This window comes from Myxine glutinosa, chromosome 6, assembly GCF_964187855.1.
Source record: "Myxine glutinosa chromosome 6, kmMyxGlut1.1, whole genome shotgun sequence".
Taxonomy (NCBI): domain Eukaryota; kingdom Metazoa; phylum Chordata; class Myxini; order Myxiniformes; family Myxinidae; genus Myxine; species Myxine glutinosa.
Genome location: NC_136266.1, coordinates 130,779,412 through 130,923,590, shown reverse-complemented (window position 1 = coordinate 130,923,590; position 144,179 = coordinate 130,779,412). Strand labels below are relative to the sequence as shown.

The 144,179-nt window shown below is 47.7% G+C and overlaps 1 protein-coding gene across 5 annotated transcripts; it reads left to right on the top strand.

Annotated features, from left to right (window-relative positions):
• Nucleotides 1-23,334: 23,334 nt before the first annotated feature.
• LOC137430303 (protein LMBR1L) lies at nucleotides 23,335-142,545 on the top strand. 5 transcript variants are annotated; one of them, XM_078780542.1, is made up of 18 exons: nucleotides 23,335-23,484; nucleotides 24,521-24,605; nucleotides 24,717-24,750; nucleotides 27,224-27,363; nucleotides 28,081-28,184; nucleotides 34,460-34,574; nucleotides 51,001-51,069; nucleotides 60,944-61,008; nucleotides 62,171-62,243; nucleotides 75,593-75,778; nucleotides 99,092-99,175; nucleotides 124,393-124,469; nucleotides 125,508-125,585; nucleotides 125,987-126,060; nucleotides 128,920-129,010; nucleotides 137,363-137,429; nucleotides 141,681-141,842; nucleotides 141,936-142,545. In XM_078780542.1, the coding sequence occupies exons 1-18, from the start codon at nucleotides 23,425-23,427 to the stop codon at nucleotides 142,082-142,084; spliced, it is 1,713 nt and encodes a 570-aa protein (XP_078636668.1). In that variant the 5' UTR covers nucleotides 23,335-23,424; the 3' UTR covers nucleotides 142,085-142,545. The 5 variants fall into 5 exon arrangements, with proteins under 5 accessions (XP_078636668.1, XP_078636667.1, XP_067977181.2 ...); XM_078780541.1 differs by having other exon boundaries at nucleotides 99,092-99,208; XM_068121080.2 differs by lacking the exon at nucleotides 75,593-75,778.
• The last annotated feature ends 1,634 nt before the right edge of the window (nucleotides 142,546-144,179 follow it).

Genomic DNA, 144,179 nt, shown 5'->3' with positions numbered 1-144,179 from the left:
GGCTGGACATTTGGTGCGGGTGAGGGAAGAGAGAATGGCAAAGAGAGCGGCTAGGTTGAGGGAGGAAGGTAGGAGGAAAAGAGGTAAACCACGGTTGAGATGGGAGGATTATGTGAAGAGGGATATCAGTAAAATGGAGGTGGTGGGAGAGTGGCGAGAGTTGGCCGAGGACAGAGGGGAGCGGAGGAGTATTGTGGTCAAGGCCGGGCAAGAGCGTTGTGCCATCGGACCTCATCCCTTATAAAGAGAAGAGGAGGAGAACAACAACAAACGACAAATTTTCCCCACCTAAGAGGAAGTGGGACCCCACGCCCCCACAATTGTCAATCAACATGATCCAGTCTTAGCACGTTTTCACCACTTTAATTCGCTGAAGTATTGTGAGAGGATGCTGACATCGTTGTAAAGATAATCGTGCAAATTTGAATGTAATTTTTTCACAACAAAGGCATTCAAAAAACTCTCAAATTATTAACTAAATATTAATCCGATTGAGAAATGCTTATATATATATAGATATATATATATATACAGACTTGGCATTTAATATGGAATATTTTTTTTGTGGGGGTGAACTTACTTTTCAAGATGTCTTAGAACCAAAAGTTCTTTGGAATTATGTTGAAATTATTCTAGATTTTGTTAATTTGACCTTTAAAAGAAACAAAAACCACATTTGACATTTCGAAACAAATAAATTGATCCTTGAAAGTGATGTAAACTGATATCGAACTCAATTCACGGACAGTACTGTGTTAAACTTCTGAACGTTTTCCAGAAGTATCTCTTTATTTTGCACATTAGCCAAATTTTTTTTTTAACAAAAACAAAAGTTAAATTACGACTGGGATTACGAACAGTAAAATTACAGTTCAGTACTTCGTGTAACCCCCACGGGCATTCAGGAGAGCACGTACACGTTGAGGCATGCTGTTCTCGAGATTTGCCAAGGCTTGGACATGAATCGCTTGCCATGCAGTGACAATAGCCTGCTGCAATTCAAGCACACAGGTCGGTTGCTGGTCCAAGTGGTCGATTTGACGCGTTAATTCTGCCCACAAGTTCTCTATCGGATTCATATCCGGGGACATGGCAGGCCACTCCATATGCTCTACACCACGGTCAGCAAGAAAGTGTTGGATCATGCGAGCACGATGAGGCCATGCATTGTCATCTTGGAAGACAAAGTTTCCTCGAAAGGCTGCACGAGCAAATGGAAGCAATGTTTCTTCCAGAATGGCCCTGTAATTGAACTGGTTGAGGTTTCCATTCAGAACAACCAGGTCAGTTTTGCCCCCTGCATGAAAAGCAGCCCAAACGGTCACCTCACCACCTCCAGCTTGGACTCTTGGCACTATACAATCTTTGTTGTAGGCTTCAAGCACTTGTCTGCGCACTCGGACGCGGCCATCTTGACGATAGACCAGAAATCTAGACTCGTCACTGAAGATCACGTGATTCCAGTGTCTTGGCTGCCATTGACGGTGCTCTCTGGCCCACTGCAATCGGCGCTGGCGGTGTTGTCTGGTCAGGCGTGGCTTTCTCAGGGGACGCCTGGCACGATAGCCTTGTTGAACCAGTCGTTGGTTGACTAGCCTTCTGGATACAGGCACATTTGTCAGTTGCTGCCACTCAGCCCTAAGCCGATTAGCTGACTTGGTACGGCCATTGCCGACTAACCGGTTCAGGTGGCGATCATCCCTCCTTGTGGTTCTGCGGGGACGTCCTGGCCTCGGTATTGGAGTAGGGACACCCCTCTGAGCATTTCGTTTCAGGATCTTTGACACCTGACCTTGAGTGATGCCATACTGCCGAGCAATGGCACGCTCTTTCATGCCGTAATTTCGTAAAGCCACCACTCCATGACAAACAGCATTGTCGAGTTGACGGACCATCTCCAGAGGAAGCGGCAATAACTTTTGGAGACGTGCAGCAGTTGTTTTCCACTAATACAGAACGCAACAACCCTTGTATACCCGACTGCGAAGCCAATCGTCAAATGCACCTGTCCGTACATTTTGCCACGCCACCTGTGATATAATCCTGTTGTTGACTTCTTGCTGCGACAGACAATCAGTGACATGGTTCTTTGAACAAATAAATCACCAAAGTGTAAAAGAAACTCACCAGATTCATATACTGAGTTAAGAAAGTAAACCCAAGTCAAGAAAAAAAAAGAATTCCATATTAAATGCCAAGTCTGTATAATATATATACACAATATACAGTATATATATATATATATTTTTTTTTTTTATATGCGTAGTCGATGCTCGTTGGAAAGATAGTTCACTGAATGGATCAGGATGTAACAGACAAAAACAGGACGCAAAACACGCATGCATGGAGAAGGAAACTCCAAGGAGCAAAAACTGGAAAATGAGGAGGGATTTGTGTGGGGTTAATGGGAGTAGAAAATATCATGGTTTTGGAATGGGGACGATCTGAGATGGTGGTAAACAGCTGTATTGACGACCTGGAGGGAAAAATGAGATTGAAGAGGATGTGGAAGTTGAACTGTATCTTTACTTGAACTTCTTCAAGAGGTTATCACTAGTGGGGAAAAAGAGGGACAAATGATTGGAGGTGAGCAGTGATCCTGGATTTTGGTAGTTTTACCAGAAGAGGAATGATGGTGGACTGTGTGTGACTTGCAGAAACCTGGATGGGGACAAAGCACGAAAAGAGCAGAGGGTGCAAGACCAGAAAGGAGCGGCTCTGAAAGGAGGGGAAAGGGGCTGCTGCCAACCTTGCTGAAGGATGAGGGGTGTTACAGCAGAGGTGGATTCATCAGTAAAGAGTTAAATATAATTCTCCAGAGAGTCAGAAGCATCATTGATTAAGATGAGGAACAGGACAAGGCCCAACGCAATGCCTTTGTGGAACTCCAGCCTTGCCAGGGAGAGGAGATGAGAGATCCTGTTGAGAGCCATGTTCTGTCTACGAGAGTAGAAGACGTCAGGAAGCCTTGTGTAGATGTGGCCTTGGATGCCAAAGGCAGAGAGTTTGCAGAGCAATGTGGAGTGCCAGACTTTATCGAATGCTCAAGATATGTCCAGAAAGATGGCCGCCTGACTTCATGTCTGCGGTTGAGGGCCTCCATCCATTGTTGGGAGAGCAGAAGCAGCATTTCCAAGGTAGCATGACCCGGTCTGAATATGATATTTGTTGTTGTGAGGGCAGGAGAGGAGGCCCTTTTGGATGTACAATGACACTCCAGAAGAAGGCCTGTATCATTTAAGATGTAGAAATTTTTTCAGTAAAGTGATGCCCGACTACATTTGTCCAGGTTCCTAGCCAACATGTATGTGTATGTGCAGGTTCAGCAGTGAATTGTTCAGAGTGAGAATTTAATCCCTCAGGAATGGGGTTGGGACACTGCCAAGGGTAAGCCTGAACCTGTCCAGACACACATGCCTCCAGCACCAAAGAGACTGACTACGGAAAGTTATCGGGATGCACCTGTAAGACAGACTGTGATAACTTTCTTCGGTTTTTAGTGCTCAACAGGAAGTGGAGAATGTCGCAGTGTAAACTATATAAACACACCATGTTTGTCTTCGTGTGACCTACTCGAAGAACACTTACATTTTGAGAATGCATTTGCTGTGACATAATGTCCGAATTTGTGAGGCATCGTCTGCAATAACTGATTTAACTAGAATGGTATCGATATAGAGCATACTTCCACCAGGCTGAAAAAGTTTTGTATCCACTGATTGGCCGGATATGGATCGGACCTGAAACAAATTCAAATCGGCTTGTTCTCGTCACTGAACGAACTCATCTAACAAGTTTTGTCAAAACTCGTCCACAACCTTTTGAAATATCGTGTTATATATCGGTTTTAGCCCTATCACTCAATGGTGAAGTTAAATGGAACTCAAACATCACTTTTAAAAAATGAAACAATTCTTGAATCCAGATCCGTATTTGGATCTTTACCAAAATTGAATCAATTTTTCCTTGTCACATCTTATCACATTCTTCCTTGTCACATGCACATTATCTTACTGTGGGAGTTGTTGTATGCAGATGATCTGGTGTTGATTGCAGAAAGTATGGATGGACTGAAGGAGAAGATGAACAAGTGGAAGGAATGTATGGAGACAAAAGGTCTGAAGGTGAATATCAGAAAAACGAAGGTGATGGCAAGTGGAAAAACATGTGGTGAGGTGGAAAGAACTGGGAAGTGGCCGTGTGCTGTGTGCAGGAAGGGTGTCGGAGTGAACTCCATTCAATGTACAATGTGCGCTGAGTGGGTTCATCAAAAATGTAGTGGTTTGAGAGGGTCATTAACCAGTGTGGCAGCTACATTCAAGTGTAAGGTGTGCACAGAGGGAGCTGCAGATGGAGGAAATGTTGTTGGATCTTGGAAACGGCGTGAAGCTGGAAGGTGTGAAAACATTTTGCTACCTCGGAGACATGCTGAATGGAGAAGGTGGATCAGACTCGGCAACAGTTGCTGGAGTGAGATGTGCATGGAAGAAGTTTCGGGAACTGAGTGGCGTGCTGACGAGGAGGGGAGTGTCGTTGAAGCTGAAGGGAAAGGTGTATGCTGCATGTGTGAGAAGTGTTATGATTTATGGGAGCGAGACATGGGTAATGAACGTAGAGCAGCAACGAAGGCTGAAAAGGGTGGAAATGCGAATGGTTCGGTGGATGTGCGGAGTATCGTTGAGAGAGAGGAAGACAAATGATGAATTGCGAAAGATGATGGGAATAGAGCCTGTGATGGATGCTGTGAAGAGCAACAGGTTGAGATGGTTTGGTCATGTGTTGAGGAAGGATGAAAGTGACTGGTTGAGAAGAGTGATGGAAATGAATGTAGAAGGAAGTAGAGGACGGGAAAGACCGAGAAAGACTCAGCTAAAGATGGTGGAAGAAGAAATGCGGGCAAGGGGGTTAACAAGAGGAGATGCAGAAAATAGGGCAAAATGGAGAAGATTGTCATGGGACTGCGAGGCTAACCCCCACCCCGCTCTAGCAGGGAAAATGGCCTAAACATGCCTGTTGTTGTTTGTTGTCTTCCTTGTCACACCCCCGGAAAGTTATAGGCTAGGTGGCGAGGCCGGTCGAGGCCCACCTCGGCCGGGCTGGGCCCATTTCGCAATTAAAAGCTGCGCTGAATTATAGTAGTCAATCGTCTACGGCCGCGAGTAAAAGCTGAATTATAGTAGTAAATTCATTCAAAAAGAACTTAAAATGTTGGGATGGGCCCCGGGAAGGTTATATGCTCGGTGGCAAGGCCGGACTAGGCCGCTTTGGCCGAGCTGGGCCCATTTCACAAAAGCTGAGCTGAATTATGGGAGTCAATCTTCTACGGCCGCAAGTAAAAGCTGAATTATAGTAGCAAATTCATTCAAAAAGAACTTAAAATGTCAGGACGGGCCCCGGGAAGGTTATAGGCTAGGTGGTGAGGCCGGTCGAGGCCACTTCGGCTGGGCTGGGCCCATTTCGCAATTAAAAGCTGAGCTGAATTATAGTAGTCAATCTTCTACGGCCACGAGTAAAAGCTGAATTATTGTAGTAAATTCATTCAAAAAGAACCCGGGCAACGCCGGGTGCTTTCGGATAGTGTATATATATATATATTATATATATATATATATATATATATATATATATATATATATATATATATATATATATATATATATATATATATATATGTATATATATATATATATATATATATATATATGTATACATATATATATATATATATATATATATATATATATATATATATATATATTGTTACGGACGCGGCTAGGATGTTAATTGGCCGAGCGGATGGCCGCCGCACCCGAACAGTAACCCCGACTAACCCGATTCCTGAACGTTGGCCAAATTGTGCCACAGATATTCAATGAGGAAAAGACAAAGACGACACGGATGTGAAGAAGAAGAAGAAGACGAAGACAAAAAAAAGGTTTGCAATACGAATATAATTTATTACCATGTACAGGACCAAAGAAACCAAGGAAGAAGGAAAGATAATAAAATAATTTACAGAAGAAATCAAGAAGACACAGTGAAAATTGCTAGCTTATCTATTACAGTCTTAATTAATACCCTGGACAGAACAAACAAAGACAGACTCACACGGGGAATTTCAGAGTGGATTGGCTGGAAGGAGGAATGGGAAGGCCCAGGCCACTGCAGGCGTCGAGGTCCCGCTCCAGGAGTCGACTCGCGTTCTTGGCGGGAAAGCCTTCGTGTGCAGCGGCGCGTATTGTTCACCGCGAGCGGATGGGCGCTTCGTGCTGGACTCCGGGCTCTTCAGCTCCACTTTAATGCCACTTAATGCCACACTCAACTCGTCCTCCTCCAACGCCACTCTCTTTCTTCATCAACCCTTCCTCCTTCAACAACAACTGTACTTTTCAGCCACCAACCACCAACCAACTCCTCACCACCGACAACCACCGTTCTGACGCATGCGCACGCACTTTATATCGCCCCCCGGTGATCCAGCCGCCGGCCGCTAGGACACGCCCATCGGTGAGCTCGCCTCGGCCCTGATTGGTCGCGAGGGCTCACCGACCCCGCCCTTAGAGGGGGCGTTGGCTGGACCACGCCTTGTCCCCGGCGCTGGGCCGACTCCTCCCACCTTTGGCTCCGAGACGACCTCGTGGCTCATGGAGTCTTGGAGCGAAAACAACAACCCACAGCTGCAGCAAATGCGGTTTGCAGGCAGGAAAGGCTTTGGGAATGGGAATAAAAGGGGATCTATTTATTTGAATTCGGTGCAATGGAGTGTCAATTAATGGAAGACAAATCCTTAGCCTAATACACAGAATAAGGAAATAACTGTCAACAAGGGGGAAATCTATGATTGGCTAACGTGATTGTTTATGAAATAACTACGGAACGACCTTTGACCTTTATACACAACTGGAGGTAGGAGGGTCCAGAATAAAGCAATAAAAAAAAACACAATAAAAAAACACAATCCTCATATCCACAATATATATATATATATGTATAATGTATATATATATATATATATATATATATATATATATATATATATATATATATATATTGTTACAGACGCGGTTGTGGATGTTAGTTTACCGAGCGGTTTGGTATGGCCGCGTCTGCACAGTTTACCCGATTATACTCGAACGTTGGCCGAGTCGCGCTACGCTAAATCAATTGAGGAAAAGGACACAATGGCTGGGTTAAAATGACACGACACCAAGGGTACAGTTCTCAAGACCTCCGGAGGAGGTTATAATATATCGGAACGTTAGATTACACCGACCAGAGGTACAGCATAGTAAGGTGGGCACTTAAACACGGTCTTATATTAGCCCCGACAGACCACAGATAAACAGGACAAAACTGACTCACACAGGGATTGATGGCAAGGAAGGGGGCAGGTAGTTGATAGCTCAAGGTGCACCTTGGCTCAGGGGCAGGATCCACACGGTCCGGTCCAGAGATGCGGGAGGTCTCTCTCAGCGTCAGCGTTGGAAGGTGACGTTCTTTCTCCAAGCTGGGGGCGCATCTCACGTCACGTCCGGTAAGTGGCTGCGTATATCCGGCGGGGAGTGACACGCCCTCGGCTCGTTAGCTCCGCCCCAGATGGAATCGGCCCGTTGCTTCTTATTGGGTGCGGGGGTTACCAGGCTCCGCCCTTGACGAGGAGCTGACAGCCAGCCCCTTCGTGGTAACCCCGTGGGCGCACATGGCAATGGCGGCTAACCAAGCCGGTGTGAGGACGCACACTCCCCGCACCGCGGCCGCGCCGCCCCCGCTGTGGTTGTAGTTGTTGTTGTTGTTATTGTTTCATGGGGAAGATGGGAGGAGGTATGGGGAGGTCCTAAACTCACTACTGGTGCCATACAATCACATTCTGGTGCAACGAAGAGTCAGAATTAATGGAAACGAGTCCTTAACTGACATAGACTAAGAATAACTAGCAAGATGTCCGAAAGTTGTCTACGTGAGATGCGGTGGACCTGGGCACGACATTTAATGGGGGAAGAAGGGGAAGGTCGGTTCTACAGAGTGTTGTTTACAGACAATGGGACTAGGGAATGGGGGATTGGGGATAGTTGGGGAGTATTGGGGAAATAGGGGAATATTTACAAGCGGATATGGAGGCCAAATCCCATATCCGCAACATTGCACCCTTCTCTACCCTCGGGGCGTCCCGACCCGATAAATTTTTACCTATTTTAGTGTGGCACTCAGATGTAGTTCCCTCTACTATTAACTCTACCCTGAGTGCGACAGTTTTACAGATATTCACAAATGAGTAAATATGTCCCCCTGCGACGTTGCACCCTTCTCCTCACAGAAACATACCCACAGGATAACCGAATCGCGGAAAGAATTCGCAAACTAAACATACAGCCGGTAGGGAGCATTATTTACATAAGACTACGCTGATATTTACACTACGATCCAGGACCTGTTTTTGGAGGAACACATGCAGATGTTATGCATAGAGAGAGCACGCATGCCAGCATCGATACACCAACCCACGAGTGCTCTGTGGCCTTACGGCCTTTAATAACGTGCAGAGCACCCCTTCCAAGCACCAAAAGCACCACCCCAAGCACCAATCGGTGCAGTCACCATTGTTCATTAAAATAAAAACAACAACCCCTAACCCTGCAGGTGTCTCTTGCTCTTCGTGTGGTGCACTTGGCCTTCTTGCTTCCCTAGAACTAAAGAAAGGCGCCAACCGCGTCCATTTCTTTATTGTGGCCGTCAAGGGGGCCAACTATTAGTGGTTCACCTGTTTGGCATAGGTGCCACGTTGACCCAGAGGTCCATCAATGGGTGGTGCTTGGCCGCAAAAGAACTGCGGTCCATTGTGGGTGGCCACCAAAATTGCGGTCCATATGGTGTATCGATCCAGGCAGCAAGCAGCGAAAGTGCAGGCCCACAACTGCGGAGCCAGCACCTCTCTCTCCTCTCTCTCTGCCCCAAAGCCAGATCCTCAGAGGTGGGAGACAAAAGAAGAAGACAAGTGAGTAAGGTGGTAAGGCGCAAAAGTGCACGCAATACAAGATGATGCACACTGGGGGCACATGGGAACCAGGTGAGACAGGTACGTTCCTACCGTACGCCCCCCCCCCCACCACCAGGTAACCTACATGGCCCCTCCCTTACCCCTTACTGCATCCACAAAACACAACACTACCCATAAACATCTACTTTACCAATCAACAAACGTCCCTACTGTCTTCCCCGTTCCTCCCATAAACCAAATTCGTCTTCTCTCCCTCCTAACCAATCAAATTTGCCATTTTCAACTCTCATCAAAATTTGCCATCTCCAACTCAACATCATAATTTGCTATCACCAATTCATCATCAGTCCCTCCTAGGGAGGGAGAGATGGAATCACCCCAATGTCTCATCCACGTCATGATGCGTCTCACAAATCCAACAGCAATTCTCCTTTCCTGCACACAGAACAAAGAAAACCCAGGTGTGGAGTCATCATCACCACAGGTAAGTGGCTGCGTATGGTGCGACAGGTTCATCAATCCTAACTATTTCCTAAATGACTTTAACAACTTTACACTACCCGGGGTCTTTCTCCGGCCAAACCATTGGCCCTCTTACACTATGGGTTCTAAAAACCAATTCCCATTGACCAAACTGTGGTGCTTTTCAATTTGGGGTCGCACTCCCCCGATTCATCTCCCGGTGCCCTCGCACAATTTCTGGGCCGCGACGTGTACCTCTCCCAGCGGGTCTACCCACCTGCACACCCCCACCACTGCAGTTGCCTCCGAGCTTACCTGCTCCTTACCCTAACCTAACTACCTGGGGAAGGCCCTCTGGCGCTCTCCCCACTCGGTGCCCTCTCTGGCACTGGGCTGCCCGATCCACACCCGGGATCCTCAGGCACCCACTCACAACTACCGGCTCCCAGAGCCCACCTGCGGCCTCACCTGGCCGACATCCTCACAGTGGTGGAGTGCCCAACCAACTACACACACTAACAGGCTACACGCCCAGCCATTTCCACAACACTAATGCACCCATCCACAACACCATTCTGCAACCGCACCACAAATGCCAATATCCAACCACAATTTACCTATACCCTCTACCTAACACTTACACTACCCGCCCCGGGTATCCGTGAAAGGGGTCCACTCTTCCCCCATCCACACCTTCGCACCATGCACACCACTCCGTACCACTTACTCCAACTCTCTCCACACACCTGTACTTGCACACCTGTGCTCTCATTCTTGGTGCCGCCTGCACCCTTCTCTCCCCAAGCGCATTCGCGCTGATCCACACACTCACTACTCACACACTGCTCCACACACCTGTCCAGTTGCACACCTGTGCAATCACACCTGTTCAATTCTCACACAGCATCATCTCAGCTAACTACTCCCCTCTGAAACTTGCGCTTCCCAGTCGTCCCTTTAAACTATTGCGCTCCCTCGTCATTATCATCCACACTAAATTACCTGCGTCCCCACTACAGGTATCAGTCACTAACTAATCTTAACGTTACCTAATGTCATCTTCTAGGGCCCTATCAATATCCTAACCCACCCGGGCTAGTTTTCACTGCCATACACCCCATAATCTATTGCGCATTTGCCCCCACATGGGAAGGGTGGCAGGGATGCCACCCTTACCCACCGGGCCCATCGCTCACTACCAATTTTGCACATCAAATTTCAACAAATCAAAAATTTTGCCAATCACTACTCATCATCTGCCAATCATTACTGCCAATCCTTTGCCAATCATCAAATTTTGTTTTTCTCTAATTTCGGGGCCAAAACACTATCCTCATCACACAGTCTACTCACTAATGCCTCTCGGTGCGCCAATTCCTGTCCAAAGCCCGGCTTCGTAAAGCCGAGCAATGAATGCGGGTTGTTTGGTGCCAGCGGCTGGATACGTCCCGCATTCGGTGCAGGGACGGGGGCTTACCCGGGCCGAGATCCCACGCACCATCTTGGCGTGGAGCCATCCAATGTCCCGATCTCGACCTGCCGGCACGTCTCAACAAAACGTGGTCGCCATGACGACCCTTCCTATCCAGCTGCCCGCTCCACCTAGTGGAGCCTGGACGCGGCCGTCCCACGCGAGGCCCGGCACGCACCGAGGGCCCGATTCGGCTAAAAGTCGACCTAACCGCTAAACCGGTTATCGTCGATGCTTCACCTGCATGCTTACACCCCGCAGCCCGTTCCTTGCTCACACATCCAGCCGTTCCCATGCTCCTCGTACCTTTCCTTACACACCCAGGTACCCTCATTCCACTCACAGCCTTGGTCACACACCTGACCACCGAACACTTTGGCACACATTCGTTGGTCGCACACCTCACCAACACACCTCTTCGTGCCCCCTCCTTGGTCACCTCCTCTGTGACAATCACAGGTGTGCTCTCATTCGCACACCCAACCACGTGCCTCACCACCAACTCCAGCGTGCATTCCCACTCACGCTCTACCATTCCAGGTGTGCATCCTTCCATCCCAGGTGTACATCCTCGCTCACCTGTCACAACCAACTCACGCTCCTTGTCACTCTCACTACTCTCACCTCCATTCTTGACAGCGCACTCACCCTTACTCTTGACAGCGCACTCTTTCCTCATGCACCTGTCCGTTACACACCTCTCTCGCGCACACTCTCCCGTCACACCCTCTGTAACACTCACCACAGGTGTGCATTCTTCCTTGCCTTTGACAGCGCACTCTTTCCCCATGCACCTGTCCGTCACACACCTTTCTCGCGCACACTCTCCCGTCACACCCTCTGTAACACTCACCACACCGCGCTTCCATGTGCTCCCTCGCACACGCGCTACGACCGACTCACTCTCGGCAGCACCCTCACTCCTTGGCACGCACTTTTTCCTCACACACCCCAGAGTCGGACTTTCTCGCACACCTCCTTTTTCGCACACCAGACCTGTCGCACACTTCACCAACGGCCTCTCACGAACACCCGGGTCCATCTCGACCCCCAAGCTTCTTAAATCCCCTGGCGCATCATACGCACGACCATATTGGTCACCACTTACACCGGGTCCTCTTCCTCTTCGCTTCTCCTCCATCACCTGCGAATCCCTCATCCGGTTAATGAGCACATCATCACGATCCAAACACAGACTTTGGACCAATTATTTTACTTCCTCCTTTATCTCTTTCTTATCCTCTCTCCGTCGCTTCTTAATTTCGCTCACCCCTTCTTCCACTTCTTCTAATTTCTGCTTCACCTCTTTTATTCCCCGGTACGTCTCCTCAAGCTCGTCCTCTAAGGCTACCTTGACCGTTTCCATGTGCGTCCTCACCTGCCGGTCCTTCGTCTCCATTACCTCTATCACCTCGTCCAACCTCGTTGTCAGTCCCTCACGTACCATCTGACATTGCCTCTTTGTCGCTATCAAGTCGTTTTTTATGTCGTTTTGTGTCGCTTTTAACCCTCCTAATACCGCAGTGTTCCTTTGAACCTGCTCCGTTAGTCCTTTTTGTCCCTCCGTCAGCTGTTCCACCTCCTGCGTCAGGTCCTCTATGCCCCCTTGTAACTTTACAGTCCCCTTTCTCACCTCCTTCTCCATGTGCTCCTTACAGTGCCTCACCTCCTCGCGCACTCCTCCGACCTCCTCACTCACCCCTCTTCTGATCTCCTCTCCCATCACTTGCATCTCCTGCCCAGATGCCACCCTCATCTGCTCCATTTCCTCCCTGTGAGCATCCAGTTTGGTTTCTACCCCCATTCTGACCCCCTCTATCTGCTGCCCCATTTGTTTAACTTCCCTTTCCGCTTGGTCCCTCATGTCCCTCAATTTGCCTTCCATCCTGTTTTCTAACCCCTCTAACCCCTTTTGCATCCCTTCCATTTGATTCTCTTGAGCGGCCATTCTGTTTTCTACTCCCATTAACCCATGTTTTAATCCCTCACCGGTACCCCTCGCTTCGTCCCTCATTACCCCCATTTGGCCCTCCAATCGCTCACTATCAGCCCTCGCTTCGTCCCTTATTCGCTCACTATCAGCCCTCGCTTCGTCCCTCATTGCTCCAATTTGGTCTCCCAGCCCCCTGTTCTCTTCCATAAGGGCCCGCATTTGCAGCATGAATAGGCCCCAATCCATCGGCGGCGCTACCACGGTCGCGGGCGCGGTCGCCATGGCCATGTGCGAGGCGCCATTTCGCGCGCCCGCCCCCTCGTGCGTGACGACGCTATTTTGCGAATCTGCTACCCTCACTGCTTCGCTCTCCTCTTGTCCCTCATTTTGGTCCTGGATCGACCCTGCCTCACTCTCCCCCACCGGAACCCAGCCGTCTTGGTCTGCCATAGCGCGACTTTCAAAATTCGGGTTTTTATTTTTTTTGTAAAACACAATCAAATTTCGCCGTTATAATTTCGAGCGCGGGAAACGCGCTCCGGATCGAATTCCACTTCCCGACACCAAAATGTTACCCTAATGGTACAATTGGTGTTCCAAAATTTGGGCCTAACTGAATTTAGTCCCAGGTCCGAATCCAACTCCTCGACACCAAATGTTACAGACGCGGTTGTGGATGTTAGTTTACCGAGCGGTTTGGTATGGCCGCGTCTGCACAGTTTACCCGATTATACTCGAACGTTGGCCGAGTCGCGCTACGCTAAATCAATTGAGGAAAAGGACACAACGGCTGGGTTAAAATGACACGACACCAAGGGTACAGTTCTCAAGACCTCCGGAGGAGGTTATAATATATCGGAACGTTAGATTACACCGACCAGAGGTACAGCATAGTAAGGTGGGCACTTAAACACGGTCTTATATTAGCCCCGACAGACCACAGATAAACAGGACAAAACTGACTCACACAGGGATTGATGGCAAGGAAGGGGGCAGGTAGTTGATAGCTCAAGGTGCACCTTGGCTCAGGGGCAGGATCCACACGGTCCGGTCCAGAGATACGGGAGGTCTCTCTCAGCGTCAGCGTTGGAAGGTGACGTTCTTTCTCCAAGCTGGGGGCGCATCTCACGTCACGTCCGGTAAGTGGCTGCGTATATCCGGCGGGGAGTGACACGCCCTCGGCTCGTTAGCTCCGCCCCAGATGGAATCGGCCCGTTGCTTCTTATTGGGTGCGGGGGTTACCAGGCTCCGCCCTTTTCGAGGAGCTGACAGCCAGCCCCTTCGTGGTAACCCCGTGGGCGCACATGGCAATGGCGGCTAACCAAGCCGGTGTGAGGACGCACACTCCCCGCACCGCGGCCGCGCCGCCCCCGCTGTGGTTGTAGTTGTTGTTGTTGTTATTGTTTCATGGGGAAGATGGGAGGAGGTATGGGGAGGTCCTAAACTCACTACTGGTGCCATACAATCACATTCTGGTGCAACGAAGAGTCAGAATTAATGGAAACGAGTCCTTAACTGACATAGACTAAGAATAACTAGCAAGATGTCCGAAAGTTGTCTACGTGAGATGCGGTGGACCTGGGCACGACATTTAATGGGGGAAGAAGGGGAAGGTCGGTTCTACAGAGTGTTGTTTACAGACAATGGGACTAGGGAATGGGGGATTGGGGATAGTTGGGGAGTATTGGGGAAATAGGGGAATATTTACAAGTGGATATGGAGGCCAAATCCCATATCCGCAACAATATATATATCAGTCACTATGCGACCTTCATATCATCAGTGGAGAACCGCCAGCAAGGTGTCCCATACAGCTGCTGCTGCACCTTGCTGGGAGCGATAAGCACCGCCTGCCACACGGTAACGTTATCTCTGGTATCCACTCATCATATGGAGTCGACCTGGTTGCGGTTGGGAGTTACTAATAATGGTATCTGTAATCTGGTAAGTAAGTCAGTAAGTATTCAGACCCTTTCACTTTTTTCACATTTTGTTATGTTGCATCCTTATGCTGAAATCGTTTAAATTCATTTTTTCCCTCATCAATCTACACTCAATACCCCCAAAATGACAAAGAGAAAACAGGATTTTCGAAAGTTTTGCAAATTTATTAAAAAGAAAAAACTGAAATGTCACATTGACATAAGTATTCAGACCCTTAACTCAGTACTTAGTTGAAGCACCTTTGGCAGCGATTACAGCCTCGAGTCTTCTTAGGTATGACGCGACAAGCTTTGCACACCTGGATTTGGGGATTTTCTGCCATTCTTCTCTGCAGATCCTCTCAAGCTCTGTCAGGTTGAATGGGGACCATCGATGGACAGCCATTTTCAGGTCTCTTCAGAGATGTTCGATTGGGTTCAAGTCAGGGCTCTGGCTGGGCCACTCAAAGACCTTCACAAAGTTGTCCCTAAGCCACTCCTGCGTTGTTTTGGCTGTGTGCTTAGGGTCATTGTCCTGTTGGAAGGTGATCCTTCGGCCCAGTCTGAGGTCCTGAGCGCTCTGTTTCAGGTTTTCATTAAGGATATCTCTTTACTTTACTCCGTTCATTGTTCCCTCAACCATGACCAGTCCCCCAGTCCCTGCTTCTGAAAAACACCCCCACAGCATGATGCTGCCACCACCATGCTTCACCGTTGGGATGGTATTGGGCAGGTGATGAGCGGTGCCTGGTTTCCTCCAGACATGACGCTTAGAATTGAGGCCAAACAGTTCAATCTTGGTTTCATCAGACCACAGAATCTTGTTTCTCACAGTCTGAGAGTCCTTCAGGTGCTTTTTTGCAAACTCCAAGCGGGCTTTCATGTGTCTTTCACAGAGGAGAGGCTTCCCTCTGGCCACTCTGCCATAAAGCCCAGATTGGTGGAGTGTTGCAGTGATGATTGTCCTTCTGGAAGTTTCTCCCATCTCCACACGGGATCTCTGGCGCTCAGCCAGAGTGACCATCGGGTTCTTGGTCACCTCTCTTACCAAGGCCCTTCTCCCCCGATTGCTCAGTTTGGCCGGGCGGCCAGCTCTTGGAAGAGTCCTTGTTGTTCCAAACTTCTTCCATTTCAGAATTATGGATATTCTTAAAGCGGCCACACATTACGCCGGCATGGCGATGAAACATCGAGTAAGCCAGGCAATAGACACCACTAATAGGCAGGATGAAGCTTGTGATTGGTGGAAGGAGGGGAGCAAGAAGCGAGAGACTGATGGGCCACCGACTGATGGGCCATCAATCAGTGACGTCAGTTCTCCTTCTCTCCCAATCAGTGCCTCGCTTCTCAACCTCTCGAATGGTCTTATCACGTCCGTCCCTCCCCATTGGCCGAGCGCTTTGTGCTCTTTTTCTCATGCCATTGGTCGGTGGCCCATCAGTCTCTCGCTTCTTGCTCCCCTCCTTCCACCAATCACAAGCTTCATCCTGCCTCGTCTCCCTATTAGTGGTGTCTATTGCCTGGCTTACTCGATGTTTCATCTCCATGCCGGCGTAATGTGCAGCCCCTTCCTGACTGTTCTTCCGGTAAGTATTATTGTTATTGTCACGGAGGGGGATTTAAGTAGTGTTTGTGTGGTGTAACTAATGGGCCTAACTAATGTCTATGGTGCGCTGCCATACGGGACAATGGAATGATCACATTTTTGGCACACAGGGGAATTAGCATAATCCCTATTCTACTTATCACAAAGCAATCCTTGTATGACCACAAATATACACTTAATCCGACATCCGGGCTAGACAGAACTTAATACATGTGGGATTCCCTATGACCACAACCGGAGCATGATACCTTCACAGATCTACCTGAATCGATATATCCCCCTACCCCAAAATTCATAACAATATATACAAATATGTATCTACCATATAAAACACGTCAGTTTGTGGGTTTGTACAGATGTCTGTCCCCCTTCATAAGGGTAGGTTTTAAAGGCCAATCTTTAACACGAATGTGTGTTCACTGCGGTCTATTTTTGAGGATAACATAAAATCTCGAAAAACATATTCCATAAAAGAGTAATTATGTCTCTTCTCTGTCTTCCTGTGGAAGAACTACTAAAATCTATCTAACCGGGTTCTTCCCAACATCTTTGTTCTTTTCACATTTCTTTCTACTTTTTCATATTTCTCTCTGTTCATTGTAATTCTTGCTTGTTTTTTATTTCTCTCTTTTTATATATCTGTCTGACGAGAAGTGAATTGTTGCAGAAAATTTTCTGTAAGTCTCACTTGGCTGCGCTAGGATGGGTTTGAGGGTTGTGGAGTTGTGGCTGAAACTCGTATCCTATCATGGTTCCCCCTGATGACTCCATCTTTGCTCTTTATTTCTTCTGGATCCTTCTGATGACTCCAATGCAGTATTTGGTTTTCCATTTCATTGGAATTGTAGACGGTGGCTTGCAAACCAAGCCTCAAGGGCGGTGTACAGAAGCGTTTTTTATCACAATAAATACAAGGTGCAGGGAGGCTAAATTTGCTGCACATGATGTGCAACATGCAGGGCCGATGAGAGAGGAGGTTGGGGGGGGGGGGGTCGCTGTCTCGGGGCCAGGGGTCCTTTGAAGGGCCTGAGCTTCTTCCACAATTTTTTTTAAACAGCACAGTGAAACACCTCGTCCTCATCTCGTTATCGTTACATGATCGAAGAGTAATGGCCGGTGAAAGATCACATTATGGTTTATTTGAAGTGACACATTCTTGTGGGGTTGGCCAGGGGAAGTTTGGCTCAAGTCTAAGGTTAGGGCAGGAATTTGTTATTTGACCAGGATTCCGGCGATAACTTGTCGACGTTTTTTGAAGCACACTACGGGATCTTTGGTGTCCACAAACTAATGCCGATGATGGGATGCCTTGTTTACCGTACATCGGAGGGACGGCACGCACATTGAATCACTCAATCTGTAAAACACTGGTATGAAAGTTTATAGCAGCGTCGGGATTCGAACCCACCCTAGAAAAGCAAAAGCAGCAGCGAAAGTGGCCGACGAACTATGGACAAACACAAACTTCATCTTCCATAATGGATTTTTAAAATCCATCCGTCTGTCCGCCCATCCGTTCATAATCATATATCAGAGATATATGGACCGATTTTGTTCATGCTTGGTATGCATATGCACATTATTTTGTTTCGCAATGCGATCAAAGATGGCCGACTGGTAGACTGGTGGCCATTTTAGTTGTAAAAAAAACTCGATATTGACCACGTCTCCAACAATTTCCCGAACATGCATTTACCGATCTTGTTCAAACTTTGCACACAGATTAATGAATGACGGGTTATATATGCACGTCATGTATTGTCAAGGTCAGATCCAAGATGGCAAACTGGTAGCCATTTTGTTACTTCAACGTTTCGCCAACCATTTGTCGGACATGCATGGACCGATTTTGCTCAAACTTGGCACAAAGACAATACATGAGAGTATGCATATACAGAAGATTTTGTTTTGTAATCTGACCAAAGATGGTCGACTCACAGCCTTTAACCCGTACAGCGGGATTACTAAATCCACGAGGGCTATGACATTTTTTGGCTTTTTCTTCTTGTTTACTCTTCAATACTTATACTGTGAGCTGAAAAGGCTGCCACTGTAATTTTGCTTGGTTTATGAGCTTGCTGCTGTTCCAATGTGGATCTACATTAAAGACAGTTATTTTAAAAAGTTACAAAAGAGAGAGAATTGTTGGGGGGCTGGCAGGTGAGGGGAGGGGGAAGGCCTGCTCTCGACGCCCCTGCCAACGTGTGCAGAGTAAAACGAGTGTTCATTCACATCTGCAGGATGTCTAATAAATAAAGGGGATATATGCACACCTGACACTAGGCCGAGGCTTCAGACTTTGGCATGCTCACGAGGTTGCACCGTCGAATAAACTGTTCCAAGCCGTCATTTTTGACAGGCTTTTTACTACTATTTATAAAAATACATGTATATGCATACACACAAATACACACACACGCAACACACTCACACACAAAAGTGAGTACTTTTGAGATCCAGGAGAGCTCCGTTACACCTTCTGAAACCTGCATATGGAGATAACAACCAGCGTGGACGCAGAAGAAGGTCATTCAGTCCTTTCAGCCTGTGTTACATCCAAATCAAATCAACTAAATATAACAGTTTATCAAGGTAAATTCACTGGGGGAAGGGTGTGGGGGTGGAGGAATGGGGATGAGAAGGTGTGGGAAAGACTAAGCCTAATTATAATGAATGATCTTCCACCACCAGAGATCTCTGGACTTTTGATAAAACAAATTTCACCACACCTTTATGTGTATTGAGGAATTGGAATCAGATTTTGTTCGCAATTTGTTGGAGGTTGGCCTATTATTGACTGGATGAGAAAGGGAGCCTGTGATTTGGACCACAACCTCGTCACCGGCACGAGCATTGAGTCTGTCAAATCTCCGTCTGTTCAATCATTCCCCTTGTCTTGCAAACACAACCGCCACCCCAATCTAGTATTTGTTGCTCTTCCCTCCAGAAATTGTTTGCTGTCCACTACCCCTCATGGTCTCTGTGAGTTTTACTCCACCCGCTAAGATGCTCTCCCACTTACACCCTGAAACTGCTCTTTAAATATTGCAGCACGTGTGTCAATTCTTATCCCGTTTCACCTTTGCCCCACTTTATTTATTGCCCCCATTGTTATTTGCCACACTGTTATTGGCAATTTGCGTGAGCCACAATTAATATCCTGTATTTTAAGAGCAGGAGTGGATAATAAAACCGGATGGATGATAAAAAAGGAGGTTATAGCATAGAAGAGAAGGAAGTTTGAGAGAAGATAAGTAAAGTTGTGAAAGAAAATGGAAGCTATCAACGTGCAGGGGGTATAACTCCATCCTGCTTGCACATGTAGTATATAGATGGCCCCAAAAAGCAGATTATATACAATATACATACTAGCAGAAGTACCCGGCGTTGCTGGGTGGGGGAGGGGGAGGGGAGGGGAGGCGGGAAGGGGACGGGAGGGGAGGGGAGGAGTGGGGGAAAGGAGGGGGAGGGGAGGGGGTGGAGGGGGAGGGGAGGGGGTGGAAGGGGAGGAGGAGGGAAGTGGAAGAGGGGGGAAGGGAAGGGGAGGGGGGGGAGGAGAGGGGAGAAAGGGGAGGTGGAGGAGGAGGGGAGGGAGGAGGGGGAGGCGAGGGGGGAGGGGGGGGGGATTCTTTTTGAATGAATTTACGACTAGCTTTTACTCGTGGCCGTAGAAGATTGACTACTATAATTCAGCTCAGCTTTTAATTGTGAAATTGGCCCAGGTCGGCTGAAGCGGCCTCGATTTGAGGTGTACAGAGTGAGTGAGTGGAAGAACACACAGGTAGTGACAGAATGCAGAAATTTGAAAAAAAGTGAAAGAGAGAAATGGAGGCACACCATCCATGCTGGATACGCACACCTTCAACAGAGTAGAGAATTAGAAAAGCTAACAAATTGTAAATGAAACTAGAGCAATGCGACTGTGTCGCCAATATGACTCCACATAATCCCACAACGGGTAGATGCCCTTGTTCACTGTCCTAAAAATAAACAATTTTGATTTAAATCCCTTCAGCTGTTTTCAAGTATCACATTTTCACCTGCCATGACAGGTTTCAGATCGATCGGTGAAGCAGTTTCAGAGAAGGGATTTTTAAAAATATCGGCTTTCAAGCTAATATGGCTGCGACACCACGTGACATATGACCTTTTAAAATGTGTATTCTACATATTGATATGTCGGGTGGGGTAGCAATATCTAGAGCCAGATAGATCTGAATAGGCAACGTGCTTCGTCTCTCACGGTAAGGAATATACCTTGTAATAAGTTCTGTTAGTCTGATTTGTCGGTTAAGATGCATACTTGTGAACATAGCAGGATGTTCGTGTGTTAAGTAGTTAGGGATTAAGAATAACGCCCCTGTGTGTCTCACCTGGTCATCTCACCTTTGTTCCTTTTGGCAATGCACACATTTAGACACTTAGTTAGGCTCTTTATTGCAACACTAAATAATTCCCTTCCCTGACATGACTTTGGAAGATGAACAGGCAAGGGGGCCGGCTTGGGGTGCCGCCGCGTGGACCGCGGCCAGCTTCATCTCCGCTGGGCCTCGCGTAGCACGCTACACGCATGAGTTATGACCACGCTACATGCCACGTGCTATAACCACGCCCAGGAGGACTGTGATTGGTCAACGCGGAAGGCGCGAATCAACGCGGAAGGCGCGAGGAGGTTCGGCAAAAGGGTGGGAAGTTACGAGGCTGTGGTTGGGTGGCGCGCCGAGGCTGACGTCACCGCCGGAGGTTATAAGGAGGGCGCGCCAAACTCTGCAAGCGAAGTCCTGTCCCTGGTGGAGTGAGGAGCTTTATTCAGAGTCCTGTCCCTGGTTGAGTGGAGAGTCACAGTTTCAGGAGTTCGACAGTTCAGAGTTGGCTTGTGAGTTGGCTTGTGAGTTGGTTTGTGAGTTGGCTAGAGAGCTGGCTTGTGAGTAGCAGCGCAGTTCCAAGTCCTGGCCCTGTTCGAGTGGAGAGTTACAGCTTCAGCAGCTTTAGTTCCGGCCGGCAGCCCAGGTTGAGCCCGATCCCGAATTGAGTTGAGTCCGAGCCCGAGTGGAGTTCGCTTGCTTCGTGCAGCCCTGCGTTGGACCTTCGGTGCACGGACGTCGTGGGGGTCGACAAGGAGCCTGGAGTGGGCGCTGGCCCGGGCCTTCACGGTGCTGTGGTGCTGTGAACGGGCGGGACCTGGTGGTGCTTGGAGGCGGACGGAGAGGGCCGCGTGGGACGTCGACGGACGCAAGACGACAAGACAGATAAGACCATTCCACATTTCCCCGAACATAACGGACGTTTCTATTTTCGTAATTCATTCCTTCGTCTGTATCTGAAGTCTGGTGTGTGGGATCCCAAATTATGAATTGGATTTATCGGCGCGTTTACCTGTCCCTACCTTTTATTTGAATAAACCCTTGCATTATTTTTCATTCCTTGTTAAACCCGTGTCCGTTTGAGTTCGTTCGCTATCCACAGGTACACCCTTCCGCCGCTTCTTCCTCTTCACTTCTTCTTCCTCCCGCGTTTGATAGTAAAATCCGTGTTTGGTCGTCGCCTCCAATTAAATCCGTTTGGTCCATCCGCGAGCCCTGGTATTAACCAAAGGGTCTGCGTGACAATATGTAAGGGGGTAGGGGATCACGTTTGTGAAGTTTCGTGTTGATCGGATAAGGTTCGTTTTTCTATCCAAGATGGCTGCCAACCCACATGACCTACGATGTCATCATTTTCAAATTATATGCAACAATGGTGTTAGATGATGTTTTTTTAAAATTTCACATCAACAGGGTAAGCGATATAATCAGAGATATAATTATTTAATATTTTCCTTCAATCCAAAACATTCTGCATGGGTGTCACTCCTACCCTGAAAGTTTCGTCTCAATTAGACATGTGGTTGCTGAGAAAAACGAGGTTTAGCCCATCCAGACGGAAGGACAGACGGACGTACAACCCGGAAACATAATGCCTCCGGCCACCTTCGGGGGGCAGAAAAAAAGGAAGAGCTTGGGAAGATTGATTTGTGCTCTGTCTGAAGGCAGGTCCTTGGCTGCTTGGTAAAGGTGATACTAGGTGGTTTGCCATTGCCTTCCCAGAAATGAGTCAGGGCAGGAATTTCTAATTTGTTCAGGATGCCAGTAATAACTCGCCTCCTTTTGGTGAAGGACACCATGGGATCTTCAACATCCACCCATGAATGCTGGCAGACGGGACACCCGGATTAAGGTCCATCCGAGGGACGGCACACACAATGATGAATCAACCTGCCTGCCATTATTATGTCAAATCCATCATTGCCCAATATTCTTTGGTTCCGGGTTAAAATCTCAAGGTAGTCAAAAACCTTTTCGATCAAGTTCGAACACAAACAAAGCACCACACATAAATACATAAACCTACAACTACAAGGGACTATGACGTACTTGGCACAGAAATTACCACAACGTCGGTTTCCATCCCAGTTGCCTCCACTCTGCTCTCCCACAATTTCATACTTTCGGCATTTGTGCATTTTGTAAGGATGGAATCAGCCGATTCGCGGTTAATGGAAACAAAATGGCGTACACGGCCCACGTGACCAGAAGTTTTCAGACGCGCAGCTCTCTTACAATCCACATCATCAAGTGCATAAACTATAAACGCAAATATTTATTTTGTCTGCACATAGTTGTTTCCAGTGTGCAAGTCCGCCAGACTGTCTGCTTCTATGAACTCAAAACGATGCGGAGCATCCGCGCTTTTATTCTGTTCGGTGTAAATGCGACCTAAGCGGTATAGTTCGTAACAGTATTGTGCCGAATGTTTTTCACCAACCGTGTCCGTACCAGGTTATACTATCATATATATCGGGATGATTAAAGCATAGCTTGTACTTAATTATTTATATTTGCCCGAAGTTGCCGATAACCGTAAATAAACAACCGACCGACCAACCAATGAACTTTCTCCCACTTTGGGGGAGGGGGCGTGGCCTACTGAAAGTTCCCAGTGCTTGAGGGCTAGGCTAGTGTTTCGCAGAGTTTGCCTTGTTGGTCATGCCGTGGTATGGAAGAAGACGAGAATATGAGAGAAGAGCTCTTTTACAGTTACGTCCGAGACTGCGTGGTGAGTTTGGAGCGGCCCTTACATCATATAGCGTGTTGGGAGTTGCTGTTCACTTTGTCACTGATTAAAAAATAATAATATATATATATATATATAACTGCAACTTTTACATTTATTATTCAGTTTAATATCACATTGTGTAATGTTACGGTTGTGGGCTCATAACAGTGATTAAACAGTTTAATATTTTAGTTAAACTATTTTTTAGTTAAACTTTAATATTTAATATTTAGTTAAACTTTAATATTTAATATTTTAGATTAAACAGTTAAACAATCTTTTAAACAAATATCACAGTTTAATATCAAATTGTGTAATGTTACGGTTGTGGGCTCATAACAGTGATTAAACTGCTTCAGATATCCATTTATCACGTGGTTTCATTATAATACCTGTCATCTATCCATTTGATACATGACACTTGTGGTATACCACTTGTTAGATATCCATCTGATGTGTGGTTATGTAAATGCAGCCACTGATTGTTGGTTTATTTACCATCATACTGTATATTTTATTACTATATCATCCAAACAGATTTGGAGTATTGGAGCCACGTTTTGAACAGCTCGAGTTATCAAAACTCACAATATGTCATGATTGTATTCTTGAATTATTTCTCGATTAAAAAAAACAATTTTTTTTGCAATGTCAAAATTTCAAACAATGTAGCTTAAGCAATTAGTAAAAGTAAGCCAAAGCCAAAAATAAAGTTTTCCCTGGGTCATCTTGGTTGTATTTGCTCGTGAGTACACTGACGATGAATGTGAATGAAAGGCTGTAAAAGATGTTGGCACATGGAACAAACAGTCTGCTGAAGCTCCACGTAGCCAGAGGACACCGGCAGCAGTTTGCGCAACCTATGGCATCTGACTCTGTACCCGAGAACATCCTGAAATTTCCACCGTCGGCGTGGGAGATCCTCTTTGCACTTTTACAAATCAAAGCATTTGCGGTGATTCCAATAAATGAAAGCAACTTTGTTTTGTATCCATTTTTATTTGTATTTGAGCTGACATTGATCTTCTTCTTCCAGATAAGCTTCTTGCTTTTCACGTATCTTTACATCATCTCGGACTTTGTCATAAGGCAGTTTAGAAGAAAGCCTGACATCGTATTCGGTAATTTTCACACCTGCCAATTCTTTTGCACACCTTGGCATTGATCACTGGCACAGATTATCTTGGTACCTTGAACAGCCCATAAATCTAACTACTTGCCCTTTGTTTCAGGCGATGACGAAGACGAAACTGTTGACAGAATTGCGTGAGAGATTTTGATTACCACCTTTGAAACTTGCCTTGAGATATCTTTTAACCAAAATTATTTGTATAAATGTTTATTTCGAAATGTTTTTTTTTTTTTTTTACTCCATCTCAAATATTTTTTAGATTTTTTTTTCCCCCTTTTATTTATTTATTTCATATCTTTAGTCCATCAATTTTGAATTATAATGTTGCGAATCTCTTGTTTCAACTTGTTCGATCAACTTTTGATATTAATTATAAACATTTTCTCTAAATGCACCAAATGAGCTTTGAAATTGGTAAATTTGGTTTTATAACTCTGCCACTGAAGGTGGGCGGAGGTTATGTTTTCACCCCTGTCTGTCTCTGTCAGTTTGTCTGTGAATAAGATATCTAAAAAAGTTGTGGACGGATTCGGACGAAACCTGATGGACATGTTGGGGGTGTGGCAAGGACAAATTGATTCGATTTTGGTGAAGCTCCAGATCCAGATAAGAGAATTTCTTATGTTTTTGTGACAAGAACCAGTCATTTAGACTTTGGATGTCCAGATCGAGATCCGGCCTATCAGTGGGATACAAAACGTGAACTGTTGAGCCTGATGGAGGTATGCTCTCTCCCGAGTGCTGTTGATAATAGTATTATATACTACTAGGGCATGCCCGTACTATATATAAGCTAGGACGTGCCCGTACGTGGGTGCCCGTTCCTTGCCAAAAAAAAAAAAAATTTGTGTAGGGGTGTGTGTGTGTAAACATCCTAGGGCGTGCCCGTACGTGGGTGCAAAAAAACATGCGTGCAAACAACAACAACAAAAAAAAACTTTGAAACCACGTGGCAGTAACGACCACAGAACCCCCCTCCCTCTATTTACATGAATGGTTTGGTCCATTCGCAACGACCACAGAACCCCCCCCCCCTCTATTTACATGAATGGTTTGGTCCATTCGCAAAGCCAAAGCGAACGACCACAGAACCCCCCCCCCTCTATTTACATGAATGGTTTGGTCCATTCGCAAAGCCAAAGCGAACGACCACAGAACACCCCCCCCCCCCCTCTATTTACATGAATGGTTTGGTCCATTCGCAAAGCCAAAGCGAACGGCGAACGGCTAAATCGCCATAGCTCGGTAAGTACTTGTCCGATTAATTTCAAACCTTGAAAAGGCACATCCTCGGGTCCCCAGCAATATACCTGGCAAGTTTCAAGTATATCGGACCGGTAGTTGTCGAGAAACAGCGGTCACAGACAAACAAACAAACGTACAAACGTACAAACGTACAAACAAACACACAGAGATTACTGGAATTATAGATAGATTATCCTCAGTTTTTTATTTATTAAATTTTTTTGGATGTACTTCCAACAGACCTGTTCCAGCATACTGCAGCAGACCTCTAATCTTGTGTATCATTTATAAGGCAGTTATATGGTACATGCTTGAGGGTGGGGACTCAGGATACAAATGAACTTCCCTCGCGAGATCACAAAAATGTACTTTATTCCATTAAACGCATCTCTTCCACATGAACGACTTCACTCCAACCTGGTCTACTTGGAGACCTTTTGTGATTGAGTGTTCTTGAAAATCTACATTAGGATACACAAAGAACTCTGATGAAGGAGACCATTTGACCCATCCAGCCTGTGTTTCAAGAACACATTAATTCAATTTAACAGTATATGGACTTGAATTCACTGGAGGGAGGAGGGGGTAGTGGGGACGAGAGCACTGGGACAGGCACAGACATCACCAAGGTGCTATTTCTATTACTTTAAATTATAAAATAAATAAAAATTGGGGGGATCGAGGGAGGAGGTGCGGTAGAGCACTGTTGTGGTGAGGATGGAACAAACACAGACAGCAGATTCACCTTTTTACGAGACATCGCAATCACGACACAGGTATCACACCTGTCAAATCACACCATCACATCACAATGACACCTGTCAATAACCATATATCCCTCAATCTTCGATGTGTCTAGCTACCTGTCTACTGTGTCTGACTGCTACTACCTTTCCAGAGGACCTATGCCATCCATTAACTACTCTGAGTGAAAAAATTACGTGGAATCATTGTCGTCGAAAGATTGCGTGAAATGTCCATTTTGTTGGTGACTAAGACTACTTAATATTTGTATAATAGACAGTGACATGAGAACTGTGGGGATATAGAAGTGTAGAAATTGTTTGTTTGTTTTTGTTTGTTTTTAACAACGAAGGTGTGTGGGGAGAGGGTTTAAATCGAGGAATTTCAGACTCTAACCCATGTACAGCTCCAGAACTTCCTTCTCTATGCTCTTTTCCCTTTGCTTTGCTGGCAATTGTTAAGGGAAATGTTAAATAAAACTTGCAAGTAAATGCAAGTTTGAGCCTGTTGTACTGGTATGTGCCAATATAAAGTGTACTGGAAAGAATGACCTCCCCCCCCCCCCCCTATACCCCCATTTACACTCCCCACCACCACCTCATCCCACATCACCAACAGACTCTGGCTCTGCACTTTTACACTGGCTGTCTCTTTGGCTGCTGTTCTGTTGCTGCCTTTCTCTATTGCAAGCAATGAAGTTCTCCTCTGCTTTCCCTGTAGTTACTACATGCAGTGGCTCAACGGCTCACTTGTTCACGGTATGTCCCCTATATAATTAAACCTGTGTTTCATCCATTTACTCAACCTATCCCTGTGGTTTCACAGAGGTCTCTGGAGTGTTGAAATAGGCTCATCTATACATTACACATCCAGAGCAGTGACGAGGGTACACTGATGGATGTAAATTATTTTTGGAAAATGGTTAACGCAAGGATGATATTGGAGAAAAGGGAAAGAAGGTTGAGGGGATGGAAAAATAAATGATGGCAGGAACAGTCGGGTGAAATATTTTGAGTATTTGACATGATGATTGTCCAAAACGTCTTTCAATCCTTACCAAGTTTTGTAGTTCAGGATTCTCGGCCTTCCCTTCTTGTGTTTTAGTCTATGTTCCTGAAGCAAGATTCGCTGTCGTGGAATGCTGAGTTAGGCTGTAAATCTTTCCCTGGCCTGCAGCACTTTGACTATCCACCAACAGTTGTCTCTCGTGTCATATTATGTAGCTGTAAATAACTTTTTGCCAAAGCACATCTGAAAGGCTTTTTCGTACTGGAGGCTTTGGGGAAACGTTGTTGGTTTGATAATGACTGGCATTCTTGTATTGTTTAGCCATTTCCTGCCAGAACAGGTTGGAAAACCTTCACTCGTTGGATTTGATTTTGAGTTGTTGGCAGAAACCTAACTTGTTATTTGGGTTCTCAACAGCACAAACTTGCCTTGAGCTATTTTTTAAAATTATTTATTGCCTCCCACAGGTCTCTGGAATGTGGTCTTTCTTTCTTCCAACATTTCTCTTGTTCTGCTCATGCCCTTCGCTTATTTGTTCATCGAGTCGGAGGGATTTTCTGGATCGCGGAAGGTGAGTCGTTCACTTGTACCATGGTGCCACCTTCCCGTACCGATTCAGGTTTGATACTGAAGGTGAGGGCTGTGGTGTGGAAAACTCGAGCTCACTTGCAGCACAGAAGATGATTGATACGCAAAGTTTTTCTCAACTGATTTTAGTAGAGCAAAGTAGTGCTTCATTCTTTTTCGTAATTTGTTTTTGGGCAAGTGGTTCCGTGGATGGCACAGGTTGAATTTAAGGTCACAGAAAAGGTAATCTATTAATTTGTTGTCATACTGCCATAAAGGTCGAATTTTTGGATTGCCCAAAACAGACAGTTCCAGAGGGTCAGTCGGTGACTCAAAATGACCATGATCCCATATACCCCATGGTCTAATTTGTGTTTGGGGGTAGGGAGAGGCCCAATAAATGATTCCCTGCCAAATTGCAGCACAATCAGTCCCACCTGTTCCCACAATTCACGAAGATGTCCCACGGAACTCCTCAGGCGGTAGCCCACCTGTTCCCGAGGCTCCCTGCGGGTGGAGGGTTGACCACTGGTCCATAGTACTGTGCGAGATTTCCCCCACAATACTCTTTTAATTTTTATTGTTTTGTGTAAGTGTTTTACATTTGCTTCATAGATAAAGAATGCTTCACCAAGTTCAGGACGTCTCCTCTTCCCCCCCCCCCCCCTTTTTTTTCTCTCAAATACGAAAGGCCCCAAATTGATCCCATTTCCTTGTCGGGGAAGTTGGCCCAATTATTCAGGCATTCCTTCATATTTACCTTCACCATGAAAGGTGGATGGGCGTTATGTTTTCACCCCTGTCTGTCTGTTTATCTGTCTGTTTGTCTGTCGGTTTGTGAACAATATATCTCAAAAAGTTATGAATGGATTTGGACGAAACTTGGACAGGTTGTGTGTGTGACGAGGAAGAATTGATTACATTTTGGTGAAGATCCGGATCCAGCTGGTAGAATTGAAGTGATTCTTCACTATTAAATGATATGGCCAAAAATGATAAATAGCAGGATATCTCAAAGTTGTGGACGGATTTGGACGAACCTTGGTGGACAGGTTGTGTGTGTGACAAGGAAGAATCGATTCGATTTTGGTGAAGATCTGAATATGGATTCGGATACGAAAATTATTTAATTTTTAATGATTCTTCACCATTGAGAGATCGGGTGAAAAGCGATATGGAACATGATATTTAAAAAAGTTATGGACGAGGTATGAATAAACTTTGTGGATGAGTTGGTTAGGTGACAAGAACAAGCCGATTAAATTTTGGTTCAGGTTCGAATCCAGATCCGGCCTATCAGTGGGATTCAAAACGTAAACTGTTCACCAGGCGGAGGTATGCTCTCTACTGAGTGCCGTTCTAGTTTATTCCTGTATCGGCTGGATTGCTACACATTTCATTGGCATTGCTCATATATTTTTTCGATGAGAACATTGCACACACTAAATTTTGCCTTTTTGTGTGAAAGAAGCAAAAAATATAAATTTTAGCAATGTGAAGACAATGCAGACACCTATATTTTTCATCCTTCTGACTATTTGCTTTAGCTGGTTGTACATCGTTGAAGGCTTAAAAAGAGCTTGTTGTAGCGGCTACCGCTGGGTTTTCACAATCGCCTTGCACCTATCAAGGACGCGGAGCGATCACCATGCCGGGCTCGTGCAGGAAGCCCGGGCAGGCCCGCGCTCAACTTGCCAGGCCTCGGTCGGGACGCCCGGGCATGCCTCAACTTGCCAGGCCGCAGCCAGGACGCTGGGCCACGCCCCCTCTCGCCTTTCCTGGGCAAACGCTCCGGGATAATAGATATATATTGCTGCCCGATAAACGGGCTTAGCAGAGTGCCTGAGTGTTTGGTTTGATTAAAGCAACTCGGATGAATTCCAGCTTTTTGTCGCGTCCATTCTTCCGATCGACATGGGAGCCCCAGCTCCTTCATTGGTGACCTACCGACATGGACACGGCAGTCGCCCTTAAACTGCCTACCTTCTGGGAGGCTCACGCGGCGGTTTGGTTCGCACAGGCGGATTCCCCGTTCGCCCTGCGAGGCATCACGGCCGACGACACCCGCTTCCACCATGTGGTAGCAGCGCTCGGTTCGGCCACCGCGGCCCGCGCCCTGAGCCTCCTCGAGAGCCCGCCAGCCGCTGACAAATACGGCGCGATTAAGAAGCTTCTCCTCGACGCTTTCGCCCTCCCATCGGCGGAGCGCGCACGGCGCCTGCTCGACCTGCCCGAGCTCGGCGACACGCGCCCTTCCGAGCGAATGGACTACATGCTTTCACTGCTCGGCGAGCACTCTCCGGCATTCCTGTTCCGGGAGCTGTTCCTCCGTCAGCTGCCTAACCCGGTACGCCTCGCCCTGGCAAGCACGACGATCACAGATCCCCGGGCCCTTGCCAGAGAAGCCGACAAGATCTCCGCCGCAGGACAGCGCATCGCAGCGGCGACATGGGACCCACCGCCGTCCGACGCAACACCCATGGCGCCCGAGCACCCGGCACGGTCGACGACCGAACTGCCGACGCAATTGGCGGCCGCTACACCGAGCCGACCACCTCCAGCACGACGACCGGGGCCTCCACCTGACCAAGCGTGGTGTTACTATCATGCCAGGTTCGGACAGAAGGCCCGGACATGCCGACCCCCATGCACCTTCGGCAGGCCGGGAAACGGCCGGGCCGGCGTTCATTACCAGCCATGAGCGCCGGCCACACGGGCAACTTACTGTTCATCACGGATAAAGCGTCCGGACGGCGCTTCCTGTGCGACACCGGCGCCCAACTGAGCGTCATACCCGCCTCTGACCAGGACAGGCAATCCGCGGTTTGCGGCCCCTCCTTGGTTGCGGCCAACGGATCGACCATCCGCACCTTCGGCCCGCGCAACGTCACCCTCTGCTTCGGCGGCCAACGCTTTGCTTGGACGTTTGTAACCGCAAACGTGCCCATGGCTCTGCTAGGCGCCGACTTCCTTTGCGCACACGGCCTGCTGGTGGACGTCCAACGGCGTCGTTTAATCAACGCCGAAACCTTCAGCTCCCTGGTATGCACATTGAGCAGCGCCGCGCCGACCGAGCTGGCATGCGCCGTCCCGGCGGCGAACGAGTTTGCTCGCCTGCTCACGGAGTTCCCGGCCCTCACGCGGCCGACGTTTTCGGCCGTCGCAGTACGGCATGGGATCGAGCACCACATACCAACCACGGGCCCGCCGGTCTACGCCAGGGCCCGCCGCCTCGACCCAGCCAAGCTCGCCGTGGCGAAGGCCGAATTCGACGCGTTGGAGCACCTCGGCATCGTGCGGCGCTCCGATAGCGCGTGGGCCTCGCCACTGCACATCGTGCCAAAGCCGGGGGGTGGATGGCGCCCGTGTGGCGACTACCGCCGTCTCAATGACGCTACCACCCCCGACAGGTACCCGATCCCGCATATCCAAGACTTCTCCGCCCGTCTGGCGGGACGGGTCATTTTTTCAAAAATTGATCTCATACGGGGATATCACCATGTACCTGTCAGGGCGGCCAACGTCCCTAAAACGGCAGTCATCACGCCGTTCGGCTTATTCGAATTCTTGCGGATGCCGTTTGGTCTCAAGAACGCGGCTCAGGCGTTCCAGCGCTTGATGGACGGCGTGCTGCGTGACCTGCCGTTCCTTTTCGTTTACCTGGACGACATCCTCGTCACCAGCACGTCCCGGGCCGAGCACCTCCTCCACCTCCGAACATTGTTCGGGCGCCTCAGCGAGCACGGCCTCATCGTCAACCCGGCCAAATGCCACTTCGGCACGATGGCCGTTGATTTTTTGGGCCACCACATCACCAAGAACGGGGCAGTGCCGCTGCCAACCAAGGTCGAGGCCATCACCACGTTCCCGCGTCCCCGCACCATAAAGGCCCTGCAGGAATTCCTGGGAATGGTGAATTTTTATCACCGCTTCGTGCCCCGCGCTGCTCAACTCATGCGGCCCCTCTACGAAGCCCTCCGGGGCAAGCCGGCCAAGCACGACATCGCCTGGTCCGCAGCAATGGATGCGGCCTTCCAAAGCTCAAAGCGGGCCCTCGCCGACGCAACACTGCTCGCTCACCCGGTGCTCAACGCTCCCATCGCCCTCACCACGGATGCCTCCGACTACGCGGTGGGCGCCGTACATGAGCAATGGGTGAACGGGGTTTGGCAGCCACTCGCTTTTTTCAGCCGGCAGCTCCGGCCGAACGAGCTCAAATACAGCACGTTTGACCGGGAGCTCCTCGGTCTACACCTGGCCGTCCGCCATTTCCGCCACCTCCTGGAGGGCCGATCTTTCACGGCGTTCGTCGACCACAAGCCGTTGGTTTACGCCATGGCCAAGGTCACGGAGCCGTGGTCGGCCCGCCAACAGCGCCACCTCTCCGCCGTGTCGGAGTTTACCACGGACATCCGGCGCGTCGCCGGCAAAAACAACGCCGTGGCCGACTGTCTTTCCCGGGCCAGCGCGAACGCGGTCCACCTGGGCGTGGACTTTGCGCTTATGGCGGCGGACCAAACCACCGACACCACGGTGCAAGCCCTCCGGGCGGCGGACACGGGCCTCCGCCTGGCCGACATCCCCTTCGCGGACACTGTCCTGCTCTGCGACGTCTCCCAAGGCCAGCCTCGCCCCATCGTTCCCGTCACCTGGCAACGCCGCATCTTCGCCTCCCTCCACGGCCTTTCCCACCCGGGCCGGAAAGCTTCCCAGAAGCTGGTGTCGGCGCGATTCGTCTGGCACGGCCTTCGTCGGGACGTCCGCGATTGGACCAGCACCTGCACGGCCTGCCAACGGGCCAAGGTCCACCGACACACCCAGGCCCCGCTGGCACCTTTCACCGTGCCCGAACGACGTTTCGACCACGTCAACGTGGATCTGGTGGGCCCCCTCCCCCCGTCACGGGGGTTCACACACCTGCTCACCATGGTGGACAGGACCACCAGGTGGCCGGAGGCCGTTCCCCTCGTCTCCACCACCACCGCCGACGTGGCGCAGGCTTTCATCGCCACCTGGGTCGCCCGCTTCGGCGCACCGGCGGACATCTCGTCAGACCGCGGACCACAGTTCACCTCCGAGCTGTGGGGCGCGGTCGCCCGCAACCTGGGGGTCAAGCTCCACCGTACTACGGCCTACCACCCCCAAGCAAACGGGTTGTGCGAGCGATTCCACCGCTCCATGAAGGCCGCGCTCATGGCCGGCCTTCAAGACGGCGGTTGGGCCGACCGGCTGCCGTGGGTCCTTTTGGGCCTCCGCACGGCCCCCAAGGAGGACCTCCAGGCATCCACCGCCGAGCTTGTCTATGGCCAGGCGCTACGCGTCCCGGGCGAATTCGTGCCCGACGCTACCAGTCCCTGGTCCGCAGCTCACCAGCGCTCGGACCTCCAGGAGGCCGCCCGACGGTTTGCCCCCGTGCCAACATCCCACCACGGTGACCCCCAGTTCTACGTCCCCCCAGCACTTCGCACAGCGGAGTATGTTTTTGTGCGTCACGACGCACATCGGGGGCCACTCCGGCCGCCGTACGACGGGCCCTTCCGGGTGCTGCGACGGGACGACAAGTCGTTCGTCATCGACATCGGCGGCAGGTCGGACCGGATTGCGGTGGACCGCCTCAAGCCGGCGCACGTGGACGTCGACCACCCACCACGGGTGGCCCTTCCGCCGCGGCGAGGCCGCCCCCCGTCCACGGTGCCCCCCACTCGACCGCCCACCACCACACCGGACCCCCTCCCACGACCCGCCAGGGGTCGCTTCGGCCGGGTCATCAGGACCCCCCTCAAATTGACCCTGCCGGTGCAAGTCGATTCTGGGGGGACGTGTGTAGCGGCTACCGCTGGGTTTTCACAATCGCCTTGCACCTATCAAGGACGCAGAGCGATCACCATGCTGGGCTCGTCCAGGACGCCCGGGCAGGCTCGCCCTCAACTTACCAGGCCGCAGCCAGGACGCTGGGCCACGCCCCCTCTCGCCTTTCCTGGGCAAACGCTCCGGGATAATAGATATATATTGCTGCCCGATAAACGGGCTTAGCAGAGTGCCTGAGTGTTTGGTTTGATTAAAGCAACTCGGATGAATTCCAGCTTTTTGTCGTGTCCATTCTTCCGATCGACGTGGGAGCCCCAGCTCCTTCATTGTAATGTTATCTCAATAAGGATCCCATTGTGTTTGGTTGCGGTCTCCAAGCCCGCCATTCTTGGGTAGAGCACATTGTGGAGTGGCATAAGGGTGCTCAGTTAAAATCCACCTCCACCTGCAACATGTTCCCTCGGAATGCAGGGAATTGTGGGAAGGCTGCAAGAGACTGCGGTGGTGCTGGGCTTGCTTGGTCTCCTGCTTCTTGGTATATTCTTTGTAGCCTTTGCGCTGGTCAACATCGCTACACCTTTTCATGGCAAGTCGCATTTTATTTTCATTAAACATACAAAGCAATATCTGACATGTTTAACCAATGAATAATGAACTGCCTTGTAAATATATCGACCCCCTCACTGCTCCATTATATGGATACTCATGTCTACAGTGTATATCCATGTAATGTAGCTGTAGTCAGCATAATGCATACTTTTCAATGACTGTACAGCTTGAAATACAAATGATATATATACCTTTATTTCATAAATTCAGCTTGATATGTACCTTGGAATAAGCATATGGTACTTGCTCATACAGTTATACAGCAGTGAAGGAGTAAATTATTTTGCAAAGTAATGGATGTTTACTCGAGTTAAATTTATCGTTTGCTGTTTGCAATCAATTTTTACCCCACGTGCGTAAAGTGAAAAGCGGGGTTAAGCAATTGGCTCATGTCCGTCCGTCTGTCTGTCTGATCAGTTTATGATCGGGGGACAACTTATTTAAATTGAATGTAATATTTTGAACACCAATCGGTACATAAATAGTGTTATGAATTTGGGTAGAGGAATATCTAGAACCAGGTAGATCTGAATAGGTATCATGCTTTGTCTTTTGGGATAGCGAAGCTACCTGTAATAAGTTCTGTGTGTTAGGCGGTTTGTCAGGGTAAGTGTATACCTGTGAACATACAAGGATGTTCGTGTGTTGAATAGTTGTAGGGATTATGATAAGACCCCTGTGTGTTAGACATGGTGATCATACCTGTGTCTCTTATGGCAACGCATTCTCATATAGACACTTAGATCGGTCCTTAGTGCACACATTAAATAATTCCCCTCCCTTACCACAACGACTTTGGAAGACAAGCAGGCAGCGGCTGCGCAATACGCCACCATGGGCGATGAACATTGAGTAAGACAAGCTATAACCACGCCCAGGGAACGTGTGATTGGTTGGTGCGGAAGGCGTGAACCTTCAGCCAATCAGTGTGGAAGGCGCCAAACCACGACCTAGAAGGAGGTTGTTCATTGGAGGGAAGAGCGCCGGTGACGTGGGAAGGCACGAGAAGGTTCGAGAGACCAAGAAGATACGAGGCCCTGGTTGGGGCTGAGAAAGGATTGACGTCACATGCCAGGTGACAAGAGGACTCGCTCGAGGACATTCTCTCTCTCTCCTCTCTCCTCTCTCCTCTCTCCTCTCTCCTCTCTCCTCTCTCCTCTCTCCTCTCTCCTCTGTCCTCTCTCCTCTCTCCTCTCTCTCTCCTTCGTGCTTGGCTCTGCACTGCGCTGGACTCTTGGAGATCTCTTGGCTTCTCTTCCTTGGAGCGGTGCTCAGTCCTTCGTGGTGCTTTTGGTGCTGGGAGCGAGGCTTGGTGCAGTGAGCGAACGGACCTCGTGTGCGACCGATGAGGAGCTTGGAGCGAGGCGTGCCGCTGAGCAGACGAGGCCGCCGAGCGGGTCACTCAGGGCCTAGCAGGGCATGGGCGAGGTGGACGGAGCCGCGTTGGATGACGGACACACCCCTGCAGACAGATAAGCTCGCACCACAGAACACCACACGACAATTTATTTATTTCATTCATTCCTTTGTCTCGTTTCTGAAGTGAGGTGTGGGGACGTCCCGATTAGGACATTTATTTGTCACCGCGTTTTCCTGTCCCGCTATTTATTGTAAATAAACCCTTGTATTATTTTATTGTCTATTCCAAATCCTGTGTTCGTTTGAGTTCATTTCCTCCAGGATCGGAGCTGCAGTCGGATCGTTACACGTACGCGCTTGCCGCTTCGCCCTCTTCATTCTTCCTCCCGTGCTTTTATAGCCGAATCCGATTTGATCGTCGCCTCGGAGTTAAAGCCGTTTGGTCATCTGCGAGCCCTGGTATTAACTGAGGGGTTCACACGACAATAGGAAGACTAAGTTTGCCGTTTTACCGTACATTGGCTTTGAATTAGTCCCGATCTCACATGCGCAGAGAGGAGTGAGTTAATATTTTTACTCTAATACAAACTAATATCACTACTCTAATTAGTGAGCTAATATTACAAACAAAATTGAAAATCATTCCAAACGGGAAACTTGCTGTTCTTAAGGATGTTATGAAGGACACAAACAACAGGCACGAATAACTAATATAACATGTTTAAACAAGGTGATGTAAAAGACTCTGCATCAACGGCTGTAAACTTCTGGAATTAATTTATTTATATGTCTTTAAACCTCTTGAACCTTCATTTAGATTGAATCAAATGCTTGGACACTGTAGAACACAAATCACCTTCTTAATACTTCCAAGAACCATGCTATATATCGCTATATAGCGAGAGGGCGTGGCGTGTGACTCCCCTCTCCCTCCCCTCACTTCCTGCTACATCTCCCTTCTCCCACCCCTCACATCCCGCTCCATCTCCCCTCACATCCCTCTTCCTCCCCACCTCCCTCCCCTCACTTCCCGCTCCATCTCCCATCTGCCTTCCCCTTACATCCCTCTCCCTCCACCACTCCTCTCTCCTGCCCCTCATATCCCGCTCCCCCTTTCCCCTACTCCTCACCCCCCTACTTCCCTCACAATCCCGCTCCTCCTCTCCCCTACGGCCCTCTCTCTCTACATATCCGTGCTCAATCCTTTTTAAACGGCTTTAATTCCCTTTTCAATTTTCTTTTTGCCTTTGCAAAAATTTTCAGTTGTTACTTGCACTGTATTTGATATCTGATGTATCATACTCATTACTGAGTATTGGTGCCGCCAAAGCAGCTTCCTGAGCAAAGGTTATAGTGGGTGGTTTGCCATTGCCTTCCCAGCAGTAGTTTGGGCAGGAATTTGTAATTTGTTCAGGGTGCCGGCAATCTCGTCATTCTTTATGAAGGACACCGTGGGAACTTTTAACGTCCACCAACTAATGTCAGAAGACGGGACGCCCAGTTTAACGTCCATTGGAGGAATGGCACACATTGATTTTATGCAGTCTGTGAAACATTTGGATGACAGTTTATAGCTGGGTCGGGATTCAAACACAGGCTCGTCAGCCTAGAGGAGAGTGTGCGTACCTCGAGGTCATCCTGTCAGCCGAGGTCGTCTCTTAACGTGCTGTTAATGATCAAAACTGTGATTGACATGTTGTACCGGCATGTATTACTTTTCGTTAAAAATGTATAATAAAAGTACAATCCAAATCCAAAAAGATCGTGACCGATGTCCCTGGACTGTGTAAAATAAAATCGCACATACAATAATTACCTTTAAAAGAGTGAAAAAATGAATTTTGGACCCATTGTACCTTATGTATCATGGAGCCTATAATGTAATTAATTAATTTTTTTTAATCGCTTTTTCCTAATTTTGTTGCGATTTCACTCGAGATTTCGACATAATTATTTAGGCCATGAGTTCTGGTCTTGAAATATGTTATCAGATTTCAAATATCAGCTTTTAATACCGGTAAGCCTATACGATAATCTTGCCAGGAGCCAATCATAGTGCACCCAGCCTCACACCAGCCAATCTGCGTAACAGGGAATGGAAGAACGGACAGCCGTCCTTGTCTTATATAGACAAGGTTGGTGTATAATCAAACAGAAACCCAAATACTGCATTGGAGTCATCAGAAGGAACCTGGATTGGATTCGGGTTTGAGTAGCGCTAAACTTCTGGATTTTTAACTCAACTGGACTATGTCCAGCTGAGTTTTTGTCGACACCCAGTGTCCGTCGTCCGTCTGTCTGTCTGTCGTCTGTAAACAATTCGACGTCTATGCTCTAAAAGTCACAAATATTGATTAAATTTGATTAAACTTGTTATGCAGTATCTTTAAAACATAAACTAGTTTGGGATTGCATTTGGGCGTTGCACGCCCAAAAATGGGTGCGGCAGGGCGGCCATATTGAAAAAATGTATAATGAGATCCCGCGAGATCTTGGAGACGACGGCAGGGATTTTCAAAGCTCCACACGGTCTCAACGTTTTCAAAGTTAAGTCTGTTCACAATTGTATTTTGTCGTAACTGTATTTATCTTTCGGTGTGTGAACCTATAGTGTGCCCCTTGGAAGTTTCTCGGTGTTTATCTTTCATAAATTAATCGTTTGTTTGCCGCGTCGCGAGTGAGGCCTTGCAGCCTCAGGCTTCCCCCGTCGAAGTTTGTCCTTCCTTCGCTGTTTTGCTAGGTTTTGTGATTTTCCCTTCTCCCCCAAACTTCACCAAACATCTACTCTTTGTCTAACGTTGTAACCCCCCCACCCCCACCCCAAAAAAAAAAAAAAAAAAAAACATTTCCCTTTCTCCTCGTGTGCTTTTGTCTCATTGTGCGCCTCTGTCCATGTGCACTGTCCCGGCCCGCCCCCATTATCGCCCTGCCTTCCACCTTTTGCCCTGTTCAAGTGACTCGTGGTTTCCCTCTCGGCTCCCTCTCCCCGTTGGTATTTTTGTGAATATAAGATTGTTCTTCATGGTCTGTTTAAATATGTTTAAACTTTCCCCTTCAGTGTTTTATTCAGTGGTTTATTACAACATGCTGTTTTTCTTCCTATTTAAAAGGCTCCTTTCAATTTCCTCTTCAACTCATTCCATTTCAAAAAAATATTCAATCTCTTATAATTCATTCTCACTACATGCTCTAAATTCTCATTCATTCCACCCCTCCTCCATCGTTCTTAAACGGATCGCTAACATGAAAATCGCAACAAACCCAATTTGTTATAAATGTTCATCTTTCATTAATCATCCAGTTTCTAAACGTCCCCTTGCCCCTCCCCTCCAAATCTCCCCCCTTGCCCCTCCCCTCCAAATCTCCCCCTTGCCCCTCCCCTCCAAATCTCCCCCCTTGCCCCTCCCCTCCTAAACTCCCCCCCTTGCCCCTCCCCTCCAAATCTCCCCCCTTGCCCCTCCCCTCCAAATCTCCCCCCTTGCCCCTCCCCTCCAAATCTCCCCCCTTGCCCCTCCCCTCCAAATCTCCCCCCTTGCCCCTCCCCTCCAAATCTCCCCCCTTGCCCCTCCCCTCCAAATCTCCCCCCTTGCCCCTCCCCTCCAAATCTCCCCCCTTGCCCCTCCCCTCCAAATCTCCCCCCTTGCCCCTCCCCTCCAAATCTCCCCCCTTGCCCCTCCCCTCCAAATCTCCCCCCTTGCCCCTCCCCTCCTAAACTCCCCCCTTGCCCATCCCCTCCTAAAGTTCCCCCTTGCCCCTCCCATTCTAAACTCCCCCCCAACCCCTCCCCTTCAAATCTACCCCCCAACCATCCCTCCCAAATTCTCCCTCCTCCCACCTCCTTCTCAAAGCCGCCTCCTCCCCACTTTGTCTCCCTTCTATCTCATACCTCCACCTCCCCCAATCTTATACTTTCCTCTGCCCCCTCAAACAACCCCTCACTGTGCCTCATCCCATCACCATCAGACCTTTCGTCGTCCTCATCCTTCCTTTTCTTGTAACTCTTCTGTAATCTCTGCCACACTATCAACTGCTCTTCCTACCTCCCCCTCTCATCCTTCATCTGACCCTACCCCTCCCCTCCCCTGTCCTGCACCCGATGCTCCCCCTCTCTCCTCATTAACGGTATGGACCTCAAACATCCGGGGCCTTCGCTCAAACCTGATTGATCTCTCCATTCAGGTTGCTTCTGACAATCCAGACTTGATCTGCTTAACAGAAACTTTCCTGCTTCAAGATGTCTCTGATTCCTTAATATCTCTTCCTGGTTACTCCCTCCTCCGGTATGATAGACCTGAGCCTCGTCCTGGTGGTGGGGTGGTTATCTTTATCAAAAACTCTCTTCCTCACTCTCCTTGCACTGCCCTCTCTCCAGCCCACTCCCAGGAGTACCTCTGGCTACGGCTTCCTCTCCGCTCCCACCTTTTATTCATATGTGTTCTGTACCGTCCTCCAAACAGTGATGACTCCATTTACATTTCGCTGTCGGACAACATGGACCAACTTCTATCAACACATCCAAACTCTCTCTTCGTCATATGTGGTGACTTCAACTGTCATCATGCCAGCTGGCTGAGTGTGGGTTCATCTCTCACCAGCCATGGCACCTCAGCAAAGGACTTCTGCGACTCATTGGGACTGACACAATCTGTCAATTTTACGACCCGGATCTCAGTCAATGGAGTATCTGCTCTTCTGGACTTGGTTATGACTAACTTCCCTGCAAATGTCTACTGCTCTTCTTCTGCTCCAATCGGTTCTTCTGATCATGTGCTTGTTAAAGTGGACATCTCTCTGGCCATTCTCAGAGAGCCTCCTCAGCGCCGACAAGTCTGGCATTTCACTCAGGCTGACTGGCATGGTCTGCAAGCAGCCATCAATCATTTGGACTGGTCTCCCATCTCTACTGCCTCTGACATAAATTCTTCCTGGGAATTCTTCCAAAGCAAACTGATCTCTCTCATGCACAGATTTATCCCATCTCGTCTTCAGTTGTCTTACCCTTCCTTCCGTCCATGGTACACTGAATCTTGTGGTGAGGCAGTTGCCCTGAAACAACTTGCCTTTGCCTCTTGGAAGGCAAATCCACCTGAAGGCAATCTCGGTTCCTTCCACCAAGCTCGGAACAAGTGTGTATCTACCCTCAGGAGTGCCAGGAAGCACTATCTCTCCACACTCAAGATTTAACTCTCAAGCCGGTCTCCTTCCTCCAAGTCCTGGTGGCGTCTGGTCAAATCCATTTCTGGTGTTTGTTTCCCCTCCATCCCCTCCCTTACCTCAAATGGCTACACAGTTGACACCGCACATGACAAAGCCGAATGCATCAACTCTGTGTTTGCCTCAAAATCTTGTGTCCCAAACCCATCTCTCTCTGTTCCCACCTTTCCCAGTCGAACCCAACTGCTCCTGGACTCTGTGTCCTTCTGTCCTGACAAGGTGGAGAAGTTTTTGTCAAACCTCGACTCTGATTCTGCAACTGGACCAGACGGCATCAGCCCACGGGTCCTAAAATCCTGCTCTGCCACTCGATCTCACCCTCTCTCTGTTCTTTTCACCCTCTCTGTTGCTCAAGGTCATCTGCCAGCATCTTGGAAATCAGCAAATATTACCGCTTTACACAAAAAAGGTGCAAAAACAGATCCTTGCAACTACAGACCAATCAGCCTGCTTCCAATTATCAGCAAAGTCATGGAATCCATCATTGCTTCAGATATCAAATCCTTCCTCTTCTCCAATGGCTTGATCTCTGATCATCAATTTGGATTCAGACCAGGTCATTCTACTCTGGACATGTTGCTTCTGCTGTCTCAACAATGGATGGAGGTCCTCAATGCCAAACAGGAAATCAGAGCTGTCTCACTTGACATATCACGTGCCTTCGATACGGTCTGGCACCCAGCTCTGCTCACCAAACTCTCCTTCGATGGTATCGATGGAAATCTTCACTCATGGCTTGCGGACTTCCTCTCTGGTCGAAGGCAACATGTGGCCCTGAATGGATTTCTCTCATCTCCCCTTCCTGTTCTGGCTGGAGTTCCCCAAGGTAGTGTTCTGGGCCCTGTGCTATTTCTGGTCTTCATCAATGATCTCTCCGACTCTCTGGAAAATCCTCTCTATCTCTTTGCTGATGACTCCACTTTCTGCCGCTCCATTCCTCATCCCTCAGATCAGCAGTCTGCTGGCTCCTCACTCTCTGCAGACCTGGAAAAAAGTCAGACTGGTCAAACTATTGGAACATGTCTTTCAATCCTGACAAATCGCACACTCTTACAATGTCTCTCCGAAAGGACCGACTGGAAAACCCTCCCATCTACTTTCTCAACAATCCTCTCCAAGAAGTTCTGTCGCTCAAGCTTTTGGGTCTCACTATCTGCCATGATCTTTCTTGGGAAAACCACATTTCCAAGCTGGCCTCCAAAGCCAGTCGCCGTCTGGGCATCCTCCATCATGCGAAGTCCTTCCTTGGCACACCTGAGCTCCTCACCACATACAAGGCTTTCATCCGCAGCTCAATGGAATACTGTTCCCCCCTCTGGGCTGGTGCTCCTGTCTCACACCTAGCTCGGCTTCACGCTGTTGAAACTAAAGCTTTCAGAATCATTGGAATCTCCTGCGATGAAGTTAACTCCGAGGGCCTTTCACTCACTCACCGCAGGCAGGTTGGTGGTCTTTCTGTCTTCTACCGACTCCTCTCCGGCCTTGCTCCCCCAGCTGTCTCTGTGCTCTGTCCCCTCAATATTACTTCAGGTCGCACAAGATCTGCCTGCAACCCTCTTATGGTTAAACTGCCAAAATCTAGGCTCTCTGCTCACCTTCACTATTTCATTGCCCTTTTCTCCCGCCTCTGGAACAAACTCCCCCACTCCCTTCAATCCCACTCTTCCCTCCAGGTCTTTAAAACAGCTGTTCACCACCATCTCTTATCTTCCCCCATCCAAAACCTTGATCTTTTCTACCCCCGCTAATTCACCCCAGATACACTTCTTTTTTTTTTTTTTGGAAATTCCAACTTCTTTCCTGGAAGTCCGTGCAGTGTTCATATTGTTACAGATACGACTTTGATGGTATGGTGGGCCGAGCGGGATGGCCGCCGTATCCGTACAAGTTACCCCGATTGCACCCGGGGTTGACTAATCGCGCTATGCTGGCTCAATAAGAAAAAGAAGACACCCGGCTGGATTACAATCACACAATACGACACCAGGGATACGGTTCTCAAAGGTTGTTATTACAATTGCGGAAGGTTTAGATTACAGGGACAAGAGGGAAACATAGGAAGGTGGGCACTTAAACACACTTATATTATCCCCGGACAGACGACAGGTAAACGCGGGACAAGGCTCACTCACACGGGGTTTGATGGCCAGGAAAGCGGGTAGCGATCGCTCCAGGTGCACCTGTGCTCAGGGCAGGATCACGTACGGTGGTGTCCAGAGATGCGTGAAGGTATCACAGCGCTTGTGGGTCGCGACTTTGGTCTCAAGCTGGGGAGGTCGCTCAGCGCTCGGGAGGGTGGCGTCTTTTCCTTCCAAGCTCGGGGCGCATCTGACGTCACGTCCGGCGCGGGGCCGCGTATATCCGGCGGGGAGTCACGCCCTCGCTCGTTAGCTCCGCCCCATATGGCATCGGCCCATGGCTTCTCATTGGGTGCGGGGGTTACCGGCTCCGCCCTTGACGAGGGGCCGACAGGGAGCCCCCTTCTGGGTAACCCCGTCGAGCACATGTTCAATGGCGGCCAACCGAGCCGGAGTGAGGACGCAAAGCCGCTGTTGTTGTGGTTGTTGTTGGAGCTTGAGATGATGGGAAGAGATGCGGGGAGGTATGGGAAGGTCCTAAACTCCTACTGGTGCCATATCATCACATTCTGGTGCAACGAAGAGTCATAATTAATGGAAACAAGTCCTTAACTGACATAGATTAAGAATAACTAGCAAGATGTCCTATAATTGTCTACGTGTGGTGCGGGGGACCTGGGCACGACATTTAATGGGGGAATGAAGGGGAAGATCGGCTCTAATGGGTGTTGTTTACAGACAATGGGACTAGGGAATGGGGTAAGGGGAGAGTTGGGGAGTATCGGAGAAGATAGGGGAATATTTACAAGCGGATATGGAGGTCAAATTCCATATTCGCAACATTGCACCCTTCTCTACCCTCGGGGCGTCCCGACCCGATAAATTTTTACCTACTTTAGTGTGGCACGCAATGTAGTTCCCTCTACTATTAACTCTACCCTGAGTGCGACAGTTTTATAGATATTCACAAATGAGTAAATATGTCCCCCTGCGACGTTGCACCCTTCTCCTCTCAGAAACACACCCACAGGATAACCGAATCCGGAAAGAATCCTCAAACTAAACATACAGCCGGTAGGGAGCATTATTTACAAGACTACGCTGATATTTACACTACGATCCAGGACCTGTCTTTGGAGGAACACATGCAGATGTTATGCATAGAGAGAGCGCGCTTGCCAACATCGATACACCAACCCACGAGTGCTCTGTGGCCGACGGCCTTTAATAACGTGCAGAGCACCCTTTCCGAGCATCAACAGCACCACCCCACCACCAATCGGTGCAGTCACCATTGTTCAATGAAATAAAAATAAATTCGACAACCCCTAACCCTGCAGGTGTCTCTTGCTCTTCTTGTGGTGCACTTGGTGTTAATTATTAGTGGTTCACCTGTATGGCATAGGTGCCCCGTTGACCCATAGGTCCATCCCCGGGTGGTGCTTGGCCGCAAAAGAACTACGGTCCATTGTGGGTGGCCACCAACATTGCGGTCCATATGGTGTATCGATCCAGGCAACAAGCAGCGAAAGTGCAGGCCCACAACTGCGTAGCCAGCACCTCTCTCTCCTCTCTCTCTACCCCAAAGCCAGATCCTCGGAGGTGGGAGACAAAAGAGGCAGACAAGTGAGTAAGGTGGTAAGGGCGCAAAAGTGCACGCAATATAAGGTAATGCACACTGGGGGCACATGGGAACCAGGTGAGACAGGTACGTTCCTATCGTACGCCCCCCCCCCACCAGGTAACCTACATGGCCCCTCCCTTACCCCTTACTGTATCCACAAAACACAACACTACCCATAAACATCTACTTTACAAATCAACAAACATCCCTACTGTCTTCCCCGTTCCTCCCATAAACCAAATTCGTCTTCTCTCCCTCCTAACCAATCAAATTTGCCATTTTCAACTCTCATCAAAATTTGCCATCTCCAACTCAACATCATAATTTGCTATTACCAATTCATCATCAGTCCCTCCTAGGGAGGGAGAGATGGAATCACCCCAATGTCTCATCCACGTCGTGATGCGTCTCACAAATCCACACAGCAATTCTCATTTCCTGCACAAAACAAAGAAAACACAGGTGTGGAGTCATCATCATCACCACAGGCAAGTGGCTGCGTATGGTGCGACAGGTTCATCAATCCTAACTATTTCCTAAATGACTAACAACTTTACACTACCCGGGGTCTTTCTCCGGCCAAACCATTGGCCCTCTTACACTATGGGTTCTAAAAACCAATTCCCATTGGCCAAACTGTGGTGCTCTTCAATTTGGGGTCTCACTCCCCCGATTCATCTCCCGGTGCCCTCGCACAATTTCTGGGCTGTGGCGTGTACCTCTCCCAGTGGGCCTACCCACCTGCACACCTCCACCACTGTAGTTGCCTCCGAGCTTACCTGCTCCTTACCCTAACCTAACTACCTGGGGAAGGCCCTCTGGCTCTCTCCCCACTCGGTGCCCTCTCTGGCACTGGGCTGCCCGATCCACACCCGGGATCCTCAGGCACCCACTCACAACTACCGGCTCCCAGAGCCCACCTGCGGCCTCACCTGGCCGACATCCTCACAGTGGTGGAGTGCCCAACCAACTACACACACTAACAGGCTACACGCCCAGCCATTTCCACAACACTAATGCACCCATTCACAACACCATTCTGCAACCGCACCACAAATGCCAATATCCAACCACAATTTACCTGCACCCTCTACCTAACACTTACACTACCCGCCCCGGGTATCCGTGATAGGGGTCCACTCTTCCCCCATCCACACCTTCGCACCATGCACACCACTCCGTACCACTTACTCCAACTCTCTCCACACACCTGTACTTGCACACCTGTGCTCTCACACCTGGTGCCACCTGCACCCTTCTCTCCCCAAGCGCATTCGCGCTGATCCACAACACTCACTACTCATACACTGCTCCACACACCTGTCCAGATGCACACCTGTGCAATCACACCTGTTCAATTCTCACACACACGGCATCATCTCAGCTAACTACTCCCTTCTGAAACTTGCGCTTCCCAGTCGTCCCTTTAAACTATTGCGCTCCCTCGTCATTATCATCCATACTAATCTACCTGCGTCCCCACTACAGGTATCAGTCACTAACTAAACTTAACGTTACCTACTGTCATCTTCGCTAGATCCCTATCAATATCCTAACCCACCCGGGCTAGTTTTCACTGCCATACACCCCATAAACTATTGCTCCTTTGCCCCCCTGTGAGGGATGGTGGATTTGCCATCCCACCACATCGGGGGTCTCTCACTATCAATTTTGTTCGTCCAATTGCAACAAATTAAAAATTTGGCCAATCACTGCCCATCATCTGCCAATCACTACTGCCAATCCCTTGCCAATCATCAAATTTTGTTTTTCTCTAATTTTGGGTCCAAAACACTAACCTCATCACCCAGTCGACTCACTAATACCTCTCGGTGCGCCAATTCCTGTCCAAAGCCCGGCTTCGTAAAGCCAAGCAATGGATGCTGGTTGTTTTGTGCCAGCGGCTGGATGCGTCCGGCACTCGGTGCAGGGACGGGGGCTTACCCGGGCCGAGATCCCACGCACCACCTCGGCGTGGAGCCATCCAATGTCCCGATCTCGACCTGCCGGCACGTCTCAACAAAACGTGGTCGCCATAACGACCCTTCCTATCGGGCTGCCCGCTCCGCCTAGTGGAGCACGGACGCGGCCGTTCAAAGCGAGGCCCGGCACGCACCGAGGGCCTGCTTCGGCTAAAAGTCGCTCTAACCTCTAACCCGTTTAATGTCGATGCTTCACCTGCATGCTTACACCCCGAAGCCCGTTCCTTGCTCACACATCCAGCCGTGCTCATGCTCCTCGTACCTTTCCTTACACACCCAGGCACACCCATTCCACTCACAGCCTTGGTCACACACCTGACCACCGAACACTTTGGCACACATTCGTTGCTCGCACACCTCACCAATACACCGCTTCGCACCCCCTCCTCTGTCACCTCCTCTGTGACAATCACAGGTGTGCCCTCATTCGCACACCCAACCACGTGCCTCACCACCAACTCCAGCGTGCATTCCCACTCACGCTCTACCATTCCAGGTGTGCATCCTTCCATCCCAGGTGTACATCCTCGCTCACCTGTCACAACTAATTCACGCTCCATGTCACTCTCACTACTTTCACCTCCATTCCTGACAGCGCACTCACCCTTACTCTTGACAGCGCAGTCTTTCCCCATGCACCTGTCCGTCACACACCTTTCTCGCGCACACTCTCCCGTTACACCCTCTGTAACACTCACCACAGGTGGACACTCTTCCTTACTTCTGACAGCGCACTCTTTCCTCATGCACCTGTCCGTCACACACCTTTCTCGCGCACACTCCTGCGCACACTCTCCCGTCACACCCTCTGTAACACTCACCACACCACGCTTCCATGTGCTCCCTCGCACACGCGCTACGACCGACTCACTCCCGCCAGCACACTCACTCCTTGGCACGCACTTTTTCCTCACACACCCCAGAGTCGGACTTTCTTGCACACCTCCATTTTCGCACACCAGACCTGTCGCACACTTCACCAACGGCCTCTCACGAACACCCGGGTCTATCTCGACCCCCAAGCTTCTTAAATCCCCTGGCGCATCATACGCACGACCATATTGGTCACCACTTACACCGGGTCCTCTTCCTCTTCGCTTCTCCTCCATCACCTGCGAATCCCTCATCCGGTTAATGAGCACATCATCACGATCCAAACACAGACTTTGGACCAATTCTTTTATCTCCTCTTTTATCTCTTTCTTATCCCCTCTCCGTCGCTTCTTAATTTCGCTCATCCCTTCTTCCACTTCTTCTAATTTGTGCTTCACCTCTTTTATTCCCCGGTACGTCTCCTCAAGCTCGTCCTCCAAGGCTACCTTGACCGTTTCCATGTGCGTCCTCACCTGCCGGTCCTTCGTCTCCATTACCTCTATCACCTCGTCCAACCTCGTTGTCAGTCCCTCACGTACCATCTGACATTCCCTCTTCGTCGCTATCAAGTCGTCTTTTAGTTCTTTCTGTGTCACTTTTAACCCTCCTAATACCGCAGTGTTCCTTTGAACCTGCTCCGTTAGTTCTTTTTGTCCCTCCGTCAGCTGTTCCACCTCCTGCGTCAGGACCTCTATGCCCCCCTGTAACTTTACAGTCCCCTTTCTCACCTCCTTCTCCATGTGCTCCCTACAGTGCCTCACCTCCTCGCGCACTCCTCCGACCTCCTCACTCACTCCTCTTCTGATCTGCTCTCCCATCACTTGCATCTCCTGCCCAGATGCCACCCTCATCTGCTCCATTTCCTCCCTGTGAGCATCCAGTTTGGTTTCTACCCCCATTCTGACCCCCTCTATCTGCTGCCCCATTTGGTTAACTTCCCTTTCCGCTTGGTCCCTCATGTCCCTCAATTTGCCTTCCATACTGTTTTCTAACCCCTCTAACCCATTTTTCACTCCCTCTATCTGATTCTCCTGGGCAGCCATTCTGTTTTCTACCCCCATTAACCCATTTTTCACTTCTTTTATCCCGTTGTCTAACCCCTCAAAATTATTGTCTAACTTCTCAATTTTCTTGTCTAACTCCTCAAAATTATTGTCTAACTTCTCACTGGTACCCCTCGCTTCGTCCCTCATTACCCCCATTTGGTTTCCCATTACCCCCAATCGCTCACTCAATCGCTCACCCAATCGCTTTCTATCAGCCCTCATTTGCTCACAATTCTGGGCCATAAGGGCCTTCATTTGTATCCAAAACGAGTTCAAATCCATCGGGGGCGCTGCCACGGTCGCTGGCGCGGTGATCAGCGAGGCGCCATTTTGCGCGCCCGCTTCTTCGTGCGTGACGGCGCTATTTTGCGAACCTGCCGCCCTCACTGCTTCGCTCTCCTCCTGTCCCTCATTTTGGTCCTGGATCGACCCTACCTCACTCTCCCCTACCGGACCCCAGCCGTCTTGATCCGCCATAGCGCGACTTGCAAAATTCGAGTTTCGTAAAACAAAACAAATTTCGGCCGCTCCAAATTTTGACCAAATTTTTTTTTTTTTCCTCTATTCGTTTTTTTTTTCTCTTCAAAATTTGGTCGGGCCTCGAATCTCACTCCCGACACCAATTGTTACAGATACGACTTTGATGGTATGGTGGGCCGAGCGGGATGGCCGCCGTATCCGTACAAGTTACCCCGATTGCACCCGGGGTTGACTAATCGCGCTATGCTGGCTCAATAAGAAAAAGAAGACACCCGGCTGGATTACAATCACACAATACGACACCAGGGATACGGTTCTCAAAGGTTGTTATTACAATTGCGGAAGGTTTAGATTACAGGGACAAGAGGGAAACATAGGAAGGTGGGCACTTAAACACACTTATATTATCCCCGGACAGACGACAGGTAAACGCGGGACAAGGCTCACTCACACGGGGTTTGATGGCCAGGAAAGCGGGTAGCGATCGCTCCAGGTGCACCTGTGCTCAGGGCAGGATCACGTACGGTGGTGTCCAGAGATGCGTGAAGGTATCACAGCGCTTGTGGGTCGCGACTTTGGTCTCAAGCTGGGGAGGTCGCTCAGCGCTCGGGAGGGTGGCGTCTTTTCCTTCCAAGCTCGGGGCGCATCTGACGTCACGTCCGGCGCGGGGCCGCGTATATCCGGCGGGGAGTCACGCCCTCGCTCGTTAGCTCCGCCCCATATGGCATCGGCCCATGGCTTCTCATTGGGTGCGGGGGTTACCGGCTCCGCCCTTGACGAGGGGCCGACAGGGAGCCCCCTTCTGGGTAACCCCGTCGAGCACATGTTCAATGGCGGCCAACCGAGCCGGAGTGAGGACGCAAAGCCGCTGTTGTTGTGGTTGTTGTTGGAGCTTGAGATGATGGGAAGAGATGCGGGGAGGTATGGGAAGGTCCTAAACTCCTACTGGTGCCATATCATCACATTCTGGTGCAACGAAGAGTCATAATTAATGGAAACAAGTCCTTAACTGACATAGATTAAGAATAACTAGCAAGATGTCCTATAATTGTCTACGTGTGGTGCGGGGGACCTGGGCACGACATTTAATGGGGGAATGAAGGGGAAGATCGGCTCTAATGGGTGTTGTTTACAGACAATGGGACTAGGGAATGGGGTAAGGGGAGAGTTGGGGAGTATCGGAGAAGATAGGGGAATATTTACAAGCGGATATGGAGGTCAAATTCCATATTCGCAACAATATGTTTTATACCTCTCCCACCTACCCCGAAGCCCTCCCCCTCCCACATTTCTCCCGATGTCCCTGCTCTCAAATGTTGTGTTTGTGTCCTTGCCCCTCTCTCCCCATCTTGTCTGCTGCTCCCCTTGTTTTTTGTGTTTTGTGTGTCGGTTTGTCCTTTTGTGTGATTAATGTTAGCTCTTTCACGAGCCTCGATCTTGTATACAAAAAAAATAATAAATACATTTTTGTCATATATTTTTAGCACATATAAACTATATAGTTTGTGGTTCTATTATGCATATTCTAACCATATTGATATAGACCAGTTGAGTTCAGGTTCCCTGGAACCTCTCTAGTTTTTTAATTATCTTTAAAATGATTATTTTATTGAAATTGAAGAATTATTCGTGAACACTGTGTGGGCTATCACGTTGTATGTAGCAATCGATCTTAGGAATAGCTTTAATAGCTCTTACCTGTGAACTAAACAATTTTTGTTTACTTTATTTCTTTGTTTTCACACAGATTCATATGATTTCTACTTTCCTTACATCTACTCCTGCATCTCCCTGTTTGGAGTGTTGCTGCTGCTTTGTGAGTAAATGTGCTCCATCATTATTCTGAGTCAGTGTTGCAGCATACCACAGTGGGGGAGGGTGGATAGGAAGGGGGGATGCGAGAAATTTATCAGGGGTAAAGCGACTTTCAGGCCACCTGTAGAATAATACACCTATTGATTGAACGAGCTGTTAATACATTAGTTTTGATAGTTTGAGGGTTACCTCAAAAGTAATACATACCCCTGTTTTGTTTCTCAAAATTATTTATTGTTAATTGAAACAGCTTCTTCACAGACATGCGTGTCGATTTATTGAATGTGCAAGTCGTCTTTTTTCATGTAAACCCTCTGTTGAATAATTCCATTTTTGCAGGCACATTTACTAAGAAGGAGCCATCACTTTTGAGTTGACCATTGGCAATGAGGGATCGTTCTAGTAATGTAATTTGATTGAATCAAAGCTTGACATCGTAGCTAGTAGATTATTTTCCATGCTCATGAGTTCCGTAAGTAGGAAACGTCATTTGTTGATTGTATACATGACTGAGCAATTGTTACATTCTGACATTGAAAAAGCAATATATCGATATGCAAGTTGTAAGCAATAGAGCAGGGAGGGTGGTCATAGATATACAGCCAAATATGGCTCCACGGCATTATATATTCTGTCATTTGAAGCGTCACCTCAGTGGTCGCCAAATTTGAATATTACAGACTTTTTTTTTTTTTTTTTTTTTTTTTTTTTTGTATACAAGATCGAGGCTCGTGAAAGAGCGACTTGGCATTTAATATGGAATATTTTTTTTGTGGGGGTGAACTTACTTTTCAACATGACTTAGAACCAAAAGTTCATTGGAATTATGTTTAAATTATTCTAGATTTTGTTAATGTGACCTTTAAAAGTAACAAAAACCACATTTGACATTTTGAAGCAAATAAATTGATCCTTGAAAGTGATGTAAACTGATATCGAACTCAATTCACGTACAGTACTGTGTTAAACTTCTGTACGTTTTCCAGAAGTATCTCTTTATTTTGCACATTAGCCAAAAAAAAATTCAACAAAAACAAAAGATAAATTATGACTGGGATTACAGACAGTAAAATTACAGTTCAGTACTTCGTGTAACCCCCACGAGCATTCAGGAGAGCACGTACACGTCGAGGCATGCTGTTCACGAGATTTGCCAAGGTTTGGACAGGAATCGCTTGCCATGCAGTGACAATAGCCTGCTGCAATTCACACACAGAGGTCAGCTGCTGGTCCAGTGTTGTCGATTTGACGCGTTAATTCTGCCCACAAGTTCTCTATCGGATTCATATCCGGGGACATGGCAGGCCACTCCATATGCTCTACACCACGGTCAGCAAGAAAGTGTTGGATCATGCGAGCACGATGAGGCCGTGCATTGTCATCTTGGAAGACAAAGTTTCCTCGAAAGGCTGCACGAGCAAATGGAAGCAATGTTTCTTCCAGAATGACCCTGTACTTGAACTGGTTCAGGTTTCCATTCAGAACAACCAGGTCAGTTTTGCCCCCTGCATGAAAAGCAGCCCAAACGGTCACCCCACCACCTCCAGCTTGGACTCTTGGCACTATACAATCTTCGTTGTGGGCTTCATGCACTTGTCTGTGCACTCGGACGCGGCCATCTTGACGATAGACCAGAAATCTAGACTCGTCACTGAAGGTCACGTGATTCCAGTGTCCTGGCTGCCATTGACGGTGCTCTCTGGCCCACTGCAATCGGCGCTGGCTGTGTTGTCTGGTCAGGCGTGGCTTTCTCAGGGGACGCCTGGCACAATAGCCTGCTTGAACCAGTCGTTGGTTGACTAGCCTTCTGGATACAGGCACATTTGTCAGTTGCTGCCACTCAGCCCTAAGCCGATTAGCTGACTTGGTACGGCCATTGCGGACTAACCGGTGCAGCTGGCGATCATCCCTCCTTGTGGTTCTGCGTGGACGTCCTGGCCTCGGTATTGGAGTAGGGACACCCCTCTGAGCATTTCGTTTCAGGATCTTTGACACCTGACCTTGAGTGATGCCATACTGCCGAGCAATAGCACGCTGTTTCATGCCAGAATTTCGTAAAGCCACCACTCCATGACAAACAGCATAGTCAAGTTGACAGACCATCTCCAGAGGAAGCGGCAATAACTTTTGTAGACGTGCAGCAGTTGTTTTCCACTAATACAGAACGCAACAACCCTTATTTACCCGATTGTGAAGCCAGTCGTCAAATGTACCTGTCCTTACATTTTGTCACGCCACCTATGATATGATCCTGTTATTGACTTCTTGCTGCGAAAGACAATCAGTGACATGGTTCTTTCAACAAAGACATCACTGAAGGGTAAAAGAAACTCACAAGATTGGTATACTGAGTTCAGAAAGTAAACCCAAGTCAAGAAAAAAAAAATATTCCATATTAAATGCCAAGTCTGTATAAAGCATTCGGCTAAATATTGTCCTTTTGTGAGATCTAATGGGTAACATGGATTGTTGACCACAGGAGAGTCCAAGTTATTACACGGGCATTGTAATTTATACCAAAGCATTATTCTGTATCCCATACATGTTTACACGTGCCATTGTGAAACATCTAATGCACTTTTTAGCTGCGACGAGCAGCTCTATGAGAGGACCGCGTTGTTGTTGTTGTTGGGGTGTCTTTTTGAATCGCGCATGCGCATACACTCGGACGTGCGTTGGTATGAGGTAAGAACATCGCGGACTAAAATCGCGATTTTTTTGAAGAAACCAGAATAAATTTAGCAACAAAGACAACATTCCTCATGATTCTACACGTCACAACTGGTGACCACACTGTGGTCATTTTTCTCTTGTTTTTTCCTTTGACATGTTGCAGGTCTATAATAGCTCCACGTTGCTGTCGTTGGGGTTCTTGTTGGGGGGGTCAATTTTTTTGAAATGTCCACATTTTGATCAGACACCACACCCACATCTGTCGCTTGACTCCTCCCACCATATTGCTGATGAAATGATATGGCCGCCATATTGTTTTTCCCTTATGTGCACTGAAAAGTATTCAATCGCAAGTTCCCTAATGCCTCGGTCACAAATGGCCTGCGGCGTGTTGGCGGCGGACTTAAGTCCCCAAAATTGCCATAACCGTGCGGTGGCCGCACGGTAGATACAGTAGCCGTGAGGCGATCTCAAGGTTTTTTGCTCGTCGCAGGGGCTTACGATTTTTTCAATTTGACATTAAGCTTTTTTTCGGAAATCGCTAGGCCGTAGGCCGCAACCCCACCGCATGTAGTATCGCAAGGTCACTGTACGGTTGCCGTGAGGTGACCTTGAGGTCACCTCACGGTTTTTACCCTGTCTGGTGTGCCTAGAAAATTGTACGGCAGCCGCAATAACCGTGAGGCCTCCTTACTGTCACCTCACGGTGGTCTTGCGGCCTCCGTGAAATGGCCGTATGATGTTCTAAATATCGTACGGCGGCCGTGCAGTGACTTTAGTGCTGCCGTACGATGGCCTAACGGCAACCGTGAGTTGGCGGCCGCCGTACGATCATCTTTCTGAAGAGGTATATATTGCCTGGTGTGACACTAGCCAGATCGTCAAGATGGCGTTGATTCCACCACAGAGACTGCGCCTGGCACACCTGAGATTACGACTGAGGCAGATCGGCCGCCGGCAGGAAGAAATTATAGTAGCTATAGTACTGTTAGAAGAAGAGCGGGCCCGTCAGGAGAGAAGTAGACGAATGGTGTGGGTGAAGCCCTGGTTGTTGCGGCGTTCCACCCTGGGACACTACGACACCCTGATGCAGGAACTCGTCAAGATGGCCTTGCGGTCGCCGTGAGGGCGCCTCGCAGTTCGCCATGCGGTCTCCTCACGCATTTTGATTTCATGACTTTTACGATTGCCCCGTAACATTTGTGAACACTGCTGCCGCAGCCCGCAAAGCCGTACGATTTGTAAAAATCCCATCTACAAACCGCAGACCGCAGAACCGTGCGGCGGCAGCATCATATGTGACTAAGGCATAACTGAAACTGAAGTGCTTTGAGTCATAAGCACAGCCAACTGCATGAGCTAAGGTGACATGATTGCTTACGCTCTTTCACCTACCTCATTCTCATCCACCCTCTCTGAAAAAATGTCCACTTCTCCCTTCGTTGACCTCCACACCCCTTCCGACCTCACTGACTACTACAACCACACTCTCTCCTCCTGCCTTGACCGGCTTGCGCCTGTAAAAACCAAAACAGTTTCTTTCACCCATTCTGCTCCCTGGTTTACCCCTGAACTCCGCCTGATGAAAACTCGTGCTCGCCAACTTGAAAGACTCCGCAATAAAACAGGTCTTACAGTTCACTCCCAAGCCTACAAGGACCACCTACAACATTACAAAGATACCCTCTCCCGCACCCGCTCCGCCTACTACTCTCAAATTATCCACTTTGGCTCTAGAAACCCAAAAGCACTCTTCTCTACAATAAACAAACTCCTCAGCCCCCTGGACACCACCACCCAGTCATTCACAGTAGACAACTGCATCTCCTTCCTCTCTTTCTTCCAACGCAAAATTGACAACATCTACAACAGCTTGACCACCGCCGCACCCGCTCCCCCTCCAACCACCTGCCCCCCCTTGTCCTGCCATCCCCTGTCTCGGTTCTCCCCAATCTCCCCTACTGACCTCTCTGTACTCCTCATAGGAATGAAAACTGCCACCTGCACTCTTGACCCCATCCCCTCCAGCTTTGTCAAGGCCTCCCTCCCTGCTCTCTCTCCACTTATCATTGCAACAATAAACTCCTCCCTGTCTACAGGCATCGTCCCACCTTCCCTCAAAATTGCTGCTGTTACCCCCATTCTAAAAAAACCTGGTCTAAACCCTGACACCCTAAACAACTTCAGACCCATCTCCAACCTACCCTTTCTGTCAAAAGTTTTGGAACGCGCTGTAGCCACTCAACTCAAACATCACCTCTCTGCCAATAACCTGTATGAAACATTCCAATCCGGATTCCGCTCCAACCACAGTACTGAAACTGCTCTCCTCAAAATCACCAACGACCTTCTCCTCTCCTCTGACGCTGGCAACCTCAACATTCTCGTCCTCCTCGACCTCAGCGCTGCCTTTGACACCATCGATCACACCATCCTCCTCACCCCACTTGAATCCACCTTTAACGTTACCGGCACTGCCCTCTCTTGGATTAAATCATACCTCTCTGACAGACGCCAGTTCATCTCCATCAATAACTGCAAATCCCCCACTGCTCCCCTCCCCCAAGGTGTCCCCCAAGGTTCAGTTCTTGGCCCCCTCCTCTTCATCCTTTACCTGTCCCCCCTCGGTCACTTAATCCGCCGTCATGGTCTCCAATTCCACTGCTTCGCCGATGACATCCAGCTTTTCATCTCCACCAAGTCCGTCTCCACCGACACCCACTCTATCCTGACAAACTGCATCACTGAAATAAAATCCTGGCTTCAAATCAACTTCCTCAAGCTTAACTGTGATAAATCTGAAATAATCATCATTGGCCCAAAAACGCTCACAAAATCCACCCATAACTTTGCCCTCAACATCGACGGTATCCCAGTATCCACCTCCCCTCACATCCGGAATCTTGGCGTCATCTTTGACCAAACCCTCTCCTTCGACAAATACACTAAACAGATCACAAAGTCAGCCTTCTTTCACCTGAAAAACATTGCCCGTCTCCGCTCATCCCTCTCCTCCACGGCTGCAGAAACCCTCATCCACGCCTTCATCACCTCCCGTCTGGACTACTGTAATAGCCTCCTCCATGGTTCACCCTCTAAAATCACCAATAAACTCCAATACATTCAGAACTCCGCTGCCCGTCTACTCACCCATTCCCGGACCCGTGACCACATCACCCCCGTCCTTTACAAGCTTCACTGGCTCCCCATCCCCCAGAGAATCCAGTACAAAATCCTCCTCTTGAAATACAAAGCCCTCCATAACCTGGCCCCATCCTACCTGGCTGACCTCCTCTCCAGACACACTCCCACCCGCAACCTCCGCTCTGCTGGTACCAACCTCCTGACCCCCTCCATCCGGACCAAATTCAGATCCTGGGGGGACAGGGCCTTCTCCATCGCTGCTCCCACCCTCTGGAACTCACTACCTCACACCATCAGAGACTCCTCCTCACTCACCACATTCAAAACATCACTAAAGACCCACCTGTTCAACACTGCATTCAACATTCAACCCACAGCATTTAACCCCTGACTATCTCTTCTCCTTCTCCCTCCTTTTGCTTTAAATATTTCCCTATTGATTCTTGTCTTTTTGCAATTGTTGTTTTCATGTATTGTTATGCATTATGTTTTCCACTCTGTCAAAGTGCCTTTGGGCTTCTTGAAAAGCACTATACAAAATAAATGAATTATTATTATTATTATTAACTGTGTATGAATGATGAGCAGTTGATTGCCTGTTCCAAAGTTTCCAAAGTAAAAAGACATTCCAAAGTTTGTCAGACAACCAGATTGTCATTCTTTAATTATTACTTGCAAAGTCGAAGATTTTTCAGGTATATTAGTCGGTTGCGTTTGTGGTTCTGTCTGTCTATCTGTCTTCTGTCTGTCTGTTTGTTACTTGCAAAATCGAAGATTTTAAAAGTGTATTTGTCGGTTCCGTTTGTGGTTCTGTCTATCTGTTTGTCACCAGCCTACAGGTCACAATTCTAAACCGATCGTCACGAAAGTTCACCAAGTTGTATAAGTCGTCCCAATTGAGAAGCCTATTGATTTTGAGGTCAAAGGTCATCTGGAGGTCAAATTTCTAAAATCGCCATTTTAAATCCGATTGACTTGAAAATTGAATAGCATTTGTATAACAAGTCACTAAATTGGGAAATGAACTATTTTTGAGGTCAAATGGTCAAAGGTCAACTCAAGGTCAAACTTCCAAAATCATCACTTTTTATCTGAAAAAACCCGTCATTTTTCATCCGATTGACTTGAAAATTGAACAGCATTTGCACATTGAGTCACTAAATAGGGAAACCAACTATTTTTGAGGTCAAAAGGCTAAAGGTCAACTCAAGGTCAACCTTCCAAAATCATAATTTTCATCTGAAAAATCGTCAATTTTCTGCCTATTGACCCGAGCTTTGAACAAGATTGTCAATTTTAATCTTGATGAAATGGACAATTTGCTGTATCAATGGAATTTTTTTTTCTTGGGGGGGGGGGGGGGTGGGGGTATTTCGCAAGTATCATGCTTCGCATGACGTCTTCTTATTACTTGCAAAATCGAAGATTTTTCAGGTATATTGGTCGGTTGCGTTTGTGGTTCTGTCTGTCTGTTTGTTTGTGTTTGTCACCGGCCTACAGGTCACAATTCTAAACCGATCGTCACAAAACTTTACGAAGTTGTATAGGTCGTCCCGATTGAGAAGCCTATTGATTTTGAGGTCAAAGGTCATCTGGAGGTCAAATTTCTAAAATCGCCATTTTAAAACCGATTGACTTGAAAATTGAACAGCATTTGCATATCGAGTCACTAAATTGAGAAACATACTATTTTTGAGGTCAAAAGATCAAAGGTCAACTCGAGATCAAATTTTAAAAATCATCAATTTTCATCTAAAAAGCCGTCAATTCTCAACCGATTGAGTTGAAAATTGAACAGCATTTGCATATCGAGTCACTAAATTGGGAAACATACTATTTTTGAGGTCAAAGGTCAACTCAAGGTCAAACTTCCAAAATCATCACTTTTCATCTGAAAAACCGTCAATTTTCATCCGATTGACTTGAAAATTGAACAGCATTTGCACTTTGTCACTAAATAGGGAAACCAACTATTTTTAGGTCAAAAGGTCAAAGGTCAACTCAAGGTCAACCTTCCAAAATCATCATTTTTCAGATCCGGTTCCAGATCTGGCTAATCAGCGGGATATAGAATGTAAACGGTTCAGCCTGGTGGAGGTATGTGCTCTACCGAGTGCCGTTCTAGTTGTTGTTGTTTTTACATTGTTTGAGGACCATTTGCAGAAATCACATTCAAGACAAAGGCACTTGTAGGTGTACTTTTACATGAATTATAAAGGACATTAGTAGATGGAGAAATGCACATGTATGACGTATTAATCTCCATCATGAGCTAGTGGTTCAGATGTCATGGCTGTGTAGTGTAGAGGTATGCACACTACCTTTTGAGCTGTCTAGCCTGGGTTTGAATCCTGACCCACCTATAAACTGACATCCCAGTGTTTGTTTTTGTGTGCACCATCAGTGTGTGTGTGTGTGTGTGTGTGTGTGTGTGTGTGTGTGTGTGTGTGTGTGTGTGTGTGTGTGTGTGTGTGTGTGTGTGTGTGTGTGTGTGTGTGTGTGTGCGCCATCGATCAGAATGACATTAAGCCGGATGACTCATCTGTGAGCACCTTTTGTTGGTGGTCATTAAAGTGGGTGAGTTATCGCCAGCATTGAACAATGAACAAATTACAAATCCTTACCCTGACTCTCTTTCCAACGCTTCCTTGGCAAGCTTGGTGAATATGCCAATACCCTGAACATGAGTTTTCAGAGGTCTTCGTTCAGCAGTGGGTTCACAACATGATGATCATTATGAGGGTTCACAACAATTTGAGTTTACCTTTTTTTTTTTTTTCTTTGCATGTCATTACAATCCACACTTTTTCTCAATTTAAATGTTTTTGATGCTCACTCACTTACTATAATAGGAATTCCCTTTTCAAGGAACTTCGACGCTGGAGGAGGCCATTCGGCCCATCAAAGTCTGCGCTGCTGTTACCAACCTACATCTGTTTGTCCATTCTCTATCCTTTTAAAATGCTTAGCGTCGAGCAAGGAAGCATCACGTACCGTTTTAAATTGGTATAAATCTGCCAGCGATTGAACCACCGACCTCCCAGATTCAGAGCGGACGCTGTAACCATAACACCACCAGGGCTGTTTTTTGTTTGTTTTCACGAAGTTTCAAATATTCACGAAGGTCATGATAACCCCTTCAAAAGCAATGAATAGCACTTTGTTGAATGTGGAACAATATGTCACAGAGCAGAGATGCAACATTTGTATTAGATGTTTGCATCATTGTGTGCTCCACAGTACCACCATTTAATACACTACTGATATTTGTCAAAAGTTACCATAAAATAATGTCAGCAACTTTCTGACCTCACTCTATATGCTTGAATTGTGTTGCTTTCTTTCTTCTAATCTTGAATGAATGGCTTCGTCAATCTGCAGCCAATCGTCCGTGTAGTACTACTACTACTACTTTAACAGCCCTAATTATTTCCAACTTCCAGTGGTGTCTGCCAGGTTTTTTGGCCAAAGTCTTTCACTAACTGGCTAGCCACACCTGATGCTCATTTTAAGGTGGAAATCATTTGTAATTTATTCAGGGTGCTGACGATAACTCACCTCCTCTTCGCGAAGGACACCATGTTATCTTTAACTTCCACCAACGATCATTGCTGGCAAATTTCGGACGGATGGCGCACACTTCGATCTGTCACCCTGCATGCGAAACCCCAGGGTGACAGTTTATAGCTGGGTCGAGATTTTAACAAATGCTAAAAGGCGAGTGCGCATACATCCAAGTTCTTCTGCTAGCCAATCGTGGACCTACCTCCTGTAAAAGACTCAAAACAAATTTAGCCTCTTTACTCTTTCACAACCAGGGTTGGCGTCAGGAAGGGCATCCGGCCATAAAAACATTGCCTCAAACAGGGAACCATGATTGTCATGGGGCCCGCAAGGCTAACCCCCGCTCTAGCAGGGAAAATGGCCTTAAAACGATCATTCATTCACTCTTTCACAACCAATGAACATGCATCCTATCTACCATTTGCTCTTTGTATAACAGCCCTTCTACCAAGGAGCATTACCAATTGTGCGTGATGTACCTTCTCATTTTGCAGTATGCACTCCTCTCGGCTTGGCCAAGATGTTCGGTGTTACGGGAAAATTGCTTGTGAAACCAACAGTAAGTCGATACCACTTGTCTTTTGAAGGGTGATTGTTTGCTGATGATAAATGTGGGTTTTTGACCTTTGGAGGCAGCCATGATGGATTGATGGGGTTTTTTATGTTCATTTTTAATGTTCATTTTTATTTTTGAAAAGTATCCTCTGCATTAACCCGCAAGCCACAAAATTTCAAACAACTGTATGAACCTTGAGCTGTCACGGTGATACATTAAACACTATAGTTTAACCGCTTTTACTTTAAAGGTGAAGTTTATTGCTTAAAATGATTTAAACCTTTCTTTTGAAAACCGAAAAAAGCACTAATTTGATGGACATTTTTACCCGAACTTAACGTTGTTGTTATTTTGTATACATAGTTGAGGCTCATGGAAGAGCTAGTACCTGTACACTGAAAGGATAAGGATGTAACAGGCCAAAATGAACAGCAGAGATAGGGGAAACGCCAACAGCAGAGCCGAAGGCCAAAACACACACACACACACACACACACACACACACTGAGAGAGAGACTGAGAGAGAGAGAGAGAGACAGAGAGAGAGACAGAGAGAGAGACAGAGAGAGAGACAGAGAGAGAGACAGAGAGAGAGACAGAGAGAGAGACAGAGAGAGAGACAGAGAGAGAGACTGAGAGAGAGAGACAGACTGAGTGAGAGAGAGAGAGACTGAGAGAGAGAGACTGACAATTAATGGGTGTGGGAGAAATGGAGGAGAGGAGAGGAAGGATACAGGGTGGACAAGATGGATACAGAAGGAAACTCTCAGGAGTGAAAACTGTAAATTTGAAAGGAGGAGGGATTGAGGTGGGGTTGAGCGGTGAGGTTAACGAGGGTAGAAAATAACATGGTTTTGGATTGGGCATGATCTGAGGTGGTAGTAAACAGTTGTCTGTCTTGAAGACCTGGAAGAAAGAATGAGATTGAAGAGAATGTGCAAGTTGGTTCCATTGGTGGGGGGAAAAAGCCCATCAAAGCCTGTGTGTTGGTTGCATTGCTAAGTGCAGTTAATGATTGAAGTTCCTTTTTTTAAGTTATGCTATTTCTGTGTTATCCATTTGGAATTTGTTACTTGCAGACAGCAGTTTACTTTGTGTTGGTTATCAAGATCGGTTATTAATCTTGAATTATTTGAAGGCCATGATTGTTGTGTGGACTTTGCAGCTCCTTGAGGACGTGACTGAACAGATCTATTGCTGCAGGCTCGACGAGGCAGCAACCCAGCGGCAGCAGCAAGGCGAGCCTTCATTGCCATCTTCCATCACTGTTGTGTACACCTCATTTAAATAATACCTTTTCTTGATAATCTTCTTTTGTATGCAGCACATGGCTGCAGGTAGCATCATTTTTCTAGGGGGGAGACTGTGCTGCTGTCTCTAGATACGATGGAATGAAAAGTTGCTGTTGCTTTTCGTTGTTGTAACTCATGCGCCAACATTTTTATTTTGCTGGTTTGTGTAAAAAATGTCATAAAGTATTGTGGTACCATAATCGTCTTATCTGTTGATTGCTTCTTTTTTATTTTTATGGTGGGTGGACGTTACGTTTTCACCCGTGTCTGTCTTGTCTGACTGCTTCTGTGAGCAGGATATCTCAAAAAGTTGGGAATGCATTTGGATGACATTTGGTGGACAGGTTGGGTGTGTGATGAGGAAAAATTTATTTGATTTTGGTGAAGATCCAAATCCGAGTTTTATTTTTTTAAGCGATTCTTCACCATTCAGAGATGGGGCCAAAAGGATACATATCATAACATTTCAAAGGTTGGATGACAGAAACAAACCAATTCGATTTTGGTGCAGATACGGCCTATCAGTGGGATACAAAACGTAAACGGTTCAGCCTGGCAGAGGTATGTGCTCTGCATACCTCTGCTGTTCTAGTTTGGTAATTGGTTAGCGGTTAAATATTTGCTTCTCTCATGTATTTACTCTTCATCTGTAACTAGTGATAAAGTACATACATTCTTCGACGTTTTTTGAGCGAGTGCTTAGCTTCTTCTTTTTTTTCCTTTTTTGGGGGGGAATTTTTCAAAAAAAAAAAATTTGTCTCCTTTTATTGGAGAGCTTGAGGCTTCAATTAATTTATGCAAGTTAAAGTTTACATGAAGGAGAAGGTGATTATAGACCAATGAAATGTCCATCAGGTGGGGGTGAGGGGTTATCAATTGTATATAAAAACGAGTGACGCACTGTGGTCACAACTGTGACAAAATCCGGTAATGGGCCGATTGGAAAACACGCATTTACGACACTCTTAAAAGAGGAATAGTGCGATTGGGAAACACATTTAATGCGCTATTCAAAAAATTAACTCCCACACCTCCTATCCATGTCACCCTCCACACGGTTATATCAGAATGAGCTGATTCATCAGACAGTCACGAATTGTTTAACCCCAATATGGGGCTGTTCAAAAATGACATAACGCTTTATTTTCTTATTTTGCATAACGTAACGCCTGATTACTATGCGTGCTGACAGGCTTGATTAAACTTTATTATTCGACGTATGATTAGATTTTTCGGGGTCCCTCACCGTCAAATAACACTCAACCCAAGCAAAGCCAATGGAAATCTGATGCAACAAACCTTGGCAGTGTATTGGCCGTTGGCGGTAGGTCGGGAAGCAGAGGCCTACAGGCTTAATATGTTAGGCCCACCATTAAACCTTGATGGTCACTATATCATTTCATCTGGGTTCTATGATAGGTGGAGTCAAGCGACAGTTGTGGGTGTGGTCTGGCAGCTATCTGACTAAAAGGTGCACATTTCAAAAATCGACCTCCCAACACAACAACAACAACAACAACAACAGAGGCTTTTTGTAGGCTTGTGACATGGCGCAGGTAATAAACAAGAAAAAGAGCAATCGGAGATTGCAAACCCTTGCCAGCATGTATTTTCAGAGGTTTTTAAGGCTTTTGTGTTAAAACAAATATGGCGGCCGAACCACGTGATCGATGACATCAGCATTATTATTTTGTCCCCACTCATTTATTCCTACATTATGCTCCAGAAATTTCATCTTGATCGGATGACATCATAATGGAGGCACCTATGACATCATCATTCACAGATGTTATTCCACATGGAGAGTTCTTTACAATGAGCCATGTCTCAATTTTTCTATTCAGCGCTTTCGGAGATGTAGAGGTGCAAATTTTTCGGTTTTTCCAAGATGGCGGCCAAACCACGTGACTTATGACGTCATAATTATCATTAAATATTCTACAGGTGGAGTTGCACCTATGGTGAAATTGTCCTGTCAATCGGACCAACAGTTGCAGAGAAAATCAAATTTATTCTGTGTGGACAACCAGACAGACAGACAGACAAACAAACGGACTCAAATGCAATACCCTCTCCTCTGGTGAGGGTAATAATGCTGCGCGTCAGAGAGTAAGAGCTGAGCAGACAGCCTTAGGTTCAGCAAAATAAGAATTACCTTATAACCAATAACCCCAGTTGGTGGTGAAGGGAAATCCTGATAATGCATTAAAGGTTTAAAACTGATGGAGAATTAAGTTGAAGAGAGTCTTCTAATAGATTCGGGAACAAAGAGTTCAATTTTATGAAGGACAAAGTTCTCTTTTTTTTGTCATTGTTCACAAGGTTGAGAACATGGCTGGTCTCCATAAATTTGGTGTCTATCATTGCATCTGACAACTAGAACGTCACTCGGTAGAGCGCATACCTCCGTCAGGCTGAACAGTTTATGTTTTGTATCTCACTGGTAGGCCGGATCTGGATCCAGACATTATCCCAAGTCTAATCGGTTTGTTCTTGTCACCTTCCAAACTCATCCACAAAGTTTTGTCATAATCCGCCCACAACTTTTTGAAACATTGTGCCAGATATCGTTTTTGACCCCATCTCTCAATTGTGACGAATCACTTTAAAAACTTTCGCATCTGGATCTTTACCAAAATCGAATCCATTCGTCTGTCACAGACCGAACCTGTTCACCATGCCTCGTCCGAATCCATCTATAAACTTTTGAGATATCCTGCTCACAAACAGACATCCAAACAGGGGTGAATACCTAACTTCCTTCCATCTTTTGTGGCAGAGGTAATTGGTAGCATATGTTCTCCATTTGTAGATGAAAAAACAACCTCAAAGGTGCGGGTTGAAAGGTGAAACAGGATGCTTGTGGTCAGATAGAAACATTGGGGAGTTTAAGTTATTACGGTTAGGGTTAGTTTCATGACTATTTCTCATGTTGAGAATGCGCTTGACAATCGATGTGTGCCAGGTTGTGATAAGCTAACACTATCGTAGGTTACTGTGATCTCCTGCCGTGGCTTTGGGACAATGCCCCTGTGTGGGCTTGATGACAAACAAAATGTATGGCATTATTTGATAATGAGATGCGCATTAAGCATGCTATTGCTACACATGACTGTATTTTAGAGGAAAATGTTGAGCTTCACTTTGCTTTTTGAAATTATTTTTATTTTAGATGGCATGCAATCTATTAAAGCGCGGCGTTACGCGCGCTGCTTGCGAGCAAGGAGGAAGCGGACAAGCGGTAACTTAGAAGCGTCTTTATTTCAGGAGCTCACTGTAACACTAGCGCGCTCCGGGCTGCGCGCCCCGTGTATATCCTCAGGCCACGCCTACCCCTCGGGCGTGGCCGCCGCCCACTTGGTGCGCGGAATGATGTCACCACGCCAGTGGGCTTTCGTGTCCGACACACGCACCCCCCCAGAATTCCCGCGCACCTGGAGGGCCAGTTTGCGGGGCAGACGGATGACCCGGCCGAAGCGCCCCCTGGCGATCGGCGGCGTCCGGGGTGCAGGGATGCCAGGTGGGATGCCCCTGGCTGCCCCTGGGATGGGTGCAGGACCGGGGGGCAGCGTGGCGGCAGGGCTGGGCGGTGCCAGGGGTCTGCCCGCAGGGGGGCGGCCCCAACGCGGGGGTCGGGCCACTGGCGGTGGATGGTCCACGTCGAGGTGGGCCGGCTTGAGGCGGTCTACAGAAACGCGGTCAGGAGTACCGCCGATGTCCAGGGTGAAGTGCTTCGCCCCGGTCTCCAGCACGCGGAAAGGCCCGTCGTACGGGGGCCGCAGTGGTGTCCGGTGGGCATCGTGGCGGACGAAGACGTACTCCGCCGTGCGAAGCTCCGGGGCGACGTGCGTCGGTGGGTGCCCGTGGCATGCCGTTGGCACCGGGGCGAACCTCTGGGCGGTCTCTTGCAGAGCGGAGCGCTGGTGCCGTGGTGACCATGGTGCCGTGGAGTCGGGGAGGAACTCGCCCGGCACCCGCAGCGGTTGCCCGAAGACCAACTCCGCCGCGGATGCACGCAGGTCCTCCTTGGGCGCCGTCCGGAGGCCCAGCAGGACCCAGGGGAGCCTGTCGACCCAGCCGCCGTCGCGGAGGGTGGCCCGGCGCGCGGCCTTCAATGAGCAGTGAAATCGCTCACACAGGCCGTTAGCCTGGGGGTGGTAGGCCGTGGTTCGGTGCAGCCGGACCCCGAGCCCCTGCGTGACCGCCCCCCAGAGCTCCGAGGTGAACTGGGGGCCGCGGTCGGACGAGATGTCTGAGGGGGCGCCGAACCGGGCGACCTAGGTGGCGATGAAAGCCTGCGCGACGTCCGCCGCCGTCGTCGACGCCAAGGGCACGGCCTCCGGCCACCGGGTGGTGCGGTCCACCATGGTGAGGACGTGGGTGAAACCCCGCGAGGGGGGCAGAGGTCCCACCAGGTCCACGTGGACGTGGTCAAACCGGCGTTCCGGCACCGTGAACGGGGCCAACGGGGCCTGGGTGTGCCGGTGCACCTTGGTGCGCTGGCACGCGAGGCACGTCCTGGCCCAGCCGCGGACGGCCTTCTGGAGGCCATGCCAGACGAACTTGTCGGCGATCAACCTTTGGGAGGCCCTCACGCCCGGGTGGGACAGGCCGTGGATGGCGTCAAACACCTGGCGCTGCCAGCCCGCGGGCACGATGGGGCGAGGCCGCCCGAGGGAGACGTCGCACAAGAGGGCCGTGCCCGCGCCGTCGAACGGCACCTCGGTGACGCGGAGGCCCGTGACAGCGGTCCGCAAGGCCTGGATGTCGGGGTCAGCGGCCTGGTCCGCTGCCATCCGGGCATAGTCGATGCCGAGGTGGACTGCGTGGGCGACGGCCCGGGAAAGGCAATCCGCCACCGGGTTGTCCTTCCCCACGACGTGCCGGATGTCCGTCGTGTACTCGGACACGGCCGAGAGGTGACGCTGCTGCCGGGCCGACCACGGCTCGGTGACCTTGCCCATCGCGAAGATCAGCGGCTTGTGGTCGACGAAGGCCGTGAACGCACGGCCCTCGAGCAGATGGCGGAAGTGCCTGACCGCCAAGTGAAGCCCGAGCAACTCGCGGTCGAAGGTACTGTAACGGCATTCGGGCGGGCGAAGCTGCCGGCTAAAGAACGCCAGCGGTTGCCAAGCTCCACGCACCCATTGCTCATGCACCGCGCCCACCGCGTAGTCCGAGGCGTCGGTGGTGAGGGCGATCGGTGCATCGGGCGCCGGGTGCGCGAGCATGGTGGCGTTAGCCAAGGCGAGCTTCGCGCCCGTGAACGCCGTGTCCATCTGCTCGGTCCAGGTAACGTCGCCTTTGCCGGGCTTACCTCGGAGAGCTTCGTGCAGGGGGCACAGGAGCTGGGCGATACGGGGCAGGAACCGATGGTAAAAGTTCACCATGCCCAGGAACTCCTGCAGCCCTCTGATCGTGCGGGGGCGCGGAAACCCCTTCACCGCCTCCACCTTGGCCGGCAGGGGGACGGCTCCGTGCCTGGTGACACGGTGCCCCAGAAAATCGATTACGGCGATGCCGAACCGGCACTTTGCGGGGTTCACAATCAGGCCATGCTGGCCCAAGCGTTCGAAGAGCGTGCGGAGGTGGCGTAGGTGCTCTTCGCGGGACGCGCTGGCGACGAGGATATCGTCCAGGTAGACGTAGACAAAATCCAAGTCGCGCAGGACGCTGTCCATCAGTCGCTGGAACGCCTGAGCCGCATTCTTCAGACCGAAGGGTATCCGCAGGAACTCGAAGAGTCCGAATGGTGTGATGACCGCCGTCTTCGGGACGTCCTCCGGCCTGACGGGGACCTGATGGTAGCCGCGTATGAGGTCCACCTTTGAGAAGAAGGACATGCCCGCCAAACGGGCGGAAAAGTCCTGAATGTGGGGGACGGGGTAGTGGTCGGGAGTGGTGGCGTCATTGAGACGGCGATAGTCCCCGCACGGTTGCCATCCCCCGCCGGGCTTCGGCACGATGTGCAGCGGCGATGCCCAAGCACTCTCCGAGCGCCGAACGATGCCGAGTCGCTCCAGGGTAGCGAACGCCGCTTTTGCCACCGCCAGCTTCGTCGGCTCGAGGCGGCGTGCCCGGGCGTAGACCGGTGGCCCGACGGTGGGGATGTGATGGGCCACCCCGTGCTTGATGGCCCCCGCCGAGAAGGTGGGCCGCGTGAGGGCCGGGAAGCCGGCGAGGAGGCGGGTGAATGCGTCCGCTGCCGGAAGCGTACAGATCAACGTGGCAGGAACCGAACCGTTCGGCAAGCCGCTCGTTGAGCTGCTCGACGAGCTGGGCAGCGCACAATCGAGCGAGCTGAACGTCTCGGCCTGGACAAGACGTCTGCGCTTTACGTCGACCAGGAGCCCATTAGCGCACAGGAAGTCCGCGCCAAGCAGTGCCATGGGCACGTCGGCGGTGACGAACGTCCATCGGAAAACCTGCCCCGCCGAACCGCAGAGAGAGGCAGCGTTTTCCGTACGTACGGATGGGCGTCCCGTTCGCGGCAAGCAGCGCGGGGCCCCCGCCCGCGGCGTGCTTGTCTGACGTACCGGTGGGAACGACACTCACCTGCGCTCCCGTGTCGCACAGGTAACGGCGCCCGGATAAGGTGTCCGTTATGAACAGCAGGCTGCTCGAACGGCCGGCGCTCATCGCCACTATTGAGCGCCGGCCCGGGCGTTTCCCGACCTGTTGAAGGAGCATGGCGGATGACACTGCCGAGCCTCGTGGCCGAACTTGGCGTGGAACCAGCACCAGGTGGTGGAGCTGGAGGAGCGCGGCTGGCTCTGCCAGGCCGGTGGAGTTGGCGGGTTTCCCCGCGGTGGCGGTTTTCGCCGCGGCGGTGGGCGGGGCGTGGCGGCGGTCACGAGGTGCGTATCAGCATGCTGCGTATGCTGTGTAAGCTGATGCTGTGGATCAGCATCATCAGCAGCATCAGCCTTGAGGTCCGTGACGGCCACAAAGTACCTGTCCGCCTCGGCTGCCAATGCTCGGGGTTCCGTTAGCACGGTCCCGGCCAACGCGAGGCGAACCTGCGCTGGAAGTTGGCGACGGAAAAGCGCCCGGAATAGAGAACCGGGGGCTTCGTCGCCCAACAGTGACAGCATATGGTCCATTCGGACCGACGGGCGCGTGTCGCCGAGCTCGGGGAGATCCAGGAGGCGGTCGGCCCGTGCGTCGTCCGTGAGGCCGAACGTGGCTATGAGTAGCCGCTTGAGTGCCTCGTACTTGTGGCCGTCCGGTGGGTGGCGAAGGACGGACACAACTCGAGCGGTCGTGCCGGGCCCGAGGGAGGCGACGACGTGGCGGTGGCGCGTGTCGTCGCCGGTGAGGCGCCGAAGCTAACAACTCGGCCTGGGCCTCCCAAAATTCGGGAAGTTTGATGAAGTTGGCCATGGCAATGGCGTCGTGTGTGGAAGGATCGCTCCGGCAGATCCAACGTCGAGGGTCACCAGTAAAGCGCGGCGTTATGCGCGCTGCTTGCGAGCAAGGAGGAAGCGGACAAGCGGTAACTTATAAGCGTCTTTATTTCAGGAGCTCACTGTAACACTAGCGCGCTCCGGGCTGTGCGCCCCGTGTATATCCTCAGGCCACGCCTACCCCTAGGGCGTGGCCGCCGCCCACTTGGTGCGCGGAATGATGTCACCACGCCAGTGGGCTTTCGTGTCCGCCACACTATTATGTATGCAAATATGGTGGAGATTCTCCGTAGGTGTATGCAAATATGGTGGAGATACTCCTTCCGCCTATAAATGCATTATTGTCAGTCTTAGAACCATTGTCCATATTATTTTAAAATATAAATCGAATCTCCGTTGCCTCTCTATGAAATTGGTTGTAGGATTGTGCAGATAATCTGAATTGCAGCGATTTATTTGTAAAATAAAAAATAGAAATAGGTATATGTGTATATCTTATTATAATAGAGCAAACGTATTTGGTTATGTCGCTATGTATGTTTATATGCGACGAAAACGTATTCTTCTTCTTCAAATAAAATTATCCACCCTCTTAATTAACCCTCTTAATTGCGATAAGACTGCTGAGACCCCTCATACCTTTAACGACCCTTCAACTCCCCCAAGACCCTTCAGACCGCCGAAGACCCAAAACACCGCAAAGACCCAAAACACCCCAAAGACCCAAAACACCCCAAAGACCCAAAACACCCCAAAGACCCAAAACACCCCAAAGACCCAAAACACCCCAAAGACCCAAAACACCCCAAAGACCCAAAATACCCTTTAAGGCCCTGAGGCTCAAAAAGACCCTGAATACCCAAAAACCCAAAACACCCCGAAGACCCAAAACACCCCGAAGACCCAAAACACCCCGAAGACCCAAAACACCCCGTAGACCCAAAACACCCCGAAGACCCAAAACACCCCGAAGACCCAAAAAGACCCAAAGGCCATGAAGACACCGAAGACCCAAAAGACACCGAAGACCCTTAAGACCTAAAAGCCTCTGAAGACACCAAAGACCCCAAAGACCCAAAACACCCCAAAGACCCAAAAAGACCCAAAGACCATGAAGACACCGAAGACCCAAAAGACACCGAAGACCCTTAAGACCTAAAAGCCTCTGAAGACACCAAAGACCCTGAAGACCCAAAACACCTCAAAGACCCAAAATACCCTTAAAGGCCCAGATGATCCAAAAGACCCTGAAGACCCAAATGGCCCTGAAGATCCAAAACACCATGAAGACCCAAAATACACCGAAATGGTCAAAGATGCCTACTCCTTTGAAACGACGTGTGGTGAGGCGTGCCGAGTCACGCTAATATATACATATATATTGTTGCGGTTCTCTACGCCGGCCTTCTTCCCATTACCAAGGGGGGATTAGTCCCCTTGTCTTTGCTGGGCCTGGCGGAACCGAGACTTGAGACGTCCCTCTCGGACACATGCGGAGTAGGGTTTCGGGACCACTCCTCGCTCATACCTAATTCCCTGCGCTGCCCTGGGAGCGAGGAAACAAGCCTCGCACAAACCACGTGTGGTTTTGAGTACGCCGAGCGGATTGCGTACACGTGGTCCGCGCAGTTACTTAGATATTGGAACCCGATTAGAGCGATCCTATTCGTGCCACGCTTAGTCAAATGAGGAAACCACAGGAACGATCGAATCAGGAAGAAAGGAAGAACAAATGGTTTAATTATTTCCCACACGTATATACAAGTTCAAAGACGAAGAGACACAGAGCAATCCTTAAGCAGTCTTAACCTATCCCTTGGACAACGGGCCCGTCTCACACTCGCACAGGGAATTGCAGATGGGCAGGTGTTCACCAACGCTTCCAGAGATGGTCCCCGTCCGGCTCTCCACGGCCCCGGCACGTCCCGCAAAGATGGTGGCAGGCGAAGGCAGGGACTTGTGGCGCGTCTCCCGAACAAGCAGATGATGGGGCGGAACGGCAGAGTGCGGACTTTAGTGCGGCTGGCGGTTACTCAGCCATTTTCACTCCGGTATTCGATTTATAAGCGCGTCTGGCTGCGCCCGCGTATATGTAGTGTTCGCACACGCGGCCAACTCATCTTCTTCGATCCTCCGAGCTGGTTAGCGCACGCGTTCTCGTGCAAGTTCTCTGCTCAACAGCTTTCACCGCTCATCAAGTTCTTTCACCTATCCTTTTGCCGCAAGTCCTCTGCTGTAAACCGTGTGTTCCTCTGCGAGTCCTGTTGAGGGCTTTCGCGCAGCCGGTTTTATAGCTATGCCCCCCGAACGTTCTGGAACTCTCTCAAACCTTCTCACCACGCCCTCTGACGCAACGCCGCCGCCACCACCCGCGAGCTCTGATTGGCGGCTCGTGCTTACCGTCAGCGCTTCCGCCGCTCCACCCTCGACTCCGCCCCGGTCCTCCTAGCCTGCCTCGTGTTAACTCGCCCAATGATCAACCAACGTTTAGCAAACTGGATTGAGGCTATGGTAGCTGGAAAATCGGTGGCAAGTAGGGCCTATTCTCCTGGCTCTACTCAATGCAGAACTAACAAAGGAAAAGGACTAAGCTTACAAATACTAAGACATAACTATACTATCGCGAGGCTACATGTTGCTTGTGTGACTAACTATGGGGGGCAAACTTTAACCTTTATTAAGCTCACTTGACAGACTCAAAACCGCAACACTATATATATATAGTATATATATATATATATTGTTGCGGTTTTGAGAATAAAGGCAAACCCCCCTTTTAGTTAGTTGCACCACAACATGTAGCCTCGCTTTAGTTCAGTTATTTCTTATTCAATGTTAAGTATAGTCTCCTTACCAGTGTTAGTATGCGTTGAGACAGGTAAGTAAGGGTAGGCCTCATTGGGCCTGGAATGCCATGTGCTGGGCCTGGAACAAGTTGAGGAGGCCCGAGGGAGGAGCTAAAGGGGAGTGGCCAACAACAGCAGCCAATGGGAGCTAAAGGGGAGTGGCCAACAACGGCAGCCAATGGGAGCTAAAGGGGAGTGGCCAGCAACGGCGGCCAGGGGAGGTGCTTGGAACATTCTGGTGGGACTCTTGGGGGGGGGGGGGGCTATAAAACCCGGCCCCGGTCCCCCGAACGCGCTCTCGAGGTCGAAGTCTAGGTCGAAGCACGAACTCTCTCTCCATGGCCAAGCTCTCAGCGCGCTCTCTAGCCAAGCTCTCTCGGTGGCCAAGCTCTCAGCTCTGTAGTCGAAGCGGTCTGCCCCTGCTCTCTGCTGCCCTGGAATAAATGCTCTCGCAGGACGATCTCTCCCGTGGCCCCATACTCTAACGATCTCCCTGCCTGGGCTCCCTGCACGAGCGCTTCGCCTCGTTAACTTCGGGACACGCTGGGCGGATTCCCGTGCGTGCACGACTGGAGGGCGACGTCCGGGGCCGCGAACATCCTCGAGGGACACGCCCAACGAGCCGTCCGGGGGCGAGCTGTACCAAGCGGCCGCGGCTTTCAGCGCGTCCTCTTCTTCCTTCCTTTCCCCGCGTGAGTGAGAGGGCCCTTGTCTGGGAGAATTAAGTTAAGAACGATTAAGCTTCTATCCTGTCTCTTTGCTCTGATCATTGCACAAATTGTAATAAACCTGTGTTCTTTGCTTCCAACTTGGCCGTATACGTCTTTTCCACCATTGGCCTCGCATTGTACGAGATAAAACCACTCAATCGGGTTCATAATAATTAACGGCACGAGTCACGTGACACGCAAACCGCTCGGGGCGTATCAACCCAGCGTGACTCGTGCGAGGTTCAGCCCCCGTCCTCATGGCGGCACGTGTATCGAAGGTACTCGGGTATTTGACCGGAAACCCTTACGCGTGCTCGCTGCGGGGTTGGCGGCTGGAATTGCCTCGCAAGCCGCCCTCACGAGTGTAAAGTGGGTAGCGCCCTTGTGGACTCGAAGCTCGAGGGGGAGAAGGGTTTAACCCCCCCCCCCCCCCCCTTAGTACGTCGACGGGCTCGAGATCTGCAACAATATATATATATATATATATAGATATATATATAGTATATATACGTATATATATATATATATATATATGTATGTATATATATATATATATATATATATATATATATATATATATATATATATATACTATATATATATACACATGTATATGTATATATATATACATATATATTATGTATATGTATATATATATACCATATATATGTATATGTATATATATATACATATATATGTATATGTATATATATATACATATATATGTATATATATATGTATATGTATATATATAATAATAATAATAATAATTCATTTATTTTGTATAGCGCTTTTCCAGAAGCCCAAAGGCGCTTTGACAGAGTGGCAAACATAATGCATGACAATACATGAAAACAACAATTGCAAAAAGACAAGAATCAATAGGGAAATATTTAAAGCAAAAGGAGGGAGAAGGAGAAGAGATAGTCAGGGGTTAAATGCTGTGGGTTGAATGTTGAATGCAGTGTTGAACAGGTGGGTCTTTAGTGATGTTTTGAATGTGGTGAGTGAGGACGAGTCTCTGATGGTGTGAGGTAGTGAGTTCCAGAGGGTGGGAGCAGCGATGGAGAAGGCCCTGTCCCCCCAGGATCTGAATTTGGTCCGGATGGAGGGGGTCAGGAGGTTGGTACCAGCAGAGCGGAGGTTGCGGGTGGGAGTGTATCTGGAGAGGAGGTCAGCCAGGTAGGATGGGGCCAGGTTATGGAGGGCTTTGTATGTCAAGAGGAGGATTTTGTACTGGATTCTCTGGGGGATGGGGAGCCAGTGAAGCTTGTAAAGGACGGGGGTGATGTGGTCACGGGTCCGGGAATGGGTGAGTAGACGGGCAGCGGAGTTCTGAATGTATTGGAGTTTATTGGTGATTTTTGAGGGTGAACCATAGAGGAGGCTATTGCAGTAGTCCAGACGGGAGGTGATGAAGGCGTGGATGAGGGTTTCTGCAGCCGTGGAGGAGAGGGATGAGCGGAGACGGGCAATGTTTTTCAGGTGAAAGAAGGCTGACTTTGTATATATGACTTTGTACCCTAACCCTATATATATATGTATATATGTGTATATGTGTATATATATATATATGTATATGTGTATATATGTGTATATATATATTGTAACGAATTTGAGAAGTGTAACGGTTTTGAGAAGTGTAACAATTTTGGAGAAAGTGTAACGAATGTGAAAAGTATGGTTTTGTTGTGTGTAACACCCTCGTAATGTAAATAATGGTCGCAGCCGTCCTCCTAGTTAATTCCATGAAACTTACACACAGGCCACGATATATCTTTTTAAATAGTTTATTTCCTTATTCTATGTAGGCTAAATATGTGTTTCCCACTAGATTGACTCTGCATTGCATCAAACGAAATAAAGCGTAGGCCCCTCCGATGATCCATGGCAGCTCAAGTGCCAGGGATTCCCCCACTTGAGCTTTCACAGCAACCGTTTATTGCAGTACTGAACTGCTGTGCAACGTGACGGCGCCTTACCTGCAGCTGCTGACCGGTTTTCGCCATTTGCGGCCATTACGAACAAGGGGAGTGGCTAGAGAAGACGGGTCGCCCCCCTCGTCATAGGGGGAGGAGTAAGTCGGCCCCGCTCATCCAACCCAGAACAAGGGGTTTGGCTAAGAGAAGGCGGAGTGGGAACCCCCGAGAAAGTGCGCGAAGGTTCGGTGAGGAAACCAATATAAGCCGCCGCGGGACGCACTCCACCCTCTTGCTCTGACCCCGTGCTCTTGCTCTTGCCTCTCTTGCTCTGACCCCGTCCTCTTGCTCTGACCCCGTCCTCTTGCTCTGACCCCGTCCTCTTGCTTGCTGTCGCTCGTTGCTGGGGAGAAGGAAGACGCCTGAACGAGCAGGTGTGTGCGAGCCATCGTGCGACCAGCTGCGCTGCAGCTAAGGGGGCAGCTAAGGGGCCACAGGCCACGAAAAGGACGCGCCAGGCAGCAATCCACGCTGGACCCTCCATTGCCTCCCAAAACAACCATCCATCCTCAAGCCATACCTGCCTGCAATATCCCCCGTGTAAGTGTGAACGTCGTCTGTCCTAATCGTTGTCCTGGGGTTAAGTAAATTGACTAGTACTAGGGCATGCCCGTAACGATTCACTGTGTGACTGCTTCTTCCATCCATTGCTTGTAAATAACTTTGATCGCTCCTTCTTTTTGCTTGTGTGTATAATAAATCCTGTTATTCCTCCGTACTCTGTCTTCTTCTGTCTTCCTTCTCTTTCGGTCGCTTTAGAGGTTTCCAAATTGAATATCTGTGGTGCGATCTGGTCAACGTTGGGGGAGTCGGGCCAATCGGGGATCCTGTAACGGTCGCGGTCATACCAACCGCTCGGTCAAAATAACATCTTAACCGCGTCCGTAACAATATATATACTGTATATGTATATATATATATATATATATATATATATATATATATATATATATATATATATATATATATATATATATATTGTTGGAACCCAACGTCGGCCTCGGATCCCTTCTCGAGGGGGGATTAGTCCCCTCGTTTGTGACTGACCGACATGGTCCCTGAAGCTGCACAAGCTCCCTCCAGAGGCAGGTGAGCAGCTTCGTTCGCGACCGTGGATAAGATGTTAATTTGCCGAGCGGATGGCAGCCGCGGCACGAACCGTTAACAAGGACTAACCCGATCCTGAACGTTGGCCAAATCGTGCCACAGGTATTCAATGGGGAAAAGACAAAGACGACGGATGTGAAGAAGAAGAAGACAAAAAGGGTTTGAAATACGACTATAATTTATTACTAATATTTACACAATTAAAAGAAACCAAGGAGGAGGAAGGATAATAAAATAAAAACAGAAGAAGAAGAAGCGGACACAGTGTACCTTAGCTTACCTTTCAACACTCTTACTTAACCCAGGACAGAACAAACAAACAAAACAAACTCACGTACACAAGAAGATGGAATGGCCGGAATCGTTTGGAGGGATGAGAAGGGGAGGAAGGCACGGAGCTGGCTGGAGCTTGATCCCGCACGGGACGTCGGGCTGGACCTCGACGGCCACCGATGCCACCGATCCTGGTTCCCGCGGGGTAACGGGTCAGAGCTGCCTGGTGGAGCCAACCTGCTGGTGGAGTCAAAGCTGCTGGTGGGGGGTCTGGCGTGACGGGTTCTCTCTCTCTCTCTTGAACTTAATCGTCTCTTTTGCCGCCGTGGGGACGTCGCGTGCTTTCCCAGGACTCATCTGAGGTAGGGGCGTCCCCCGCGGGTTATATAAGCCACCCCCTCTAACCTTTTTGAACCTCCCCGATCGCTCTTCCTCCGCCCTCTCAAGCCAAACCCCTCGTGCTTGGTTGGTTGTAGGGGCTCTCCTGGCCCCACCCTCCGATGACGAGGTGGAGACACGCCTTTCCTTCCCCGCGCTGGCCGCGTGCATAATGGAGGTTTTGGGGCGATTCGACCGAGCCCCAGCCAAAGGGCAGCAGTGGCGAATGCAGCAAACCGCCCAGTGCAGTTGGCATGACGAAAGGGGGGATGTGCAGGGAATCTACTTTGTCTGAATTCGGTGCAATGAAGTATTAATTAATGGAAGACAAAGCCTTAACCTCTGGTATGGGGAAGACGAGACAGTCCAGAGATCTCGCGAGATCACGGCGAGGTCATGTCTTTTCGAAGCTGTTCCATGCGCTCACGCTTTCGAAGCTAAGTGATCTTTCTCAATTGTGATTTTGTCCAGACTGTATCTATCTTTCGGTGTATGTACCTATAGCGTATCTTTTGGAAAATTTTCGGTGCTAATTTTTCGTACATGTATACACAATCGTCGGTTAATGTGTATCGAGTATTCTGAGGCCTAGTACTCGGAGGCTTGGCTACCGTACCGTCTCCGACCTTGTGGTTTTGTTTTTCTCTCAGCGATTCGTCGAATGCGCTGCAATTATTTTCGTTCTCTGTTTTGTCCCAGTCGTTCACCCCATACCTCCTTGTTTAATATCTCTACTCAAAAAAAAAAAAAACCCCAAAAAATATTTCCTTCTCAGGTCTTATCCGTTTATTTGTTGTTCTTTTTGTTCGATCGTTCTTCGTTCGCGATCACGCGATCACGTGGTTAGAAATGTATAATCTCTCCCCTGACCAACTATTTTCTCTCATATATTATAACACCTTTTTCTTCTTTTCCTACAAAAGGATGCTTTCGTCTTGCTCACCAAATCTATTCATTCCAAAAAATTTTACAGTTCCTCCTTTCTACATTCCCTAAACTATCCAGAACTCCACCCCTCCTTCAGTGTCCTCAAACATATTTTTGACTCGAAGGTCTCAAACTCATTTTGCAAAAAATGTTCGTTTCCCATGAATCGTACACTTTTCAAAATCCAATCTCACCCCTCCCCTCCAAATCCTCTCCATCAACCATCCCTTTCAAATCTCCCCCCTTGCCCCTTCCCTCCCCTCCCTCCTAAACTCCCCCCACACCCCTCCCCTCCGAGACTCTCCCTCGCTCCTCCCCTCCTAGACTCCCCTCTCACCCCTCCTCCTCAAAGCATCCTCCCTGCTTCTTCCCCCTTCCAACTTTCACCTTCATCTCCCCCAACCTTCTGCCTCGCTCTTCCCCCGCCTCAAATAACACCTCACTGTGCCTCACCCAATCTCCATCAAACCTTTTGTCCGCCCCATTCTTCCCTTTCTCCAAGCTATTCTGAAATCTCTGACACTCCTTCAACAGCTCTCCCTACCTCTTCCTCCTCTTCCACATCTTACCCTACCCCTGCCCCCCTGTTCTGGACCCGATGCTCCCCCTTCCTCTTCATTAACGGTATGGACCTCAAACATCCGGGTCCTTCGCTCAAACTTGACTGATCTCTCCATACAGGTTGCTTCTGACAAACCAGATGTGATCTGCTTAACAGAAACTTTCCTCCTTCATGATGTCTCTGATGCCTTGGTATCTCTCCCAGGTTACTCCCTCCTCCAGTATGATAGACCTGAGCCTCGTCCTGGAGGTGGGGTTGCTATCTTTATAAAAAAACTCTCTTCCTCACTCGCCCTCCACTGCCCTCTCTCCACCTCACCCCCGGGAATACCTTTGGCTACGGCTTCCCCTTCGCTCCCACCTTTTGTTCATATGTGTGTTGTACCGTCCACCAAACAGCGATGACTCCATCTACATCTCGCTGTCTGATAATATGGACCAACTTCTATCTATCCATCCCAACTCTCTCTTCCTCATATGTGGTGATTTCAGTTGTCACCATGCCAGTTGGCTGGGTGTGGGTACCTCTCTCACCAGCCATGGCTCTTCAGCAAAGGACTTCTGCGACTCACTGGGACTGACACAATCTGTCAATTTCCCGACCCGGATCTCAGTCAACGGAGCATCTTCTCTTCTGGATTTGGTTATGACAAACTTCCCTGAAAATGTCTGCTGCTCTTCTTCTGCTCCAATCGGCTCATCTGATCATGTGCTTGTCAAAGTGGACATCTCTCTGACCATTCTCAGAGAGCCTCCTCAGCGTCGACGAGTCTGGCATTTCACTCAGGCCAACTGGCACGGTCTTCAAGCAGCCATCAATCATCTGGACTGGTCTCCCATCTCTACCGCCTCTGACATCAACTCATCCTGGGAATTCTTTCAAAGTAAATTGCTCTCTCTCATGCACAGATTTATCCCATCTCGTCTTCAGTTGTCATACCCTTCCTCCCGTCCATGGTACACGGAATCTTGTGGTGAGGCTGTTGCCCTGAAACAACTTGCTTTCGTCTCCTGGAAAGCAAATCCAACGGAAGGAAATCTCATTTCCTTTCACAAAGCCCGAAACAAGTGTGTGTCCTCTCAGGAGAGCCAGGAAACAATATCTCACCGTTCTCAAGACTGAACTCTCTTATCTGTCTCCCTCTTCCAAATCCTGGTGGCGTCTGGTCAAATCTGTTTCTGGTGTTTGTTCCCGCTCCATCCCCTCCCTCACCTCAAATGGCTTAACGGCTGACTCCGCACGTGAAAAAGCTGAATGCCTCAACTCTGTGTTTGCCTCTAAATCTTGTGCCCCAAACCCATCCCTCTCTGTACCCACCGTACCCAGTCGTACCCAGCTGCTCCTGGACTCTGTGTCCTTTCCTCCTGACAAGGTGGAAAAGTTTCTGTCAACCCTCGACTCTGATTCTGCAACTGGTCCTGACAGCATCAGCCCACGGGTCCTAAAATCATGTTCTTCCGCTCTTTCACTCCCTCTTTCTGTTCTCTTCGCCCTCTCTTTTGCTCAAGGTCATCTGCCATCTGCTTGGAAATCAGCCAACATCACCGCTTTGCACAAAAAAGGTGCAAAAACATATCCCAGCAACTACAGACCAATCAGCCTTCTCCCAATTATCAGCAAAGTCATGGAATCCATCATTGCTTCAGATATGAAATCTTTCCTCTTCTCCAATGACTTGATCTCTAATCATCAATTTGGTTTCAGACCTGGTCACTCTACTCTGGACATGCTGCTTCTGCTTTCTCAACAATGGATGGAGGTCCTCAACGCCAAACAGGAAATTAGAGCTGTCTCCCTTGACATTTCACGTGCCTTCGATACGGTCTGGCACCCTGCTCTGCTCACCAAATCTCCTCCTTTGGTATCCATGGAAATCTCCACGCATGGCTGGCGGACTTCCTCTCTGGTCGTAGTCAACGTGTGGCCCTGAATGGGTTTCTCTCATCTCCTCTTCCTGTTCAGGCTGGAGCTCCCCAAGGTAGTGTTCTGGGCCCTGTGCTTTTTCTGGTCTTCATCAATGATCTCTCTGACTCTCTTGAAAATCCTCTCTATCTCTTTGCTGACGACTCTACTCTCTGTCGCTCCATTCCTCATCCCTCAGATCGGCAGTCTGCAGCCTCCTCACTCTCTGCAGACCTGGACAAAATCACAGACTGGGCAAACAAATGGAACATGTCTTTCAATCCTGATAAATCTCACACTCTTACGATGTCTCTCCGAAAAGACCGACTGGAAAACCCTCCCATCCACTTTCTGAATAATCCTCTCCAAGAAGTTCTGTCACTCAAGCTTTTGGGTCTCACTATTTGCCATGATCTTTCCTGGGAAAACCACATTTCAAATCTGACCTCCAAAGCCAGTCGCCGACTGGGCATCCTCCGTCGTGCGAAGTCCTTCCTGGGCACACCTGAGCTCCTCACCACATACAAGGCTTTCATCCGCAGCTCTATGGAATACTGCTCTTCCCTCTGGTCTGGAGCTCCTGCCTCACACCTAGCCCGTCTTCACGCTGTTGAAACCAAAGCGTTCAGAATCATTGGAATCTCCCGCGATGAAGCTAACTCCAAAGGCCTTTCACTCACTCACCGCAGGCAGGTTGGTGGTCTTTCCGTCTTCTACCGACTCCTCTCTGGCCTTGCCCCCCCCAGCCCTCTCTGGGCTCTGTCCCCCAAATATTCCTACAGGTTGCACAAGATCTGCCTGCAACCCTCTTATGGTTAAACTGCCAAAATCAAGACTTTCTGCTCACCTTCACTCCTTCATTCCTCTTTTCTCCCACCTCTGGAACAAACTCCCTCACTCTCTTCAATCCCACTCCACCCTCCAGGTCTTTAAAACAGCTGTTCACCACCATCTCTTATCCTCCCCCATCCAAAACCTTGATCTTTTCTACCCCCGCTAATTTCGGTCCCCTTGTGTTTTATACCCCCCCCCCCCTCCCCTTCCCACGCCTCCTGCCCCCAAGCCCTCTCCCTCCCACACTTCTCCCTGCTCTCAAATGTTGTGGTTGTGTGCTTCCCCTTCTCTCCCCATCTTGTCTTCCGCTCCCTCTTTTTGTATATTTTGTTTGTCTGGTTGATTTGTTTGTGAAATAAATGTTAGCTCTTTCACGAGCCTCGATTCAGTATACAAAAAAAAAAAAAATAAAAAAAAAAAAAATAATAATAATAACCGAAAACACAGAATAAGGAAATAACTACCAACAAGGAGGAAATCTATGATTGGCTGACGTGATTGTATATGACCTAACTAAGGGACGCCCTTTGACCTTTATACACAACAACTGGAGGAAGGAGGGTGATATTTTTTACAACAATAAAAAAACACAATTCTCATTTCCACAACACTGCACCCTCCTCCTCTTAGGCACGCCCCGGGCCTATTACTTTTACTTTCAGTGTGGCACGTAGGTGTAGTTCCCTCTACATTTAACCTGACCCTGAGTGTGACAGTTTTAAAACACAAATAACTATGTCCCGCTGCTCCATTGCACCCTGCCTAACAGACTCACGCCCACAACTAACCTAATTGCAGAATGGTTTTCAAACTATACATTTACGGGGGGGAGCATTATTTACAGTTGACGCTATTTTAGTTACAAAACGCAACCCAGGACCTGTGATTGTTATTTTGGGGGGGAGACAGTCTGCCCTGCATCGACGCACCAAAAAGCACCCACAACGCACCAAAAACACCATCAATCACCAATCGGTGCACTGTCACCACAGTTCTTAATAAAAATAACCAAACAAACCCTTGGTGCTGGTCTTCCTCTTCGGCTCCCTCTGCTGGCCATTGGTATTCTTCCTGATGTTGTCAACTTCTTTGCTGGCGGCCTATTTGGTGGAAATAAATTTGCAAGCACAAAACGTGTCCATTTTTATTTATTTATGGCCCACAGGGCCGACTATTGTGGTTCACCTGTGTGGCATCGGTGCCCTGTGACCAAGGTCCGCCAGCAAGATCTCGGGCCTTCATGGCCGGTTCCAGCAGAGGGGCCATGCCCCAACCCATGGGGTCCATCAGTGGTGCTCAGCCACAGACATGTGGTCCATAAGGTGGTGCATCGATGCAGACAGCTGGTTCCGGGAGTTTCGGGCACACAATGGCGGACTCCCGCACGCTCCCCTCGGCGCCCAGTGGCGCACAGTCCTCGTGTGGGAGACAAGGGGGGGGGGAAGACAGGTGAGCGAGGAGTAAGGTCACAAGGGTACACATCAAACAAGGCAATGCAAGGCGAGGTGCGTTTGGAGACGGAGCGGAGAAAAGCTCGTCCCTACCGTACGTCACCCCCCCTGTCACCTACTCTACCCTTGCCCTTACCCCATATTTACAACAATCTACACATTTACAAATTCGTCACTAATGTCTCGTCTTCCCCATATTTCCCCTATACCAAATTCGTCTTCACTCCCTCTACTTCAAAATTTGCCATCACCAACTCATCATCAATCCTCATAAGGAGGGAGAGATGGAACACAAAGCACAATGTCACACCCACGTCATGATGCATCTCACATTCCAAACATTTGCACAAAAATAATAAAAACATGGCATGGTGTGGAGTTTTGTCACCTCAGGTGAGTGGATGCAGATGGTGCGAGGAGATTTCCATCCTAACTATCCTCTAACTGACATTAACACACTTTACACTACCCGGGGTCTTCCCTGCAAATCCATTGGCCAACTTACACTTTGGGTTCTAAAAACCAATTCCCATTGACCAAACTGTGGTGCTTCTCAATTTGGGGTCTCACTCCCCCGATTCATCTCCCGGTGCCCTTGCACAATTTCCGGGCTGAGTCGTGTAGCTCTCCCAGCAGGTCTACCCACCTGCACACCTCCACCACTGTAGTTGCCACCCGAGCTTACCTAGCTCCTCACCCTAACCTATCTAACTGGGGAAGGCCCTCTGGCGCTCTCCCCACTCGGTGCCCTCTCTGGCACTGGGCTACCCGGGTCTGTCCTCCGGATCCTCTGGCCCCATCCACAACAACTCTACCGGCTCCCAGAGCCCACCTGCGGCCTCACCTGGCCGACATCCTCACAGTGGTGGAGTGCCCAATCAACTACACATACTAACAGGCTACACGCCCAGCCATTTCCACAACACTAATGCACCCATTCAACCATCATTCTTCCACCACGCACCACAGATGCCAATATCCAACCACAATTTACCTATACCCTCTACCTAACTCTTACACTACCCTCCCCGGGTATTCGTGATGGGGTCCATCCTCCTTTCCCCCATCCACACCTTCGCACCATCCACTCCACAGTTTCCACCATACTCACTCCACGTCCATCCATTCCATACTCCATATATTCCACACTCAATGTAATCCACACACCTGCAGTTGCACACCTGTGCAATCTCACCTGGTGCCACCTGCACCCTCTTTCCTCCTTGGACCATTTGGTCAACACAACACACATCACCATCACTCACTCGTACCCTGCTCCATACACCTGTTCAGTTGCACACCTGTGCAATCTCACTTGTTCCTCACTCACTGCTCCATACACTTCCATGCTCAATACAATTCACAATCACCTTCTCACAATACACTTCTGAATACCCTTTTTTACACACACACACGGCATCATCTCATCTACCTACTCCCCTCTGAAACTTGCGCTTCCCAGTCGCCCCTTTAAACTATTGCGCTCCCTCGTCATTATAATCCAAACTAATCTACCTGCGTCCCCACTACAGGTATCATTGTCACTACCTAACCTTACCGTTACCTATGGTCAATCTCTAGGTCCCTACACACGATATCCTAACCCTCCCGGGCTAGTTTTCACTGCCAACCCCATAACTAGTGCTCCTTTGCCCCCGCTGTGAGGGATGACAGAGTTGCCATCCCACCACATCGGGCATCTCTCACTATAAATTTTTCTCACCAAATTCCAGCCAATTAAAAATTTGCCAATCACTACCAATCATCTGCCAATCAATCTGCCAATCCTTTGCCAATCATCAAATTTTGCTTTTCAATTTCGGGTCCAAAACACTATCATCATTACATGTCTACTCACTTGAGCCTCTCGGTGCGCCAATTCATTTCCAAAGCTCGGCTTCGCAAAGCCGAGCAATGAATGCGGGTTGTTTGGTGCCGGCGGTTGGGTCCGTCCGACATTCGGTGCAGGGAAGGGGGCTTACCCGGGCCGAGATCCCACGCACCATCTCGGCACGGAGCCGTCCAATGGCCCGATCTCGCCCTGCCGGAACGCCTCAACCACAAAGGGTTGCCGTGACGACCCTTCCTACCGGGCCGCCCGCTCCGCCAGCGGAGCACGGACGCGGCCGTTCAGAGCGCGGCCCGGCGTGGATCCCGCACGGCGGTTCTTTCGAAACCGCCGCAGTCACGATCTCCGCGGGTTCCCGCGGCACGCAAACCCCGGCACGAACCGATGGCCCGCTTCGGCTATAAGTCGGTCTAACCGCTAACCCAGTTAACGTCGATGCTCCACTTGCATGCTTACACCCCGCAGCCTGTTCCTTGCTCATACATCCAGCCGTTCCCATGCTCCTCGTCATTGCACCTTCTCTTACACACCCAGGTACACTCATTCCGCTCACAGACTTTGTCACACACCTGACCACCGCACACCTTGGCACACACTCGTCGTTCGCACACTTCACCAACACACCTCTTCGCGCCCCCTCCTCGGTCACCTCCTCTGTGACAACCACAGGTGTGCTCTCCTCCGCACACCCAATCACGTGCCTCACTACTAACTCCAGTGTGCATTCCCATACGCGCTCTACCATTCCAGGTGTGCATCCTTCCATTCCAGGTGTGCATCCTCTCTCACCTGCCACAACCAACTCACGCTCCGTGTCACTCTCACTACTTTTACCGCCACACTCGGTCGTGCATTCACCCTTACTCTCGACCGCGCACTCTGTCCTCATGCACTCCGCTGTTACACACCTTTCTCGCGCATCCTCTTGCGCACACTCTCCCGTTACACCCTCCGTAACACTCACCACAGGTGTGCACTCTCTCGTTACATCCTCTGTAACACACCCTACTACGCGCTTCCATGTGCGCCCCCACACACGCACTACGACCAACTCACTCTCGACAGCACACTCACTCCTTGGCGCGCACTTTTTCCTCACACACCCCATAGTCGGACCTCCTCGCACACCTCCTTCACACTCTGTACCTGCCGCACACCTTACCAGCGGCCTCTCACGAACACCCGGGTCCAAACCAACCCCCAAGCCGACTGAAGCTCCCCTCACACCATATACATTTCCACGTATATCGCCACTCACCTCGGCACCTCGTCTCCGCACCTCCTTCGCCACCTGCAAGCTCTTTATTTGGTGAGCGAGCACACCATCACGATTCGAGCACCTTGTACATATTCCATTACTTCCTCCTTTATCTCCTTCTTAGTTTCCCTCCGTCTCTTCTTAATTTGACTTACCCCCTCTTCCACTTCCTCTAATTTCTGCTTCACCTCTTTTATTTCCCGGTGCGTCTCCTCAATTTCGTCCTCTAATGCCACCTTGGCCGTTTCTATATGCGTCCTCACCTCCCGGTCCTTCGTCTCCATTGCCTCCGTCACCTCGTCCAACCTCGTTGTCAGTCCCTCACGTACCATCCGACATTCCCTCTTTGTTGCTATTAAGTCATTTTTGATTTCGTTTTGTGTCGCCTTTAACCCTCCTAGTACCGCATTGTTTTTTTCTACTTGATCCACTAGTTCTTTTTGTCCTACCGTTAGCTCTTCCACCTCCTGCGTCAACTCCTCTATGCCCCCTTGTAACCTAGCCGTACTATTTCTCACCTCTTTCTCCATACGCTTCTCACCTCGCTTTACCTCCTCGCGTACCCCCGAGACCTCCTCGCTTACACCTCGTCTTATTTCCTCCCCCATTTCTCCCATCTCTTTAGTAGATGCCGCCCTCATCTGTTCCAATTCATCCCTCTGAGCATCCAGTTTACCTTCCAACCCGATTTTCACCTCCTTTATCTGGTTCCCCATCCGTTTGATCTCCCGGGCGGATTGCTCCCCTACTTCCCGCAATTTGTCGTTCATTGTGTTTTCTAACCCCCCTAACCCATTCTTCATCCCTTCCATCTGGTTCTCCTGGGCAGCCATTCTATTTTCCAACCCCGTTAACCCATTCTTCACCTCTTTTATCCCGTTGTCTCACCCTTCAAATTTATTGTCTAACCCCTTAAAATTATTGTCTAACCCCTCAAATTTACCCTCAAATTTCTTGTCTAAACCCTCAAATTTATTTCCCAACTGTTCACTGGTACCCCTCGCTTCGTCCCTCATTGCCCCCATTTGGCCCCCCAATTGCTGCCCCATTCTATCCATTTTTGCATTCAGTTGGGTCAGGAATAATCTGAGGTCAAACCCGGTTTGCCCAGCGTCCCCAGCCGCCACCGCGGGCTCGACCTCCGCGGCGGCGCCATTTTGCGCACCCCCAACCTCGTGCGCGAGGGCGCCATTTTGTGCGCCTGATACCTCCTCAACCACATCATCATTTCTCTCCTCCATTTCTTCCCTCTGGTCCTGGGTTACCCCTAACCCCTCTTCTAGTTCCCCCACCAGCATCCCGTCGCCTTGACCATCCATGGCACGATTTTAAATTTCAGATGTTACAAAATACAATTTTTTAGTCCCTGGTATTGGGCTAGCGGCTAGGGTGCCGGCTTAGGATCCTAGGATCCTGGGTTCGAATCCCGGTCGATCGATTCCCTGTTTCCCTGTTTGTCGTTAAAGGCGGCAAAAAGGGTTGGCGTCAGGAAGGGCATCCGGCCGTAAAACATTGCTTCAAAAAGGGGACCAAAAAAACAACAACAACCACGGTTCCCGAGAAAGGCCAACCCCTGCTTTGTGGGGAAAAATGGCCTCTAAAGGTGGTTATTTTTATTTTATATATAAAATACAATTTTTGGGCCACTCGTAATTTGAGCGCGCTAAGCGCTTCAGGTCCGAATCTCGCTCCCGACACCAAATGTTGCAGAACCCAACGTCGGCCTCGGATCCCTTCTCGAGGGGGGATTAGTCGCCTCGTTTGTGACTGACCGACGTGGTCCCTGAAGCTGCACAAGTTCCCTCCAGAGGCAGGTGAGCAGCTTCGTTCGCGACTGCGGATAAGATGTTAATTTGCCGAGCGGATGGCAGCCGCGGCACGAACCGTTAACAAGGACTAACCCGATCCTGAACGTTGGCCAAATCGTGCCACAGGTATTCAATGGGGAAAAGACAAAGACGACGGATGTGAAGAAGAAGAAGACAAAAAGGGTTTGAAATACGACTATAATTTATTACTAATATTTACACAATTAAAAGAAACCAAGGAGGAGGCAGGATAATAAAATAAAAACAGAAGAAGAAGAAGCGGACACAGTGTACCTTAGCTTACCTATAAACAGTCTTACTTAACCCAGGACAGAACAAACAAAACAAACTCACGTACACAAGAAGATGGAATGGCAGGAATCGTTTGGAGGGATGAGAAGGGGAGGAAGGCACGGAGCTGGCTGGAGCTTGATCCCGCACGGGACGTCGGGCTGGACCTCGACGGCCACCGATGCCACCGATCCTGGTTCCCGCGGGGTAACGGGTCAGAGCTGCCTGGTGGAGCCAACCTGCTGGTGGAGTCAAAGCTGCTGGTGGGGGGTCTGGCGTGACGGGTTCTCTCTCTCTCTTTTGAACTTATTCGTCTCTTTTGCCGCCGTGGGGACGTCGCGTGCTTTCCCAGGACTCATCTGAGGTGGGGGCGTCCCCCGCGGGTTATATAAGCCACCCCCTCTAACCTTTTCGAACCTCCCCGATCGCTCTTCCTCCGCCCTCTCAAGCCAAACCCCTCGTGCTTGGTTGGTTGTAGGGGCTCTCCTGGCCCCACCCTCCGATGACGAGGTGGAGACATGCCTTTCCTTCCCCCGCTGGCCGCGTGCGTAATGGAGGTTTTGGGGCGATTTGACCGAGCCCCAGCCAAAGGGCAGCAGTGGCGAATGCAGCAAACCGCCCAGTGCAGTTGGCATGACGAAAGGGGGGATGTGCAGGGAATCTACTTTGTCTGAATTCGGTGCAATGGAGTATTAATTAATGGAAGACAAGGCCTTAACCTAATACACAGAATAAGGAAATAACTACCAACAAGGAGGAAATCTATGATTGGCTAACGTGATTGTATATGACCTAACTAAGGGACGCCCTTTGACCTTTATACACAACAACTGGAGGAAGGAGGGTGATATTTTTTACAACAATAAAAAAAACACAATTCTCATTTCCACAACAATATATATATATATATATATATGTATATATATATATATATATATATATATATATATATATATATATATATATATATATATATATATATATATATATATATATATACATATATATATATATATATATATATATATATATATATGTATATGTATATATATATATATATATATATATATATATATATATTGTTGCGGATATGAGGATTGTATTTTTTTGATTGTGTGTATTGTAGTGGTAAATTGTTGTGTAACATTGGTTGGATATGGCCCCTCCTGCCTCCAGAGTTGTGTAAAGGTAAAAAGGGCGTCCCGGTAGTTATTCCATGAAACACCACATTGCAGGACCCGATAAAACCCTTGTTCAGTAGCTTATATCTTATTATGTGTTTTAGAGTAAGGCCTTGTCTTCCATTAGAATAATACTCCATTGCACCGAATCAATTAAGAATAGCTCCCCTTCAATACTTCCATTTCCCAGCCAAACTCTCCATCTGCAGGTAAAGCAGTTCACAAGCGTGGGGTGCACGCCCTCTCATTTCGCTGCTATAGTGAATATGTGCTCCGTGCTCTGTTTGAACAGGAGGGGCGGGGTCGCCCGGGAGAGGCAAGCCCAGGGCGCGCCACGAATGGCGGGGCTGTTCAGCCCCATGCCCAAATAAGGAAACAAGCCCGTGGCTCGCCACGAGGGGCGTGCCGTCGGCGTCATGCCCAAATAAGGAGACAAGCCCGTGGGATTACCATACAAGGTCACGAAACAGAGCACGGGGGGAGAGGGCGTGTCAGTCCCGCGCTGGAGAGAAGTGAGAGGAAGGGATACGAGCTGAGCTGCGTGGAGAGGTAGACGACAAAGAAAGGGTCCAAGAGAAAGCAGAGGAACTTTTATGAACGAGTTGCAAAGAGATACGGCAGATGAGTCCAGCCCGTTTCAACCAGCCGCGTGAAGCCCTGACGGGGCAGCGAGTGACCCTGCCGGCGTGCGCTGTAAAGCCGAATACCAGGAGCTGCCGGCGTGCGCTGTAAAGCGGATTTCAAGGAGCTGCCGGCTCCCCGCTTCCTGCCCGGAGTGGACCTGCTCGCTGTGCCCTGTGATCCCACCTGCTCATCCTTTCCAGCCATTCCTGCCTGCAAGTTCCCCATTTGCGTACGTGAGTTTGTTTTGTTCGTGCTGTCCTGGGTAGTAACTAAGTCTGTATAAGCTAGTAATTTTCACTGTGTCACCTGCGTTTTCATGTCCGCTGTAAATACCCGTGACTGCTCTTTTTGCTTATGTGTGTGTGTAAATAATAATAAACCCCATTACTCTTCTGTACGTCTTCTTCTCCTTCCTCTTTGCATTCGTCGTCTTAGTCTTTTCCCCATTGAATATCTGTGGCGCGATATGGCCAACGTTTGGGTGAATCGGGTTTAGTCGGGGAACAACTGTTCGGTCGCGGAGCCTCCGCTCGGCAAACATACCATCCTTAACCGCGTACCGTAACAATATATATATATATATATATATATATATATATATATATATATATATATATATATATATATATATATTGTTGCGGAGATGAGGACTGTATTTTTTGTTGATTGTGTGCTGTATTATTATTATTATTGTTTATTCTGCGCCCCCCTACCTCCGGAGCTGTGTAAAGGTGAAAGGGCATCCCATAATTAGTCCACAAGCATACACGTCAGCCAAGTAATAGAATACCCCTGTTGATAGTTATCTCTTATTCTGTGTTTTAGGGTAAGGCTGTGTCTCCCATTAATTGAAGTACTCCATTGCACCAGTGAAAGAGAATAGATCCCCTTTCATTCCCATCCCCAAAATCTCCATTTCCATATTACATCCCCTCTCGTCATTGCTGAGCCCTCGATTCCCAATCACCTCCCCTCCAATAACTGCCATTGACCACGAGGCAGGGTCGGAGAAGAAGGGCATGACTCCACCTCGCCATAGAGGGGAGGAGGGGCGTACCCGCCCGTCGTCATCGAGGGCGGAGCCCGAGGGTCGCGCGACCAACCAGGGCCGAGGTGAGCACCCCGATGGGCGTGTCCAAAACGCCGGCGGCTGAATCGCTGGAGGCGCTATAAAAGGCGCAAACGGAAGTGAGTGGTGAGTTGGTCTGAGTTGGTTGAGAGTCGGTCGTCAAGTGGAGAGTGGTGAAGAGTCAGTCAGTAGAGGTGGTGGTCAAGTGGTTGCGTTGGTTGCGGTGAGGAGTCGGTGGTAAAGAGTGAGGGACCAAGAAAGAGTTGAGGGTGTGGACCAACGAGTCAGACAAGTCCTGGAAACGCAGCGGAGGCCGCAGCAGCAAGAACACCCAACAGCCAAAGGGGGCCTGAATGGCGGTTTGGAGCAGGGCCGTAAAGGAACGGCGGCTGCTAAACACGCCGGTTGAGCTGCAGGACCCCCTTGGACCTTTCCTCTCCCTCCAGCCATCCACCTCCTGCCTTTCCGCCCTTCTTGTATACGTGAGTTTGTTTTGTTTGTTCTGTCCCTGGGTATTTAATTAAGTCTGTAGGTAAGCTAAAATTTGCACTGTGTCACCTGCGTCTTGTGTGTTGTAAATAAACCTTGATTGCTCCTTTTTGCTTGTGTAAATAATAAATCCAATTACTCTTCTGTCCGTCTATTCGTTTTATTCCTTTTCCTCTTTGCATGCGTCGTTTTAGTCTTTTCCCCTCATTGAGCAGCTGCGGTGCGATCCGGCCAAAGTTCTGGGTGAATCGGGTGAGTCAGGGATCCTGTAACGGTCGCGGCAATACCACCGCTCGGTAAATAACATCTTAATCCGCGATCTGTAACAATATATATATATATATATATATATATATATATATATATATATATATATATTGTTACCGCGTCTGCATTGGCCAATCAGCCTAGACGTACCGAGCCAGATTGAGGGCCTACTTGCACCTTTGCCGAGCTTGATTTGGGATGTCCGGGGTCGATAGAGTTACACACCGAAATCCTTCTCCACACTGAGCCACCCAAAATGGCGACTAGAGCAGTTTTGTCACCCCCAATGGGGGAAAGTTGGAAATAGACGGGAAGCATCCTACGAAATCTGTCCTTAAGAGGACTGATAAAACTTACCGGCTTTACTGATTGTGTTGACTCGAATAACTCAAATAGTGTAGCAGCATAGCAAACCTGTTGTGCATTTTGTGATACAAGCACCAAATTTGGCACAAATGTACATTAATATGTTGCGAACATTTTCAGATATTGGGCCACTTGAAATTCTCTCTTTATGTCCGCCATATTGGATTTCAAAATGGCCGCCACTTGAAATCTACATTTGCTATTATCTCTGGACGTAATGCAGCTATTGACTTGATTCTGGTATCTAAATGTATGTTTATGGGGGCAAGGAATCCAATGGTACCAATTTCAACTTAATATTATCTATCACAGTCTGTTATATAATTTTATTTGGAAATTATCTAGGCAAATATTGGATTCAACACAATACTTTGAAAAGAATGTCTTAGTTCTGTAAATGTCTTAGGTATAATACTGACATGCTACATGGTCTAGTATTTGAGGCTAGGTGTACTGGTATCTGAGGCTAGGTATATACCGGTACTGAAGATACGTGTACATAAACAGTGTCATGTTAACAAGTTCAGCATTGCCACAAGTACATGTATGTTGTTGACTCATCGTCATGTGCAGTCCCCTTCACACACACAGAGGGCTGTGCACTGAAGGGCAGCCTTTTTGCACTTGCAGCGCCTCACACACCCTTTCTTGCACTTGCAAGAAACCAGCTCAATGCAGCTGTGGGCTGCCTCAGTTAGCCTGGTCCAGTAAGGTGTGTACTGTCCTTCTCCAGTCCTTGACCAACCCCAGTTGGTTGGTGGAGGGAGCTCTGGTGCTGGCAGCAGTATCTGACCCCACACATGTCCACCTTGATACACTGCCCTCTTGACATGTTCCTCCAGAGCTGCCTTCGTTGGAGGGATGAGCTGCACATTGTTCTTCCTTGCGAAGAGTTTCCTCCTGGCCTTGTCAATGTCTGTGCATTTGCTGGTTCGATCATACAACAGGATCACGAACCTCTCGATGATGCGCATTGCATCGTCTGGTATGTCACGAGGTGCAGAGGACAGCAGCAGCAGCGCCTCAGTGAGTTCTGGCAGTACCGTCCAGACTGCCCACGCAGTGTTCTTGCCATGTCTGTGAAAACTAGACACAGTGTCGCATCCAGTTAGAGCGTGGAACATTGGCAGTGCACGAGCCTTCTCTCGTCCCAATCCAGCTGCTATTTCGTGTGCTGCTAGGTATCGGAAACTCTGGCCTGTTCCGAATGCCAGCCACAGTTTGTCTTCTGGTTGCAACTCCTGTGCCAGGGACACTGCCAGCACCACAACATCGGTGTCTACAGTCCGGATGAGTATTGCATGGTGTCCATGCTGGACTGCGTGAGATGCATGCAGCAACATCCGACTGTCAGCCTCTTCATGGTTACATGGGGCGAGTGAGGTCAGATCTGGCAGTAGTGGCTTGCTGAGCACTGCCTCTCCATCAGTAATGACGAGTTGCTTGTCCTCCTGGTCAAACCATTCCATGAGAGCTGCTGAGAGGAACCTGAACAGCTCGGTCTTGTTGCTGTCCACTCGTATGAAGTTCTGCCAGGTTCCTGGTATGGCTGCGGCAGCCACCACACGTCTCCGCACACCTTGTCCCCGCTTTGCACGTGTACTACCTTTCAGTGAATCAGCAAGGTAAGTATCCCAGACCAGATCAAGGCGTGACACTGTTTGCAGCTTCGTGGACATATATGGGATGAAGATCTGTTGTGCATACTCTTCAAAGGTCTTTGATGCAGCCGGCTTCAGCATCTGGACGATGGCTGCTCCATCAAGCACAATACAGGTCGTGACAGGAGTCTCTGTCTTTGCGTCGGAGACTTCTTCCAAGCATGTGAGGAGATCACTCTTGGTACCAGTGCAGAGGCTTCCACCATCAGACAATGCAGGAGGACATGCCTGATTCTCGTGACAAAAGAACTCCTCAAGGTTTCCATCCCTCGTCTGGCAGCCAATGTACAGGCGTGCGAAGAGTTCACGGTCATTCTTGATGGAGGCGAGCTGTTGCTGACCTTTGCTCTGGCTTCTTGGAGTGGAAGTGCTGAACACCTTCAGCTTGTTACGAGGAATGGGTGCGTCCACTGCCTTTGTTCTGTCCAACAGACACTCTCTGGTGACGAACATGTGACGGCGAACAATCTGTGCAGCATGGGCAAGATGGACTGCATCACTATCACTGTCCAGCTCGCAGGCTTTGGCAAGAGCAGCACCGACATCTTCTTCAAATGCCATCAGGATGTCTCTCCCCTTGGTGTGTGCCCGCATGTCAGGAAACTGAGCCAACAGTCTCTGTTTCAGTCGTGTGGAGTGGACTCTCGTGTCGAGCTGGACTCGTAGCTGTTCCATTCTGGACTGATAGAGCTGGACAAGGTCAGCCAATCTGAATACTGGTGCCGTCTCCTCATCTTGTCTGGTTTCTTCAATGTAGAGGACGAGTTCAGCGAAGACAACTGCCGACATTGCTCGCTCTTGTTTTGTGTCCTGTGATCCTGTTGACTGGGCCTTTCTTGTGCGATTGTAAAGTCCTATCAAGCACCGTGGGTGATACTGGGCGTCCAACGCTATCATGTCCCCACCACTGAGACGGCCCAGCAGTTCTGTATCACCAAGAAGGGTTGCACAGGCACGCACCCGTTTGTCCATTTGGAATGTTGCAGCTTTCCGAAGACTGTCAGCCCCAGCAGGTTGTTCACAGAAGAAACAATTTTCTCTGACCTTCTTCTCTGTACTCGATGAGCGTGAATGTAACCTGGTGCGTTTGCATGCAGCTTGTTCCTCATCGCTCTCACATTCTTTCTTGAGTGCTCTCTTTTGTGCTCTCTGCAGTTTGGTGTTGTTGTACTGGAGCCTGCATGTCTGATGATATTTTGCACCGTGTGCAACCATCGCAGCTTCAATGCCATGACCATCATCGAGTCTTTCCAGGTGAAATGATCCTGGAAGCTCTCCAAGTTCACTGAATTTGACCAAGTTCTCTGCGAGTGAACTGTACCCACTCCCAATGTCTTTTCTCTTTGATTGGTCAGGTTTGGTCAGTGTCTCCGTCTTGTCCTCTTGACATATAAGGCATAACTTCCAGTCAGTTGTGGTGAGGTGCTGTGATGTTGATGGTGAAGTTCGCTTAACATCAGCTAGTCTGAAGCTCTTGGACATGGTGGAACTGTCTTCTGAATCTGCAACGATACAATGATATAATGTTAACATTTTGTTATATATATAATAGAGGGGTTTCCTCCGCCATACTAATGGAGAGGAGGATAATTCCTCTATATCGTAGAGCATTTAGCTTGGCACACTTAGGGAATTAGTTTTGTGAGATTATGCCGGAATTAAATTTTCACCCATACCGGAGGCAAGAAGAGAAATAAAATCACATGAGATTCTTTTTAGTTAAAAAATATTCCCAAATTTATTGAATATTTACAAAACATTTGAATTCATAAATTCTTACAATATTTACACAGCCAAGATTTAAATATAAATCAGTCTAAACTCTTATTAGGTTGGACAGTACATTTTCCAGACATACCCCGTTCTGTTAATTACAGCCTTCGTGTTAAATTCAGAACATGACAAAACTGTCAGTGTGGAATACACACTTCACTCAAAATACTACTTTATATAAAACATTTCTAATTTAAAGCCTTATAGTAAGAATTTCAGATAAACCCCAAAAAAGTAAGACCAGGTTGGCTATTAGACAACCTGCCTCTGTCGTGCCCACCAGACAAGTGGTTTTAGCCAGCACACATGTGTATCAGGTAAGCTTGTGCTGAGTACATCATACCTGAACAACTCAGTGAGGCAGAACACAGCAGTGCACACCAGGGTGACCCCTTCAGTGCATAAACCAATTAACCTGTCCACTGCAGGGCATATAGAAATGAAGTTATTTTCTGCATATAATAATAATATAAGTTCAGTTCTATATAACAATTTCTGTTATCACCACTACCACTACAACTACCACTACTACAAGCTTTGTCTGGAATTTTGTGGACTAACAGACAAACAGACATACAGACAAGCTGGGATCAAAACATTACCTCCTTCCACCATTGAGTGTAGAGGTAAACATCATGGAAATTATATCATGCCCTAGATTTAATTCATGCTTACCCGTGTATTTGCTTCACTGGTTCACAAGGTCTTTTGCATACATGTAATTCAGACTCTCGTCTTCATTGCTGACCACACAATGTTGTCTAGCTGAGCCCAGATTGTATGTAATTAACTCATTTATGTGGAGTCACAAGGTGATTTAAACACAGCCACACACAAAGAACACAGTTGATGTGGGTCAACACACATGCAGCCTCTCTACTCTTTTATTTGGGTCAGGGCTGTGATTAAAGACATGTAGTGGAGTCATGTTTGTAAACATTGTTAAAGACATGCTACAGTGCATTGTTAAGGAAACAAGACAGATGGAAGCCTATACAAGAAATTTCTGTACTCTAGAAACACAAAAGATGGCTTAAAGGGTCTAGGAAAAGGGGATTATGCATGTTTGGTATTTATTGACAATATGAATGTAATGTTACATAAAATATGCATATGAAAAACACAAATGAATGGGTCACTTTGTTTCCTAATGGGATATGAATTTATATTTTAGACTGCCAGTATATATGAGCTTGTCTGAGTTGTTACTAGTGATTTAGTATAGTTTTTTTATTTATTTATATTTACAGAACTAAGACATTCTTTTCAAAGTATTGTGTTGAATCCAATATTTGCCTAGATAATTTCCAAATAAAATTATATAACAGACTGTGATAGATAATATTAAGTTGAAATTGGTACCATTGGATTCCTTGCCCCCAAAAACATACATTTAGATACCAGAATCAAGTCAATAGCTGCATTACGTCGAGATAATAGCAAATGTAGATTTCAAGTGGCGGCCATTTTGAAATCCAATATGGCGGACATAAAGAGAGAATTTCAAGTGGCCCAATATCTGAAAATGTTCGCAACATATTAATGTACATTTGTGCCAAATTTGGTGCTTGTATCACAAAATGCACAATTCTTTTGAATATTTGGGCTAAGCCGCCCCACTAAAAGGAGACCCAATGACTTTATGTATGTATTTAATGGATGAGGAAGGGAGAAAAAAGGACACGAGAGCATTTTATACATTTACAATGAAATACGTGCTCTCTGTGTATTTCCCTTATCCTCAAAGATAAGGAAGGGAGTCCTCACCTTATCAACTCCTCACACTGGGGGGATTGTGATCGGGCCCCAATCACACTACAGGAGAAAGACCAGGGAGAAATCGACAAGATAATGGAATGTCAGTCCCAAACCAGATGTGGGTCGCATGACCGACTTGAGCCGGCCCCAACGCATGAGCCACAGTGTGGCTTAAATGGCGGGAATTGAACAGGCGTCTCTGTGGCCGTAGGTCGTGACAGCAGCAGCTCTTACTAGGCACGTGCGACTCCTGCTCCGACCCCATCTGACCAACAGCTGTACCGACCTGAGCTGTACTGGCAACGAACACTGGCGCAAGGAACCACAAACCAAAAAATAAAAGAACCGAAGACCGAAACTCACAAACCGAACAAACCACTGGACGTGCTTCCACAACTTTTCTGTGCTCTCACGATGCGCCACCCCATGATGTGGACCCATCCTGTTCGCCCCACACCAGTTGGCTGTTCGGCCATTGATAAAAGGTTTTCTTTCCCCTTGGCCTCTCAAATGTCCGAGGCACTCTATGCTCCAAATCCTTTACCTTTGCGACATTGTGAGGCTGAATCTCCCCAATAAAAGCAGATACAACACAGATTACAAGGGAAATAACATTAACAAGCGTTACGCCTCGGTCCCCCGTCGGTGAAGTGATGAGTTGAAAAAGTGGAAGACGCAAGGCGGCCATCTTGGATTTTGACTTGGCGACCCAATTTCCAATGGCGTTTTTCCTTATGGCTAGATATACAAACACACCAGATTAGAAGTTGGTACTTCGCTTATTTTTCAAGCTATTCCGCTCACAAGGTTCAGACATACATGGCGGCGGCCATCTTGGATTTTGATGTGGCGACCCAATTTTCAATAGCGTTATTCCTTATGCGTAGATACACCCACACACCAGATTAGAAGTTAGTAGTTCGTTTCTTTTTCAAGATATTTCGCTCACAAGGTTCAGACATATATATGGTGGCGGCCATCTTGGATTTTGACGTGGCGACCCAATTTTCAATAGCGTTTTTCCTTATGGCTAGATACACAAACACACCAGATTAGAAGTTGGTACTTCGCTTATTTTTCAAGCTATTCCGCTCACAAGGTTCAGACATACATGGCGGCGGCCATCTTGGATTTTGATGTGGCGACCCAATTTTCAATAGCGTTATTCCTTATGCGTAGATACACCCACACACCAGATTAGAAGTTAGTAGTTCGTTTATTTTTCAAGATATTTCGCTCACAAGATTCAGACATATATATGGCGGCGGCCATGTTGGATTTTGACGTGGCGACCCAATTTTTAATAGCGTTCTTCCCTCTGCCTAGATACACCCACACACCAGATTAGACGTTGGTACTTCGCTTATTTTTCAATATATTCTGCTCACAAGGTTCGGATATACATGGCGGTGGCCATCTTGGATTTTGACGTAGCGACCCAATTTTCAATAGTGTTCTTCCTTATGCCTAGATACACCCACACACCAGATTAGAAGTTGGTCCTTCGCTTATTTTTCAAGATATTCCGCTCACAAGGTTCAGACATACATGGCGTCAGACATACATGGCGGCGGCCATCTTGGATTTTGACGTGGGTTGCACCCACACACCAAATTAGAATTCGGTCCTTCGCTTACGCACGCACGCACGCACGGACGCACGCACGCACGCACGGACGGGCAGACACACGGACGGAGGGGAAAACCATAGTCCCCCTTTCGCTCCGCGGTGCGACGGGGGAAAAAAGGGATTTAAGGGAAAAGTGGTTTGAGAAACAAACATGAGGAAGGGGTGATAACAGCCTGCAAAACAAATGTTTAATTGGTTCTGGAAACTCAATGTGATTAATGACTGAAAAAAGGTCTTCATGAGGCAAACATAGTTGTACCTCAATTTATGATCGCCATGAAAGGTTTGGCATTCCATCAGGGATTTTTGTAGCATGTGATAGCCACTTTGAGCATAATATTGAACTGACTGAAAATCCTTTGAACTGTGAAACACTGATTTGTGATTGTGCTGCAGGCTACGCCCTCTGCTGGACAAGCCCGACCAAACAAGTTCTCTTGGAACATCTTGTGTCCATCGCTTCCAGCAGGCAAAAGCTGGGTAAGACCACATCCTCGGTGTGTTGTGAGCAGGGTGAGACCCTACCGTGAGCCCTACTTGTGAGCAGTGTTGGTGGGTTAACCCACTTGAAATTACCTTTTACTTATCTAACCCCTTATTTTGTGGCCAACTGTTCAAATTGTTGTCTTGGTTGCCGTAACAATCGTGCCTTGCCAGCATTAATATATAATTCACATTTAGTTTTGTGGAAAGTTCATGTGGGAATAAAACAATCTAGCTTTGATTTATGCAACCAAGGATAATAAGAGTTGAATGCGGTAAATTTAGAGATAACCTTTGTGTTGTATGAAGCCCTTTTATATATTTCTATTTTTATTTATTTATATATATATATATATATATATATATATATATATATATATACAGTATATATATATATATATATATATATATATACAGTATATATATGTATATATATATATATATATATATATATATATATATATATATATATATATATATATATATATATATACAGTATATATATATATATATATATATATATATATATATATATATATATATATATATATATATATATATATATATATATATATTGTTACGGACACGACTTATTGAGATGTTATGCTGGGCCGAGCGGAATGGCCGCCGTGTTCGCACAGTTTACCCGATTATACTCGAACGTTGGCCGAATCGCGCTATGCTAAATCAATTAAGGAAAGGACACAACGGCTGGGATTAAATGACACGACACCAGGGGTACAGTTCTCAAGACCTCCGGAGGAGGTTATAATATGGGATATGCAGAACGTTTAGATTACACGGACAAGAGGTACAGCATAGAAAGGTGGGCACTTAAATACGGTCTTATCTTAGCCCCGACAGACCACAGATAAACAGGACAAGACCGTCTCACACAGGGATTGATGGCAGGGGAGGGCAGGTAGTCGATGGCTCAAGGTGCACCTTGGCTCAGGGGCAGAATCGACCCGGTCCGGTCCAGAGATGCGGGAGGTATCTCTCAGCGCTAGGAGGTGACGTTCTTTCTCCAAGCTGGGGGCGCATCTGACGTCACCTCCGGTAAGTGGCTGCGTATATCCAGCGGGGAGTGACACGCCCTCGGCTCGTTAGCTCCGCCCAGATGGAATCGGTCCGCCGCTTCTTATTGGGTGCGGGGGGTTACCGGGCTCCGCCCTTGACGAGGAGCTGACAGTCAGCCCCTTCGTGGTAACCCCGTCGGAGCACATGGGCAATGGCGGCTAACCAAGCCGGAGTGAGGACGCCCACTCCCCGCGCCGTCGCCGCGCCGCCCCCCGCTGTTGTTGTAGTTGTTGTTGTAGTTCCATGAGATGATGGGAGGATGCGGAGACGAGATTGTGGGGAGGTATTGGGAGGTCCTAAACTTACTACTGGTGCCATACAATCACATTCTGGTGCAACGAAGAGTCATCATTAATGGAAACGAGTCCTTAACTGACATAGACTAAGAATAACTAGCAAGATGTCCTATAGTTGTCTACGTGAGATGCGGTGAACCTGGGCACGACATTTAATGGGGGAAAAAGGGGAAGGTCGGTTCTACAGAGTGTTGTTTACAGACAATGGGACTAGGGAATGGGGGATTGGGGATAGTTGGGGAGTATTGGGGAAATAGGGGAATATTTACAAGCGGATATGGATGGAGGCCAAATCCCATATCCGCAACATTGCACCCTTCTCTACCTCGGGGCGTCCCGACCCGATAAATTTTTACCTACTTTAGTGTGGCACTCAGATGTAGTTCCCTCTACTATTAACTCTACCCTGAGTGCGACAGTTTTACAGATGTTCACAAATGAGTAAATATGTCCCCCTGCGACGTTGCACCCTTCTCCTCACAGAAACACACCCACAGGATAACCGAATCGCGGAAAGAATTCTCAAACTAAACATACAGCCGGTAGGGAGCATTATTTACACAAGACTACACTGATATTTACACTACGATCCAGGACCTGTTTTTGGAGGAACACATGCAGATGTTATGCATAGAGAGAGCACGCATGCCAGCATCGATACACCAACCCACGAGTGCTCTGTGGCCCAACGGCCTTTAATAATATGCAGAGCACCCCTTCCAAGCACCAAAAGCACCACCCCATAACACAGTCAGCACCATCCGGTGCACCAATAAAGTGTTCATAGTCACCGGTGGTGTCGCAGCCGGCCGATGTTCTGCCGCTGGTCTTGCCTTCTTGAAGCACTTGGCCTTCTAGCTTCCTTAAAAAATAAAGAAAGGCGCCAACCGCGTCCATTTCTGAATTGTGGCCGTCAGGAGGCCAACTATTAGTGGTTCACCTGTATGGCATAGGTGCCACGTTGACCCATAGGTCCATCCACGGGTGGTGCTTGCCCGCAAGAGAACTGCGGTCCATGGTGGGCGGCCACAAAAATTGCGGTCCATATGGTGTATCGATCCCGGCAGCAAGCAGCGAAAGTGCAGGCCCACAACTGCGGAGCCAGCACCTCTCTCTCCTCTCTCTCTGCCCCAAAGCCAGATCCTCGGAGGTGGGAGACAAAAGAAGAAGACAAGTGAGTAAGGTGGTAAGGGCGCAAAAGTGCACGCAATACAAGGTGATGCACACTGGGGGCACATGGGAACCAGGTGAGACAGGTACGTTCCTACCGTACGCCCCCCCCCCCCCCCACCAGGTAACCTACATTGCCCCTCCCTTACCCCTTACTGTATCCACAAAACACAACACTACCCATAAACATCTACTTTACAAATCAACAAACGTCCCTACTGTCTTCCCCGTTCCTCCCATAAACCAAATTCGTCTTCTCTCCCTCCTAACCAATCAAATTTGCCATTTTCAACTCTCATCAAAATTTGCCATCTCCAACTCAACATCATAATTTGCCATCACCAATTCATCATCAGTCCCTCCTAGGGAGGGAGAGATGGAATCACCCCAATGTCTCATCCACGTCGTGATGCGTCTCACAAATCCAACAGCAATTCTCCTTTCCTGCACACAGAACAAAGAAACACAGGTGTGGAGTCATCATCACCACAGGCAAGTGGCTGCGTATGGTGCGACAGGTTCATCAATCCTAACTATTTCCTAAATGACTTTAACAACTTTACATTACCCGGGGTCTTTCCCTGCCAATCCATTGGCCAACTTACACTATGGGTTCTAAAAACCAATTCCCATTGACCAAACTGTGGTGCTTTTCAATTTGGGGTCTCACTCCCCCGATTCATCTCCCGGTGCCCTCGCATAATTTCTGGGCCGCGACGTGTAGCTCTCCCCGCAGGTCTACCCACCTGCACACCTCCACCACTGCAGTTGCCTCCGAGCTTACCTGCTCCTTACCCTAACCTAACTACCTGGGGAAGGCCCTCTGGCGCTCTCCCCACTCAGTGCCCTCTCTGGCACTGGGCTACCCGGGTCCGTCCTCCGGATCCTCGGGCCACACTGACACTAACGGCTCCCAGAGCCCACCTGCGGCCTCACCTGGCCGACATCCTCACAGTGGTGGAGTGCCCAACCAACTACACACACTAACAGGCTACACGCCCAGCCATTTCCACAACACTAATGCACCCATCCACAATACCATTCTGCAACCGCACCACAAATGCCAATATCCAACCACAATTTACCTATACCCTCTACCTCACACTTACACTACCTGCCCCGGGTACTCGTGAAAGGGGTCCACTCTTCCCCCATCCACACCTTCGCACCATGCACACCACTCCGTACCACTTACTCCAACTCTCTCCACACCACTCATTCTCTGCTCCATATATTCCACACACCTGTACTTGCATACCTGTGCTCTCACACCTGGTGCCACCTGCACCCTTCTCTCCCCAAGCGCATTCGCGCTGATCCACACACTCACTACTCATACACTGCTCCACACACCTGTCCAGTTGCACACCTGTGCAATCACACCTGTTCAATTCTCACACACACGGCATCATCTCAGCTAACTACTCCCTTCTGAAACTTGCGCTTCCCAGTCGTCCCTTTAAACTATTGCGCTCCCACGTCATTATCATCCACACTAATCTACCTGCGTCCCCACTACAGGTATCAGTCACTAACTAAACTTAACGTTACCTAATGTCATCTTCGCTAGATCCCTATCAATATCCTAACCCACCCTGGCTAGTTTTCACTACCATACACCCCATAAACTATAGCTCCTTTGCCCCACCTTGTGAGGGATGACAGAGTTGCCATCCCACCACATCGGGCATCTCCCACTACCAATTTTGCACATCAAATTTCAACAAATCAAAAATTTGCCAATCACTACTCATCATCTGCCAATCATTACTGCCAATCCTTTGCCAATCATCAAATTTTGTTTTTCTCTAATTTTTGGGGCCAAAACACTATCCTCGTCATTACAGTCAACTTACTAATGCCTCTCGGTGCGCCAATTTACCTCTAAAGCTCGGCTGCGTACAGCCAAGCCATGAATGCGGGTTGTTTGGTGCCAGCGGCTGGATACGTCCCGCATTCGGGGCAAGGACGGGGGCTTACCCGGCCCGAGATCCCACGCACCACCTCGGCGTGGAGCCATCCAATGTCCCGATCTCGACCTGCCGGCACGTCTCAATAGAAAGTGGTCGCCATGATGACCCTTCCTATCGGGCTGCCCGCTCCGCCTAGTGGAGCCCGGACGCGGCCGTTCCACGCGAGGCCCAGCGTGGATCGCGCACGGCGGTCCTTTCGAACCCGCCGTGGCTCGGATCCCCGCTGGTTCTCGCGGCACGCGAAGCCCGGCACGCACCGAGGGCCCGCTTCGGCTAAAAGTCGACCTAACCTCTAACCCGGTTATCGTCGATGCCTCACCTGGATGCTTACAAGCATACGCTACCCCTTTCGTGCTCATACATCCAGCCGTTTCCATGCTCCTCGTCGTACCTTCTCTAACACACCCAGCTACACTCATTCCACTCCCAGCCTTGGTCACACACCTGACCACCGAACACTTTGGCACACATTCGTTGGTCGCACACCTCACCAACACACCTCTTCGCGCCCCCTCCTCGGTCACCTCCTCTGTGACAATCACAGGTGTGCTCTCACTCGCACACCCAACCACGTGCCTCACTACCAATTCCAGCGTGCATTCCCACTCACGCTCTACCATTCCAGGTGTGCATCCTTCCATTCCAGGTGTACATCCTTTCTCACCTGTCACAACCAACTCACGCTCCGTGTCACTCTTACTACTCTCACCTCCATTCTTGACAGCGCACTCACCCTTACTCTTGACAGCGCACTCTTTCCTCATGCACCCGTCCGTTACACACCTTTCTCGCGCCCACTCTTGCGCACACTCTCCCGTCACACCCTCTGTAACACTTACCACACCGCGCTTCCATGTGCTCCCTCGCACATGCGCTACGACCGACTCACTCTCGCCAGCACCCTCACTCCTTGGCACGCACTTTTTCCTCACACACCCCAGAGTCGGACTTTCTCGCACACCTCCTTTTTCGCACACCAGACCTGTCGCACACTTCACCAACGGCCTCTCACGAACACCCGGGTCCATCTCGACCCACAAACTCATTAAATCACCTGGCGCATCATACGCACGACCATATTGGTCACCACTTACACCGGGTCCTCTTCCTCTTCGCTTCTCCTCCATCACCTGCGAATCCCTCATCCGGTTAATGAGCACATCATCACGATCCGAACACAGACTTTGGACCAATTCTTTTATCTCCTCTTTTATCTCTTTCTTATCCCCTCTCCGTCGCTTCTTAATTTCGCTCACCCCTTCTTCCACTTCTTCTAATTTCTCCTTCACCTCTTTTATTTCCCGGTACGTCTCCTCAAGCTCGTCCTCCAAGGCTACCTTGACCGTTTCCATGTGCGTCCTCACCTGCCGGTCCTTCGTCTCCATTACCTCTGTCACCTCGTCCAACCTCGTTGTCAGTCCCTCACGTACCATCTGACATTCCCTCTTCGTCGCTACCAAGTCATTTTTTAGGTCATTTTGTGTCGCTTTTAACCCTCCTATTACCGCTGTGTTCTTCTTTACCTGGTCCGTTAGTTCTTTTTGTCCCTCTGTCAGTTGTTCTACTTCCTGCGTCAGGTCCTCTATGCCCCCTTGTAACTTTACAGTCCCCTTTCTCACCTCCTTCTCCATGTGCTCCTTACAGTGCCTCACCTCCTCGCGCACTCCTCCGACCTCCTCACTCACACCTCTTCTGATCTCTTCTCCCATCACTTGCATCTCCTGCCCAGATGCCACCCTCATCTGCTCCATTTCCTCCCTGTGAGCATCCAGTTTGGTTTCTACCCCCATTCTGACCCCCTCTATCTGCTGCCCCATTTGTTTAACTTCCCTTTCCGCTTGGGTGCTCATGTCCCTCAATTTGCCTTCCATCCTGTTTTCTAACCCCTCTAACCCATTTTTCACTCCCTCTATCTGATTCTCCTGGGCAGCCATTCTATTTTCTACCCCCGTTAACCCCTCCTGTATTTCCCCTAATCTATTGTCTAATTTCCCAAATTTCTTGTCTAATCCCTTAAAATTATTGTCTAACCCCTCACCGGTACCCCTCGCTTCGTCCCTCATTACTCCCAATTGCTCACTCTGAGCCCTCATTTCCTCCCTCATTTTCTCGCTATTCTGGGCCATAAGGGCCTTCATTTGTATGAAAAAAAGGTCCAAATCTACCAGCGGCGCTACTACGGTCGCGGGCGTGGGCGCCGTGGCCATGTGCGAGGCGCCATTTTGCGCGCCCGAAACCTCGTGCGCGACGACGCTATTTTGCGAACCTGCCACCCTCACTGCTTCGCTCTCCTCATGTCCCTCATTTTGGTCCTGGATCGACCCTGCCTCACTCTCCTCTACCGGAACCCAGCCGTCTTGGTCTGCCATAGCGCGACTTTCAAAATTCGGGTTTTTATTTTTTTTGTAAAACACAATCAAATTTCGCCGTTATAATTTCGAGCGCGTGAAACGCGCTCCGGGACCGATCCCACTTCCCGACACCAATTGTTACTCTAATAGTACAATTGGTGTTCCAAAATTTGGGCTAAATGAATTTAGTCCCAGGTCCGAATCCAACTCCTCGACACCAATTGTTACGGACACGACTTATTGAGATGTTATGCTGGGCCGAGCGGAATGGCCGCCGTGTTCGCACAGTTTACCCGATTATACTCGAACGTTGGCCGAATCGCGCTATGCTAAATCAATTAAGGAAAGGACACAACGGCTAGGATTAAATGACACGACACCAGGGGTACAGTTCTCAAGACCTCCGGAGGAGGTTATAATATGGGATATGCAGAACGTTTAGATTACACGGACAAGAGGTACAGCATAGAAAGGTGGGCACTTAAATACGGTCTTATCTTAGCCCCGACAGACCACAGATAAACGGGACAAGACTGACTCACACAGGGATTGATGGCAGGGGAGGGCAGGTAGTCGATGGCTCAAGGTGCACCTTGGCTCAGGGGCAGAATCGACCCGGTCCGGTCCAGAGATGCGGGAGGTATCTCTCAGCGCTAGGAGGTGACGTTCTTTCTCCAAGCTGGGGGCGCATCTGACGTCACCTCCGGTAAGTGGCTGCATATATCCAGCGGGGAGTGACACGCCCTCGGCTCGTTAGCTCCGCCCAGATGGAATCGGTCCGCCACTTCTTATTGGGTGCGGGGGGTTACCGGGCTCCGCCCTTGACGAGGAGCTGACAGTCAGCCCCTTCGTGGTAACCCCGTCGGAGCACATGGGCAATGGCGGCTAACCAAGCCGGAGTGAGGACGCCCACTCCCCGCGCCGTCGCCGCGCCGCCCCCCGCTGTTGTTGTAGTTGTTGTTGTAGTTCCATGAGATGATGGGAGGATGCGGAGATGAGATTGTGGGGAGGTATTGGGAGGTCCTAAACTTACTACTGGTGCCATACAATCACATTCTGGTGCAACGAAGAGTCATCATTAATGGAAACGAGTCCTTAACTGACATAGACTAAGAATAACTAGCAAGATGTCCTATAGTTGTCTACGTGAGATGCGGTGAACCTGGGCACGACATTTAATGGGGGAAAAAGGGGAAGGTCGGTTCTACAGAGTGTTGTTTACAGACAATGGGACTAGGGAATGGGGGATTGGGGATAGTTGGGGAGTATTGGGGAAATAGGGGAATATTTACAAGCGGATATGGATGGAGGCCAAATCCCATATCCGCAACAATATATATATATATATATATATATATATATATATATATATATATATATATATATATATAATATATATATTGTTGCGGATCTCAGCGCCGGCCCTCTCCCCTTACCAAGGGGGGATTAGTCCCCTTGTCTTTGACTGGCCGACGGGACCCGGGACCTATGACGTCCTTCCCGGACAGCGCGAAATAGGGTCGTAGGACTAGAATCACTATTACCTAATTACTCGCGCTGCCCTTAAACGAGGAAATAAGCCCCACATGAATCACGTGTGCTGAGACGCCGAGCGGTGCGTACACGCGATCCGTGCCGTTTAGTTGGTGAACCCGGTTCTAGCGATCTTACTCGTACCACGCTTAGCCAATGGAGAAATCACACAGGCGATAAAATTGGGAAGAAAGGAATAACAGGATTTATTTACACTATTTACAATGATTCAGAGAAAAGAGTACACAGTGCAGCCTTAAAAACAGTCTTAACATAATCCCCAGAACAAACGGGCCCGTCTCACACACAGACACACTCACACAGGGTTTGCAGCTGCAGGATGATGTTCACCACGTCCAGGGATGGCTCTCGTGCAGCTCCCTCCGGCCTCTGGTTCGTCCTGGGCAGATGGTAAGTAGAGGGGCAGGAGCTCTCCGTGTGTCGTTTGGCGCACACGGGATAATATGGGGCGAACGGTAGGGTCTGGGCTCTGGCGGTTGGCGGTTAACACTGGCGGCTATTGCCGCGTTCACTTGCGTGGCTGAATAGGCTATATTCGCCACCGGCGCGTACGTTATACTGAGATATAGTGTAATGCCCCCAAAGCGAGCGCTGCGAATCACGTTCTTCACAGTCCTCTCGCGTGTGCTTTCCCCTTGCGAGTTCTCCCGTGCCAATCAGTCCTCCTCGTTCTCCCTCGTGCTCTCTCTCGTGCTCCTTGGAACAAATCCTCTGTGCAAGTCCTGTTCAAGGGCTTTGTGCAGACTTTTATAGGCACGCCCCGCGAACCTTCTAGCACTTACCAGACGCGCCTTACCACGCCCTGTCACGCCATGCCGTTAGAGCCCTGGTTGGCTGGTGGCCCTACCGTCATCGCCTCTGACGCGCTGCCTTGACGCCGCCCCACCCCGACCCCGCGCTCCTCCCTCTTAGGCCTACCTCGTGTTACTCGATTAGTGAGCGAGCAAAGGGCAGCAAACGCTGCTGGCAGCCAAAGCGTAATAAATGCTGCGGGTAGCCAAAGCGTAACAAACTGAGGGATCAGCCAAATGGGGTGCGGGATCAATTATGCCTATGGAGGTGGAACTTGGAGGGTGGACGTAAAAATGAAGGGACCTAAACTCATGTCTTTACACAACACAGATATTACTAGTGGAAATGGCCTATACTTACACATACTATGACATAACTAATACTCTAAGGTGGCCTACTTGTTGCTCGTGGACTAACTATGGGGGGCAACCCTTTAACCTTTAATGATCAATATGTGCCAATCTCAAAACCGTAGCAATATTTATATATATACAGTCACGTGAAAAAGTAAGTACAACCCATATAAAGTTTTGACTTTTTCAACATATTTCAACATACAGCTATTTGATCTTCATTTCAACAATATTGATAGATAAAGGTGATATAATATAACAAATATCATGAAACATTTACATTTTGTAGTCCATTGTATAATTTTAATAAACACAAATGCAAATTTCGCATGTGGAAAAAGTAAGTACACCCCTACATTTATCACTACTTCAAATACCTAAAATTAGAATCAGGTGCACCATCTCAGGTGCAAATGATTAGAACATCGTCAGAGAGGATCTTGGAGGAACCTGTCTTATTTAAATCTCAGACATTTAGTTTGGTTTGCTCTTTGTTGTTGAAGTGTACGGCATCACCATGCCTAGATCAAAAGAGCTCTCTGAAGCCTTCAGAAAGAAGGTGAGAGATGCCTACGAGTCTGGGAAGGGATTTAAAAAGATCTCCAAACAATTTTAAATCAATCATTCGACTGTCCGGAAGATCATCTACAAGTGGAGAAGATTCCAAACAACTGCCAACTTGTTCAGGCCAGGCCACCCCAGCAAGTTCAGCCCGAGAGCAGACCGCAAGATGCTGAAAGAAGTCTCTAAGGACCCCAGAATGTCATCACGCGACCTACAGGTAGCTCTTGCCACTTCTGATGTCAAAGTGCACGAGTCTACCATTAGAAAGAGGCTGCACAAATTTGATCTACATGGGAGGTGTGCCAGGAGGAAACCTTTGCTGTCCAGAAAGAACATCAGGGTAAGACTAAAGTTTGCCAATGAGCACCGAGGCAAAGACCAGCACTTCTGGAACAATGTGCTCTGGACAGATGAGTTAAAGGTAGAGCTATTTGACCACAGTGCCAGAAGGCATGTTTGGCGAAAACTAAAGACAGCATTTGACCACAAGAACCTGATACCAACTGTAAAGCATGGTGGGGGAAATATTATGGTTTGGGGCAGCTTTGCTGCATCACGGCCTGTGCAGCTCACCGTCATATAATCCACTATGAATTCTTCATTGTTCCAGAGGGTGCTTAAGGATAATGTGAGGCCATCTGTCGGAAAGTTGAAGCTCAACCGAAGGTGGACCTTGCAACATGACAATGACCCTAAACATACCAGTAAATCCACCAAGGAATGGCTGAAAAGAAAGAAATGGAGGGTTCTGGAATGGCCAAGTCAAAGCCAGGATCTAAATCCCATCGAGATGTTGTGGGGGGATTTGAAAGGAGCTGTGAATGCAAGAAACTCCTCAAACATCGCACAGCTGAAAGAATTCTGCATGGAGGAGTGGGCAAAAATTTCTCCCAGTCGATGTCAGAGACAGGTAGACAGTTATAAGAAACGCCCACTTGAGGTTGTTTCTGCCAAAGGGGGCAATACCACCTCTTGGAGCCAAGGGTGTACTTACTTTTTCCACATGCGAAACAATGGACTACAAAATGTAAATGTTTCATGATATTTGTTATATTATATCACCTTTATCTATCAATATTGTTGAAATGAAGATCAAATAGCTGTATGTTGAAATATGTTGAAAAAGTCAAAACTTTACATGGGGTGTACTTACTTTTTCACGTGACTGTATGTGTATGTATATATTGTTATGGACGCGGTTTAGATGTTATTTACCGAGCGGTGGTATTGCCGCGACCGAACAGTTATTCCCCGACTAGACCCCGATTCCACCCAGACGTTGACCAAATCGCGCTATGCCAAATCAATGATAGAAAGGACACGACGACTGGGAAAGAGGAAACGACGCAAGGGGTACAGTTCTCAAGACCTCCGGAGGAGGGTATAATTACAGTGGTGGAGAAAAGGGGGTAGATTACACGGCAGAGTGAGGTAAAAGACACAGAAGAGATGGGCACTTAAATACAATCGTATCTTTTCCCAGACAGACCACAGACAAACGGAACAAGGCTGACTTACACAGGGATTGATGGCAGGGAGGGACAGGTAGTTCGATGGCACAAGGTGCACCTTGGCTCGGGGACAGGATAAAGCACGGTCCAGTCCAGAAGATGCGGGAAGGCCTCACAGCGCTCGGAGGGTACATCTTGCTTGCTCCAAGCTGAGCGCGCATCTGACGTCACCTCCCTCTCCCTGCGCAGTGCGCATGCTCAGCGGGGAGTGACACGCCCTCGGCTGGTTGGCTCCGCCCCCCTGGGGCCGGTCCGCCGCTTCCATTGGGTGCGGGGGTTACCGGGCTCCGCCCTTGACGAGGAGCTGACAGGGAGCCCCTATTTGGTAACCCCGTCGAGCACATGTTCGATGGCGGCTCGTTGGGAAGGCCTCGTGCCCTCCCAACACCCCCTACCAACCAAGCCGGAGTGAGGACGCGCACTCCCTGTGCACGCCGCTGCCGTTGCTGTTGTTGTTGTTGTTGAACCGTGAGGAAGAGCTGCGGGGAGGTATTGGGAGGTCCTAAACTTCCTAACGGTGCCATACAATCACATTCTGGTGCAACGAAGGGTCAGAATTAATGGAAACGAGTCCTTAACTGACATAGACTAAGAATAACTAGCAAGATGTCCTATAGTTGTCTTACATGAGATGCGGTGAACCTGGGCACGACATTTGATGGGGGAAATAGGGGGAGGTCGGGTCTACAGAGTGTTGTTTACAGAAAATGGGACTAGGGAATGGGGGATTGGGGATAGTTGGGAAGTATTGAGGAAATAGGGGAATATTTACAAGCGGATATGGATGGATGCAAATCCCATATCCGCAACATTGCACCCTTCTCTACCTCGGGGCGTCCCGACCCGATAAATTTTTACCTACTTTAGTGTGGCACTCAGATGTAGTTCCCTCTACTATTAACTCAACCCTTAGTGCGACAGTTTTACAGATGTTCACAAATGAGTAAATATGTCCCCCTGCGACGTTGCACCCTTCTCCTAACAGAAACACACCCACAGGATAACCGAATTGCGGAAAGCATCCTCAAACTAAACATACAGCCGGTAGGGAGCATCATTTATACAAGACTGATATTTACACTACGATCCAGGACCTGTTCTTTGAGGAACACATGCAGATGTTATGCATAGGGAGAGCACGCATGCCAGCATCGATACACCAACCCACGAGTGCCCTGTGGCCCTACGGCCTTTAATAATGTGCAGAGCACCCCGTCCAAGCACCAAAAGCACCACCCCATTACGCACAGTCAGCACCATCCGGTGCACCAATAAAGTGTTCAATAACAATGCACCATCAAGTGTCCATGGTCACCGGTGGTGTCGCAGCCGGCCGATGTTCTGCCGCTGGCCTTGCCTTCATGGAGTGCACTTGGCCTTCTGGCTTCTTTAGAAATAAAGTAAGGCGCCAACCGCGTCCATTTCTGAATTGTGGCCGTCAGGGGGGCCAACTAAAAGTGGTTCACCTGTATGGCATAGGTGCCACGTTGACCCAGAGGTCCATCCACGGGTGGTGCTTGACCGCAAAAGAACTGCGGTCCATTGTGGGCGGCCACAAAAATTGCGGTCCATATGGTGTATCGATCCAGGCAGCAAGCAGCGGAAGTACAGGCCCACAACTGCGGAGCCAGCACCTCTCTCTCCTCGCTCTCTGCCCCAAAGCCAGATCCTCGGAGGTGGGAGACAAAAGAAGACAAGTGAGTAAGGTGGTAAGGGCGCAAAAGTGCACCCAATACAAGGTAATGCACACTGGGGGCACATGGGAACCAGGTGAGACAGGTACGTTCCTACCGTACGCCCCCCCCCCCCCCCCCCACCAGGTAACCTACATTGCCCCTCCCTTACCCCTTACTGTATCCACAAAACACAACACTACCCATAAACATCTACTTTACACATCAACAACGTCCCTACTGTCTTCCCCGTTCCTCCCATAAACCAAATTCGTCTTCTCTCCCTCCTAACCAATCAAATTTGCCATTTCCAACTCTCATCAAAATCTGCCATCTCCAACTCAACATCAAAATCTGCCATCACCAATTCATCATCAGTCCCTCCTAAGGAGGGAGAGATGGAATCACCCCAATGTCTTATCCACGTCGTGATGCGTCTCACAAATCCAAACAGCAATTCTCATTTCCTGCAACACAAAACAAAGAAAACACAGGTGTGGAGTCATCATCCTCACCTCAGGTAAGTGGCTGCGTATGGTGCGACAGGTTCATCAATCCTAACTATTTCCTAAATGACTTTAACAACTTTACATTACCCGGGGTCTTTCTCCTGCCAAACCATTGGCCCTCATTACTCTATGTGGTTCGAAGAACCAAAATCCCATTGACCATCTGTGGTGCACACCATCAAGTTGGGTCTCACTCCCCAATTCAACACTCGGTGCCCCCGCACAATTTCGGTGGCTGGGTCGTGTGACGCTCCCAGCTGGTCCGCCCACCTGCACACCTCCACCACTGTTGTTGCCTACCGAGCTCACCTGCTCCTCACCCTAACCTAACTAACTGGGGAAGGCCCTCTCGCACTCTCACCCCCTCAGTTCCCTCTCTGGCACGGGCTGCCCGATCCACACCCGGGATCCTCAGGCACCCACTGACACTAACGGCTCCCAGAGCCCACCTGCGGCCTCACCTGGCCGACATCTAACAGTGGCGGAGTGCCCAACCATTCACACTCATACTAACAGGCCACACGACCAGCCAATTTCACCACACCAATGCACCCATCCACAATACCATTCTGCAACCGCACCACAAATGCCAATATCCAACCACAATTTACCTATACCTTCTAACTATTCTTTAAACTACCCTCCCCGGGTACTCGTGAAAAGGGGTCCACTCTTCCCCCATCCACACCTTCGCACCATGCACACCACTCCGTACCACTTACTCTAACTCTCTCCACACCACTCATTCTCTGCTCCATATATTCCACACACCTGTACTTGCACACCTGTGCTCTCATACTTGGTGCCGCCTGCACCCTTCTCTCCCCCAAGTGCATTCACGCTGATCCACAACACTCACTACTCATACACTGCTCCACACACCTGTCCAGTTCTCACACAGCATCATCTCATCTAACTACTCCCCTCTGAAACTTGCGCTTCCCAGTCGTCCCTTTAAACTATTGCGCTCCCTCGTCATTATCATCCACTCTAATCTACCTGCGTCCCCTCTACAGGTATCCTTGTCACTAACTAACCTTAACGTTACCTGATGTCATCTTCGCTAGATCCCTACACACGATATCCTAACCCACCCGGGCTAGTTTTCACTGCCATACACCCCATAATCTATAGCGCATTTGCCCCCAGTTTGTGAGGGATGACAGAGTTGCCATCCCACCACATCGGGCCTCTCCCACTACCAATTTTGCACATCAAATTTCATCAAATCAAAAATTTACCAATCACTACCCATCATCTGCCAATCATTACTGCCAATCCTTTGCCAATCATCAAATTTTGTTTTTCTAATTTCGGGGCCAAAACACTATCCTCGTCATTACAGTCTACTTACTAATGCCTCTCGGTGCGCCAATTCACTTCCACAGCCCGGCTTCGTAAAGCCGAGCAATGAATGCGGGTTCTTTGGTGCCGGCGGCTGGATGCGTCCGGGACTCGGTGCAGGGACGGGGGCTTACCCGTGCCGAGATCCCACGCACCACCTCGGCGCGGAGCCATCCAATTGCCCGATCTCGACCTGCCGGATCGTCTCAATAAAAAGTGGTCGCCATGACGACCCTTCCTATCGGGCTGCCCGCTCCGCCTAGTGGAGCACGGACGCGGCCGTTCCAAGCGAGGCCCAGCGTGGATCACGTACGGCGGTCCTTTCGAACCCGCCGTGGCTCGGATCCCGCTGGTTCTCGCGGCACGCGAAGCCCGGCACGCACCGAGGGCCCGTTTCGGCTATAAGTCGCTCTAACCGCTAACCCGGTTACCGTCGATGCCTCACCTGCATGCTTACACGCATACGCTACCCCTTTCTTGCTCATACATCCAGCCGTTTCCCTGCTCTTGGTCATTGCACCTTCTCTTACACACCCAGGTACACTCATTCCACTCACAGACTTGGTCACACACCTGACCACCGAACACCTTGGCACACATTCGTCGCTTGCACACCTCACCAACACACCTCTTCGCGCCCCCTCCTCGATCACCTCCTCTGTGACAATCACAGGTGTGCTCTCACTCGCACACCCAACCACGTGCCTCACGACCAATTCCAGCGTGCATTCCCACACACGCTCTACCATTCCAGGTGTGCTTCCTTCCATTCCAGGTGTACATCCTCTCTCACCTGCCACAACCAACTCATGCTCCGTGTCACTCTTACTACTCTCACCTCCACTCTCGGTCACGCACTCACCCTTACTCTCGACAGCGCACTCTTTCCTCATGCACCCGTCCGTTACACACTTTTCTCGCGCATCCTCTTGCGCACACTCTCCCGTTACTTCCGCCGTAACACTCACCACAGGCGTACACTCTTTCGTTACATCCTCTGTAACACTCCTCACTACGCGCTTCCATGTGCTCCCTCGCACACGCGCTACAACCAACTCACTCTCGACAGCGCACTCACTCCTTGGCGCGCACTTTTTCCTCACACACCCCAGAGTCGGACTTTCTCGCACACCTCCTTTTTCGCACACCAGACCTGTCGCACACTTCACCAACGGCCTCTCACGAACACCCGGGTCCATCTCGACCCCCCAAGCTCATTAAATCACCTGGCGCATCATACGCACGACCATATTGGTCACCACTTACACCGGGTCCTCTTTCTCTTCGCTTCTCCCCCATCACCTGCGAATCCCTCATCCGGTTAATGAGCACATCATCACGATCCGAACACAGACTTTGGACCAATTCTTTTACTTCCTCTTTGATCTCTTTCTTATCCCCTCTCAGTCGCTTCTTAATTTCGCTTACCCCTTCTTCCACTTCTTCTAATTTCTGCTTCACCTCTTTTATTTCCCGGTGCGTCTCCTCAAGCTCGTCCTCTAAGGCCACCTTGACCGTTTCTATGTGCGGCCTCACCTGCCGGTCCTTCGTCTCCATTACCTGTGTCACCTCGTCCAACCTCGTTGTCAGTCCCTCACGTACCATCTGACATTGCCTCTGTGTCGCTATCAAGTCATTTTTTAGGTCGTTTTGTGTCGCTTTTAACCCTCCTATTACCGCAGTGTTCCTTTGAACCTGCTCCCCCAACTCCTTTTGTCCCACTGTCAGTTGTTCTACTCCCAGCGTCAACTCCTCTATACCACCTTGCAATTTTACAGTCCCCTTTCTCACCTCCTTCTCCATGCGCTCCTCACAGTGCCTCACCTCCTCGCGCACTCCTCCGACCTCCTCACTCACACCTCTTCTGATCTCCTCTCCCATCACTTGCATCTCCTGCCCAGATGCCACCCTCATCTGCTCCATTTCCTCCCTGTGAGCATCCAATTTAGTTTCTACCCCCATTCTGACCCCCTCTATCTGCTGCCCCATTTTTTAACTTCCCTTTCCACTTGGTCCCTCATGTCCCTCAATTTGCCTTCCATACTGTTTTCTAACCCCTCTAACCCCTTTTTCATCCCTTCCATTTGATTCTCTTGAGCGGCCATTCTGTTTTCTACCCCCGTTAACCCATGTTTCACCCCTTCTATTTGATTCTCTTGAGCGGCCATTCTGTTTTCTACCCCCGTTAACCCATGTTTCACCCCTTCTATTTGATTCTCTTGAGCGGCCATTCTGTTTTCTACCCCCGTTAACCCATGTTTCACCCCTTCTATCCCATTGTCTAACCCCTCTAATTTAGCTTCTAGCCGTTCCCCCATTTCGCCCATTTTGCCCCCCATTCTGCCCCCCAATCGCTCACTATCAGCCCTCATTTGCTCACTCTGAGCATCCATCCGGTTCCCCATTACCCCCATCATTCTGCTTTCCATTTCTTCGCTATTCTTGTCCATAAGGGCCTTCATTTGTATAAAAAAAAGGTTCAAATCCACCAGCGGCGCTGCTACGGTCGCGGGCGCGGTCGCCGTAGCCATGTGCGAGGCGCCATTTTGCGCGCCCGTAACCTCGTGCGCGAGGACGCCATTTTGCGAACCTGCCGCCCTCACTGCTTCGCTCTCCTCATGTCCCTCAATTTGGTCCTGGATCGACCCTGCCTCACTCTCCTCTACCGGAACCCAGCCGTCTTGATCTCCCATAGCGCGACTTTCAAAATTCGGGTTTTTTGTAAAACAAAATCAAATTTTGGTTACTTGTAATTTTGAGCGCGTTAAGCGCGCTTCGGGTCCGTATCTCACTCCCGACACCAATTGTTACGGACGCGGTTTAGATGTTATTTACCGAGCGGTGGTATTGCCGCGACCGAACAGTTATTCCCCGACTAGACCCCGATTCCACCCAGACGTTGACCAAATCGCGCTATGCCAAATCAATGATAGAAAGGACACGACGACTGGGAAAGAGGAAACGACGCAAGGGGTACAGTTCTCAAGACCTCCGGAGGAGGGTATAATTACAGTGGTGGAGAAAAGGGGGTAGATTACACGGCAGAGTGAGGTAAAAGACACAGAAGAGATGGGCACTTAAATACAATCTTATCTTTTCCCAGACAGACCACAGACAAACGGAACAAGGCTGCTTACACAGGGATTAATGGCAGGGAGGGACAGGTAGTTCGATGGCACAAGGTGCACCTTGGCTCGGGGACAGGATAAAGCACGGTCCAGTCCAGAAGATGCGGGGAGGCCTCACAGCGCTCGGAGGGTACGTCTTGCTTGCTCCAAGCTCAGCGCGCATCTGACGTCACCTCCCTCTCCCTGCGCATGCTCAGCGGGGAGTGACACGCCCTCGGCTGGTTGGCTCCGCCCCCCTGGGGCCGGTCCGCCGCTTCCATTGGGTGCGGGGGTTACCGGGCTCCGCCCTTGACGAGGAGCTGACAGGGAGCCCCTATTTGGTAACCCCGTCGAGCACATGTTCGATGGCGGCTCGTTGGGAAGGCCTCGTGCCCTCCCAACACCCCCTACCAACCAAGCCGGAGTGAGGACGCGCACTCCCTGTGCACGCCGCTGCCATTGCTGTTGTTGTTGTTGTTGTTGCTGAACCGTGAGGAAGAGCTGCGGGGAGGTATTGGGAGGTCCTAAACTTCCTAACGGTGCCATACAATCACATTCTGTTGCAACGAAGGGTCAGAATTAATGGAAACGAGTCCTTAACTGACATAGACTAAGAATAACTAGCAAGATGTCCTATAGTTGTCTTACATGAGATGTGGTGAACCTGGGCACGACATTTAATGGGGGAAATAGGGGGAGGTCGGGTCTACAGAGTGTTGTTTACAGAAAATGGGACTAGGGAATGGGGGATTGGGGATAGTTGGGAAGTATTGAGGAAATAGGGGAATATTTACAAGCGGATATGGATGGATGCAAATCCCATATCCGCAACAATATTTATCTAATTTTTTTTTTTTTTTTTTACTTGGTGTTGGCTTAGCGGTTCGGGTGCCGGCTTGCGCTCCTACGATCCTGGGTTCTAATCCCGGTCGATCGCTGAGTTGATGCCAGGGGCATTGACTCAGCCTGTCATCCTTCCGAGGTCGGCAAATTGAGTACCAGTTCACTGGTAATTCCCTGTGTGTCGCAAAAGGCGACCAACAGGGTTGGCGGCAGGAAGGGTATCCGGCCATAAAACATTGCTTCAAAAAGTGGACCACGGTGCCCGAAAATGGCCAACCCCTGCTCCACGGGGAGAAATGGCCTCAAAAGGTGGTTCTTTCTGTTCTGTACTATATATACGCACATACTATATAAATATACATATATACATATATATATATACACTACCGGTCAAAAGTTTTAGAACACCTCAATTTTTCCAGTTTTTATTGAAATTTATGCAGTTTAATGTCTCAATGTACTCTGAAATTAAGCATAGAACAAATAAACAATTGGAGATAAAAAAGAAATCATAGAATCATTTTGTTTAACAAAATTTAATTTTAATTTTTGACTCTGCAATGTCGCCACCTTTTGCAGATATAACCGACACTGTTGCAGAAGTTCCCACAAATGTGTTGCACTTGCAGGTTGTTTTGCTTTCACCCTTCTGTCCAGTTCATCCCAAACCAGCTCGATGGGGTTTAAGACTGGAGACTGTGCTGGCCATTCCATGATTTGAAGCCTACCGTCTTATTATTTTCCTCGAAGGTAGTTTTGACATAGCCTGGAGGTGTGTTTAGGGTCATTATCTTGCTGTAGGATGAACCCCTGACCAACTAGGTGTATACCAGAGGGTATTGCATGGTGCTGCAAAATGCTGTGGTAGCCGTTTTGGTTCAGGGTGCGAGTCACTCTGTGCAAGTCGCCAACTCTGGATCCAGCAAAAGAGTCCCAGACCATCGCACTTCCTCCCTCCATGTTTGACAGTTGGTGTCACACACTGAGGAACCATCCTTTCGCGTACTCGACGGCGTACAAAATCCCTGCGTGATGAACCAAAGATTTCAAATTTTGATTCAATGGTCCATAAGACCTTCTTCCAGTCTTCAGTAGTCCACTGGGCCAGACAAGCCTCCTTTTATTTTTCCATCTGAGCAATGGCTTTCTTACTGTCACTCGACCTGTCAAACCTACAGCTCGAAGTCTTCTCTTCACAGTTGAAACTGAGACTTGCTTACTTTGACCAGTGTTACGCTGTGCGTGAAGCTGTTGTCCTATGAGCCGCCTATCACGCAAGCTGTTGACTCTCAGAAACTTGTCTTCTGATTCTGTTGTGGCTTTGGGTCTGCCAGACCTCTTCCTGTCAGAGTTTTCTTCTGTTTCCAATATACTACTTCCTGCAGTGCAATATTGTCCAAATAATGCTTCAGAGGGTGTAATAACAGTCTGTTCCAATACTGCTTTTATACAGACAGGGGGTTTGTAGTCAAGTAATCAGCAGAGGTTGGGACACCTGTAGGAATTGTTTGCATCAACTTTCAAGGCTGAATTTACTTACATTGCTGCAGAACAGCTGTAAGTTGTTAACCCATTACTTGTTCCCTGAAGAAGGCCTTTTTTTTACAATATAACTGTGCCATTTACATTATTTCCCCGTTTTTACGAAGCTAAACTTTTTTTTTAACCTCGAGCACGGCTTTACTGCTTACATTTGTACCATTTCAGGTTATTCACTGGACATTAAACTGCGTAAATTTCAATAAAAATTGGAAAAATTGAGGTGTTCTAAAAAGTTTGACCGGTAGTCTATATATACATATATATATATATATATATATATATATATATATATATATATATATATATATATATATATATATATATATACACACATACACATACTATATATTGTTACGGTTTTTAGAACCTTCACTAGTAAATTTTAGTAAATGTTTCCCTTATAAATGATCCCCTGTAAATATCCCCATAGATTGGCTTTATTAAAGATCGCACCCTAGTTAGTCCATGTACAACACGTGGAGAACCATAGGACCTCTCTGTAGTTATTTCATTATGTGTTTCAGTTAAGGATCTGTTCCCAATAGTTGAATCTGCATTGCATTAATCAAATAAGATAGGCCCCTTTCAATATTCCCAATCATCTCTCCCGCTCGTCAAAGTGCAGTAACAGTAGGATAGCGTTCGCTGCCATTTGCCTTGGGCTGTTTGCTGGCACAAAGCCGCCATTACGCACGCGGTCTCAAGCCGAGGAAAAAGGGGGCGGGACCACAAGAACAAGGTGTGGCACGTGAACTCCATCAGAGGTGGAGCCAGCGAGCCCTTGCCGGCCAACCAGCGCCGAGGTGAGCCGACCGGTAGGCGTGTCATCGGAGCCGGCGGCTTGATACAACAACGGACAATAAAGGCGGCTGCGAGGGACTGCTTCAGCAGATGAGGTGAGAAGGAGTTCGGGTCGATGAGCTGGAGCAGAGCTGGGAGCGCGCCACGGACTGCTTTTGGTACGAGCTGTGCCACGAACTGCTGATGGTAACGGACTGCGCAGGGGACCGTTGATGATACGAACCTTGTTCGAGAGAGAGAGAAAGCGTTGGCACGAGCCACATATTACGTATGCCGTATCCCAGTTTCCCCGATATATGTAACGTCCGCTCGCGGTCCACGATACGCGCTCGCTGCCTGCCAGGGTTTCCCGCCACGACGCGAGCCCACTCCTGGAGCCGGACCTTAACGCCCTACCGTCTGCCTGGACCTTCTCCTCCTTCCAGCCATTCTTTCCTGTCATTCCCTGTCGTGTAAGTCTGTTTGTTTGTCCGGGGTTATAATATAAGATTGTTTTAAGGCTTGCCCTGTGTCCTTTTGCTCTTCTTCTTCTGTATATTACTTTCGTTTCCTCTTCTTTGGGTTTTTGTATATAGTTAATAAACCCACTGTTTGTTCTTCTTATTTTCTGGGTTTTCTCTTATTCGATCGTCTGCGTCCTTTCTTTCGATTGAGTACCTGTGGCACGATTCGGCCAATGCTATAATCGGGTTTATTCTTTTAACGGCCTGAGTTGTGGCTCGCTTCGCTCGGCGTGTCCATTACAGCCGCGGCTCGGGCGGGGCTCATTTCCTCGCTTACCGGAAGGCGCTGATAATTAGGTCATAGGAATAAATGGTCTACTACCCTATTCAGCGCTGACCAGAAGTGACGTAATAGCTCCAGGACCGGCGGATATGGCCAGCTTAATAGGACAAGGGGATTAACCCCCCCTTGCTAACGGGAGTGCCGTCCCCCCGGGTCCGTAACAATATATATATATATATACACACTGCATTACAGAGTGGTACAGAACCCTATTGTAACCCTGTACAGACTGATGCAAGAATGTAACGCTTGTATGTAGATACAATTGTATCTGATGTGGTGTCTCGATCCAACCATTTGTGTGGAAAGAGGGGAATGTCTGCCTTGAGAACTATTCTGTTCTTTCATACAAACCAGCATTGCTGGGAGCATAGCTGTGCAGGTGATGCAGTGCCCCCTGTAGATTCTGGCAGGAATTTGGAATTTGTTCAGGGTGTTGGCAACAGTTCTCTTGCTCTTCATGAAGGGCACCGTGGGATCTTTATCATCCATCAAATAATGCTCACAGATGGGACACCCGGTTTAACGTCCATATGAAGGCAGCACCCTATTGATGCCTCGCCCTTCCTCGAAAACCCAGGATAACTGTTTATAGCTGGACTGATCTTCGAACCAGGCGAGACAGCTCAAAGGCCAGTGCACATACCTCTGGGCTACCCCTCTGGGCTAACCCTCTGGGCTAGTTCATTTTGGAACTACACAAACATTGGATTAAAATAACCGCCTCTGACAAGAACTGTGTAGCTCAGCTTATCTGTTGATTGGTATCAAAATAGCTGATTAGCCTTTGTGGTAATCAACAGAAGCTTAGCACGAACATCAGTATTTGAGTAAATGAATGTTCTAATCTGAAGGGTTTTTGAGAATTGTGGTTGTGCCAGATTGCTTGTTTTGACTTTACTTGCTATTTGAGTTGTAAATGATGAAAAATCTATTTTGGAGGGAATAAAATGGATGTTGATGAATTCTTCAGTTTAAAAAAGAAACTGCATTCATTGACGAGCATCTGCACAAGAGTGGAGCTTTATGAAGTGGGGAAAATGATCCTGAAGTGGAAAAGTCAAAAGCGATCCAGAGTTGCATCACACATTAACTAATAATTGTTCCATAGCGGTTAAGATGTATAAAGATCAACAATTGAATGTGGTACTCCAACCTGCTGCCTTGTTTGAGTTTTCACTAACAACTCTTTGCTGTCATGGTGAGCAAAAGGCAAAGATTTTTTTCATTATTTTAATTGTTAACTTTTATTAATTATAAGGATATACAGCACTGTATCTCTGAAACATGGGGGCAATACCCCTGGTGCTCACCTGGTAGAATAAACAGTATACTGCACTGACTAAAGGTATTTTAAACCAATTTCAATGGTTGCTAGAAGACAGGGCACCATGTAGAATCATACTAACATAATCATAACTTCTTTTTTTTTTTTCTTCTTTTTTTTTTGGGATACAGAATCGAGGCTCGTGAAAGAGCTAACATTTATCACAAAAAAAAAATCAAGCAGACAAACAAAATATATAAAAAGAGGGAGCGGTAGACAAGATGGGGAGAGAAGAGGAAGCACACAAACACAACATTTGAGAGCAGGGACATCGGGAGATGTGTGGGAGGGAGAGGGCTTGGGGGGAGGAGGCGTGGGAAGGGGGAGGGGGGTGGGAGAAGTATAAAACACAAGGGCACCAAGGACTTCCAGGAAAGAAGTTGGTATTTCAAAAAAGTGGATTTGGGGTGAAATTAGCGGGGGTAGAAAAGATCAAGGTTTTGGATGGGGGAAGATAGATGGTGGTGAAAAGCTGTTTTGAAGACCTGGAGGGAGGAGTGGGATTGAAGAGAGTGAGGGAGTTTGTTCCAGAGGTAGGAGAAAAGAGGAATGAAGGAGTGAAGGTGAGCAGAGAGTCTTGATTTTGGCAGTTTGAGGGTTGCAGGCAGATATGGTGCGACCTGTAGGAATATTTGGGGGACAGAGCCCAGAGAGAGCTGGGGGGAGGGGGGGGCAAGGCCAGAGAGGAGTCGGTAGAAGACGGAAAGACCACCAACCTGCCTGCGGTGAGTAAGTGAAAGGCCCTCGGAGATAGCGTCATCGCGGGAGATTCCAATGATTCTGAACGCTTTGGTTTCAACAGCGTGAAGACGAGCTAGGTGTGAAGCAGGAGCACCAGACCAGAGGAGAGAGCAGTATTCCATTGAGCTGCGGATGAAAGCCTTGTATGTGGTGAGGAGCTCAGGTGTGCCAAGGAAGGACTTCGCACGACGGAGGATGCCCAGTCGGCGACTGGCTTTGGAGGCCAGCTTGGAAATGTGGTTTTCCCAGGAAAGATCATGGCAGTTAGTGAGACCCAAAAGCTTGAGTGACAGAACTTCTTGGAGAGGGTTATTCAGAAAGTGGATGGGAGGGTTGTCCAGTCGGTCTTTTCGGAGAGACATCGTAAGAGTGTGCGATTTGTCAGGATTGACTTTAAACAAACAAACAAAAAAAAATACCTATTTTAGGGGGCACCCCCCCCAACCCCTAACCCCCAACCCTGTTTCCCTCCTCAGAACCCCATTTTTTCTAATGCCTTGAACAAACATTGGTACATCACAGGTGATGAAGGTTGTGGTCAAGTTTCTTCGAAATAGTGTTTGTAGTTTCAGAGGAAAAAGCAAATTCCTATTTTGGGGGGCCAAAGCTGGACCCACTTTGACCACTGTAAAGCCCTTAAACTCCGATTTTTTTTATTTTTTTTTATTTTTTTATGCTGTGAACAAACTTTCGTCACACCACAACAAATATCATTGTGCCAAGTTTGGTCACAATCCCTTCAGCGGTTTCAGAGAAGAAGTTGGAAGTGTTGATGGACGGACGGACTGAGCTCATCTAAACATAAGCTCATCTAAACGTCGTTCCAGGTGAGCTAAAAATGTAAACCTCCTTGGTTTGCAAGGATTTTATTGCAAGCTGGGTGTCGTGCATCCACAGAACGGCGAATGCGGGCATCTGGCTGGCAGCGCAATCTGTGCTTTCCCCTGGCAATGCTGTTGCTTCTGCTGTTTACGGTAAGACCCTGATACTTGTGCATAAGACATGACGTCTACTTGTCAGTTTTGTGAGAAACCTGTAGGCCATTTTTTTTGATGATCGTTGTTCGTTCCTTAGGGCACAAGTCTTGCTTGCTTATGAAGAGAAATATATTGAACAAAATGGGAAACTGTTCTAATTGTTTTGATATTTACCTGCGCCACCGAAGGTGGATGGAGGTTATGTATTCACTCCTGTCTGTGCGTTTGTCTGTGAACAAGACATCTCAAAGTTGTGGATGGATTTGGACGAAATTTGGCAGAGAGGTAGCGTATGTGACACGGACGAAATGATTAGATTTTGGTGAAGATCCGGATTCGGATCCGGCTAATATAATTTTTTAAGTGATTCTTCACCATTGGGAGATAGGGCCAAAAACGATACATAGCAGGAGATCTCAAAAAGGTGTGGACGGATTCAGACAAAGGTTGGTAGACAGGTTGGGTGTGTGACACGGACAAATTGATTCAATTTCGGTGAAGATCTGAATATGGATTCGGATACGACAATTATTTAATTTCTTAAGTGATTCTTCACCATTGAGAGATAGGGCCAAAAACTATACGTAGCGGGATATTTAATGAGAAAACTTGGTGGATGCGTTGGTTAGGTGACAAGAAAAAGCCGATGAGATTTTGATTTGGGTCTGGATGCAGATCCGGCCTATCGGTGGATACAAAACGTAAACTGTTCAGTCAGGCGGAGGTATGCTCTCTCCCGTGTGCTGTTCTAGTTTAAAATGTTGCCACGCAATGATAAAACATTTGTTTATTTATTTACTTTAATCAATTATCGGATCGTATTCAAGATCACATTGACAATCTTGTATGTATAAACATGTTCTTTTTAAGTGATACTACAATAAAATAACAATGGCTAGATTCTGCAGATGAATGAATAAGGATCGAATTCACAACATTGCTGAAGTCAGGAAGTCAAACAACTTGTATACAAGTTCTCAAAAGTTTTGTGGAGTGCTGGTGGAAGGTTGATAATGCTATGCATATGCTGTGCAGGGCATTTTGGTGCTCCAGGTGTGTGTACACATTCTGCATTTGATGGTCGACGATGCTGCCATGCCCAAGGGCAGCAAGGTGGGGGAAGGTGTCATGTCTGACATCCTAAGAGACAATATACAGAGGCCAGATTTTCTTTTGGCTTTGCCACATGGATTTTTAATAAACGTCAAGATTGAACATTATCTTTCTCTTTTGAGTGTCCTAATCAGTATTTTCACTTTCTTGGATAATTTTCACATTTGTACAACTTTCTTTCAATTTAAGCCATCTGTCTTTTTTGATCATCCGTATCTCATTAGCGAGTTCTGCTAACTAACTTGAATTGAGATGTATTTGACGTGTTCACTTGAAAACTCACATTTATCATGATCCTTCACCCAGCACAGTTGGCAAAGTGATTTTTTTTGGTTTGTTTTTGTTGTTGCCCTAAACCGTCCTATATAACCCTACAACATTGCTGTTTTGCTATTGCACAGGACCTTGGATTCGGGAAGGTGTCCCTCTCTGCATTTGGATCTTATGGAGCTGCCTTGGAGGTTATCTTGATCTTGTATCCTCTATACACCTCGGAAAGATCAAGCTGTTGAACGCAATTATGTATTTCATTGTTGAAGGTCACAAGCAACATCACATGTGTTGCTGTCTATCAATTTCTTATGTAGCACTTTTATTTTTTTCCTTTTTTTATTTTTTTACCCGCAGTAGAATCCTGTACATCAAAACTTCGGAAAATACCTCATGGGTCTATTTCTAAATGTATTGTGACGTGTATTCATTTAATAAAGCATTTTAAAATCCCATCTCCCAAATTTGTGGATATAAGCAAATCTGTATCATAAATAACTATAGTCATGCCAGTGAAGGCTCGTATTGATATTCTTTGATAGACAGGTAGAACAATGGATGAAATCAACAGGACATCAATTGAGGTATGCTCACCACCATTGGAAGCTAGTAGAAGTGTTAACCGTTAACGTTAACCATGGGTTTTTTTTTGGGGGGGGGGGGGGGTTGCGCCCAAATTGCCCCCGATTGAATCGAGTGATGTTTGTATACAAGATCGAGGCTCGTGTAAGAGCTAACATTAATCACAAAAAGACAAACTGACACATAAGATAAAGGGAGCGGGAGACAAGATGGGGAGAGAGAAGGAAGCACACAAGTACAACATTTGAGAGCAGGGACATCGGGAGATCTGTGGGAGGGAGAGGGCTTGGGGGGAGGAGGCACGGGAAGGGGGAGGTGGAGGTGGGAGAGGTATAAAACAAATGGACACTGCTAGGATTTCCAGGAAAGAAGTCGGAATTTCAAAAAAGTGGATCTGGGGTGAATTAACGGGGGTAGAAAAGATCAAGGTTTTGGATGGGGGAAGATAAGAGATGGTGGTGAACAGCTGTTTTAAAGACCTGGAGGGAGGAGTGGGATTGAATCGAGTGAGGGAGTTTGTTCCAGAGGTGGGATAAAAGAGGGATGTAAGAGTGAAGGTGAATTGTTACGAATAGAAGTGAAGAATTGTTACGAATAGAAGTGAAGGTGAAAAGAGTGTTGTTTAAATTAGTTAATTTATCGTCTATACGATAACAGAGATATTTGTCTGTCACCATTTTTCGGATCTTTGTCATGGCAAAACGGATCTGTGTCAAACTTCCAGAGGCTCATCAGTGCGTGCTGGGCAGTTTCAGGCAAAATAATAAATAAAAAAAGATAAAAATAGTTGGGTGTTTTTGGATAATATTTTTTTTTTTAATCACTCTTCAGTGCCTAGGCCTTTGTATCTATATGAAAGATAATATTAAATGATCCCTGACCCCATTCATTAGTGGGTGTACAGAAGTTTTAGGCCTCCACAAAAAAAAAGAAAATTAGATTTCTTCAAAATCAAGGGAGGCACCCCTCTCTTTATATAGAATGGTTTCTCTGGAGGCAACTTTAACACAGGGACTGAAAATTCGTTTCTTGGCTTCCACTGGACTAAATCGGCTGCAAGTTTCAGAAGTAAATGCTTTGTACGATGAGGTAATATGTTCCAAATTTCAGCAACGTTCGTTTCTGCATTCTTGAGTTTTATTAATGAAAACCCTCGAATCAACATTTCTGTCTGTCCATCCGTCTGCCCGAAATGTGTTGGCGCTCATATCTCAAAGGCTATACATTTAAACTAGCTGAAACTTGGAATATACATCGGCCAATACGTCCAATTAATGGCTTTCGAAACAAATCCCACCTAAGTGCCATAGGTTTTGCTTGGCTAAAAGTTGGACATAGAAAAATCTTGACTCCGGTAGTAATTAATATAGAACAAAGTTGTGTGCTGAGAGAATGAAAAAGGCACAAAAAATGGCAGCAAAATTTTTTCTTTGTCCAGGATTGGATTGATACCGTATTTCATGACGAGCAATGGGAGAGATGGTTTACAGAATCGGGCAGGACCTCGGGCATTTATGAGCTTACAGAATCGAGAAATGGGTTGGTTGTTAATTAGTGTAATTTAATTGATGTATGTGACGTCTCCATGTATTTTTTTTCAGCCATCGTTGTGATGGCCACTTTCTGTAGCCACTTGCAGTAGTTTACTTTTATTATGTCCGACATATATAGAAAGGGTTGCCCTATATAAAGGGGCACCCTACATATATAGGTTAAAATACATTTACTTATTCATTCAGCTGCATGAATCAAATTGGCACCCCTTTATATGAACTTTCCTCGAGCATTACTTGGTTCCTCCTAAGAACACATGGGTAGTACAGCATGCACACGAAATTTTTTGAATGCCCCTATTTTCTATCGTCGGGAATTTTCTACAAGCTATGGAATGTCCCTTCTTTTCTATAGTTTGTCACATGGCACATACCATATAAAGGGGCCTTCTCTATGCCCCTGGCATTTTCCCTCAAGATGCCAACAGGATTAGAAAAGCACCGGGCAACATCAATACCCCTGCTAGTCAATAATAAAACTGCTAGTTGTTGATTTTGAATATTTTAGCTCTGAAAAGGCATCTTATCTGTTTTTCTATAGTACACGAGTAGTTTTGTCCAGGGGTAGGAAATAAATCTTTTAGGATTGCGCAACCGTAATGAGATAATTTCTGCTTCTGATCCTTGTTGTGTTAACAATGGTAATGCAGCAGAGGAAGTATTATCTGGAGATTAAACTAGGCTTTTAAGATTTTCTATACGTACACCATTGTATTGAGTGCATGAGGACACCATGTTTTGAAAGTCTCTGACACTGGTTGAGCACATTATTGATGATCCCTTTTGTAATAATTTTGTTTTACTTTTCTTGTTGTCATTTCTTTGACAGTAATTAATCTGAAAACTTGCAAAAGTTTCTGCAATTTTACCTGTTTCTGACCACCGCTACTTATTGGGTTGTCCTGTTCTTAACGAAGCTTTATTTGCAGCTACCTTATGTTGTCCTCTCTTGTGGGATTCTACAGCCTTCCTCGATTCGACTCCCTGAGGCCCAGGAGGCAGAATACTCCAATGTCTAAGGTATTGGACCTCCCGAGGTTTGTCATCCTGTGAGGCACAAGGATCTTTCTTCTGTTAACCACGTTACCAGTTAATCACATTAATAAAACTAGCAACGGTACCCGCCCTATGGGCGGGGCTTCAATTGGGAAGCCCAAATGAAAAGGCAAAATATCAGAAATTGAAGACTTTTTTATTTTAAACGATTCATATAAACATCCGTTGAATCATATCGCACGCAAATCATCAATATCTAAACAGAACATGGTGCCCATTTTGAAAAAAGATTGAATTCTGCAAAACGGAAGCAGCCTCTACAAGTCTTTCTCAGTCGCACGTTTATGTGTGAAGAGTGCGCGCCAAATCTGTAACATGGAAGCGGCCGCTGCACCTGTTTCTCAGTCGCTTGGCACACGCTGCCATGTTACTTCGGAGCTGCACGTTTATATAGGAAGAGTTTGTCAGGAGTCGATCTACTCTCGCCTGGTACGTAGAATAAACAGTATTTGTAGAATTTCAACAAAAAACCACATCACTGTTCATATCGGTAAATATTATTCCATCGTGTTTGGAAAAATTGGAAAACTTCGAAAAATTGGAAAACCAATATAGCCTATTTTACTCCCAGGGGTCCCGGGAATACCCACCCAAAATATCGTTGCGATCGGTTGAGCCGTTTTTGCGGTACCTTCGAACGGACGGACGGACATTTGGTGACTTATAGTAAGATGAGGGATCATCTACATATTAAGCAGATGACTGTTAGGATGAAATGGAAGAAGAGTGTACAAGCTCATTGCTGGAATTTTCAGTTTGGGGGTGGGAGGTTTTCAAGAGGGAATTACAGGAAGCAGTGGAACCCTTCATTTAAAGAGTGGGGGCAGCAGTCCACTAGAAATGTTTTTTTGGAATTTGTAAGCTTCATGAGGAATTCCTGCTGTAATCTTTAGTCATTCACCACACATCCCATGAAAATGGGAGCCTGTCAGTTTGAAGGTTGGTCATGTTTTTGAGATATTAAAAATATTAAGTGGAGATTCCGATTATGAAGAATTTGTTCATAATACAGATCGTTATATACTTCTGTACAAACTACATGATTGATTTGCCCGGGTTTAAGTCCCACGATTGATGAAGAATCATCAGAAGTTTGGGCTGTTTACTCTCAATACCAAAACATGTCAAATGACAGTCACTGTAAACCTGCACAGCAGGATGTGGTTTCTTCGCTCAACTTTGATCGTTGTTCCAAGATACAACGAAGCTGCAACGAAAGTTTCTTTATTTAACAAATCTCGAGCTGAATGCTTGATATGCTGCTGGAGTAAGATCTTTACGTTGCCTAAAACTATACCGTCCATGCAGAATGAAGAACAAGTCTTGCTGGTCAAAGGCTAGTGTCTATCTGCTTTGGTGGACAGGTAGGACAATGGGTGAAATTAGCAGGACGTTGATTGTGATATGCTAACCACCATGGGAAGCAGGGGTAAGCTGACGTTTCGTGCCTTCGTGTTCAAATCAGATGCAAATAATGCAGATTTCAAATCGGATGTGGAGACCCATCATACACCGAGACCTACATAGGAGGAACTCTGCAAACCCTTGAGCTCCGTATGAACCAACATCGTCGTCCAATTTATGAAGAGGCTAGGAATTCTGCTGTATATATGTATATGCACTTGCATCTGCATAGTTACAGCTTTGATAACAATGAAGTGGTCATCTTGGACAGATAAAAAATTGGTTTCCTAGAGCTGGAAAGGAATTAATTTGGAAAAGAGTTTAATCACATCTCTCAACAAAAAGGACGGCTTGCAATTCCATCTGTCACGTACGGCGGACAAGGCTATAACATCTATGCCAGGCCGTCTGTAACCATAAAGTGACACCCGGGTTGGTCCACAGACCAACTTACCCTACCACCGGTGGATGTCACGTGGCAATTCTCAAACTTCTTCTTCACTTCAACATCTGCCATGACCAAGGCGAATGAATACTCACCGAAACATCGGCTTTAGTCGCTACTGCTGTTTGACACTAAACTGAAAAGGGAGTAAACGTGACGTTCTTGAGACATTATATGCTTATCGCCTCCCCCACAGACTAACGGACCAGAGCCTACAACACAACAACAACAGGCATTTTAAGGCCATTTTCCCTGCAAGAGCGGGGGTTAGCCTTGCGGTCCCCATGACAATCTTCTCCATTTTGCCTTATTTTCCGCATCTCCCCTTGTTAACCGCCTTGCCCACATTTCTTCTTCGACCATCTTTAGCCAAGTCTTTCTTGGTCTTCCTCATCCTCTACTTCCTTCGACATTCATTTCCATCACTCTTCTCAACCAGTCACTTTCATCCTTCCTCAACACATGACCAAACCATCTCAAACTGTTTCTCTTCACAGCATCCATCACAGGCTCTATTCCCATCATCTTTCGCAATTCATCATTTGTCTTCCTCTCTCTCAACGACACTCCACACATACACCGAACCATTCGCATTTCCACCCTTTCTAGCCTTCGTTGCTGCTCTACGTTCATTACCCATGTCTCGTCCCATAAATCATAACACTTCTCACACATGCAGCATACACCTTTCCCTTCAGCTTCAACGACACTCCCCTCCTCGTCAGCACGCCACTCAGTTCCCGAAACTTCTTCCATGCACATCTCACTCTAGCAACCGTTGCCGAGTCTGATCCACCTTCTCCATTCAGCATATCTCCTAGGTAACAAAATGTTTTCACACCTTCCAGCTTCACGCCGTCTCCAAGATCCAACTCAACATTTCCTCCATCTGCAGCTCCCTCTGTGCACACCTTACACTTGAATGTAGCAGCTGCACTGGTTAATGACCCTCTCAAACCACTACATTTTGGATGAACCCACTCAGCGCACATTGTACATTGAATGGAGTTCACTCCGACACCCTTCCTGCACACAGCACACGGCCACTTCCCAGTTCTTTCCACCTCACCTCATGCTTTACCACTTGCCATCACCTTCGTTTTTCCGATATTCACCTTCAGACCTTTTGTCTCGATACATTCCTTCCACCTCTTCATCTTCTCCTTCAGTCCATCCATACTTTCTGCAATCAACACCAGATCATCTGCATACAACAACTCCCACGGTAAACCCTCCTTTACATTCCGAGCCAGCACCTCCATCACAGCTACAAATATTAGTGGACTCAGTACCGACCCCTGATGCCCTCCCACCTTCACCTCAAAGTCACCACTGTTCCCGTCCTTCGTCCGTACAGCTGTGCACGCTCTCTCTCGTACATTGCCATCACTACTCTGATAAGGGAGCTCCAATAAGGGAGCGGGTGGACTAGTTCCAGAAAATGTACAATTTAATACGCTGTGCAGTGCATTTGTATCTGGTGAGTCGACACTTGTAGAGCATGACCCTTGTTTTTTATTTTGTTTTTTGGGCTGCGATGCAGTTTATCAACGTATGACTGTGGAATGTTCCAAATAGCCTGTAGCATTTTCCATGGTTTATCCAAGGTGTGTTTGGTTGCCGTTTGACTTTCTCAGGATCCATCGAACCCAATATAGCCTCACTAATGTTCATATCCGAAGTTTGTGTTGGCTAAGGAATCTTGGTTCGTATTCTATCGGCCTCTTCACATTCCAGATAGCTTTACACCACATTGACTGTGTGGTTGGGGTCATTGTCACGTCGGAAGATTAATCCCCTCCAAATTGGATGTGTTTCTGTAAGGAATGGTGTGGATCGCAACCTGCCTATACCTGTCAAGTGTACTTTCGATTTCATTTAAATCTGACACTCTTGTTTGAGATCCAGCCCCACACTTTTATTTCTCCACCCCCATGTTTCACCTTAGCTGTGTGTATTACTGTTCTTGAAGAAATGATCCCGCCCATACGTTCAGCTACGTCATTTATAAGATATTTACTCGTTTATCCTTTTCGAGAACATACCCCGATGCACTCAACATAATTTTCGGAGAGTTTGGGTTTTTGGCCTCTTATCACTTATTGTCAACAGCACCGGTTTTCCGTATCCTCAGGTTTGCATCGACCTTCTACTGAAACAGGAAGTCTGGCTGCAATCTGCCCCATGGAGCAGTCTTTCCTACCTAAGACATTGATTTATACTCGTATTTGCTTGTCATGTGATGTTTCCTTACCAGGAGAAATAGTATTGATCACACATTCACCACACTACAATGATATCACCACCAATACTCTTATAGTCATTCTGCAGGTGTGGTACTATGATTGCCTGCATAACAACCAATCACAGTGTACAATATAATCACATGGCTGTACTATGGAGCATTTCATTTTTACATACGACATGCGATTCTATCATGTGTTATTTGCATTTTATATCCCGAATTTCCTGTTTCCGTAATTATTTCCAATACTGTATATGTATGTATGTACATAAAAACATATTTGAGTCTTCTAAACAGCCTTTCCACCATTGGTATCTTAAAATCTGGTTGTTGTCCAGAATCACCCAAATGGAGATTTTAAAATATATATATATTTATATATATTTATTGTTCTGATGAGCATTGCATGTGCGGCCATTTTTTGGCAGGAGAGGGCAGTGTTGAGTTCTTTGCGTGGCAATGTTTGATTGCGGCTTTGCCTGTCTTATCGCAGGAAATTCCTTGTTAAGGAGGGAAACGTGGCAATGCTTGATCAGACAGATGGGTGGAATTAACCTGGAAATTTGAACAACTTGACATGCCATTCTGCAGAATGGGGTGGGATATTTGGGAATGTAAAAGGAACCAATTGGGTACCTTCGCAGTACGTAAACGATGGATATTTGATTGTTTTGGGTGTTTTTTGTCTCCTTGATTTGATGTTTAAGGATTTTGTTAGGTCGTTACTTGCTTTATGAAGAGCTTTAATGTCTAACATGTATAGATATTGTATCGCTTGTGGAGACGTGGAGTACAATCCAGCATGAGGCTATAACCGCATATTCATGCTTTGATGTCACCTCCAATCCGATATGTGTCATATACAGGCCACATATGATGTGTGTGTATGATGTCTGGCTACTCCATGCGGGAGCACTGGCATGTTTGTAGTCCGTCACTTGCATTGATCGATAGGAGGACATGCATCAATGAAACTCATCCAGCAGACATTGACCGCACATTGAAATGCTAGTTTTCCCCAATCTAAATATTATTAGAGCACATCATTACCTTTACTTTGCCAAAAATTGCTGGTTTTTTTTATATTTTATTGCAAAAAATTAATTTTAAAAATACATACGAGGGTTGCCCAAAAAGTTTTGCAACACTTTCTATACTTCAGTCAAAATCAACAGGAAATGTCTGCAACTTATTCTGTCGTTAATTTTGAATGTCCCGCTTACTACTGCAGCACTGTGGCACAATACGTTTTCTAGCGCATGCGCAGGGATCGTCAAAATGGCGCTGTGTGGTGATGAGCGTTTTAAACAACGGCCTTTTATTGAATTTCTGGTGGCGGAGAAGGAGTCAGTAACGAACATTCACAGGCGGTTAAAGAATGTATACGACGTCAATGCTGTTGATATACAGAGTCACTGTTAGTTGTTGGGCTTCACGAATTGCGGGTTCTGAGAAAGGCCAAGTGGAGCTCAGTGACGCGCCTCGCTCTGGTTGGCCAACAACAGCAGTCACTCCGGCGTTGCTTCAACCTGCTGATGAACTCATTGTAAAGGACCGACGGATTACAACCAGAAGGCTTGCAACTGAGCTCTCAGTATCCGGAGGGAAGTGTGAACAACATTATTTATGCCTTAAAATATTCAAAAGTGTGTGCATGTTGGGTTCCACGAAGCCTAACCGACGATCACAAAACTTTGCGGAAAGAGGCGTGTTGAGATTTCCTTTCCCGTTACGAGGCTCATGGTGAAAGCTTTTTGTCACGGATCATCACTGGAGATGAAACAAATGGATCCATCACTTTGAACCAGAGACCAAAAGACAGTCAATGGAATAGCATCATCCAACTTCTCCTCAAAAGAAGAAGTTTAACGTTACGCCCTCAGCAGGGAAAGTCATGGCAACTGTTTTTTGGGATGCAGAATGGGTGATTTTGGTAGACATTACTCCATGTGGTCAAACCATTAACTCAGATCTGTACATTCAAACTCTTTTTAAAAAATTGCAGAAGCGTTTTAGGAGAGATCAACCTCACAAAAATGTTGCTGAAATCCTCCTTCAACACGACAACGCATGACCACACACGTTTGAAAACACAAGAAGCAATCACAAAACTCGGATGCATCGGAAGATGGTTCCCCACCCACCCGAGAGCCCAGATCTTGCTCCCTCAGTTTTCCACCCCTTTGGAGCCCTCAAAGATGCCATCTGTGGGAAAAGGTTTGGGAATGATGACAAGGTTATTGAAGAAGTGAAGAGTGCAGGATTCAGACGGGTACAAGAAGGGGATGCTCTTGTTTCTCGCTGGCACAAGGCCGTTGAAGTTGATGGAGATTATGTAGAAAAATGAGGAGTGTAATAAATAAATCGAGTTATCCTATGAGTATGTTCAAATAATTCTATAATAAATTACTAACAATAAAAAAATTGTTGCAAAACTTTTTGGGGTGTGTGTGTGTGTGTGTGTGTGTGTGTGTGTGTGTGTGTGTGTGTGTGTGTGTGTGTGTGTGTGTGTGTGTGTGTGTGTGTGTGTGTGTGTGTGTGTGTGTGTTTTTTGTGTGTGTGTATATATATATATAAATATATATAATTTAAAAACACACCTGATCACAAGTGTGCCTCACTGACCAGGTCCTCAGCATCATCCCGTTTCGGCCCTTCAACCTCGATACGGTCAGCTGAGGTGGGCCAGCAGGGGGCACATATGCCTCCACATGCAGCAGCTACACCTGAATGCGTACATACCCCCACCCCCAGCCAGTGAGAATGCAGACTACAACAACAAAACCGTCTCAACTCCCAGGATCCACAGCCCCTCACCCACTCACACACCAAAAAACCCACACCTAACCAACCGACCACCTACCCTTACAACATGCACCACTCAAACAAAAACACATTCATGCAAAACCACATCCACTCCTGCAACACACACACACACACACAATTCACACATCTCCATTTCTCTTCCACGCTCAGTGACTATACCCCTTTATGCTGAAATTAACCAGGACAAACTCAACCTGCACCGTTCGACGTGCCTTCATGAACTTCCTCCAAATCCAAAGTGAGCCTTTCAAGGCAACCTGGGCCACTCTGTCACACATCCTCCTTCTTTCTGTCCCACACACTCCAAACCGAGTAAGAAATGCAGAAAAGGAATTGCCAATATATCCGCTACACCTGACACCTCAAATGGCTGACAAGAAACTCGCCAACCCTTCTCCCGACACACTGCCTCCAGCTCACTGTACTTTCCTCTCTTCCTCCATGTTCTCTTCCTAAGGTACAGACAATGCCCCTAAAATGACCTGTCTTGTTGCACCTGGCCAGATGACAATTTCAGGCCGCAACCTTGTCAGAGATCTCATCTAGGAATACTAATTGTGGATTTAGGTCTGCCACCACCTGTCAATCACAAGCATCTGACAGCCCTCTTGCTTTCCACCTCCTCCTCTTTCCACCTCTAACCACTTGGCCCTCTGACAAACAACACCTCTCCCCCATCGGTCTCCTTCTCCACTCTTCTCTCTCTTGATCTCAGCACCTCTTGTTGCACCATCTGCACCACCACCGCCAGCACCTGATCGTGCCGCCACTTGTATCTTCCTGCTGCCAATGCTACTGAGCATGCACTGAGTGCATGCTGCACCGTTCCCACACCTCCACACAAAGATCTCTCCTCCTTTAACAACCCCCACAATCTCAAGTTTACTGGTGATGGAAGCACATCATACGTTGCCCGCAACAGGAAACTCAACAATATTATTAATATTCATTATTATTTTACAATATACAAATATACGTATATATTCAGCTTCACCATGGAGACTATTGGGAATCTTTTTTCAGTTCTTTGTACAGACTGTAATAGCCTTCCCTGCAGGTGAAACGGTTTCATGCTCATGCATATTTTTGTGTGCAGGTGCGTTTGCACATTTATGCATTTGTGTGTTCGTGTGTACTGTTGCAGATTTTATTTCCTTTGTTATTGCTGCCATTTTGGAAAAATAATTTATCTTGCGAGTTGTTCGTTGCTAGAATTGCCTTGACTAAAATCAGCCATTTTGTAGTCATTTCAATTTGATTCGTATTTGAGATTTCCATTGAACGTTGGCAGATATATACTGTAATTATTTAATTATTTAGGTTTGATTGAAGAGTTGATAACATTGGCGCAAATTGGTAACACTGGGCATGTACTCGCACTGCTTTCTGCGCGCAGGTCATTGGAAACTGTGTGGTCCTTCTCGTGCTCAGCTCTGCCTTGCCTGTTCTCTCACGAACCCTCGGTGAGAATTATTCATGGTTTCTGTGCTTAAAATACATTATCTGCATATTACATACGCATAAAGTTGTTTTCTGTGGGTCGGTAAGGTAGAGGCGTTTTGGTAATAATTACCTCCGCCACCAAAGGTGGATGGAGGTTATGTTTTCACCCCTGTCTGTCTGTCTGTTTGTCCGTTTGTTTGTGAACAAGATATCTCAAAACGTTGTGGACAGATTCGGACTAAATTTGTCAGAGATGTAGTGTATCCGACAAGGATGAAATGATTAGATTTTGGTGAAGATCCGGATTCGTATCCAGCTGCTAGAATTTTTAAGCGATTCTTCACCATTGGGAGATCGGGCCAAAAACGATACATAGCAGGATATCTCAAAAAGTTATGGACGGATTTCAATGAAACTTGTGGGACAGGTTGTGTGTGTGACGACGAAGAATCTATTCGATTTTGGTGAAGATCTGAATATGGATTCGGATATGAGAATTATTTAATTGAAGTGATTCTTCACCTTTGGGTGATAGGGCTAAAACCAACTTATAGCAGGATATCTCAAAAGGTTATGGACGGATTTGGACGAAACGTGGTGGACAGGTTGTGTGTGTGACGAGGAAGAAACGATTCAATATTGGTGAAGATCCGGATCCGGCGAGTAGAATTTTTAAAGTGATTCTTCACTATTGGGAGAAAGAACCAAACACAGTATATAGCAGGAGATCTCAAAAAGTTGTGGACGGATGATTTTGATAAAATGTGATTATGCATTGTGATTTTCTGGTCTACTCTGGGATACAAAACGTAAACTGTTCACCTGGTGGAGGTATGCTCTCTACTGAGTGCCGTTCTAGTTGTATCTTGCTTGCATTGATAATCATGGTGGTTTCAAATGTATTTTAAAATATACATTTGGTAAATATTTACCCATTAATTCATTTAAGTCCACCTTCACCTGACCAGTCACTCCTGGGATAAGGTTTGAGGACTACTCATTCGTAATCCCGCAGAAGCCTTGTCAGCTACGTAGGTGACCACGCACATCCAGACGTACACACAAAGCTCTTTTAGAACGGAGCAAACGGAATCGCAATGTTGACCAAAGACCTTCCAGGCGACAAAACTGCACCCGGGGGTGACTCTATAGGCAAGCAGGTGGGACAAGACCCTCGCACTGTTTACTCGGTCAAAGGTTGCAGAAAGGCCCTTTGGACTGTCTTGCTGGGAGGAGGTGGAGGGGGGTTGTTTTTGTTTTACTGCCTTCTTGTGCAAGCTGCACTTTAAGGAAGGATTGAAATGTTCCCACACTGCACACAATATGACTCCTAAAAATGGCTCGAATTGCATCGCCATTTCCTCATTTAGTGCGACAATTTATACCTTAGATTGTGACGTTGCATGGAGCGTTTTTGTGTAAATTGCAAGGTTCGTTGTAATGCTCGATGGCTCTGAGTCATTGCATTCGTTTGTACAACTCTGCACAATATATTGATTTTGAATGTTCATCCGTTTATACGAAATACTTTGTCAAAATTTTAATATAACATCAAATTGTGTTCTCTTTTCATTTCTCATCTCTTTTTTTCTCTTCCTCCCCTCCCTCTCCGTTGCCTTTTTCTGTCACCTCGCTCTTCCATGAGCTTCAATCTTGTCTCGATAAAAATAAATCAAACAACTTTGAGTTTGCACCGTTCGACGTGCCTCCATAAACTTCCTCCATCACACAACTTTGAGTTTCTGCACCAGGACTAAAATGAAAGCTCCAGTAAAAAACACCTAATGGGGGGTGGGGGCGGGAGGATCCCGCCCCCCCCCCCCGATTAATTTTGCATTCATTAAAACAATCCTATCTTTTTTTTCATCTCCACATGTTTGCATCCACAACTTTCAAAATTGATGTTTAAACTACTATTATTACCTCCACCACAAAAAGTGGGTGGGGGATCTGTTTTCACCCCTGTTTGTTTGTTTGTCTGTTTGAATGTGAGCAGGATATCTCATAAGATTATGGAAGGATTTGGACAAAATTTGGTGGACAGTTTGTGTGATGAGGCCGATTTTATTAGATTTCAGTGAAGATCTGGATCTGGCCTATCAGTGGGATACAAAATATATAATGTTCAGCCTGGTGGAGGTATTCCCTCTACCGAGTATTGTTGTAGTTTTAGTATGTAAAGGCTTACAGTCACGTGAAAAAGTAAGTACACCCCATGCAAAGTTTTGACTTTTTCAACATATTTCAACATTCAGCTATTTGATCTTCATTTCAACAATATTGATAGATAAAGGTGATATAATATAACAAATATCATGAAACATTTACATTTTGTAGCCCATTGTATAATTTAAATAAACATAAATGCAAATTTCGCATATGGAAAAAGTAAGTACACCCTTGGCTCTAATAGGTGGTATTGCCCCCTTTGGAAGAAACAACCTCAAGTAGGCGTTTCTTATAACTGTCTACCAGTCTCTGACATCGACTGGGAGAAATGTTTGCCCACTCCTCCATGCAGAATTATTTCAGCTGTGCGATGTTTGAGGGGTTTCTCGCATGCACAACTCGTTTCAAATCCCGCTACAACATCTCGATGGGATTTAGATCCGGGCTTTGACTTGGCCATTCCAGAACCCTCCATTTCTTTCTTTTCAGCCATTTCTTGGTGGATTTACTGGTATGTTTAGGGTCATTGTCATGTTGCAAGGTCCACCTTTGGTTGAGCTTCAACTTTCCGACAGATGGCCTCACATTATACTCAAGCACCATCTGGTACAATGAAGAATTCATCGTGGATTCTATGATGGTGAGCTGCCCAGGCCCTGATGCAGCAAAGCTGCCCCAAACCATAATATTTCCACCACCATGCTTTACAGTTGGTATCAGGTTCTTGTGGTCAAATGCTGTCTTTGGTTTTTGCCAAACATGTCTTCTGGTACTGTGGCCAAATAGCTCTACCTTTGACTCATCTATCCAGAGCACATTGTTCCAGAAGTGCTGGTCTTTCCCTCGGTGCGCATTGGCAAACTTTAGTCTTGCCCTGATGTTCTTTCTGGACAGCCAAGGTTTCCTCCTGGCACACCTCCCATGTAGATCAAATTTGTGCAGCCTCTTTCTAATGGTAGACTCGTGCACTTTGACAACAACAGTGGCAAGAGCTACCTGTAGGTCCCATGATGACATTCTGGGGTTCTTAGAGACTTCTTTCAGCATCTTGCGGTCTGCTCTCGGGCTGAACTTGCTGGGGCGGCCTGACCTGAACAAGTTGGCAGTTGTTTGGAATCTTCTCCACTTGTAGATGATCTTCCGGACAGTCGAATGATTGATTTCAAATTGTGTGGAGATCTTTTTAAATCCCTTCTCAGACTCGTAGGCATCTATAACCTTCTTTCTGAAGGCCTCAGAGAGCTCTTTTGATCTAGGCATGGTGACGCCGCACACTTCAACAGCAAAGAGCAAACCAAACGAAATGTCTGAGGTTTAAATAAGACAGGTTCCTCCTAGATCCTCTCTCACGATGTTCTAATCATTTGCACCTGAGCTGGTGCACCTGATTCTAATTTTTAGGTATTTGAAGTAGTGATAAATGTAGGGGTGTACTTACGTTTTCCACATGCGAAATTTGCATTTATATTTATTTAAATTATACAATGGACTACAAAATGTAAATGTTTCATGATATTTGTTATATTATATCACCTTTATCTATCAATATTGTTGAAATGAAGATCAAATAGCTGTATGTTAAAATATGTTGAAAAAGTCAAAACTTTACATGGGGTGTACTTACTTTTTCACATGACTGTATATAGTGACTTTTTTTTTTTAAGTAAATGCTTCCATCAATTGTTGTGTTCCCTTTGCAGCATTCAACATGTTGGAAGCTCCTAATCACCCATATGCATCTTCATGCTATATATATATATATATATATATATATATATATATATATATATATATATATATATATATATATATATATGTATATATATATTTAAATTCCTACTCTTTGTTTGATGATGTCACAATGATGAATGTCACAAAAATATGATCGGAATTTGAGATAACTTTTACATCCCAAATTAATTGTTTTCTTTCAGTAGGTTGGGGGTTTAGAGGATTTTGTGGATTAGGGATGCCAACCAAGTCTAATGATATCAAAAGAGAAAATGTATATCATTATGGGATTTTAACTAATCACTGCAGACAAGTTTTGGGATGGTGATGCTCGACTCATTTTTTGTCACGACGATGCGTATATTCTCCAGGTATCACCAACTTTGATCTTCTTGGAAGTTTCGGACAGTTTGACTGGTTGGGGAACTTCCATATCGTATTGCTTTACAACGTTCTTTTTGCCGGTCTCAGCACGCTTTGCCTTGTACGCACCTTCACGGCAAGCGTGCGACGGGAATTACTGCGTGCACTCGGTGGGTACTGTGTGCATGTATCTATCTGTCAAAATGCATGTACACCTCAGAATATCCTTCTGACTCGCTTTTTCTGTCCTGTAACTCTCTTAGGACTGGCACGACTGACTCTGGCAACAGTTCCCGCTGCCTCGAGAAAGGGCTCTGCATTATGCGGCGATCGGACGCCACGCGGCCCAGCTTCCTTCGTGCACACACCAGGAGTCAATTCTTTGTTATGGAGAGCGGCAGCAGGACCCTGACAGGTCCAGCCATGAGCCTTGGTGGAATTTTTTTTTTTTTTTACAAAACTACGTTTTTGTGGTTTTTCTTTCTTTCTATGCATGAAATGGCTGTGAAATCATAAACTGTTTGCAAAGTAGGGGTTTGTTTTAAACATTTGGGTCTGCATTGTGCATCTTTCACATAATTATTGTACAGTATTTATGAACCACTTGTCTTTGTGGGTGATGCTTTACGACCACGAATACGTGACTTGCACTGGCTTTTTAGGTATAAATTTTGTTGTTGTTTTGCTCGTCGTCGCGCAATTTCTAATACAGTAATTCGTCACTTGCTGTTTCGTTGTGGGACAATTTGTCGCTTGTTGGACTAACAAAACTATGATCTTTTATTATTATTTTATATTGTTTGTTTACACATTTTGGTCACCTGAAATGTGCACTGTATTTTTTACAAGAATAAAAAAGAAAAAGAAAAAGTTTTAATTCTACTGTTTATACGTGCTTATATTCCCCTTATTTTTTGGCACCAAGAGCAGAACAAAGATTTGAGCAAGTTCCCATTACAATATCATGTTTTCGATGCCAATATGGTTTGGCCCAAACTTTTAACACGCGTTATCTTTTTATCCTTGCTCGTATTTTCACCTCAGCGGGTGCACCAAATGGCAGTAAACAAAACTGATTTAACTTCCTTCAAGTTACCCTTGTCTTATTAGTTTGTGCTATACTCGGATAAAATAATATTGATTTGATCTTTCAACTGTTTATCACTTATTCATTTAATCTCCTCTTCCGACAAAAAATTTTTAAAGGTGGTTGGTGGATGAGTGAGTGGTGGGTTTCCTTGTGGTAGGGGTTGATGCATTGCAAGTTCAGGAGAGTTTACAGTTTGAGAGCCAGATTTGTATTTTGAAACTTCTTTTGTCTTGAGGATGCAAAAGCAAATTTTTATAAGTATTTTAGTGTGAATAGAATTTGAAGTTTAATATGACCTAACAAGAAATTCCCCATTAAATGTGTGTGTGTGTGTGTGTGTGTGTGTGTGTGTGTGTGTGTGTGTGTGTGTGTGTGTGTGTGTGTGTGTGTGTGTGTGTGTGTGTGTGTGTGTGTGTGTGTGTGTGTGTGTGTGTCGGTTATTATATTATCTCCATATTCAATTTTGGAAGGTGGAACAGAGTCCTCCCAGGAATTGGAGTATCCACCTTTGTCTTGGTCAAGAATCTCGATTAATGGAGGGGGTTGTGAAGTTTTCTTGTTCTCAGAGTTTTGTTCCGAGGGCTCTTTTCAGCATGGTCACTTCAGTCCAAGACAAGTTTCCGGATCGTCCAGTGATACTTCTTTGTATATTCCCAATCTGTCCAACTCTTATTTTTTATTTTTTAACTTCACTGCTCTTTTGTCTTTCTCCCAATTGTTTGTGTATATCTGTTAATTTTTACTGAGGGAGACAATAATTTTTACTTGGGAGAATTGCTTCTTTTGTAATTCTTTTGTGCATTTGGTGGCACTCTTCTACTCCAACGTATTTGTAAGAGGTTTTGTTTTGTTGTTCCCTTATTGCTTGCCTGTCCCCAATGCAGTGGGAAACGGTGTTTTGCAATCACTTCTGTGCGTGTGTCTGTTCTGGGCCGTAACGTTATGAGAATATGGAGAACACAAATTAATAATTTGGTCAAAAGGTCAAAGGTCATGGTTGCATAAAATTGTCAAGTTTCATCCGATTGCCTTGAAATTTAAAGAATTTGCATATTGGGTCACTGAAGCCTATTGCATTTGAGGTCAGAAGGTCAAGGTCACCTAAAAGTCGATTTTTTTTTTTTGTTGTGTCTTTCATGTTTCGCATACGGAAGAAGAATAAGTCTGAATACAAAGCAGATGTGGATGGGCTTTGCATTTTCAGAGGCTTTCCAGTTGTATTTGGATTGATCCTTATATTGTTCGTTTTGTTATGCCTTTGCCAATGAAGCGAGCAAACTGTGTGTGTGTGTGTGTGTGTGTGTGTGTGTGTGTGTGTGTGTGTGTGTGTGTGTGTGTGTGTGTGTGTGTGTGTGTGTGTGTGTGTGTGTGTGTGTGTGTATATATGTGTATGTATGTATATATATATATGTATACA

Bases quoted from the DNA above. Each gene is read 5' to 3' on its own strand.
- LOC137430303 (XM_078780541.1), top strand. From the start codon at position 23,425: ATGGAAGAAGACGAGAATATGAGAGAAGAGCTCTTTTACAGTTACGTC. The intron at 28,185-34,459 runs GTGAGTCGTTCA...CTCGGAATGCAG, and splicing joins GATTTTCTGGATCGCGGAAG to GGAATTGTGGGAAGGCTGCA. The intron at 61,009-62,170 runs GTAAGTCGATAC...TGGACTTTGCAG, and splicing joins AATTGCTTGTGAAACCAACA to CTCCTTGAGGACGTGACTGA.